Here is a 116,729-nt window from a genome sequence, read left to right as displayed (position 1 = left end):
CGTATTGAAGTATGCAGGTAAATTACAATTACCTGGTGAAGTCTAATGGAGTTCGCGGGGTCCATTCGGAAAAACATATCAGACACGCCCACCTCAAATCCTATTTTACTGCAACGACAAAAGCAGCGAAAATTACACTGGTCAATCACCAAAGAACTTCGGAATATACAGACATCCTCCGTAACACCAGCTTATAAATTCATGATAATTTGATAATCGTATGTTAATTATTAACGGTATATATTAATTAAGCAATTGTGTGTATACTACACTTAAGTGCATGGGGGAATAATTATCCAGCATCTCGCCTAGACTGTGGCTCTAATATTGAGTAACTTTGTCGAGATCTCAGTCTCCTTCTTCTCATACAATTAATAGAGACGAGACATTGTATTCATTCATTATTAATTTTGTGTTTGGTAAAATCAAACTTTTTTTATTTACAATGTTTATCGATCTTTATACTTAGAAAAACTGTGTACATTGCAAAATTTACTATAACTTACGTAAAAATCGACATAGATGTGGATTATTGGATTAACGTGTTCACCCCCCCCCCCCCCGCCTCCAAATACTTACATATCGATGAAATCAGTAACAAAAAAGAAAAAAATCAAATGATAACTGAATTTTGTATGTTTTCTTTTTAGTATTCCCATTTTTTTTCTTTGTTCTAACAATCTTAGATTGAATCGTGGTATATACAAACATAATTTTCAATAAACAGGATATATTATTTAGGCTTTCTTTTAAATGAAAATTCATTTACCTTTAAAATACATTTGGTGTAATTTCCTTTCTTTAAATTTTAATTCATCGGACTTAGAAGGGTAATGCATAAATGAGTCTGGATTGTCAAATGTGATATTTCAAGCTACCACATGCAATTATTGTTTTGCATACATCTAAAAAGTAAAAAAAAAAATAATTTTAAAAGTATGTATCGATGCTACTACAGATCTGCAGTAACATGTAGTACTATAGTACAATGTAAATTTCTATGTAGTAAATTGGAAGTTCTTAAAAAAATTTTAACATGAATGTTAAAACAATTTCATTTCTCGTCAAGAAATCCTCTACCATTAATTTTCAAAATTAAAATTTCATATTAAAAGTTTCTATACTCTTGGAAAACCCAGTTTTGATAATTAGTTTGTAAAACAATAAGTAAAAAAAAGCAAATAATAAACTAAAATATTTAGGTTTTTCTTTTTTAATTTGACGCTCATTTTTCCAACTTGAATGTTTCTAAATCCCTTTTAGGTCTGTTGTTGTATCTTTATGTTCAGAAAATCTTCATACATGTAATTCTAGTCAGAAAATGTTCAGCAATTTACAGCTTCAATACAGCTATCCTTGTCTAGTGTCACTCGGTCAGTGTTATTCGTGTTAGTACGGTTTTTAAATTTTTTTTTTTGGGGGGGGGGGGGGGGGGGAAGGGGGTTTGGAGGTCTTTTCGTTTTTTTCTGTAAAATATAGATGAATTCAAGTCGGTAAAAGTGTAAACATATAGGAATGAGAACTAAACGTATAAAAATCTTTTTTTTTTAACGTAAAATAAATCCCTTAAAAATTTCAATGAAAGACATGTAAAATAAAACAGCAAGTTTCCGCAAACAACAGTACCCTTAAACAAACTATTGAAGTTAAATTTGAAAGCAGAATGTGTTCAGTTTTAAAAATTGTTTAAAAATCTTTAAGAAAAGATATTTTAATCTTCCTTTTTTATCTCTAATAAATGAATAAGTTTTTAATTCATTCCTCCTCAGTAGTTAATTCTTCCACGTTTTTCTTTTAAATATTGAATTCATATACAAAGATTACTATACATCTTGCAAAACTCAGTTGAATTGATTTAGTGACGTTTCCACTAAAGACACATTGCGTGTTAACACAGGTTAGGGGACGTATGAAGAAAAAGAAGAGAGATAAAGAAATGCAGAATTTAGACAAGTTTTTTTCGTCATATAATAATGGATAGTTATATGTTTATATGCCATTATAACACGGGCGCAGTGTGACCCCATGCACTCCCCATCCTTTTTTTTGTTTGTCATGAAATTTTTGTTACATTGAAATGCCCCCTACTATCGCCTTTTTCAGACAAATCTTTAAAACGTTTTCGTTTTTCTATGTCGTGACTGTTCAATCCCCGAGGTTTGGACTACCTGTCGACTTGATCACGGGGGGTTATCATCCCCACGCGTCAAAGACAGGTAAACGCGCGACAAAGAAATCCATTAGCCGTGTCCAGTAACCCGGGACAGTTAGCTGTGTGTCGGATCAAGTGGGGCTGCTGGATGAGGGGTCACGCTTTAAACTTTAATAAAATACTCAATATAAACATACACTCTACAAGCGTGCTATGAGTCTCTAAAAACTCTAAACCCATCCAATATAGAATATTGCTATAATTCAAATTTCTCCGTTGTTAGTTTGACAAAATATATTTTACATATTTTAAATTCTTTATATTTTTACGCTTAATTTATCAATTACACATTGTAATACAATAGAAATAATCTATTATTTGATAAATCATTTCATTAAACAACAATCTGTCATATTTTTGTTTTGGGTCAGAGAATTTTGTTTGATCTTGCCGTGGACATGTGTTATAGATTGAAAGTTTGTGTTTGGAATTGCTTTTCTTTATTATTCAATTGAAATGTGTTTTGTTAAACAATTTGCTTGTTTTCTTAAATAAACACTCGGGCCAATTAACACTGGTAAATTCGGCGGCCCGTGCCGATCTATTTAAAAAGGTGTGACATAGTTTACCGTAGATAAAATTATCCAAGCACCGCTCTAATTTAATTTCACTAACTTATTGAGGCAAAGATGATATGGAGATGTTTTGACAGTAAATCGTTCCTGCCTTTGATCGCGAGAGCGACGCGTGCGCACGTGGCCAAGACCTCGAGGGTTCTTCTGATTGGCTGCCCAAGCGATAATCCCGCCCTTTAATTGAGGCCTCTCTTTGTCTGTCAATCAACGGCTGGAGAACTGAGATGCTCACAATTTTCCCGATTTGGATATAAAAATCGCCCCGTCCAATTTTGGTCAAAACGAAATCGTCTGAGTTGCAACTAACTACTTCTAGTCCGAATACAATTGTGCCTTATTTAGACAACGATGTCTGCTGAATTCAGCAACGATAAGGTGTTTTCACCAAGAACTGAGATAAACTTCAGCTCTTCTTCATCTTACTCGTCCAGATCCTCAGTGTCTAGGGCTGGGTCGGTGTCAGAGATAGACTTCTTGGATGCAGACTACAGCGATGTTTTTACCAAAGAAAATTCACCAGCCGTCAACGCTTCCCCCAAACAGACGACAGAAACCTCTACAACGAAGCGCAAACGCTATAACAAGTCCAGGAAAAGAGACAGAAGTCCGGCATTGGTGGAGAAAATCAAGAAGACCAGGAGAGTAAAAGCAAACGACAGAGAGCGAAACCGCATGCACGGACTGAACGACGCGCTGGAGAGTCTGAGGAAAGTCCTTCCGGAGAGTGCCACAGGGGACAACAAACTGACAAAGATCGAGACCCTTAGGATGGCGTACAACTACATATGGACTCTGTCAAAGACCCTGGAACTTCTGGAGAAAATTCCCGACCAGGACGGAGTTCCTGACACTCAAATGTTGGTTAGTTCCGGACTGAAGCAGGAGGTGGGTCCGGCGCCGTGTGCCGTGAGCGATAAACATAGCCGGTGTTATAACGACTTTGTGCCACCGACCAGTGAACCCATCAGTGGACACTTTGTGGACTTCATGGCCAACAGAGTGCTACCGCAAGGGAACAGTGTTCAAACTACAAACAACGTCGTCTTCCATTCTCTGTTTCCGTCTTACCCCACGTCCCCGGAAAGCCTCACCAGCAGCTCCCCTGTCACCTCACCCCTCTCCACGTATTCCGAGGCCTCTCCGATTCATTCCAACATGGTCTGCGGACATCGTGCCTGGAACAATACAATGTACAATGGACGCCTCCAGTCCGCGACGGCCGAGGAATTCTCGGATACTTCCGAGGGCTATTCCTACGAGATGTTTCCGTGATCCCGGACTTTATGCAGACAGCAAATTGTGATATTTTTGTAAATTATTGTATTTAAAATATGAGAGAAGCATTACATGTATGAATATATTTTTCGATTTGAATATATATTTTATTAACTGAATTTGGTGTTATGGTTTTATTATTCAACTCAAGACTTGGACTCACAAATATTAGACCGGATTGAATGTAATAATTTGAAAAATAGACAAAAACGCAAAACGAAATTTTAACTCTTATGCATTAAATTATGAGAAAAAACACATAACGTTTTATGTCTAATTTCAAATTGGTCAATAAAAATGCGAAGCATTTTTTATATCTTTTTTACAAGCAATTTCGAGATTAATCTGATATTGATGGACAAGATAAAAATACTGTCAAATTTATGTTTTACTGCGTTTGATATGCATATTGCGTGAAAATGCCCCACAGTACGCAATTACATGCGTTGATACACCACTACCGTGCGAGTTATTGCCCCCTCCCCCCTCCCCGATCAAGTTGTACGGGTGTACGTGATTGCAATCTGCCCGGCTCAGATGACATGATTAAATATTTGTAACACCGGTAAACGTGATGAATGGAATCCCGAAATGTCAAACAAACCGAGTGATTTTATATTAAATAAACTTTAAAGTGTCAACGAGCATCAATTCCACAATATTCTTTATTTAAGGCAGGGAGCAGGTACGATTTTTACCTGGAAACGGGGCGCACCTTGTGCAGAAGGTGTGATATTTCGCGGTGACCCACAATGAAAGTTTTTAAAAGCTGAGAGCAGACTCGTTACCTTGTTTGTCCGGGGCCATTATAGCGCCATTGTAAATCAGTTCTCTAACGGAACGAGTTGTTTTTACTACTGATCAGTCTCCCAATTAGTCGCTGATAGAAGAATTGACAAAAATCGAACCAAACAGCGGGCTGTCCTCTCTCTCCAATTTTCGTCTTATTCTGGGATTTGAGGGATCCTTTTTTGGGTCCGTCTCGAGCGGAGAGCAGATATGATGACCATAGAACCTGACAAGCATTGTCACCCCGGGGTGCATCCCTCGATGGTCTGAATGTATTATGATCGGATTTTACCGTCTGATGAAGTTTAATTAATGAGATTTCCGTTAATTTGTTTCCCCATTTATAAATTTGATTCATGCACTCACGATTTTGCCCTGAATTTGTATGGTGAAAAGTTTGTAGTTCAGCATGTAAAAACTGCTGAGATATTTCGGATACTGCAATAAAACATTTATAACTGGTCTTCAGACAAAGATATAAAAAAAAAACCTTCCCCTGGAGTGAAACCGTTAGCTGTCAATGTGACAATGGGTACCAAGTCCCTAGGTTTAGGCGATCCTTTATACATAATGAACTCCTTTCGATTTTTCGCACATAGCTGCCAAGTTTGGCGAATATATGCTTCCCCCGGTAGATGTACATTGACATTTATTGACTTAAATATTTAAAGAGGCTGATTTGATGTGTTTTATTTTCTGAATAGAGTGACACTAATTTCCTCAAATTGTTCAGATTCTGAAAAAAGTGAAACACAAACAAAAAATATTTGAGCCCTAAATTTGTATTTTCGTGATGTAAATAAAAAAAACGCTATGAAATTAATCTTAGTATTAACAAAGGCAGTGGCGTGAAACACACTGATAATTGTAAACTCGTGACAAACTTTATGACATTTTTTTCCAATTTTGGTGAGCGGAAACATGTAAACGATCGTCTTTAAAAAAAAAAATGGAAAATCAAAGACGTGTGTAAATTACGGGGACCACTTGTCAGAAAGCCTCGATCGTTTGACAGTAGAGTATTATTTCAGAAATAAAGGAGATAGCATTTATTTTATGAAGGGATGGTGCAGAAGATGAGCCCGCTTCGGTCCCTGGTCACAAATGATGATGAAACCGATCCCCCAGCGACAAAGCGGGCCCAAGTTTGAGGTATGACACTCAACCCTGTTGAACATTAGAGATAGTCCCATCTGACCATGAACAAATACACTCGGGGGGATTTGAGGCGGCTCCCGCTCGGGCCGCGTTCGGTTTAATACTTCCGTAGGCCGAGTGAAGAGCCGACAAAGATACCCCTGCCCTATGGGGAGATCACTTATCAAAAAGCCGTTAAAGCATCGAACTTTGTTCATTGTTTGAATTTTGAATTAATCTACAAATCAATAAAAGGAGAGAGAGAGAGAGAGAGAGAGAGAGAGAGAGAGAGAGAGAGAGAGAGAGTAAACACTTAAGATAAACGACATAGAATATTCGAGTGACATCATAAGCTCATGATCTTAATGTGTTCTAAACTAATTTGCCAAAAGGACTCTTTCAGATTAACTACACGCACACGCGACAGTTAGAAGGCGCTAAGAATTTGTGCCACGTGCCGGGGTCTTTAGATGAACTACAGCACGTGCCCCTCAATAGCGCGTGTTAAGCTAATCTGAATCCAGTTTTTTCATACTCTGACCAAATATTATGACAAAATTTATATAATCAAGGATTCATATGACTGACAACTTCTTTTATAAAATGTAGCCATCGAAGCAAAATTATTACTTCCTAATTCAAAGGGATTTTATACTGTCTACCATCGCTTCAAAGGCAAGTGGCCACCTGCCCGCTTGATCTTCCAGCGATTCGGAATGTCGCAATGCTTAATTCTTTAATATTTTCACCCTTATTAAATCCTGCTTTATTCTGGATTTCTACCGAGCAACCATAACAGGTCTTATTATTTTTTGCCAGACCAGCACTGTCATAAACTTCATGCCGGTACCCCTGTCTACCCAGCGCCCGATATTTAGATTCTAATTATTCTCGCTATTTTCGGGGACCGATGAAGAAATTCTTCTCCTCGTTGTATACGGGAGATCGATGAGATGCGTGATTCGTAGCAATGTTTCCAAGTGCGGGGAAACATTATTAAGAATATCCAAAGAATCAAAACGAAATTAATAACACACACGTCCGCGAATTCTCCCTTTGAATTTTGCGAAACTGTCAAAACTATTAATAGAGTTTTGACTCGTCTTTCTTCGTGTCCTCTTGTTTAGTAACAAATACCAAGGAGATTAGTTGCACCTCCAGGTCCAATGCACAATGCACTCGGTGCAGCATAATCATGGACAGGTCCATTACAGATAGCTTCCAAGACGCTAATTCATTTCAAATTGTCCGCAAATGCATTTACATGTATTGTAGGATTTTTTTTTACCACAATGAAATATGCATTTCTATGCATATTAAATGAATACGGTATTCTTGTATCATAATGATTTCACCATTAAGCATGCGTTATTAATTCTTTCCATGGGACGGGAGTAGATTTACAACTTTCGGTTTTATTCGACTTTGCATTAAATTAGATTTTTACCGCTAATAAATTAAGAGTGAGGGTGGGGAGAATTGTTATTACTGTGTGAGCGGACAACGGCATATCATATTTCTGTCATATTCCGAGGAAGTATCAAATTGAGATATTGGGAAGGGAAGAGATTGGCGAAATTGCGTAAAATTTGAGATAACATGAATTGCAACTCAATTTGCCAAATACTAAACACATTTATATTGCAAGCACTTAGAGAGCTCTATTCTGTAAGAAGCTCCTAGTGTCCATAATTCACGACAGGTAATATACATGAAGTACGCATGTTCTCAAATTATGTACAACTCATTTCATAAAGCATTTTCTTCTCAAAACTATATAAAAGGGGTTATAAAAATGATAGGTTATAATTTATCCGTATTCTAATGTGTAAAATATATTCTATTTCTTGAACTATAAATCATTCATAAGGTTCTTTTGAAAATTAAAAAAAGAGAGAAAAGAATGCATAATTATTCTTTGTTCAACAGAATTGCTCAATATTAGATATTAACCAAATCCAAAATCAAGTGAAGAATTTCATTATTGCGTGCTTCAGTTTCCATTGATAAACCGAAAAATGTCGACAAAGACTTGGACTGAAAGTGATTGTTTTGCCCAAAGAAAGGAGCAATCAAAATAAATATCTTACAAGAAAACAAACCGTAGAAATAAAAACACAGACAGATGTGAATAAAGGACTGAATAATAGAAATGGCGCGGATACGGTTAACAGTAAATCCAACCCAATTGTACATAACATCAAACCCGGCCGATCTCCAGGGCTGTCCTCTCCATATCAACTAATTAGGCAGATTAATTAACCTCAAAATGGAATCTAACAACTTGTGGCCTGAAAGTTGTCCGTAATGACACAAGGGTCGATTAATTGACCCCTGGTCGCCTGTTTGAACTCGCCGGTTTGGAAATTGAGAATTCACGCTATGGTAAAACAGCTACCATAACCTGCATAAATAAGGAATTCACACTAGGTAGGAATTGTTGGACCAGCTTTTGACAAGATTCACAATCGGTTAACGAGGTTAAAGCGATAAAGAGCGAAATCTGGCACCTTTGTATAGATCGGCTTTCTTCATGGTATACTAACTAATCAATCAAAGAGCGATAACTCCAAACCAGATCATAACCCAGTGATTCAATTTGACAACAGGATCATTGAAATGTTAAAGATAAAAAAGAAGTCTTTTACCAAAACAGGAAAAATATGAATTATACGGTTAATCCTGACATATTATGAATTATAAGGTCATATACCTTTAATTAGATTCTGCTCTTGATATTTCGATTGTAGAGTTGTTACCAAAATCGGTAATTGCTTCTTACGAACATATGGTACATGTACAAGCGGAAAATAAAGCAATTGTACACGTACATACATGTAAACAGTATATGTTTAAAATGGGTCAGAGGTAAAAAAAAAATCATATTAACAGAGAACTGACATAGAAAGGTTGCATGATGAAAAACTATGGAGGGCGGACTTATATATTTACGAAATAATTAAACTTAATTTTCAAATTGGTTTTAAATTGTTTTTTAAATTCTTGACGGATGATACGACAATTACAGCACACTTGGTCTTATAGATCCAATGTTGCTATATGGGTTTGAAATCCTGGGTTATGAAAACCTAGATGACATTGATCGTGTAAACCTGAATTTTTTAACACATATCTTAATTTAAAAACAGTACTACACATCTTACATAAGATATACGTGTGTATCAAACTATACAACAATACCAATGACAATGACTTTATTCTCATAAACTGATATAAAGTACAGTGTTCAGACAAATAAATCTCAAAATGAACACAGCTACTAGTATCAAATATAGGCATTCGTGACAAAAAAACAACAACAAAGAAATGAGTAAAGGCCATCAACTTACTAGGAGAACTAGTAGCTTTTATAAATTTACATATTTTTATCAATATTTTTGGTATTTTTTACATGAATAAGTTGCTCAAATTTAAACACATGTGGATAAAAATAGCAGTATTTTGGTATAAACGATAATCTGGATTACAAAATCTAGGGGTAATCACAGTTCAACAGTGGTGGTGGTACTCATTAACAATTTCAGTTTTCGAACAAAATTTACAAAGCCGTAAAGGAAAAGTTATAAGACTAAAACTATGATCAAAAATGCTGCATCAAAATGACAGATTTACATAATTTTTGAAAACGATCTTCAGTTAAAAGGGTTCTTTGTTTCCCAATTTTTAAAGCAGAATGTTTTGTCTTCATGGAGAAGGGTAGCGTGTCATTCAGTAAATTTCGAATTTACTAGGTGGGTGGAAATACAAAATTTGATTTACGACAAACGTCTAAAACATGATGCCAATGACTTCTAAGCTTTAAAATCGGGAAAGGAAGAAACTTTTTAACCATATGGAAACCATACATCAACAAAATCAATGTCTGTGCCTAAATTAATGTGCCAATAAAGACGTCCTTTCATAAAAAAAAAATATGACAGGGTCTTCGTCGATCTGTGTACATTTGATTGACCCTCGTATGCTCCTTATGTACAATACGAGTTCTTTGGTTTGATTGATAAATATTGAACTTGCTCTTGTCTAACGACAAACTACATCCAAATGTGTGATTGTGAGTGTTATATAATACACATGAAATTAAATCCATCGACTGAATGTTTAATTTCAAAAAAGTGAAAAACCTTTTATTTTATTGTATAAGCCCCCATCTTCTTTACTTCTCAGCTAGAAAATGATGATTTAAGGGCAAAGAATTTTTCATGGGTAAAACACCTACAACGTTAGTACCTTCTACATTTAAACATGTTATACATAACGCCATAAGATGAAATCTTGCTGTCAGTGTTCCAGTTTTGTACAAATGGTCCTGTAGCGCCAGTATAATTTTTTATTAACGATATTTAAAAAAAAAATGAATAAATAAACCTTAGATCATTCCAAACATTGCTTTCAGGGTTTGCCTACTTATTTGTTTATTGATCTAAAATAAAATTCAATCACAATGATCACTTTGAAAGTGATCTTTGTTTGATCTTTGTAATATAAACATTCAATTAACTCTCTTTACAAGTTTTTACGCCCACTTCACATACCATGAGTTTTAATTACAATCGACAGATTCTGCCACGATTACAGCATCAGTAGCAAAATGGATCGCAAGAGTTGTACATCCCAATTCTGTTGATGTGATAAAAACTTTGTAAACCAGCTATTTTTTATCAACAAGGTAATTTTCTTTATCGTTTATGTACAAAGAAAATAAAAATGGTGATAATGATAGATGTATTTCATTCCAACTCGTATACACCTCGCAGGCTTACAAGACAATTCACGATCAGGCCATTGCAAGTTTTTTCTTTGTTTAGCGTCCACCCAAAACTCAAAAACCTAACTTTCTATCAGGAAAAAAACCCAACCACAAACCTTAGAAAAAACACACAACTTTAAAGGTTCAACAAAATAAAATTTATTATATATTTTGAAGTATAATCTTCATTTTGTAACAAAAACATCAAATAATATAATTTAAAAAATCCATACCTTTGGCACAAAACTTCATATAAAAAATAAAAATCAAATAAATTCCCTGCATTATAGTAGAACTGACATTTTGCATTTTGAATGTTGTTTATAAATATTTGATTTCCGATCCCGATTTAAAAATGCGATCCCGAGACCGATATACAAAATCAAAGGCCGGAACGGCCACAAAGGCGTCGAGCTGACATTTTCTTTTATATAGAATGATATCAATAATTTGAATTTCTGTACTGTACTAATAGTCGTATATCAAATAATATTAGAATAAAAAAGGAAATGAATTACGTTTTGTGCTATTTCAAAAACAATAATCAGTATATTTCGTTGTAAAATAGGTAGTGATGCGTTTATAATACAATAACTCATCATGGTTACAAAAAAATCGAAGAAATTCCAAAGTTCCAAAAAAAAATCATTTTCTTTCAGCTTTAAAAAGTCTTTGCACAATTTTCACAGGCTCATAATTTGAATACATTAACAGTGTGTCCCTAATTATAATAATAAAACATACTTTTATTTATTTCAATTCCCGTTTGAAACCAGATTACTTATGCTATGGTTGTTTACAAACAAATCCACAAAACGTGCTATCTAAAATGCTCGACCAAACCAACTGCATTATCGTGTTTATTAACTGCAACAAAATCTCTAGATAAGTTTATCGCTTACAATTATTTTGGAGACCATGCCCGATAACAACTAATTTTACATATCAAATTTTATTTCTATCGGGCACGGTCTCCAATCAAAATGTAAGCTATAAACTTAAATAATATTTTAGTGAATGTTTACATTGCACCTTATTGTATTCATCCGCCATTTCCTGATTAAGCAAATTTATACTAATGCAATGAGTTGTCAATAACCAGGGAGGCAAAGTTGGATTTTTTGTACACAATTTAGTTAAATAAATGGAATACAAATCTTGTAATACGTTTAATACTTCAAGGAACTTATTTTCTATGCGCATTAAAAAGGCGGTGCAGAGCATGAGTTTTTGGACGATTGCCAATCCAGACGATCGCTAGAGGGCTGCCGAGCATTAGCTCGACGCCTTAAAAACGATCGAATTTTATGAACAACCATTGTTTTGTTTTTTTATTTTAACACCTGAAAACTAATCCGTCCGCGGACGCTAAACATAGAAAAAACTTGGAATGGCCTTAAAGTCTACTGTTACGTATACGCTAGGCACAGTCAATACTTTAAGGAGCGAGTTGATCATCAAAGAGAGTGGATCCGCTTCGTGCATAAAATGATTCAGAAAATAATAGAAAGATGTATAATTTAACTACACACATATAAATATATTTATTACCGAAATTCCAGGGAAGTATTTGCTTACAGAAGGAGGGTGCATGACACGCCATTATCTTGATTAAAACTTACGATGAATATACATGTACATTTTTTTTGTAAGGTATTTATTACCAAATAACCAATTTTATAGAATTTGGATGTGCATAATATTTCATCGCCAAAATAATCCCAATCTAATCAAAATTAGATCCTTCACGCTCTCGTTTTTTATATGTCGCCACGAGAGCGTGAAGGGTCTAATTTTAATTAGATTGAAATAATCCAGAATCGGAAGGGTGCATTGCATTCCCAAAATAAACACAAAGCGTGCACGATTAGGGTTGTGCCCCTTTAATCGTAGACTCTTAGAATGGTCTTCGTACTTTGGTGCGTCCATCAGACAATCTGTGTTTCAATATCACACCGACATCAATAACACAAGGGCAAACATTTTCCTTAGTTAATCCGGGAAGAGTCCATTGAATTGGGTAGACATGAATTCTTACATAAATACGTCAAGTTGTATCAATTCTATAAATGCTGTTTTATTTTTTGTTATCCACGAATAAAATGTCAACATCAGAATATATGTATTATAGTTATAGTTACAGAAATACACACTCCGTTTGGCATAATGAATACCTCTTTTTTACTTAACCCACAAAACACTTCTAATTTTACTTCAACTTGTTTTTTTTAAAACCCTTTGTATGCAGCTGAACGAAACCTAACAATGAACTACCAATGCATTATCCGAGAGTAATAATGAACGTATGCAACTATCAGCGTGGTTGGGTTAGTTACATCAATATATTTTTCCATAACAAAATAAAAGAAATTAAACTCAATTTCAAAACATTTCACTGCAATCACCATATTTAAGAGAACTAGAGAACGGTATAACTCATGCCTTGATAGATAAATCAAAAAAAAAATTCCTTTGAAATAAAAGTTCGTTTACATATATACCGGTACATTGTTTACATCTATAAATTATACTTTTTTAGGATACAAATATTACTAGCACACAACTCTGTAATATATGACATTAATTATTAAACTTTCAAGTTAAATACTGAAATCTGATTGGCTTTGACGCAGTTGATAATCCGTTCTATCACCCTCAGCGTTAGCAACGCACTTGGCAACGGGTAACACAACAAATTGTTACATGCGCGTAAATTATGCGCGTACGGTTCGCCGTAGAAGTCATGTCATTTTTATATAATAGCAGTAAAATTTTGTCTAAAATTCAGACATTCAGTATAATAAAATAATTAGTGCCTGTTTGGGAGGGTAACTGTTGAAATTGGCACCCCTCGAAAACCACTGTCAACCTCCGCTTTGCTTCGGTTGACAATGGCTTTCTCGGGGTGTCAATTTCAACAGTTACCGTCCCAAACAGGCACTATTCATATAATATCAACTTTTGAAATCTATAATTATTAAACTTTCATAAGTTAACTAATGCGAAAAGTGAACAAGATATCAAACACATTTTTCAACCCAAAACAATGCAAGTTATCGGATCATATAGCTTTTAAGATTCTTGCGTAATTCCTTTCATCAAACCAACAGTTGGTGGATAGGTACGTTTTTAAAAAAAACACGTGCTGTAACTTATCATTAATAGGTCAAAACTCAACTCGATATTTGTAGAGTATTCAAGTGTTTGCAAATGTTTGCAAGTGTTTGCACAATAAATGAAGTAAATATAGTTCATCATCATACATCAAAGTAAAAAGACGCCTAAAGCTGCATCTTGGAAATATGCAAATATGCCACCGTCAAGTAAGTTCTACCATTATACAAAGGGGCTTTTCGGAAACTCTCGGGGGAACCGTTTGTTCTCCTCTTCTTTAAGCCTCTCTCCCGGGTTAGTGGTACATTGCGTCCCGAGTGCCTCTTCTTAATGTCCTCCTCTAGTCCTCCTCTAATCACCCATTAGACACTGCAATAAAGGTTGTCTGTGATGTGGCCCCCGCCGTCTGTGAAACAACATATTGTGCAATGGCTTTGAATTTTTTAATCGGTAAGCTGTATTTGCTCGCTGCATATTCATACGGACGATCCACTGAGACCAAAAAGTCCTAAAAACCAACCGTGTGCAACTTAAAAGACGAATTGTTTGGGCGCAATGTAATGGACCCAAAATGTCACCAAAACAGTTCATCTGAACCGCGAACTAGTTTTCACTGAACATTATACAATTGTTGCTGTTTTAAGGTCAATACGATGATTTTGCTACCCTTGAAGTACAATATTGTATTTCGAGTGTAGCTAAGTCATCGTATTGATCGAAAAAACAGCAATAATTATTTTTTTCATGATTCAGCGACGAATTGATACAGACAAAAGTTGAGTTTTATCAAGCAATGTTTTAATTGAGAAACGCGATGATTCATTGGACGATCTAGTTTTAGTCCCATGTAGAGAAAATCAAATGTTATATTGACCTCCTAGGTCACGTGCCGGTGAATATAACGTTCATTTTTTCAAGATAGTTGGATTTGAGCCAATCAGAGAGCTAGGAATTAATCAATCATATAATAATACAGTTTATTTGCTATTTAAATCATGAGCTGGTGTTTAGTTATATACACCTACATGTTTATACATGTACCATTTCAAATGATGATAAATCAAAACAATAGATAACATTACCAGTTCACTTTGTTTTATTTCCAGTTGCCTTCCGCTAAATTCAAGGTTACAAAATTTTGATTTTAGCTCACCCGTACCGACTTTCTGATCACAGTTTATTCGACTTGGATCGTATTTTTACAATCAGTTTATATAACCTTCCATATGTAAACCTTTAAAAGGACATAGATTCGATCCGAGAACAAAATTGTCAGATTTTGTTTTTATTTTTAATTTTACTGCTCAGAATGAATAATTTGGGCTTTTCGAATTGAAAATTGAATGTATTTAGTTGAACTACAAGCGAGATATAGAAGTCTACTTCGAAATTCTCTGTTTTGTAAGCAAAGTTCGAGCCTTAATTTTTTCCCAGTGTTGTATTAATAAAATGTCTATTAGAAATGCCCACGTTAATCATTCTTAAACGGTGACACTTAGATTTTTATTTTTTTTACAAAACTTAAAGGTCAACCAACCGGTTTAGCATTTTTAATATCCTTTTTTACTTTAAGGACAATGTAAATCTAATTTGACACAAACCATTTCTTTTATGCAGATGATAAAAGAATACTAGTATTGCGTAAAAATACAACTTTGACTGCAGGGTGTACTTTGATGACAAATTTGATGAATGATGAAAATACATCACTTCAGACGAAAAGTTTAGCTACTTGAGACAGTTACCCCCCCCCCCCCCTTCCATTAGAGTGATGATATCTATTTTTAATGCCCGCACTGCGATTTTCATTTTACCAAAACTTGCAATCAAGTAAATTGTTCAGACACGTTAATAAAGCTTTACTTCATTGATACATTCTAAAGGTACATAATAATATTAATGTAAGTTTCAATTTAAAATTCATCGTGAAAACGTTTGAAGAAGTTTCAAATGAAAATTAAAAATACTGTTCAATAGTATACTTGTACATACGCTAGACATTCGGGTGACATTTACATATTTAAACATAACTTTGGTGAATTGGTTCTTAATACATGTAGTTACCATTGAGCCATTTCATTTTATTAAAATCCATCAAAAGAGGAGATTTTTTATATCGTGGCCTAAACTCAGGACAGAGAGTACAAGGCATGATGATAAAAACATGTTATATTTCACGGACAGAAACGAATCTCAAATTTAAATGCGTGCATTAATAAAAATAGCGTCTATGCGTTTGAATGTAATGGTGGTGGACACATTATTCATTTCTATACACATGCATTGAGCCACGACTGCATTGAAAATCCCAATGGTACCTAGCTTGTTTTACAATTGTACATTGCTGCTCAGGTTAGCGATGTGGCGCGTAATCCAATCCTTGTTTGGAAAGTTGAATAAAAGCTCTTCATTTCTGTTAGAGGACAATTAATAGTAGGATCTAAACACTTTTATCGCAACCTGTCGTACTCTGTGAACTACATGTATTCTTAAACATTGCATTTTTCAACGAATCTCAGTTTCAGCGTCAATCGAAAAACGCTATTTTTTTTTTTTAAGTATAGCTCACAATGAATAACAAGGCACATGATTATCAGTGAAGAAGGATAGACATTAACACATAACGAAAAAAAAAACGGAAAGGAGAGAGGGTGTAACAGTATCCTAACTGTTCTACTTAGTGTTACATTGATTCCTAGGGATATTGCAAATATTTCTTTACATCAAAACAAGAAAAGGATTCCTAGTACACTTACGTGTTTCTTGAACTACAGCAGCCACGAAGCTATCTATAGAGAGATACGCTTGAATTTCACATTTGCGTCTTTAATATCGATGTAAATGTATTAGTTTAGTTGGGTAGTAGTGCATAATTACCTCACAGTTATGCACCATAACAAGGATTCCAACAAGTCAATCCTCTCTTAAAAACAAATAAATAAATAGATAAATAAAAACAAACATGAAAATAAACAACCGAACAAACAAATAAAAAAAAAAATAAAACAACATTAAACAAAACAACACAAAAACATACAAAAAAAACCCCAAATCAAAACAAAACTAAACGACCCTCAAGTTAATAAGATATATTATTGCAACTCGATTGAATATTGTTATGGAAGGACAATATAGGTTACGAGAAGACAGAATATTATCTCGACTTAATCGTAAAACTAAGTCTTACTCTGAGGGGAAATCAACAAGTCTGAATATGGCTATTTCTATATCTTATCCAAATCCCTACTCTTCTTGATGAGACAAACTAACGACAAAAGAGACCCAGTTTGCGTGTCACATATTACAGCGGATGTCTGATGAGTTTAGGCGACACAATCTACATATTTTAAGTAGTGTAGACTCTATAATGAAACCTTTCCTACTCTGAAGTGCAATAAATTTGACTCCCAGGCTTTTGATTCTTGTTGTTTCTGGTTATATAGAGGATTGCGAAAATTGGATAGAAATTTACGAATCCATGGAGTGTCCATTGATGATAAATAAATAAAATAATTTAACTATGGTTTTCATCTTCTACACTTTCTGATATCAATTTGTCTACGAAATTAATCAACCACCCATCATGCGCTAAGTCCCCCTATCGATGGGCGGGGATATTATCTTTATTGCTGTCTTTCCGTCTGTCAATCAATCATTCTGTCTCGGCTTAATTATCCAGACTTTCCTTAGGTATGGTTTTACATGAATTTTAATATGTTTGTCCGAATTTTCTCGAAACCTATTAAAGCATATTCCTTTTAAAACTGGTTGTGCCGGTATAGGCACGTATAGTATCAGTGCCCCCCTTTGTTTTCGCAGGAGACAATTTTCTTAAAATTTACTTTAAAAAAATTAAATTAACATGGAGTCCTCCATCCACTTTTTTGAGAGCATGTAAAAAATTGTTATAAATGGAAGTGAAAATAACGAATACAGCTATTTGAAAGGAATACTAGCCCCCCACGGGATTTAAGTGAAGTTAGGACCAGCAGTAACTTAGATCTGGCAATGAAAGGGCACCTACTCCAAAAACTTTAAACAGCTCCAAAAACATTAACTTCATCCAGCATCCCAAAGCTACGGCTCCGACTCAGCATTCCGACTCAGCATTCAAGCCATGTGATGATTTTTGCGCGCCAATTAGTGGACGAGTCCAAATTGGAATCACGAGATTACTCTAGCTGCAGATCTGTAGCTCTCTGGTTGAAAAAATTCGGATAGACAAACCAGAGAGCTACAGTTCCAAGCGTTGTAAAAACCTCCGATTTACGCCGCCGTTTTTGTGTCGCTCCCTTCGGGAATTATATCCGACTTTAAAAGCATCCAACCGCCTAAAAAATTGGATTCATTAATTAAACATATAGTTTACCCTAACTCTGCTAACTTTGTTTTCCTTTCAATGGTGCACAACGGCCATCCTTTGCCTTGGAATGTCATCGTTTTAAAAAACTCGCCTTATGACAGCCATGTTTACCTAGTAGCGAGATCTCGGGTGCGTCGATTTACCCAAATGGACCCAAATTCAAGCGGAAAACAATTATAATAAAATCCTCATAATTTAGGGAAATTTGGAAAAATGAAAGCCGAAGGTCCATAACAATAATTAGAATTATTTTAAAAAGTTGTTTTATTATTATATATTATAATATATTTATATTATTTGAATATAATTACATACATTATATACTTTAACAAATCGAGATAAAATGCTCATCTTTATTTTTCAAAAACAATTTTTAAAGATATACTGAAATAATTTTAATTATTGTTTTGGACCTTCGGCTTTTATTTTTCCAAATTTCCCTAAATTATGAGGATTTTATTATAATTGTTTTCCGCTTGAATCGCCATTTGGGTCGCCATTTGGGTCTTTATTTTTCTTAATAACGGCTAACAACCCCATGAAATGACTAAAACAAGTGATAATATTAGTAATAAGGATTTTATTATAATTGTTTTCCACTTTAATCGCCATTTGGGTCCATTTGGGTAAATCGACGCACCCGAGATCTCGCTACTAGGTAAACATGGCTGTCATACGGCGAGTTTTTTAAAACGATGACATTCCAAGGCGAAGGATGGCCGTTGTGAACCATTGAAAGGAAAACAAAGTTAGCAGAGTTAGGGTAAACTATATGTTTAATTAATAAATCCAATTTTTTAGGCGGTTGAATGCTTTTAAAGTCGGATATAATTCCCGAAGCGAGCGACACAAAAACGGCGGCGTAAATCGGAGGTTTTTACAACGCTTGGAACTGTAGCTCTCTGGTTTGTCTATCCGAATTTTTTCAACCAGAGAGCTACAGATCTGCAGCTAGAGATTACTCAAGAGCACGTCGGCTATACACGTAGCATCGGGTGGGAGGTGGGTGGGGCTGCCCCTCCCCTACTTGTTTTCGAAGCAGACACGTTCTCCAAATTTAGTAAATTGCCTACGAAAATGAAAATATCATGGAGTTGCCCCCCCCCCCCCCCTTTGGTCGGAGCATGTTATAAAAAATGGAACTGAAAAAAGTCCCCCCCCCCCCGATTAGGATTTTCATGATATTACTTTTAAAAAAACGATGCTACGTGCTCGAATATCATTTCCCATAACTTTCCTATGGTTGGAAATCACAAAAATGCGTTTGACATCTTAATTTAACAAATAAAATTCTAATAATTGAATGTTTTGTCATGTTGTAAATTTTGAATTTACTAGGTGGTTGTAAATACAAAATTTACAATATGACAGTTTTATCTTCTGCTTTCAAGCTTACATGCAACTATTGGATTACATGTACATTCCTTAAATAATTTGAAATAATAAAACAATTATTTTCAAGTGATGTACATGTACACGCACTAGATCGAAGAAAAAAAAAATTGAAATTGCTTCTTAAACATTCACGTTTCGTTTATGAATTTATGAACAGCAGCGGAAATTAAACCTCATTTCTTATAAACCCAATTGATACATGCTTCCATTGAATAATTTTGTTTAGTCAGGCAATTTTTTTTAAAGAAAGCTACTAGTATTACTTTTTGGTTTTTAAAATCAATACATTTCCTTTTCGCGTTCGCTTAAATGCCAAAATTAATCTTCTACCCCAAAGAAAAATAGTCGTAGAAAGAAAATGGTATGCATCATGAGAAGGGGCGCTAGCTGAAATTTACATGTATCTCAACCCTTTTTAAAACAAGTAGCAGTACATCAATAACATTGGCCACGTTTTCTCTCAGTTTTATTCGACATTATTGTTTTTTCTATGCTTTACCATCCTAAATATTGATGAATTTCTTGTGTTAAGTTGCACTTTGAAGACTTTGTATTGTTGTATAAATATTCTGCCAATGTGGAGAACATTTATAGCAAATAAACCCCTAACTCTCTCTCTCTGTCGATTTCCTTAGAACAGCCATTGTTTTTTGATAGATCTGCACTTTATTTTTCGTGTAAATGATTAGCTTATGCTCTTCTTACTGTGGTGTGGGTGGTTCTCTCTCTCTCTCTCTCTCTCTCTCTCTCTCTCTCTCTCTCTCTCTCTCTCTCTCTCTCTCTCTCTCTCTCTCTCTCTCTCTTGACGTTAAAGTACCGTAGACAGGTTGTGTTGCATTAATCCAATCAAGGTATACGAGGGTTGTCCAAAAAGTTTGTGGACACATGTATTTCATTCAAAATAACGGTGCAATTATCAGGAAAGTATGATAATATTTTAATACTAGTATATAGTATTGTAATGCATAAAAATCAGAGCAATGTACATTTTTGTATTGGAGTTATCATCATATAAACATTGCCGATACAGACCGCACGGCGCAGTCTGACGTTGAGTTATAACGACGTTTTTAAAACCCATTAAGTTTGATTTTAAAATTATTTGGATATACATTATATATGTAAACCCATTTAAAATGACAAAAATGTGATTGACCACGTTTTTGGGCAACAATGTGCATGCTTCTGTGAGTCAAAATCTATTGAATCGCTAGAACTTCATCGATTCCGACTTTTACCAGTTACCAGAAAAAAATAGAAGGGTGGAATGATTCTACGACTGTCCATTATTGTAAGGTAATCCTTTCTATGGTGTCCGTAGATAATATATTTTTGACATATTCATATAAAAATCTTTTTTTTGTTTTCCTTTCTCGTAATATCTCACTTTATTCCTTTAATAAGATGTACACGTATAGTGTATGTCTTAGTATTTCATGATCACGCAATATAAATACCCCTGTCAGGAAGTAACCAAGCGTGTCTAGATATCCCATTTTCTGTGTAATCACGATCCGAAATAATACAGCGGCCAAATTATTTCTTTTTTTTTTGATTAAAAAATTAAAAAATGATACCGATATCCAAGCAATGTGTCCATATGGATCACAAAGCACCCTATATATTTAATTGAGTAGAAACTATCTGTCACGCAAATACTAAATCCAAATCACCAAACAAGGCAACCCTGTAACACGAATCAAATCGCCTTTTGGAGTTTTTTTTTTTTAAAACGGATACCAGCATCGATCAGTTTTTATCAGCGTTTGATATCGATATAATCGGATAAAGCGTACCGCGGAACGGCGCATGGGCTTTCTAATCTGTCTTTAATGGTTGTATGCAAGATTCATTTCCTGATATTGGTCGATGTGAAAGTTAATACAATCCGTTCCGAGACTGACTTAGTCGACTCGGTTTTATTTTCGCGATCCGTTTTTTGTTTGGATTACAATGCAGAATATAAACCATCTATATCCATCGCCACAAAAAAAATATCCTACCGTATATAAGTTGAACGCAAAATTTCCGATTACAGTCATTAACTGAATTTTATTTTATCAAATCAAACTACTAGTAAGTACATAGCCGTGTTCTTAATTTGATTTAATAAAAAATAAAATTCAGTAAACGACACTTTCTGATTTTTTATTATCAACATGACTTGTCAGTTTTATGACAAAATAATCGAGTGTTGAGCTCAATAATATAATCTATGTCAATCATGCTATATCTGAATTATTTCATGTTACAGATATAGAAATACAGACCCTGTGCCCAGTAATCATGTATGGGTAAAAGATGCAGACATCCGTCTAAGCTGTCAGAAGATGAGCAAAATTAAGTCTTTCTTTTTACACGTATATCGTATATTTGCTTTTTATTTTCTATGAACTAAACTAAATCAACTTGGAAATACATTTGCTTCAAGCATTTATTATGCAGGTGTAATTCTAAGATTTGCTACTTTCCAGGTGAATCGGTTGGCATACAAACCTTTTGTGAAACTTAACTTTCAAGTAATTGCCAACAGGCACCAATAAAATATTGACCAGGAAAAATGATATAAAAGAATTAAAAAATTCTCATAAATTATTCCATTAATTTTAAAACTTTAATATTTTGCACAAACTCATTTCATGGCTTTTTTGTGCAGTTGAACGGCATTTGAAAAGAAATTGCTGATTGTTCGACTATACCATATCACTTTTTTCAATAAATTTTCAAACTTTCACTTGAGATTTTGTTGTTGTTAGATTAAACGCCTTATGGAAAAATGAACGCAAAACACTGATGCGCATGCGCAATACAAAAACATTTCTTTAGCCAAAAGCCAATTATTAGTGTTCCTCAAATAATTGGTTTAGACCTTGTTGATAACTGACGGAAATTCAATAAAACAACAAGAATCCATTTTTTTTACCATATTGATTTTGATGTTTCTTCTCCAATAAACAGATGATTAAATTTGTTTCTCTGGGAATGGAATAACCGCGCGTGTTTCTCTAAGGCCATTGTCAGTCAATGAAGCACCGACATCAACAGTGTCGTCAACAATTAGTTAATGTCTTCACCATTTTTGCCGAAAAATTTGCCCCAAAAAATTATAATAGACAGGTTAGTTTCAAGAAAATGCTCGTGCATTTTTTGCATTTCTTTCCTGTATTGTATTTAATAAAACATAGAAATGTTTTAACTATCTGCGTTATAAAGAAAAAAAGACGACAATTAGTAACTTTATTCCCCGTAAGTAACGACACATTTCATTGGATAAAGATTCTCATGGATTTTAGTTTGATTGTTGCATTGTTTCCTCTTTTCAAAATTAAATACGAATAAACAAAATTGAATCGACTGATATACATATAACTTTCGACAGCTTCAAAATAATATATTTGACATTCGATTGTGTTTTCCATTAAATTCTGTGATTTTGAATTGCCTCTAAATGCAAAAACCTAATTACTGCGTATGAATTTACATGTAATTTACATAAATAGTTCCCAAACATTCACAAATGATGGGAGAAAATGATGGGAAATTTTTTTCTCAAATGGGATTTTGGGTAAGATTTTAGATGGGATGAAAATCCCACCATTCTCACATGAGATTTTGATATTTGAGAGATAATTATAAGAAAACTAAAGCAATGTGTACATTCATGTTAACAAGATTGGATCAGTCTGAGAGCTTATGTCGAGTTTTTAAAATATGACGACACAAATGTTACATGCTGGAAAATGCAACGTCATAAGCGAAAATCAAAGTTTACGCTTGTGGCTGCTACAGTGGCTCTCCCATTTATATGAACCTACCCTTAGTATAAAATAGGATTTTTAGGAATCACACGATAGAAGATGAAAAATGTAAATATAAGCATTAAATCATTATGTTTTGAAAGATAAAATCTCATAACTGCAACGGTGTGTGCATACAAATTTTCATAACGCGTTACACAATTTGTTATGAGACTGTGTCTTAAAAAAAATAATGATTCAATGCTTAAAAATACACAATCTTTGTGTTATTACATCCCCTGATTGGCGCTATTTCTGACTTATCATTTTACAATTTTCAGCAATAAATAGAAATATATTTAGACGTGTAATGTGATGATTTATACTTTTCATTGGCATTCTATCGTTAATTCACACGGTAGTCTTAATAAACACAAAGGTATTGGGGGAATTTACGATTTTGAATTTGACGACTGGCTAAGACAGAGAAATATCCCCGAGGACGATAAGTCCTTTATTTCCGGTTGCTGTCTCAACTAGTCCAAAACAAATGTATCAGGGCTGACTAGCGATTTTTTTCTCTTTATTTTTACTTTGATACAGTATTCATTAATGCTTACAGAATATGTGCTATCGACTTCAAAACACCATGCCAAGAACAGATTAGATCTAACGCAAGGTTGTTCAATATTGTTGATGTTTCAAGTGAACCGAAATAATTGCAACCTAAAAAAAAAAGTTAAACTGAAATCGTTAGATATAGATTAAGTGTGGCTTGTTTAACGATGTTGTATTAAGTTTGTTAGGGGAGAAATGTGCCGATAATGAAGATCAAAGATTATAACCATTCAAAAAATGTCTTTGATATGACCTTAATCATTCATCTTTTGATCCTTTGCGATTTATGATTCTAAAATGGTAAAACGTATGATAATAAAACTTATGATAAAAATCAAACCTTCGTATAATGTGAATTCTCGCACAGGATAACTGACATATGACGGCTACACATGGCCTTGGGAATACTTGTACCGGCGTACTTGATGCTGCTGCTAGATTATTCTAGATCTATTGTAAGCATTGAATCATTATCTCTTGAAAGATATGGCCTCATAACTGCAACAGTGTGTGCATATTAATTGAAGAACGCTCGTTAGCGCGTTAAGAAACTTTGTTTGCACTCACCGTTTCAGTTATGAGACTAAATCTTTAAAAAAAATATGGATTTAATGCTTATATTTACATTTTTAACTTCTTGCCTGGTCTGCAAAATTATTGTGAATTTTACCTCGAAATTACTGTACTATTATATGAATACGTTTAAATTAATGGAAAAGCCACTGAAACAGCCGCAAGCTTTAACTTTGATTTGCGTTTGTGACGTTGCACTTCAACAGCGTTCAACAATTTTTTTGGAAGCATAATAAAATGTACTTGTTGATTCAAATAAAACTGTTAAAGCATAATTTTCTTAGTGTAACATAAGTGTCGTGTAAACCATATCACTTTCGATTTTTCATTCATGTACATGAGAAAATCGACGACTTATAGAAAAGAAAAATTGGTGAACGGCGATTAAGGAAACTGACAGAATGTGGTTTAAAAAAAAATCATATAAACGTAAGCATGATAATTTTTAGAAATTCATATTTTAAGAGGAGAAAAATTATAATCAACAAACTAGAAACCACATAATTATCCAGAAAGAAAGTATCAACTGTCATCAAATTGGGAAGAGGAGGTGGTATTTCTATATTTTCATGCTTTTAAATGTTTGAATGGTAGCCATGAAACCATTTACATTAGTTTACATAATTCAATATAGCAAACTAACCTTTCACAATTAATAAATTATAAATAATGTTTTGTTATCACTTTAAAAATTGTTTATTTAGTATGTTCTAGCAAACTACAACAACAGTTTAACAATATTGTAACGTATGGCTCACACGGCCATATAAACTCAAGTCTTTTTTTTTCCGAATTAAAAAAAACTTGATAAAAAATAAGCAGAATCTTAAAAATGCGACACAAATACATGTAGAACAATGCGTGTCGTCGAACGGTGTATACATAATGAATATACACACATGATTATGGAGTGATGCGGTTTATTTGTTCAAAGCTAAAAAGTTTACATTTCTCATGCTTTTCATTTCAATTTAATCCAATACCAAAAAAGCTCTAACCAACCAAAAAAAAAAATGGAATTTGACCTCCCACGGACCCTGAAATTGCTCAGCGTTTTTGGAGAAAAAGATGGAAATGCAAAGTTTAACGACGGTAGACAGATTTTGATCATAAAAGTTATCTTGAGCCTTTTGGCGTAGGTAAGCTAATAACAAGTAAACATCGGGAAATTATTTTTAACGAAATAACGTACAAAGTTTTGCAAGTGGACAAAATTGACATTTTTTTCAACATAAAATGATACATGTAGTTCTAACCCTCTGAAAAACAAGTTCACTGAAAAGAGCCTATCAACTGTCAAAGTTCGTGGAACGCAGGAATGTCATTTCTGAACCTTTAACTGACTTAAAGTGTCCTCTCCGAAACCTGTGAATTCGCAGCGTTTCTTTCATCGCTTGCAAAAACTTCTTATTAAAAGTACAAAACAGCACAAAATTAAACGACAAACAAAATAAGAGCAAAACGTTTGAAATTTGCCGCATTAGGCTAAAAGTGACCCTGCTTCTCATCCCGAGGGTACTGAGTTTCAGAATGTCGGTGATGGTGGCCGGGCCCACGAAACAGATGTTCAGGATCACAATGCTGACGAGGGTTACCGTGAATCGCCGCTCGTCCTTTTGCCACCCTCCTTCTTGGTTGTTCCTTAAATTGAACACCACTCTACGATTTCTGGCCTCGCGGACCGTTCGTATCAACAGGAAGTTGACAACTGCAAGGATGACAAGAGGAATGAAATGGATGACCACCATTAATGCGATATCAATGATGTATGACAACCTACTCGTCGCAAATGGCGTCTTGACGTATCTTGCTCTGACGCGATCTATGTTATAAATGAAGAATTTATGTAGCGACATGGCGAAGGTTATAAGCATGACTACGAGGATTCGGATTATTGTTCCTGTCCGTCCGAATTGACTTTTGGCCCGCAACGGAAACCTGACGTACACAAAACGTTCAACGGTCATTAGAACCACGACCCAGACGCTGGTCGCCGTCAGCCAGTTCACCAGGGGTATGAAAATGTAAATGTTGTACCACAGCCAGGCGTACTCCCGGGAATATTCTCCGTGTAACATGTAGGGGAAGGAAATCATCAATGCAAGTAAGTTGATCGTCGTCAGGGCCTTCAGGTTTATGTACGGCGACTGTTTGAGCGACTTCCGCATTAATACGACCAAGCTGAACGAATTGCCGATGATTCCAAAAATACAAATGGCAGGAGCAACATACTTTGTGCAGATCTCCCCGAATATTTCCGCCACCGAGTCTGATTTTATCCGCCCGAACACGGTCAGATTACGGTCGGATGTAGTGTTGTTCAGCATGTCCATATTAATGAGATAGATGGCGATCTGCAATTCAAATAAGACAGTCATCAATTTATATGCCTTACAATCCACTCTCATTCTAATTTCATGCTTTGGAATCCATTTACTGTTAATGTAAAAAAAACCTTTCAATAAAAAAAGTAATTTGTTTCAAGCTGCTTGAAACTGGAACTACCGATACTACCTCGGGGATACCAGTTACAATTTTTTTTTTGACTTTCCGAGATGCATGTCATGGATTGTGGTAAATGAATATGTTGGTCAAACCTTTATATCAAATTAGAAACGTTCAAATTGGATAAGGTTTGCATTTTTGGCACATTTACTTAAACTTCGACATTAACCTAGAATACTGTCCAGGGAGTGAGCAGTAAACATACTCATAGCTGAACTCTGCCTCAGTACAATAAATGGCGGAGCTTTGATTTACATTAATCCCTTATATTTGACAACTACCGTGTGTGTTTTCCATTCTTTCTTGAGAAAATTCTTTGGTGGTATTTTAGCCAGTATTTACATTCGGTGTATATTTTCCCCTTATGCTTGCGTTGGAAATCTGCGACGTTGAATTTTTTAATAATACATGTCAAATCTTTATCACGACGAGTACAAGTAAACGCCATCACGCTTTTTGAGATGATTTGTTATTGTAAGATGATAAAATGAATCGTTAAAATTTACATACTAGTAACCAATTTGATATATATACTTTTGAGAAATAATCGTAACTTATATCATATCTATTCGATCTCAAAAAAGACAAATTATCATACCGTTATTTAATTTCTCTGCATGGCCTGATGTGTTACAGGACACACGGCATCCAAAAATAAGCATTCAATGCATAATTGACAACACCCTTATCTTGAGCTTGCTAATCCGCGTATGAACGCATTCATTGAAATTTAAAAATCTACATACTAGTATAAGGGCATTCAGACAACTTTACTTAAGTATCAACCTGTATAATACAAAGTTTTCACACTTTTAAACGGTGTATTCTTATACTTGAGGTTGATTATCCGTGGATTATTTTGCGAACAACAGAAAATTTGTAACGAGGGCTGTCTGGCAATTTTAGGACAATCATCCTCTCTTCTCAGGAAAAAAAGATAAAGCTATGAACGCTCACCGAACTATCATCCGTAACAAATAACAAAGGAGAAAAGAAAAGTAATTGACATCTTGTTAAGCTGACGAACTTTAACCCGTTCATTGGCATCATAACACTGGCAGAATGCATACTTTTTTATGCCTACCAATAATGATCATTTTGTTTCGAAATAAAACAAGCTTTTTATAAAGGATACTGCGTAATTTTGTCCCTCATCGAGATTCGCCTCCGGTGTCGAGGCGGGTTTGATTCTATTACCTCTTGGACAATTGCTATTACTAAAGAAGACACGATTTCAAAACATTTTGGGTTTATTAAAAGTAAAAATGTTGATTTTTTTCAAGAATCTTTCTGAAGTTTGTTTACATTCGATGTATGATATGCAGGCTGAATAAACCCAATCGATCAAGGTTCGAAACCATACGGTCCCCTTTTCCAAACACGTCAATGACCCATTGTTATGTAATAAGCTCACCAAAGCTGATGCACAAATGAGCTTTTCTGATTACTTTTTGTCGCGCGTCCGTCTGTCTATACGTTCGTCTCCCCGTCCGCACGTTTGTACATTTTTGACTTTCCCTCCAGAACAACTGGGCCAATTTCACCCAAATTTGGTAAAGGGAATTCGAGTAAATTAAATGAAGAGCTGTACTCTCTTTCATGGAGAGATAATTAGGAATAAATAAATAGGACTATGTGCGGTATGGTCAAATATCTGCGCCCGATTTCAACCAATTTTTAAATAGTATCGTATAAAAATGAAATCTTCACAAATTATTGTAAAAAGGATGCCTATAACTTTAATCTTCATTTTAGTCATCATTGCTCACTCGTTGTTTAACTATGACGTCATCTAAATGACCCAATTCCCGCAAATTTGCAAACAAATGAAGATATTCTCATTTTTGCTCTATATTTTGCATTCGGAAGTATAGAGCGCAGGTCTGCTCAAGTGCGATTTTAACATATGTTTTTCTTCAGATAGTTATACATATCATACTAAATAATGGTACTTGAGCAAGCCTGCGCTCGTTGTTTCCCAGTCAAAAAATCGTCGGAAAACACCCATATTTTGCCACAAAACATGAATTTATCAAAATAATGCAATATTCATGACGTCATTTCTACATTATGACGTCCCTGTGGTGATAACCTTTTTCACCTTTATTTCCAATATGATTTTAACTATCTTTCATCTTATTTTAAAGCTCTTTCTAGAACTTTGATTTTGGGGGGCAAAAATTGCATAAAACCGCACTTAGTCCTTTGTTGGTGTTTTCAAAAATCTTCTCAAAACCAAACCAATCGGCCAGAAAAGCTGAAATTTGTGTAGTGATTGTGAAATATTCTATGTACGGGTTGTTTATAGCAACTGGTGTCACCAAGGTGCAGTGGCAGGGGATAGTTTCGAACGAAAGACCGGTAGGGGATGGTTTCGAACGAAAGACCCGTTCAAAATTTTGAAATAAAGGGAGAACTTGAGGTTTGGGTGGTTATTTTAGGGGTATAAATTGCTAGAATATTCATTGCATTCATTTTGTTGATAGAGGAGCTCATGTCAATTTCATTGATATATGACACTTTAATACTGGTAGCACTTTTCATTAGATTTGGAATGAAAATGCTAAACTGTGGCCAAAATTTTCACTTTCGGTTTTGTGCTTGAAAAGGAGGTGGGTCAGAACACGAAATGTCACTCAAAAAAGAGGTGATTGACCCCCCATCACTCGGTGATTATTTGCATGGGTATACATTAAGCCACCAATCCTGTGGTAGTTTATGGCAGTTGCTCGGGACTTGAGCGTGTTGCTGGACCCGTGAGAATGTGAAAAAAGGGCAATTTTTCAGAAAATTTTAAGACTGTCCCTGGCTATTCTATATAGTGCTATATGTAAGTTGTACTTGTTTTATTCTGAAATGTTTAAAAATTCCTTAGAGTCGGGACCATGTGTCCTCTGCATGCAAACTAATTTTTGCAAATTTAAAAATCCTCTGAAAAATTAAATCACGTATATGAGCCTATCTGTCTTACATTTCCTCGACCAAAAAAGCTATCCCTTGCCACCCAAGCGGGAATTACACCAAGAGATGCTTTATATCGCCAGCTAGAAGTGTCAGCATCCGGCGATTCTAGACGCAAGACGTTTGTGAGACGAGGTGACTGGCGAGTCCAGCGTTACCAAGGGATATCGTATTGCATATATTGTATAAGAGGACATTGAACATTACACTTGTATGAAAACATTGTTAAGAAATGTAGATTCAAATTTGTTCAAATTATGATTCAATCGGCTAGGGTTTGGCCACAAATGGGGAGGGACCGAATTTTTACATAAGAATTACAGAGAATTATTTTTTTTTGAAAATCATCTCAAAAACCAATTGGCCAGAAAATATGTAGCTTGTTTGGTAGCATCTTCAAGTAGTGTAGATTGAATTCAAGTATTGTAGATTAAATTCAAATTTGTTCAAAACCGAGGGGTAGGCTTTGGAAACAACGGGGGGGGGGGGGGGGTAATTTATCACAGGCATATAATATAATTATACTAATCAAAGAATTTAAGAAAAAAAATCCTTTCAAACACCATTCAGCCAGAAAATCTATAATCTTGAAGCATCAATAAGTAGCGCAGATAAAAGATTTCCAAATCTTGATCCCGAGGAGAATGATTGGGCCAAAACTGAGGGTTAAATTTTTACGAAAGAATATTAATAAATATTTACAAACCTTCGCCAAAACCAATTAACCAGAAAAGTCGTATTTTCTGTGGAAGCAAGTGGATTCAACTTTGATCAAAGTATGATTTCTGCAGTAAGGGTGGCGGAGAATTGTGCAAGATTGGGGGGGGGGGGGGGGGTCGAATTCTTACGTAGGGAAAAATTTAATTCTTCTAAAAATTTTGAAATGTTTTCATATATGCAGGACAAAAAATCTTATTTATTGTTGACCACAAAACAGCACTGTCTTATTTTTAAACATATAATGTTGATGTCATATGAACACCCACACCCTCTATCCTTTAATTGTACAATCTCCGAACTGGATTCTAACTTGCAAATTTTATGTGTATAAACTCATTTGACTCTCCATTGCAATTCCAACAACAGGCCATGGGAATCTGCAACACACCTCTAATTTGACAAAAAAAAAAAAAAAACAAGTTGAATTAAGATAATATATAAAGACATAAAAGAAATAGAGCCTAAAAGTGGTCTTGTCTTATCAAATTATTATTTTTCAAAGCTGCATGCCCTCAGTGCACCACACATTATACTCAGGGTCAACAGTTCTAAATTTTCAACATCGTTCCCTCTGGTGCAAATCTTATAAGATGAATGTTTTGTTCAAATGATACATCATGAGAGAACAATTTGGATCTATAAAAAGATTGAATACTCAAGATATTCATCATAAAACTATTGAAATTAACTTTCCTTTTATACTCTAACAGTATCATAACATATGTTCAAACTAAATTCTGAAGAAAAAAAATTACCTAAGATAATAAACATTAAAATTTACATGATAGTATAAAACTTGACATATAATTATTCTTCCTTTCCCTAGGGCAATTAAAATTAAATATGCAAATAATAGAAGCCAATCAAATTGATGCTTGATTATGATTAATGTAATAATAATCAACATTTGTTAAACTTTTTACAATAATTTGTATGATTAATTATGAATTTTATGGCATACAACATGAATAATAAATTCACTGCAATGATTCACAACATAGAGAAATAGCTTTATGGAAGGTAATAATTTCTAATTGGACAAAACGAAAAATAAAACTGTTAACTTAAACAGCAAAAAATAAACAAAATGTGACAATGGAGTAATGAAACTCAACGAAACAATAATTCATTTGTTGATTTGTTACTTCATTGCACATCCTACTGGACTCAGCAAATATCATCGACACCAAGTGATGTCAAATTTTCTCATCACGACCAGTATCTGCAGGGTTTATCATTTACAATTATACCGTCATATATGGTATTATTTATAAGCTAGCATCTTGACATTTTTTTAACTCTAAATTGTCTAGACTGTTTAAACTCTGGCTACGCAAGGGTTAGAAGGTTTGATGTAGCTTGATATTTATATGAACAGTCAATTAATATCTTCTTGAGAACTGCGATGCTCAATATGTGATATGACTATAAAATAATGCAGTTTCAAAAAGGGCTAAATGTTCAACATAAGAACATCTGGATAAAATTTTGAAATATTTTTTATACGGGATCTATTCTACTACACTGTGGAGACAACTTGTACATGACTCAGTGAAGCTGATTTTATTATGGCAATTGTTATTCAGATGAGCGATGTGGCACAATGGCCTCTCTTATTTATTTATTTATTTATTTATTAATTAATTAATTAATTTATTTATTTATTTATTTATTTATTTATTTTTGTATGTGTTTCCATATAAAGAAATTATTTTTATTCACTATGAATATTTCTATCTTTGAATGTAGACGGTTCTAAATTGATGAACGAATATACCTTTAAAAGATAATTGGCTTGTATGGAAAATCAGCCCCCAAAAAAGCAGCTTTAAATAGATAATAAGAAAAGGAATACATGACATTTCTTTGTTTTAGTTTGAGGGGGCTATCAATTGCATATTTTTGTCTCTTTGTAAGCAAATTCTGTGGTATTGTAACCCAAAAATCCCTTTTGTAAAAAATCTCTTCATTTCAGCCATTCCAGCTAATGACATTATGTCTTGTGTGAAAGTAATGGTCATTTTTAGTTCCTTTGCTCAACTCTTGTTAAACAATTGGTCATGAAACCATTCAAAACGAAAAACCCTATTATTACAATGTAGTGCCATTTTGAGATTTTTTTTCTTGAAAATTCTAACATCAATATTGTATTTTCTAACTTTAATCTAGGAAAAAGCCAATCAAGTTGGGATATCTAATTTAAATATTGCCTTTTCCTGGATTAAAATAGAGAATTTCTAATATTAAAGTTGGAAAATTTCAATTTTTGAATTGTAATTTAAAAGAAAAAAAATTCTCAACGTGGCAATAATATGCTCCCTTGCATTTTACATGGCTTGATATAATACATATACTATCTCCGAATCTCATTTAACTCGAAAATAAATGAAACTCGAAAAAAATGAAAAGTCTGCCTTCATCAATCTTTGAGTATTTTTAGGAGATCAAATACGGGAGAGTGACCAAATCCAATAAAGCTCGAAGGATTTTATTGGATTTGATCACCCCGACTGTATTAAATCACCTCATAATATTCAAAGAATGATTCCTTTATCTGACATAATTTTCAGCAATTGTACGATAAAATATTAATTAATCATTAACGAATTGTATAGGATTTTACATTACAAAATCGATTCGTAGTGTTGTCACAGACAGAGAAAGTATAGAAAATATTAATATTTACAGTTTTAAACAAAATTTTAGATATTTTTATATAAAAATTAATCAATTCAATTTCTTGTGAGAGTTTGCCCAACCTGTTCGCCGATTTTCACGTTTTGTGCTAAAGAGAGGAAAATCAAAATACAATGATCAGAAGAAAGTATAATTCCCGGAAATTAAGCCATCCATTTGTCTTGTGAAAGTGCCAGATTAATGGTTTTTTTCTTTTACACAAGACTATCATGATGGATTTTATAAAATGATGAAGTTGTACCAAGCAGTCAACGGTTTTAGATGTACCGAGTTCTCCAGATTAGTGATTGGGACAATAAACCACAACAATCTTGGGTTTGTTTTTTATCTGTAAGATTTGGAAATCGCTTCTCTCTCAAGTACCTGTTCTATCAATATATGAATGAAAAAACAGTTCATTGGACACTGCATTTATGCCTACAATAACGGTTAAACTACAAGATTGGAGATCCAATCAGCAAAAACTACAACAGGCTAAAGGAAGTGGCATAGTTAACAAATTAACCATCAGATCTAACAATAGAAATTCTAAGATATGATTTTTTAGCTATAACTTATTAATAACTCAAGAAAAAACACAAACGTGGGTCATAAATAGGGAACAAGAAACACAATGTTTACATAAATCTGAGATTATTTATCATATTTAAGATAATCTTCACAATAAGTATCTGAAGTCCCGTGTTCTGTTCCATTGTTCCATTGTTTGGTTAGAATCAGACTTTCGCGAAGCAAATTTCGATTTTTTTTCATTTTATTCACCGCATACACAGGGAACTTGAAGTATTGAATCTTATGGGAAAAAAAACAAGAGGAGGAGTCTGGAATATCACAAGATAATAGGTTATGTCAGAATTAAGAATCAATACACACTTGTATATTTTCTGTTTCATATACCGCGCAAACGATCACTGTAAGATTAATTTAAGTCCAAATCGCTGGAAATAATTGCACATATTTCAGCTTGTCTTTAAGTATGTGCCATTATTAAATGAAGTTTTATTTACAATCCTTTACATAGGCCTAGTACATAATTTATAAAAACTTTCTCAAAATCTATCATTGTAATATTCTGAGCATTATTGGCATTCCGGAAATATATTTTGTGGACGGTTGATAATCCGTTTCTACATTGTCCCTTCCTTTTTCTATTTTAACCAGTGAGGTCGTTTAAAGTTCAAAAAGACAATTTTGGGCTGGAGAATGATAACTAGTTTTTCATATACCCTCCGTCATAGGGAACTAATTTTTCTAAAGGTACATGTATAGTCAAATATACTGCTTTTGATACAGTTGTTGAGATGATCGCCATGGTAGGGCCTTCAGCTGAGTTAGGTAATACGGATATCAAAAAGTTTGCGTTTGTTGCCAATACATCCAGGGGACTTTAAGTTGTTAAGATTTAATTTTAAGAATCAATTTTTCATTGACAAGTGTTTACCAGTGGGCTGCTCAATACCATGTCTTATATTTAAAAAGTTTTCCGACATTTTTGCAGTGGGTTGTTAAGGAAAAGGCAGGTTTTCCCAGGTTAGAACATTATATTTAGATGATTTTATATTTGCTGGAATTTGATGGAAACATGAGATGAATTTGGTATTCCATTGGCAGATGATAAAACACAGGGTCCAGTGACATGTCATGTTAGTCTTAGACTTGGATATCGATACGGTCCAGAAGTGTATTAGAATTCTTATATCAAACATTCTAGAATTAAAAGATTTAGTACAGATTTTGATTGATAGAAAGACAGTCAAAAAGAAGGAAGTAGAATCATTATTTGGTGAACTCTATAGTAAAGTTGTTATGGGTAGTAAAGCCTTTATTTAATAGGAGATTTTATGATGCCTCGATCATTGGAGTGGCTAACCCAAATTTTAAGATAAGGATATCTAAGGCAGGAAAGAAGAAATGCTCATGTGGCTTGGTTTTTTTGGATGACTTCAATTGAATATTTTCCACAGCAGGCATGGATCCATTCGAAATTGTCACAGCTGTATACTGATAGCGCAAGATCGATTGATATTGGTCGTGATTGTTTTGGGTTTTTTTCAAAATAGTTGGGTGTATTTTAAATGGCCACTTGATTGGGAGAATGAAGCAGTATGAGAGATTTATTACTTTCCTTGGGTTCCCATTGTATTATCAGTCATGACATGGGCTAGACACTTGAGTTCTTAGAAAATATAGTTCTATACTGATAACATTGCTTTAGTAAGCATTATCAATACACAGTCATCAAGGTAAAAGAGAAGCATGGTCCTATACAGGGAGTTGGTCTTAAGGTGGGATAACACACCTGAAAAAATTCATTCAAATTAACAGTAATTTATTTGATTATTAAAGATATAGACTGTCGGTATTATTGGTCGATTTTATTGTTAAAGATAAAAACTCGTAGATTTGTAAACATTTTTCTTTATGTTTGAATGAAAAATTAAGCTCGCAAACACGTAACTTAACTTAATCATTAATATGAAGCATTACTGAGAGAATTTGTATATCTAATGCATGTCATATGTTTCTTCCCATTACTTAATCAAGGAGTGTTTTTAAAAAAATCATCGCTACCAAAAATCGCAACCCTGATGCAACAGTCATTAACATGTACTTTGCCAGAACATCGAGAAAATGTAACACTACTGTCGATGTTCGGAGGGTCGACCGGTAATGTCCAAGTCGACCGGTATGTCCAGGTCGACCGGTAATGTCCAAGTCGACCGGTTGTCGCCTAATTGCCGAGTGCTGCCAATCAGACGTCAAGCGGTTGTATGTGAGTCGGGCGACAATCGCTAGACTGTCAAGCGATAGTTCCGAGACTGGCCATCGACTAAGCCTCCTTTTACTTTCACCATCCCTGCACAATATGCTCACCTGTAATCAGCTAATCCAGAACCGATGTAAACAATCTTCCTCTTTTCAGATACTTGCAACTAACACACAGATACTGTGTACATGTACATATTTAGATATTGTCACCCGAAGAAAAAACCGCCAAATCGGATTAGGGACAAAAATTACATGATCAGTAAGGATCATGTCCTTATTATAATTGTATTGTGCCTACGTAAATTGTTAATCAGCAAGATAATTAAATGGATTCAAAGAAGTAACGAAAAATCAAATGCTAAGTATGGATCATGCCCTTATTACAAATGTTTATATGCATCCGTTAATTTTTAATCAGCAAAATTAACATACCGTGGCTGATTATCTCTTTATCTTTATCTCTTTCTCTTTTACTGGCGGGATGAGTATCAAACGAAGCGCCCAAACATTACAATATTACTTTTTTTGAAAGAGTTACGTTTTATAGATCTGTTGTGCAGTTGGATCATGCCATTGCAAAATTTATGCCGATCAGAAATCCTGAGGGGAGGTGGAACAAGGTCAATGAGCAGCTAAGGTAATCGCAAATTCTCGTCAATGTATTAGCACCTTACATACTTCCATTCAATTAACGCATTTCACTTGCATCCATATACAAATAATTTAAAAGCGTATATAACGCGTTTGTCGGCGCCTGCCTGGACGTGCAGCTCTCTATAGAATACCACTGAGGTTATTATTGTACGACCCCTCAGTAAACCGTCTGTTCATTAACCCATGTGTATGGTTGGAATAATTGAAGAATATCGAACAGACATTTTGCATTTACTTAATATGTTTTGGCAATCAATCTTAATCTTAATCTGGCAATCAGTCTTAATCTTAATTTGACAATCGATGTTAATTACAAGTACTCGTTTTTAATGGAACAGAGTTTCGACCTTGACATTGATCAATGATTAAAGAAATTAGCGCGCTCTTCGGCATTCGGTTCGGAAGTAAAGATCGAACTGGTGTTGTTAATAGGAATAATATTTTTATCGCTTCATTCGAGATAAAATGCTGTCCGCAGCAAAACCGAGCTAATGTATTCTTGAAAAATAACACTAATAAAAACAGGTTTTATTTATCTCAAACCTAATATATTGAAATATAGGCTCATTTGATAGGAATAGGCAGTTGCTGTTTGGATGTAAATATAATATGTTTGTATTTTCAAAAATACTTTTAGAAAGATTTTGATCAAGGTCATATAGTAACGTACGCTAAGCACAATTAATGATTGGCTTTGTAACTTATCATCTTTAGGAATATTTTGAATGTAACTGGTTGTTAAAGCTTCGCCTTGCCTTCTATATGTGTTTTGATAAGCGATTATACATGTAGTCATGTGCACAACAAATAACTGACCTAATGCATGTTTACCTGATGGCATCCATAGTGCAAATACATGTAAATACAATATACTAGGGAAGTTATCGATTTTTGACTATCGCTCACTCATACCGATTATTGACTAAAATTTTTACTACTCATAATAAAGTTTTATTTAAAAAAATTGATAAAATATGATTTTCTAACGCATCAGCGTTTTGTGAATTTAATACCGTGGGTACATGTAAAGATTGAATCTGTTTATTGTCACGAAACCCTAGCCAGATCATGTACAAAGACTGAGCTGTATCAAACTTCCCAAAATACTTAAAACTCTATCTTGGTGAAAAATCTCTTGCTTGGTTGACTACAATAAAAATAGCTTCCTTCTCTGGTGATCCGTGGATTGATTAAGCTACTCGATGAAAATTAACTTTACAAAGCATGATAAAGTTAAAATATATTCCCTGTAGTATATTTGTGTATCATAAATGCTTTCCGAAGACAAAAATACGATAATTATCAAAATTAATTGTCCTTTTGTTTTGCGGTAAAAATTATTGATATCCTTGAAAAATGTGTTATTGTTACACTATGTAAAAGTGTAGAGATCGCTCTGATTTTGTCATGTTGTAAATTTGAATTTACCGGGTGACAGTAAATACAAAATTTACAACATGACGACAACGTAAATTTTGTATTTACTGCCACCCGGTAAATTCAAAATTTAAAACCTGACAGTTTAATCACGTGGGAATGGGGTAATTGGAACTTTTGTTTTACTTGTTACATATTTACTTTATCAAAGTTTTAATATTGAGATAAATTAGTTGATGAAAAAAATCCAGTGACTTATCCGAACACTCACTCTGTTATGCAGCTACAAGAGACGTTATTCACGTAATGAATTGAATCTCAACGAAGCAACAGAGGCTACATCGAGTGACTAGATGCAGATCTATAGCCTAACAGGTTGATGGTCCGTCTGTTAACCCGTAATTTCCTAGAGAGCGCTATATAGTTCAGCAATTTTTGAATCACGCGAGCATCACTAATAATCACCAACACAAATATGAAATATGGTTAATCTAGAAATATAAGAGAAATCCGCCATAATTAATGGATCGACATACTCCCATTTGCACGTCTTTCGGTAAGCTGGAGTTGCTTAAAATCTGACAGAATGAATTTTGTTTGTTTTTCATTGATAAGTTACAAGTACGTGGTCTATAGATGACTTGAGAACTATTTTGTTATTAAGCATACCATGCTCACAGTCTGTATGTGAGTTAGTCAAGTTCTGTGAATTTCTGAACAATTTCAGAGGTTCACCTTTCAAAATTTCAAATATTTTTTTTACAGGCGTTGTTGTCTTTATTTTCATTTAGATTCGAATTTTGTGATAGCTTATAATTATAGTTTCTAAGTATATACTGTTTTTCGTAGTTCCGTGAAATTCCTTTGACACAAACTTCCCTAAAAATCCGATGAGATATAAAAATAAAAGTACATATCCAGGTGCAATTTTCAGCCAATCTATAACATGCGTTATTGCAGAGTCTCTGTAAACAGTTTATTACAAATGTTTAGAATAGGTCAACAAACAACTATATTGTCTGTAACGTTTGCACTCTACGCGATAAGTACTTAAGATTGAATTGGTTTTTTTTATGACGCCACCAATCCAACATAGATATAGAGTGGATAGTACAAGAATTGTTCCTCCCCTGGGATTTTGGTGGTAGTTTACTTGGAATAGAAAATGTAATCATTCCCAATATGGGTTTCCATTTTTGATACTTCTTTGAGGAAAGCAATAACACCACGGAATGCCAGGAAAATTATTTTCAAAATATTTCTGTCGAAATCAATCATTTCTTGTTGAAAATATTCCTCTAGAGATAATTGAAGTTGTAAACTTAGCTTAGTAAAAATATTTATTTTTTTTATTATTTATTACTATTGAAATCGCAGAATTATCATAAAATGTTTTTGATGTGCTGTTTTAATCTTTAACTTTAAATTGAAAAAAAATTCTCCAGTGGGAATAGTGAAATTGCTCACTAATTGAAAAACAACCCTTGTAGTTACTTCGAAATTGAATATTTCTTCTCAGACAATTGATATTAATTTTGAAAATTAAAATTGTTATTGTATGGCTTCTGGAAATGGATGGACAAGTTTAGTAGATGTCATGTTCGAAAACTAATGACTCACTGCTATGCAAACACGTCTTGTCTTCATACATGTACTAGAATCTAATCAGAGGAAAATGGAGAGAGACGAAAGACGTTATAATTGATATACATGTATATTGTTCGATGCAAGGGTGTGTGCAATGCTATTATGGATTTCCAAACTATGCCAACATATCTCCCCGTTTTCTCCGCATCTTGAAATTATATGTAAATCGAAACCACCCGAGGATATGATAAAAATTATACCAAACTTTAGGGATAATATATACAACAATAAGTATCTATCGCAACCAGAAGACCATCTCTGGTTCATACAATCATTGGATGGAAATATACCTTTTAATGAAATTTTCATGGAATTAGTTTTTAGTCAGTCATCGTTCAATGTCATTGGCTAGTTGACGCGAGCTTTTATCGATCCATTCCCTTACTGTCACTATCTGTCCGCCTAATTTTTACCGAGTGACAATATATTGGCCAAAAACTTCTGGTTCGTTAGATATACATGTAGCACTGTACTGACAGAAACTGGATTGACAATACTAATGGGTACGTCCATTCAAGTCATTTGGAAATGGACGGAAGACATAGGATAATTTTTCCTTGGAAAAGTAGCGTAACGGTTTATCTGGCGAACGCAGTGTTTGATAAACATGATCTTAAATCATTATAGTAAATAAACAGATGTATTTAAAGATAACTTGTAAATTTCATTCAGTTTACCAAAATGCTCCAGAGCATAGAGTTCTCCGTATATGCATAATAGATGGCACTGAACCGGAAGTCAATGAAATATCAAACAGTGACCATGACAATCTCAAAGAAGTGTTCTGTAATTCAATTTGCAATCGGCGTTTATGCTTTCTTCCAATTCAACCTTCCGTTTAATAAGTTAGCGCATCAGTGATGCAGCACTTCATCGGCATTTCTACATAGAAGATCCATCTTAAGAACACTGATGATAAATGGTACTTTAACGATTTCTTTAAGAAGGCAGCTTTGGCGTGAAGAAAGATGTTCACTTAGTGAAATCTATTGCAAATGCCATTGAATGCTGGCATGCTTAATGCACACCAAGTTGATGTCGGGCTGGTGTTCAAAATTATCCAGCACACTGTCTGTCTTTTCATTCTTTGAATCCTCCAATTGTCCGCCATAATATCAAGACAGTTGCATGCTAAATTATCTTCAAATAATTAATCCATGGGTATCAAATATAATTCAAAACATTCGTCACAAAAACAGTAGTAAAACAGATATCGTTTTAAAGATACCGTGATAGATGCATTAAAGATTCGGCTTTTTACTCAACCATTCTGATGTATTTTTCATGTGTAAAGTTAACATTTATCATTGTTAGAAAATAGTTTACGTAGTTATACTTTTACCCAGATGTTTGGTTTAACATGAATATCGGTAAAACTAAAGGAAACTAAACAATGTGCTTTACTCGATCTTACTCGGTAACAAAAACAGTTTCAGACAGCAATTAAGTTTTTTCTGTTGTCCCAAACTCTTGAAAAATAAAAAATGTCTCGAAAATTTTAGATAAACTAGACTAAAAATATAGATCTTGATATGGATTCCCATATATAAAATGGACAAATAAATGAATCATTTTCCGATCATCATTCCAATCAAACAATGATGTAAAAATGATAACTTATTTTTGTTGAAACATTTTGTTGACCAATTTGAAAAGATCTAGAGAAGCACATTTAAAGTGATATAGAATTAACCCTCATTAATATACGTATACACTCTATGTTCTTAGATTTGTTTTTTTCTAGTTAAATGGTGATTCTATAAAAAAAAAAAAAACCAACCAAACAAACAAACAAGAACGCTTGGGCACGACAAAGTCCGGACTTTTAGTTACCCTTTCAGTAAAACATAATTTACATGTACTTTTGCTTAGATATTGTGATGGGACTTTGTTACTTTTACTTAGAACCTGTTATTCCAACCTCCTTGACGCGTTGCTTCTATTTTTCCTGAAATTGTCTCTCAAACCTCAAAATCCTATGAGAGAATAGTGGGATGTTTCATCCTATCAAAATTTCCCTCAAAGCCCGTTGTAGAGAAAAATCTTTGCGGGATATAAACGCCGGTGATTTTTTCTCATAAAAAGGTCGGCAGTGGTACTAAAACTTGTTTGTATTTCTGTTTCATTTCAATGACCAACTAAGTTATCAGAGCTAGTTCTAGACAAAAAAAATTATGGGATATCTAATAGATAGCACGGAAGAACTTAAGTTGCCAGTCAATATTTATTTCAAACCATTTTAAAGCCTACAGAAATAATACGTCTTTTATATTCAAACTGCAAAGGAACTGCCTCTAGATTTGTTAACCATTTATCTTCACAGAGCAGGAGGGGTCTTTAGTAATCTCGTTGAGACCAGTATCACCATTTGTTGAAATCAACTGCCTCTAGGCAGGTTCTAAAATCAAACCATTAATCGTAAATCGATTAAATGAGTCCTATGAAATGCATATGAAAATGTCGTATTCAGTCACTTGTGAGGCTATTCGCTCAAAAGAAGAAGAAAAAGAACCTTAAAACCGACATGGATAACGAAAAGAAATGAGACAAGATGTGCGCTATCACTGCTTCAAACAGTGAAAAGGAACATCTAAGTAGCATCTAGCGATCTTAGTTTAAAACCATGATAACTGGTATTCGTCAAGATGTAAGAGGCAGTTTGAATCAATTAAAATTCAATACTTCTTGCTGAGTTAGCGGAAGAAAACAGTTCTGTTAAAATTTTTACCATTCCGTTCTACTGAAAAAGTTCGCTTTTCATCTTGTTATTTTCAAATTATTGCTTCTTATTTTTAGAATCACTTGGCAAAGTGATATTCCTTAATGAGCAAACCTGACTTGTTGCATGCATATATATCATCTCAATCTCCACTCCGACAATTGGCAACATTCTACACTTAAACAAGCTTTTATCAACCCCAGGACAACTGACCGCTGTTAAGACTTTGTGTATTAGGATACCAGACATTGAAATGGCAGCATGCGGGGCATTGCATTTTTTTTTGGTTTGGCAAAGCAAAGCAAACAATTTAATTAAAACAATTTGAGCATTGGAAAGCGCTTACCTTTATGAAATGATATATCTATAACATTTTAAATCAACCACTGAATCCAAATGATGATTCACATGGTTATTGTTGTACATGTAAAAATATAATTATACTAATAAAGAACCAAAAACTAAATTAAAAAAATACAGGCCAATAGTTGACTTTCTGGGTTAGGAAGAGAAAAACTCCAATGTCGTTTTTGACTAACATCGTTTTCTCAATCGTTGTTCTTCTTCATTAGGGGTTCGTTTTGATGGACTTTACAAACGTTACGAGCACACCCGACTGTTCGCTCGGTTGTATTAAATTCCCTCAATGACAGAGACGGAATTACCCAGTTTGATAAGAGAAATCCTGATATAGATGTTTCTTCTCTTCAAAAGATTAAAGAGATGAGACACTGTATACATGGTTATTTTCGCCCAGTGTGTTTTTTTTTCGCTGTTCTACTATTACAGACCGTTTCGCCCCGACCTTAATTCGCACTGTATAAAAATTACCCAGCTGACAAAGAGGGAAAGTGGAGAAAATTAAATTAATCATGGGGAAAACATTGTATACAGAAAGCATAATTAACGAACATTTCGACCCAAGGAGTAAGAAGTTTTATATTACCAAATCAAAAACGTGAGTACAGCATACACTTGCATCAGTATTACATTAATCAGACATAAATTTCCCTTGAAGGAGTTAACGGGAGTAAAAGAATGATTATCAAGCTTTATCAGAAGTTCGACATCTCTTTAGAACTCAGAAAACACAGCTATATTTGCTTTGAAGTTGAATAGTTTTATATGTTAATATACATAACTCTTTTTTTTTTCGAGGATAGTCTGTAGTTTAGGAATGAGGTATTACTAATTAATTTCTTACGTCAATGCATCATAAAAGCATCCAGCCACTTTGGCATTCAAAACTGCAGCTTCAAAAATGTTTACTGTAGCATTAAGATCATTATAAATTTTGAATATTTGTCTTTTAAAAGTTTATTTTCATTTTTATGATCTAGGTGCCTAATATTGTAATCAAGTTCTAAACTCCAATGATTTTTCTAGTAATAAGTTTTTAAACACAAACACCAAACACATTTTATGGATTTGCTATTAATAAAAATAAACTAAATATGTATTTCGCAACTTACCGCCGTTTGTGTTAGTGAAGATAAATGTATGCATGCTAAAACATAAAATATCCGGATACCGAACACAATGCTAGTCGATTTCTTTGACGCACTAAGTGTTAACTTCTCCTGTGGCTTAACGACTTTCAAGAGATATATTGTACACCACTTTTTAAAAAAAATATCGTTTTCTGTATTTCCGATAGGTCCGTATACTGCTAGACTTCAAACGTAGAAATAGATTGTTTTCACCTTAAACAGATTTCTATAACATTATACATATAGCCCTTTTAGAATTTTGAATAGAACCTTGTTGATAAACTTTACGATCCAATTTTCCCCAAAGAATATTATAATTTGCGATGTGTCATAAAAGAATATAAAAACCAGCAAGATACTTCGCATGTCATAACTTGGATGCGCATGCCCAGCAATGTAATCGGTGATCTCCACCAACACAGATCACAGGCCTAAGATCAAACATATTTCCTGTTGTTCCAGCAAACACTAATTGCCCAATATTAGTTTCTAATAAAATTCCGCCTACTGTTTGCGGAGAAATTATTATTTTTAATGTTTTTGAAATGAAATTTAAGTGCATTCACGAAGGCAATAATGATTTTTTTCTTCAAAATTACAAATGATGAAAAAAGAAAATACCAATAAAATATGAACAATTCTACAGCAGAGTGATATCATATAACACACGAAGATTTTCCGTTTCAAACGTGTTCCAGGAATGAACGAGAATATTTTAGTCCTCATTGAAAAAAAGAGAAAACAGGACGGCTTTAAATATGTAAAGATTCAACTTTATGCAATGTGCCAACGAGATGACAAAGTAGAAAATAACCATCAAAGAAACCTATATCTTACCCAGATGACCTATATCGTAACCTTGGGGACAGTATTTTACACAGGGGACCTGTATCTTACAGAGAAAACCTCTATCTTATAGAGGGGACCTGTATCTTACACAGAAGACCATATCTTACACAGGGGACCTGTATCTTACAGAGGGAACCTCTGTCTTATAGAGGGGACCTGTGTCTTGCAGAGGGGACCCATATCTTACACAGGAGACCCATATTTTCACAGGGGACCAGTATCATATAGAGGGAACCTTTACCATACACAGGAGGCCATATCTTACAAAGGGGACCTGTATCCAAGAGACGTGACATGTATCTTATACAGGAGACCATATCTTACACTTGGGACCTGTACCTTACAGAGGGGAACAATATCTCACTTAGGGGACCCATACCTTACACAGAGGACCTTGGGGGTTTTTTTTACACAGGGGACCCATATTTTACTCAGGGGACCTGTATCTTACATAGGGGATCCGTATCTTAAACAGGGGACCCATATTTTACACGTGGGACCTATATCTTACTCAGGGGACCTTTATCTTACACAAGCAAACTATATATTACACAAAGGATTCCATTTCTGTGTGTAGAAGAGCCTATTGTAGTCATTAATTAAGTCTTAATGCAAGAGTTTCATACAAAAATTTGTGTAAGGACGAATCTTGCTCTGCTGGGTCCTGATGTGTAGTAAATTGTGACTGTAACTTTGCCACAGACGGATGGTACATTATCTCATTGAGTCAGTAGTATGCGTTTAATCCATTAGTAATTATCTTTAAGTTAGTTTTTATATTCACTTCTTCACATTTTTGAGAAAACAACCCCAAAACAATCGATACAGAAACGGAATATAACACCTTTAAAGCCGATTTTTATTCAGTATTATCGCCTCTTACAAAATTTCACACAAAACTGGAGACACTTTTCTTTAAATTTCCTTCAATTAAAAATCAAGGAAACAATGCTTTCAAATTTTTTTTAAATACAATTAACTGACTTAGTCGAGACCGCGGCGCCGATAAAAATATTCCTTTGTGTATCTGATATTTTAATATTGGGTTAGGGAGGTTGGTTACTAGTAACTGAAATTTTTTTTTTGTCTTCGACAGTTGAATTTGTTTATTCATCGTCTTAAAAGAGTTTCTTTTCCTCCCTCCCGTGACAGGGACTCAACGAGATTGAAAATACGTGCCGGCAAAGGAAATGTTAACACCAATTGCTGTTAAGATTCCCTTATTGCCAGGCCATAATTGCTTTGCTGGAAAAGTAAGTTGTACGATGAATCGATTTTTAAAAAAGCTTTCGTGTGGGAGTTACATTTGTAATTTTAAGTAAAATGAAATCATCATTTTGATTTTTGTATAAACTATTACAGAGTGTACGTATGTTTAGTTTATTTATTTTTTTTTGGGGGGGGGGGGGAGTGGTGGAAATATAGAAAGTTTAATTAAACTTAATGAACCAATAAATTCAATATTGTTTCAATTAGTCGGAAATGCTCAAGAATTTTGCTGCTATTGAAATGGTCCTGCATGGTTTATTCTAAATGCTATAACGGATTTATGTTAAAAGAGGTTACTTTTTAAAATAACATTGATTTTTTTATCATTTCAATCAAATTTGAATTAAAATTTTAACAACTCAATAATTTTATTTAACAAAATGAAATCATTTTCTGACATTACATTGAATAACAAAAAAAGTCTGTTTTATTAAGAAATGATTAAAAGGCATGCAATGCATATATAGACAAATGTCGTAAACACAACAAAACTAGCACTAACAGAAGACTGCTAGTACACTGTACTTAAATTACTGTGCCAGGCAGAGTAAAATTGACCTAGACTAAGTGTTTGCAAAACGAAATTAAAATGTAACAATCGCCCTTTCGTCGGGAAATGTTGCCATTACAAGTATATCAATAAGTAACACATCCCACTGTAAATAGAGCAGCCATGAATGATGAATTTGCTGCATTCCGACTACGTACAATTTACAATCGTTTAGATTATGTTTTATGAATTTGTTATTCTTATATTAATTCAGCTATCCATGAATAGCAGCTCTACAAACTTGTTTTGTCATACATGAATAAAATACGAATGATAACTTGGGAAGCTATCACGTTCTTAGACTGATCTAGGCCAATAAAATCATGCAACTGCATGCATTTATTTCACACAGGCGCGATATTCATATGCCTAAAGCAGTCCCAAAAGAAAAACCATAATTGCCAAGGGCTTCAACAGTTGGAAATGTGATATTAATCTTCACACATTCCTCGACATGCAAAACAATTATTTTATACTAAAACCCCATACCATTATAATTAGCATAGACATTTATCTCTAACAGTTTGCCAACTGAGGTAATTATTTCCAGTGATTAAAGGCAAATTGTAATGTGGTTTCTTTCTTGGTTTTCTTTTTCTGTTATCTTTGTTTTAGTTTTAACATATTTTTATTGCCAATTTATCAATAGAAGATTGAAAAAAAGTTCAAATAACTAACTAGTTTTTGTTCTTTGATTTATCACTTGTTTGTCCTTTATTAAAAGAATATATTCAAAAATTTATTGATAATAAATAACTATTTAAACCGACAGTAATTAGATTACTGTAGCCCCTTATTAAAGTATAAGGTGTATAGCTATGGTATTTCAGTCAAGTAAAAAACCAGGCTTAAAGATTGCTGCTAATACTGGCATACTTTGTACTTTGTACGCGAAGAAGAAATTGTAATAAACTTGTTTACCACAAAACAGCTTTGGTCATCAAAGATATTGCGTTTATTCAAATTCTTTTAATCGTAAGTACACACTTTTGCCTTATTTTAGATTTTTTAAATCAAAAAACCATAAAACCAAGATAAAAATTTACAGATTCAAGCCCTTATCAATATCAGCTGGTTTTACTGTTATTTCTTGCATCCAACTGCGCTAGATTCCTAATCTTTAAGAAAAGATAAAGCATGTTAGGTATAACAACTAGACGCGCTCTTGTTGCTAGCAACGAGAGGTTTTCCGTCTGAATGCACTTTCAAATAGGCTATTGAGATATTGCATTTTAAAATCTCTCTCTACGGATTTCAATAGACATATATTTATAAATGGGAAAAGGTGCTGATAATTTGATTATTGATAAAATTAAAACGGAAATTAGTAAGACTTCTTCTTTCAAATATAAAATCGTAAACTAAATCAAGACACAAACGAGAAAGAAAGAACATTAAGCACTCTGGAGTTGAGCCTGGGTCCCCTGGCAACCACTTTTACCATACCAACACGGTAACTCTCGCTTCAGGACTTTGAAGGCCAAGATTCCGAGAATGCGTTGATTGATATTTTTAAAAAAATGCACTTTCTGCCTTCATAAAAGCGTCGTTATGACCTGTCTAAAAAATTACTAGAAAAATATTGAAAAACAAAATGTAGAAAAAATCAGGATTATTTGTTACCATCCGGTGACAACCGGAAATGACGGCGGACGTTCGGATATGCAAAGGGCACTGCGGCTATAGACTCTCTATAATTGCTAAAAATTTAATTTGATCCTACATGTATCTACGATACTTTTTGAGAAAAATCGTGACCAAGCAAAAACATGAAATCTGATATACTAGTATCTCGGGACCAGAAGTGACGACAAAAATTTTATCAAAACATTTCTTACATTTTTTTTCTTCATGTAAGATATGAAAGTTTCATCAATATCGACTAATTAATAAAAGCGTTTTTGAGGAAACGTTACAGAAAAAATAACATACACTACAACGCCTGTGTTTTGGGGTATTTTTTTCTTCCTTCTTAATTTTTACACCGACTTGATATAAAATCCATATGCATTGTTATTCATATTGTGACTTGCAAAACTGATATATATCCAATACAGTTCTAACCACATGATCCAGACGTTATTTATTTTGATCGTTATATTAATACCCGGTATGTAATAAATGTAGATTACATATGGTACACTTTGTTGTTTTGATTTTTTTTCTGGACTTTCCCATCAGCCCGGCTTTACGCATTAAACATAAATCTAAACTTATCTTCAGCGCCCACACCTTCAATACATGTAAGCTGTCTACCAATTCTACAAAAACAGCAGATTGCATTTGCATTTCTTGTGCTTCGAGAACGGAAACGTGGCTAATTGGAGGACAGAATGCATTGAGATTTACCTTAATCGTGTGTTTATGTTGATAATATATCATATAAACAATATAAACAATTTAATACTGGTAAAAACAGTGTGGATTAGAACCATTTTAACAAGACCCTGGACATTTAGTGGGATGTATTAACTATCTTTTTCTTGCATCAATCAAATTAAAAATGACGCTTATTTTAAGTAAAATATACACATTTTGCGTAGTCTTAGCTCAATATTTGCTGAGTGGCCAACAATGAAGTAGACAGGCCAATGTCTCAAAGCTGTTTGACACAACTACACAAAGTCCAAGCTCTTGTTAAAATGGTTCTTAAAGTGATAAGTAGTAGTTAAAGATATTCGCTCCTATTTTAGGTTGTTACACAAGCTTTGAATGTCAACTGAATTGAAATTTGACGTATTTTTAAAATGAATTTAAGATAACATTTGGAAGGATTTCCCTAACTATGACATAATAATGAACACTGTTAGACAAAAAACCCCAGCTGACTGTAATTCTAAATAAATAAGAATAAAATATTTAAATTCATGAGTCTTATAAATAGCAAAGCTGATTAACTCTTGGAAACTTCGAAAACGTGTGGGTGATGACACGCGTTGAACGACGCACAGATGACAATGACTTGCAGAGAGATGAGCAGCTACAATTTAATTATATCCCAGAGTCCATTCTAAAACACAAACGCATGAAGTCGCCAAATGATAAAGAATCCTACAAAAATAATTTCTCATGCCTACTTTCACTTTTGAATCACTGATTGATCGGTCGAAAATAATAAATGTCACTGGAAACAGGAATAAACTTCCATGGGTTTGACTAACGTAACTAGGGTATGGGAGACCGGGAGATTTCATGATGTACTCTTTGACGTATGTACGGTCGATCGTGACGTATTTTGAGAGAAATGCATGATTCCTGCCCTTGAAAGCATTATTATAGCATTTTTGTAAACACAATGAAAACTCATGTTTTAAACAACCATTTTCTATGAAATATGAAGGATAAAAGTAACAAATCTCGGAGTTTTGTCCATTTTTGACAAATGAAATATATCCAGAAATCTGTTAAAAATTCTGACAACTGTAATCAATTATTAATCAACGGAATGGAAACATGACTGGGTTGTGTCGATTACATGCTATGTTTGGAAATATAGACCGCTTACTTTGTTTTTGTATAAACATCATTAAGTTGTAAGCTTGAATTTAATCCGATTCTTTGAACACGTTGAACAATAACCCCTGAACGTCTATAAACATTGGAGATAAAATCCTGAGCGAGATCGGTTCCAGTGCAATAAGGGAGATAAATACACAATGGGGAATAATTTGAACTACATGTACTTGTTAAAGATATACTCTTTTATTCCATACGCTTAGAGCATAGATGTATTTTGCCCAAAAATTGTTTTAGTATTAAAATTATACATTAAAGAAAAGGTATTTCTTTTTTTTTAGAACAGTCTTCAAAACCAGTAAAAATAATTAAATAGAGGTTTTGTCTTGAAAGCATATCAGATAATTAGCGTTTTCCGCGTATGTCGCTGCAATTTCTAAATACCAATCTCAATCCATAATACTAAATGGTATTCAATAAAACCAACTTATGCGATTTATATAATCTTACAAAAAGCTAAACATATTTTTAAGAGAGATGAAATGATAAACCTATGTAAAATTTAATTTTTACGAATTTTTTTTCAAAATACATATTCTAATAAGTTTTACAAAAATTCGCCCATTGTGATCCTAAAAACGGTCCTTTTGGTAATTTTATTTTCTATTGATCAAGGGTCTTAAGGGGTAAACATTATCAGAGAATTCTGTAGGTTAATAAAATTATAAGAGATTAAATTCTCTTTTCTTTATCTCATTTGTAAGCAAATACAATGTATATCTATTTCCTAATAAATAAGCAAAAATGAATTTGTTCTTTTTACATAGGATATCTGTCAAAAAGGATTTTCTGAAAGACAAATTCCAGGCTTATGCTAATATATGATGTAATATGTATGTGTGTACGTATGAGAAAAGCATTAATTTCCGCAATTGGTTCTATTGTAATAGCGGCCTTAGCTTTTATAGTACCAATGGACTTGACAACTGGGTAAATTTTGATCAGGTTATATCCCAAGATACATGTTTGAGAAATTAAAAAAAAAATCTGTACGTATTTTATTTATCTTGTGGGGTATGGATCAGTACCTTAATACATGCTGTGAGTTCTTAAAATATTTGGAGTAGTTGCCCTTTGAAACTCTTCAAAGTTAGAGTAGTTGCCCTTTAAATATTGACGTCACATTAATTATTGTGTGTGGAGCAGAACAAAATGGCAGCGTCGAGAGAAAACGTTAAAAATTCAACAAAAGATTGTTAGTTTTTAAAAGAGGAATTGGAAGGTGAAATTGATAATTTTGAAGAGTTTAAATGAGTAAAATTGGACGAGATGTATTTGTACATGGGTTTGCGTAGATCATCGTTTTTTGCGAATAAATGTGGCACTTGATGGTCCTCAGGAAAACAAAACACTTATTAGGTTTTATGAGACTGATCAACCCTATATATGTCTGTAGTCAGCCAGTAACGAACCTAATAAGTGATAATGTCAATCCAAATTCATTATTCGATATATATATAATTGTCTCGTACCTCTCAGATTCTATTTTTATGTCCTTACAAGAAAAAGTACAACGTTACAGATTTCTGATACTCAAAATTTGTTCATATACTCTTGGAAAAAACCATGAGATATGCATAATTCTTTGCCGAAATTGGATAATATTATCTCTACCGGAAGAACCGACAGAAGTTATTCGGATCATTGTTTTTTTTTTTATCATTTTATAACTTATAGAAGGCTTTATAGGTTACATTGATAAAGTTTGAAATGTCCGTTTGTCAAATTTGCTGACTCCATCGTCATCGATTGGTCCAGGATTAAATAAGTAATAAACCCTATTCAAAAAGAAGAAAGCAGCATGTTTAAGGAAGGAATCTTTTCTGGTTTTCGACTTTTCAAACGTTAATTTTATTAATTGTTCATTAAATCAAGATGAAAGAAAATTAAAATAGCGTATTTTTCTTTGTTATTTTACTATCACACAATTTGGCATAGAAAAAGTAATCAATGTTTAGAATCTACAAGGACTATATTTTTGGCGTAATATTGGCGTAGGAAAATATCACATGTTTCGCAATTCGAAATTGCTGCAGATTAATGAGTCTGTTTTAGCGTTTTAAAAACAATAACATTAATGTTGGACTTTTTTACTAATGTAAACTAATGATATGATACTTAGGTTTCAGAATATGTTTTTAAAATATGATTTGCTTATCAAATTACATTTTTATAAGCTTTTTAAAACGCCCATTCTATACATTGATTTTATGAAAAAATCACTTAAATCAGTTTTTCTCTCTTATCAAATGGTCAATATATTAGCTTTTCTGTCAATTTATATCTTTATATAAAGTTTTCATAATACATAAAAATCTGAAATATTTTATTATTGGATGCATAAAAAAGATAATCGAAATTTCTTCAAAATTTAAGAAAATTAGAGGAAATGCGGGCTAAGCAATATCAATTTTAGTATACTATTTATTCCAATTTAGTAGCATAAGCTGATAGATATTCTTAAATTCTATCATTTCATTGAAGAATAGAATCTTCAAATCTTAAACAAATGTCTACAGAACTACAAAGAACTACACTTATTTTTATCATCCTTTTCGTTTAGGAAAAAGGTAGTGACCATGACCTTACCTTTATGCGAAATCGAAAAGGTCAAATTTGATTAAACTGATAGAATCATTTGGTAATATGATCCGTTTGACTGTGTCAAAATTTCATGAATTTCTTATTATAAGAAGTATGTTTGATAACGAAAGGGCTCCTTCCTTAATACGCTCTCCGAATTAAAATAAATGTTTCTGCATATCCTGTCACTTTCTTCTCAGAAAGCGATCTTAAAAAATGATTTTGATTGAATTAACATCCGATGGCATATTAAAAGATAAAAGTATAATTTACTAGACTTGATCCTGAATAAAATCATGCCCCCCTCCCCAAAAAAAAATAATAATTAAAAGGTATTCGTACAAGATTATAAATTTTTTTGGTAAAATAGACAATAACTTAATGATTTTTTTTTAACTATAAAGCTAATTCATTTCTCTTTTAATGGTTTTCATATCTTACTGTGCAAACATGCAACAATATGTTCCCTTGAACACATTGTATTCCAAGTGCAATTCACGACAGAACGACATAATTCGATCGCCCAAGAACATAATATCAATTAATTAACGTAAGTGGATTAATGTAAACATATATAAACTGCGCTTTACCAAACTCCAAGAAGAAAAAGAAGTGCTTCATCTCTTATATATAGCTACGAATGAAGAAAATAGTCAGTAATTGGATACCATTTTCTGGGCAATAAAACGGCTTGCTTAATAATGTCCTGCTTCAGACTCGTCGTGGACGGAACCAATCACGTCTTAATTACACTAATAAAAAAAACCTTAGACACGCACTTGTCTGACCAGGGGTCTCAATTACTTACATATAAATACCCACATCGATAAATAAGTCTATCAAAAGGAGCAACCTTTTACATCACTTGGTTATGATCTATAACTTGATGTACTTCAATCAATCACTTATCTCACTTGCAGAAATCGGGAAAATACTTTGATTTAATCTTTTTTATAGGCTGTCTGGGATCGTCAGAATTAGTAAGATCTGCATGTGATATTAGTTGCCAGTATGATTTTTTTCTGTTTTATATAATGCCGAAAGTACAACATGCATTAAACTTTCCGAAATAGCAAGGAACAAATTAACTTTACGTTTTGTAGGCGAAGGTGGCAGGGGATAGTTTCGCACGAATGACCCCATTTAAAATTTTGAAATAAAGCTAGAACCTAAGGTTCGGCTAGTTATTTGAGGTGTTTAAATTGTTAGAATATTCACTGCATTCATTTTGTGGACAGAGGAGCTTATGTCCATTTCATTGATATATGGTACTTTAATACTGGTAGCTCTTTTTATTAGACATAGAACGAAAATGCGAAACTGTGGCCAAAACTTTCACTTTCGGTTTTATGCTTGAGAAATTGGGTTGGTTAATAAATCGCAACGCTCGGAAAAACACCTCGAGTGTATTAACATTACCGGATGTTATAATTTTATACAAAATGGATTAAAATAATTTCAGCTGAACAGCCTTATATTTCGCTTCTGTGCTATATTTTAGTGTACATCATTGACTTTAATGTAGTCCAGCTCGCATCTTACCGGACCGTAAAATGTGTTGTATTTATATCAAGTTTTTATCCAAAGGGGGCTGTCATGGACGCCTATGTAATACATTCGAGGTGTTCTCCGAGCTCTGTCGGAAAGGTCCGAGAAATTGCGATTGAGTGTCGGTTCAGAACACGAAAACAACCATTCATTGGTTATTATTTGCATGAGTAGACGTCCTATGTTAGTTTAAGGCAGTTGCTCAGGACTAGGGCGAGGTGCTCGACCTGTGAAAAAGGGCAATTTTTTCAGAAAATTTTGAGATGAAGAGATCGCTATTCTATATAATAATGCTATATGTATGCTGTACTTGTTTTACTCTGAAATGTCTAAAAATTCCTAATGTGTCCCCTGCATGCAAACCAATTTAAGCAAATTTAAATTTCCACTGAAAAAATTAGAACACATACAAGTATATGAGCACTTTCTGCTTCACTTTTCTTCTACAAAAAATATCCTCTGCCATCGAAATCTAATTCCGAACGAATTTTTTCGCATGTAAAGAAATACAAATTTAAGTGCGTGTAACTGTTTAAATTTTAGAATATCAAGTCAAATAGAACAAAATAAAGTTCCTTAGGTATAACACTATTGATAAAAGATTAACATGAATCTGTCAGAGCATAGTTAATTCATAACTAGTGAGAAGCGTAATGTGTGCGCAAAAAGTGAAGCCTTATACGAAAACAACCGTGATCGGCCGAAGCCAATCACAAAAATAAACATCACAGTCACCAATTCAAGTGTTTTTTATTATCGATGTTGAAATTTAAACGATTTGAAGTTTTTGGCAATAGTTTAATAAAGTGGAAAAGAGATTTGCTACATTTTTGAAGGGGGGGGGGGGGGTGGAAGCTATACATCATTTACATTTTTCTAATAATTTCCCTTGGCACTTTATGGAGAATAAAAGACATCAAGATAAAACTGAATTGACACAACGTATCAAACTATCAAATAATTATTAAAGAGGAATTTATGTAGAATAATTTTGACAATAAATGCCTCTGAGAGAGAGAGAGAGAGAGAGAGAGAGAGAGAGAGAAACTTACCGTCAATTACAATCAGATGCGTGTACAATCCTTTAATCCATAATGCCAGGTATAACTAAGAGTTTGTAGAATAATGGTACACAGTCCTTGCGTCGCAGTCCTAGACTATTGGAAGAGTCTATCTTTCATTTACCAATCCCCAGGTTCCCTGATTGAGGGACGAGCTGCAATGTGTATCGGAGAAATGGGCGAGTTAACACTTCAACTGGTCGTTATATGAAGCAAGATAAGGATTTTTTCTCAATGTGAAACAGATCAAAAGGAAATCATTTCAGAGAGCTTGAAAACAGGGTGTTTTTTTAGCATAGAAAAAGTATGGAAGAGTATCGTACTGCATCAGAACAAAGAATAGTGATATTTGAACCTCGCTTTACAGCTACATAAATGTAGCTGACATTCAAAAATTGATCAAGCATAAGATAAGAAATAAGCTGTTTGGCATTCTAGACATTAAAGACGGGAAATAATCATGATCAATCCTCTTCAATTCTGGTCCAAAAGTTGCTACTTTACATTGTTCAACAGTCGCTGTATTCCCAAGCTCTGGGTACTGACATACCTTTGACCACTGGTTTAAAGCAAAAAATAAAACCTTCTCTTCTTTATTTATTGGTCACAGGACTTAATTGCCCAGCATTACAAACAAATAAATAAAGCTTTTTTTCACATTATTATTTAAAAATTCTAAGCTCAAATCGTGGTCATGACAAACAAATACTAGTAAATGAAGCATTTTTTACATTAAAAATTTAACCCAAAGGAAATTTAAATTAAAAATAAAATTCTAAGCTCAAATCATCGTCATCACAAACAAAAATATTAAGCATTTTTACAAAAAAAATTAACAAGAGGCCCATGGGCCACATCGCTCACCTGAGGAACAATAGGTATGATGAAATCAGCTTAATGGAGTCATAATACAAACAATCTGGACAATGTACAATAATAAATGTAGATCCTGTATAAATAAAATCCATTTTCCCCGTGGATATTCTTATGTTTATAATCATTAGTCCCTTTTCTAACAGGATGATTTTATAGTCATATCACATCTTTAGTATTGCAGTTTTCAAAAAGATCCTTAACAATTGTTTATATATGGGATATAAAGCTACATCAAACTCTGAACCTTCTTGTGAGGCCGAAGAATTGTCACAGGGGCCCGTTTCACTAAAAGGCGTACACCCGGCGTAACCTTACGCCTGTCGTAAGTCCGGACTTAAGGCAAATATTTGGACTATGGTCCGTTTCACTAAAAGGCGTAACTTTGCGCCCGCCTTAAGTTAAGACAAACATCTACGCCTAGCCTAGGGTATGCGTAACTTATGGCGTAAACAGGAATTGACTGCTAATTCTGTTGCTGAGAATATCGGTGCTGACCGTAATGTTAAATTGTACAATTTGTCATGTAAATTTTATTGATTTCATATGAAATTAAGAAAATATTTTTCTTAAGAGTTTTGATAGGTGGTACCAATTCTCGAATAGAATCTTTCTTACCATGTTTTGTGCACATTCTTTATATTTGCACTTGCCATTTATATGTTAAAATGACATATTTAGACAATCGATATATAGTTTTTATTCGATTATTTTAATTCAATAATTTGATTTACGTTTCATTTTTTTTAGTAAATTGGGCAATGAATAAATGCAGAAAATATACATACATGATGCGCATGTAGTACAAAGGTATATTTGTATAAGAAATGTCTAGCATTTCAAGCATTTCATCTCCCCCCAACTTTCACGCAAAATATGTGTGAGCGGAATATTTTGAAATTTGAAACTCACTAAGTGAATTATTGACTTTTATATTTTCCTCTTTTTTTAAATTTCATTTTTGGTGCGTAAAAGGTGTAAGCTTAGGTAGATAAACTAAGGTTAATCACAAAAGTATTTTCAGTATTGTTTAAATGTAAATACCAAAATATGATGAAAGCTCCAACTATGTTTCAGATTCGTCAAAAGTCCCTAATTTTTTTTTAAATATTAGATATTTATCATACAACCGATGCAAAACTCTGACTCCAAATTAAATAGATTTTATTTCGTAGGTTACATACACCTACTCCTTATTAACTTCAAATTTATATGAAGCCTCGTTCAATATACTAAATACACCTGTAAGTGTACTTGGGTAGTTTATGTTGAGTCCACCATACGTCTGACACATATATCTGTACCTTGGATTTGATAACTTTGGTGAAACATTTACAAATAAAAGTGCATGCACTTATGCTTTGTTATACCCTTTCACTTAAATAATTCGAAAAAAACTAACTTCGGAAACAAATTGTGTTAAAAAAAAATTAGACTTGGAATTCATCCCTAGGTCATTTTTGCTCCACATTTTACTTTGACACAAATCTTAATATGAATGTAATAAATATATTTATCCGAGCCTCTTCGTTTTTTGTTTTTTTTTTTTGGGGGGGGGGGGCATGAAATATTAATATTTCGTTATTTTTAGTATCTGTTGTATGGTTGTTCCATGCTTGCTTAATATTGTCCAATCCATGGTTAAATAGCTCAATACTGCATTAATTCGCTATATTTTCTATTTTTAAACAAATTCACTGATTTTCTTTTTCAATGATATAGCAGGAGTAGACCATAAAATTTAATTAAAAAAAATATATATATACTCGGGCCATAATTGACGCATGATAAAAAGAAAAATTCCAAGGGTGTTCGAAGCATGGTTAAATCACCGTAGATATCGATAACAAAAAAGTTCTGTTGAGTTAATAATTTTGAATGAACATATCCTGTATGCTTCATGAAATATATCTTTCAAATAAAACATTTCAGCAAGTTTTGTTGTGTGATTTTGTCACTTAACAGGATTAATATTCCTGAATACTTTACGGTTCTCTCTCTCTCTCTGTCTCTCTCTCTCTCACTCTCTAACACAATTGACTAGTTTCTATCTTTTTATCTATCTAAAGAATATCTATCTATATCTCTTTATCTATCTATCTTCCTTTCTACTGTTTAACATCTGTTTGCGCATGTGCATAAGCTCGTTGTCAAGGACGTAAGTCCGGCCTTAAAGCTGACATGAATTCATATAAGCATTTGGTCGCCATATTAGTTTCGATCGCTCCTCTACTGCCACTGGGGTATATATACCGGTTGAGAAAGTTACGGTCGGAATTGCTTTCCGATCGAGGCATTCACGTTGCACAGACTTCTAAATGCATGAACTACACATTGTAGTAAAATGTAGTAATAAAGAATAAAGAAAAACAACAATCAATGAAATACAAATATATTAATTCTTTGAAAGGATGTCCAAGGTATCCGTATTATTTTGCACAGACAGTGCTGTCTTACTTCGCATGCACATCGAACACGTGTGTCGTTCATGCACAGAGTGCATAACGTCTGCATCTTCTTGAAAACCCCAGCGACACTACATCCAACACAGTAGATAAATGATAGTAAGTCCAAGAAAGTAACAACGTTTCCATCCGTTCCTACAAAAACTCCCCGTTTATAAAATTCATGCGATAATTGACATTGCTCCATCTACCACAGTGTGTGGTTTGCGCATGTGCGATGTCATAACATACACAGGGAATCGGTCTACAATTATCGAGGATTTTTTTTTATGTATCTGCGCCTTGATTTCAGTCTGTCTTGTTTCATCGTTTATTGGATATATCTTGCCAGTGAAGTGGTTGTCATATTATATTTGTTCAAAACGCGTTTTTACAAGTCTTTTCGTCTAAGGTAACGTGTTCGGGTGTATGAAATTCCTGAATGCGGTGAAGCAAGACGAGGGCTCTCGGCCTTATATAGGGTGTGTGTCGCGAAAAGCAGAACAATAGAAATCGACAACTAATATGGCGGTAGTCGGAGATAAAAGGGAAATAATGCGTATTTATGAATTCATGTCAGCTTTAACTTAGTCCGATACTAATGTTTACGGCCAGGCGTACGCCTCTTAGTGAAACGCAGTTTTCGCCGGACTAAATTTTGGCGTACGTCCTAAGGCCTACATTGTATCTTACGCCTTTTAGTGAAACGGGCCCCTGGAGCCAAAGTCTTAACAATTATAAGAAATCATCTGGCTGATTAGTTTCTGAGAAGAAGATTTTTAAAGATTTACTCTATATATTCCTATGTAAAACTTTAACACAGAAAATTAGAATTCAAGTCTAAGCTCAAATTGATATTGTGGTCATTCGACTTTCACCTCTATCTATTTCTAGGTATACATGTACTTCATCATGCCCGCACCCAGAAAATTTTGCCGTAGAAGGGATGGTGCCTAATGCTAAAATGTTAATCCTGATGCTAAAAAAATTTCCTAATTATTTTTTCAAGGTTAGGGTTAGGATTACGGTTAGATGTTTAATGTTATCCGTGTACGATCGGTCGTCCTTTAGCCGATTTATCAACATCGCCCGATGGATCATTCGACCCTCGGTCGATTTTCGGTAGTCAATCGGTGTCTGCCGCCCGACATTTAAGAAAAATCGAATTGCCTAAATGTCGACCGACCAACGACAGACATAAACTGTCTGCCGATGGTTAGACGATGATCGAGCGTTGCTCGACAGACTAATCAACGACTGTTTCAAATGAAGAAGTCGGCCACCGACGTAGAAAAAATTATAAATTGGTCCGACGGACAAAACTGGTCGGTTGACGAAAAAAGGGGTTGATAACAGCTGATGAACTGCCAACCGCCACCCGAACAATCTCATTTTTTTTTTATAAAACCGCCTACCGATTGTCTTTGGAAATGTGACTGGTTTTTTTACCGGTTTTATATGACGTTAGAAATGACGTTAGTTTTGTAATTCATATTTAATAAATAGAATATTTGTTGACGGCGAAAGCTAGGAAAAATGTAAAAAAAATCCATAAATATTCACAATAATTATACTGTAAATCAAAGCTTCTTACCGATTATATTGAAAAGAATTCTAGATTTTACTAATAATCTAAAAGACACATTTTGTAAAGGGGTCCAATGTAGATTGTTTTTTAATGAGACAGTTCGTCCCACATACGACATCGACGTTAACAACATCAAAGATTGACGTTTGGCACCGTGCCAGTATATTGATGAATCCGTCTAGATGAATTTCTGTCTGCTTTTTTTCCTTTTAAAAGCAATATGACAAAATTAAACCGTTATCTTAGTTACTGAAAATGGACATTATCTTCTTTTCTCATGCAATCAAACTGCAATTAGCTTTACACTTTAATTGCGCTATCATCGTCATTTAGTGCAAATAAAATCATATTGTGTTCAGCAAAGTGATTGCAGAGAAACTTGGAACCCTCAAACGTTGTTATAATAACAATCAAACGACTTATTACGTCACGTAAACATCTAACCAAAGAAAAAAAAACCTAAATTTCACATTGTGTGACAAAATGACACAGAATTCGTCTCCCATTTTGGGTTGTTATATGGTAGGCAGCGATAAGAATGAGGGAGTTTTTTTTTTTTTTTAATTTAGTAAAACCTGATATGGTAATGGCAAACACGAAGGCGTTACATCGTAGTGTTCTACAATCAAATAATGTCAGCGCTAATGTCTATCTGGAACTAAATGGGTTTTGAGAACAAAATGTACGTTAACCGACATATGGTTTTCGTTTTAGAAAGTTTCGATATGTAGATAAATTTTGCGACTAAAATTGAAAATAGTTCTAGAAGATAATTTCAGAAAGCGAATATAACTGCTTAAAAACATAACGGTTAATGTCTGTAATACTTATTTTTTGGCTAATGATAAAAGTGCCACTAATGTTACTTTAACTCGTTATTTTATTTTCCTATTATCTAGTTAACTAATTTCCAATTTTTGTCTTCCGTTTCGAATTAGGATGTTGTATTTGTAGGCTAATGTACACATAAATCCAACACGCGACAATATCGGAATATCTTTTTGAAATGCATTTTAATTTGATCTTTAAACTTTAAATACACCACATTACATAACACCAGAGCATAGAAACTATTTACTTATAAATGTTTTATTAAGACTGTAACTGTTTTAATGGCATGTAGATACCTGAATATAACAAAAAAGAAATGAAATCATCAAATAATTTCAGTCATATTGGGTATTCCAAATAACTTTTTACAATGTGGTTGCAAAATATGTACAATTCCTGTTATAATTGGTTGTTTCAAACTAACAGAAAAAGATAATAATAGGGAAAAATTTTGTGGCGCAAACAATTTTTGTCTCATGAATAGCGACTCTGACAGGGGTTCTTATGACACCATCACTTAAATGTCTTGTGGGTCACTTCCGGGTACTTAGATTCAGAAGCTATGCCACAAAAAATATCTTCATAGCAAAAACCACAACGAATCCATCACCGTACACAAAGTTTGATTTTCATAGTCTCCTAGCACTGTATCATTGTTGAATTGCATAAACAAAAACATTTCAATAACACATGTGGGGTAAGTCACCATTTATTAGAGTGCGGTCATCCTGTACACACTTGATTCGAAAAACCCTAAACTGAATGGGGTTTAAAATGCAGCAATTTGGTCACGCTACTTTACGTAGGTATTGTGAAAATTTTGGTACGATTTTTGAAAGCTCATAAAATTACCAATCTATCAATTTTAGTAAGTCTAGTAATTTTTCGATAAATAAGGATACAGTATAAATGAGAAACACAGAAGAGAGTTTTCATCATTCAAATTCCCTCCATATATATAGAAAATAGCGAGTGCATTATATAAATCACACAATATTTTTATTAATGTATGTAATTTCCTCTTAAAATTTTGTATATGTACAGCCTCTACATTGCTAAAATTATGATGTCTGTTGAATACATGTAATATCATTAATTGATAATTCGTATATTGCATAGCAATACTTAAAACTTCCGAAAACAGGGAATGCGGGGTGATTCGAAATATCCCAAACGAGTGCTAACATCATAAAAAATAAAATATCTGTATTGTTTTTTGTTTTGCTTGCAGAAAATTCACTAAACACAAAACGATTTTTATCAATGCATTTTAATCAATAATAATTTCCTTTCTACGTACGAAATTAGTTTACTGGCTATTGTGCATTTTTGTTAGAGTAACTTTAAATGAGTGAAACGAAAACATATCTTGATTTTTTTTGTTTTTCTTTCAAAACATTCACGAAATACAAAACGATTTTTATCAATGCATTTTAATCAACAATATGCCCTATTTTCAAATATACATGTATATGTCCTATTTTGTGAAATATAATAATTTCCTTCTACGTACGAAACTGGTTTACTGGCTATTGTGTATTTTTGTTGCAGTAGCTTTAAATGAGAGAAACTAAAACATATCTGGACTGTATAAAACGTCAAATTTGTACACACTATAGCCCTTGATTCAAATGGGGGGCGGTGCAGTACATTTATAATTATATAACAAGAAAATCGACAAAACATTAAGGAACAAATTCGTTTAAATAAAGATCCATTAAAAGGCATGCGATTATATCTTTCATTCGCAGAAGAAATCTAGAAATATAATTTGAAAGTACGAAACAGACATCAACAGAGAGTTTGAAACAACGACGCTGGAAAGAAAAAGACAACTAACCCAGGCCGCTACACATTGAGTTTGACGAGTACCTTCTGAGTACATGATGGTTGCTAAATTTTAGCATCTGATATTTTTCAAAACTACGACACAAATACGTTTTAGCATTTGATATTGATTGAATTATACACTTGAGATCCCCGCTATTTGTCTCTAGATCGGACTGATGATAAGCAAGAACGCACAAATTCCTCTAGCAATTTTTGATTTTATCATGCAAGAATGACATACTTAATTAAGCTACAGACATTCATGCAAAATTACCCAATGGCTTAACACACTAATTAAGTTTAAAGAGACAGTACGGCGCATCTTTTAAAAATCAAAGTACTGAGAGTACTGAAAGACGGGGTCTTGAAAGTTTGAATTTGTAATTGTACTTGATTTCCTCGAATATGCTTCTTAAAATATGAGTTTGAATTAGTTACTTCAATCTATGTTAATTAGGCTTTTTGCAATTGTCTGATACTTTGTACTTTGCCTACATTTTACTCAATCCTGGCCTTCATTATTGTAAAAAATTGACACAACGGTATTTTATGTAAAATAAGACCCCAAGGAAAAATTTTAAGAATTACTACTAACCGGGAAATCAAAACAACTATATCAAGGAAGATAAAGGGTTTGTCACGGTCGCCATTTTGATTTTTAAGACCGACTTATCTGATACGATTTTCTTGCAGCCGTTCATGCAAAATTATTAGGTAAAAATAAATCCGTTCGCCACTTACTACTTTTTGTGTAAACTCGAACATCACCTACTCGAATTACGATACAACCGTTCCGTTCATTAAAAATCATTCTCCGAATATCAGAGACATAAATAACAGAGATTGGCATCTCCACAATTAGCGTGTAAATGTTACGGGACCAACGTTACTTTGAGAACTACAAGTGCAACAGCAATCTTGTATAAGTCATTAAATTTGAACCTGATATTGAACGTGAACCTGTCAATGTGTTTAAGCATGTTTTATTTATGAAACATCTACAAAAACTCTTTATTTAGCTTTTAAATTACTTTTTTAAAACTTATTGCCTCATGTAATGGTAATGCAATGCATTACTTCAAGAAAATGAAGTAATGGTAATGGTAATTTAATGCCCTAATTCATGAAAAATGGTAATGTAAAACATTACTTTACAATGTACTGTAAATTCCTTATATTACGCGGATACTTAATTCCGCGATCCAGCTGGTTTGTACCAAATCGCGAGAATATAAAATCGCGAACGTTGAACTTTTCTCCTTATTTCTTATAGTTTTCAACTCTCAGAAAAAAATGGAGAGATTTTAAAATCCGCGAAGGATGCTTCTCGCGATTTTACGCGGATATTAATTCCTCGCGTTTAATTAGGAATTTACAGTAATTCACCCCAAGCCTGATTCCAACTAAACCGGACAACATGAAAATTAACATTTAATTTGATTCTTCAATCGATAAGATTGTATATATTATTTGATGTATTGGTCACCCAAAATGTATAATCTACATGTATATAGATTTTGCTTACAGTCCATTGTTCCAAATTTAAATCCAGTTTAATTAATAAAAGAGCCAACGAACGTGAAGGCAAATTCAGACTTGTTTTTATTTTTTTATGTACAAAATTCCTTCAAGAGTCATACCGCAAGTAGACTGGAAGCCAATGAAACATCTATTTTTAAATATGTAAGACATCTTTGTAAAAAATCCGTCTTGATTTTAACTTCGGCTTGTGCATGAAGTTCGGTAGTATTCAGGTGAAAGATTGTCAAAATAAAATTCACGACTTTACAGAAATGGCACATTGCGTTTGGGAACTTTACTTCCGATTCAACCTTCAACCTCTTCTATTGATCAATGAGCTTGTACACCAACTGAATCGTCAACGGCGTTGTGCATTCAGTTACGTAACTCATTCCACATTTGAACCCGATCAAGAATATTTTGATCAATAAAACTATTTGTTTATTTTCTAAATAAAATTTGGTTTACACATAGAGGACTTAAAAAGATTTAATGCGTGTTTTTTATAATATATATTTACTGAAATGCATGAAAACTTTCTGCACTATTTTCTTACGCGCAGACTCAATTCATGTGTTCTACGCGTGCCTTCCGGTTTGAGACTTCGACTGACAGAAAATAATAGACGGGGTCACGTGACCCCGTCTAAAAACCGACTTGAAAAAATTTTCCGATCGGGTTCGGTATTTTTGTAGTACTCATGAATGTATAAACTTTCAGAAAATTACAAAGTTTTCCATTAAATAAATCTAATTATTTCATTAAAATTAATAATTACGTATAACCTATCACATAAATACATCGCAACGTGTGACGGGGTCAGCCTTCTATACTATTACGCATGCGTATTTACTGTAAACAAAACACATGCAGGGCTCGCGAAGATTTTCCTGTACATGTTTGTTGATAAAAATATGTCTTTTCTACTTCTCAATAATTTTTCAAAGTTTTTATAATAACCACAATTATTATTTTGTAAGCATGTATTTTGCGTGCTTATGATAGGAGTTGAGTACAACCAAAATTTATTTTTATAAGTGAGGCCCCTTGAGGGGTTATTTGACTCATTTGTGTCTGTTCATTTTAAAATGAACCGAAATTGGAAAACCATTAATAGATTATCGAGAAAGTGATCATGTGTTCCGTTTAGAGAGTCCTTTTTACCGCGTATACCATGATGATCGTAGTCAGGCGAATATCTTGTAGTTTTCAGCACGTGTCAATTACTGTCAATCAAAATCCACGTGGTACAAATAAACGATATAAGATTATTCCGGTTTGTACGACTCTTAAATTTCCGGAAGCTTATAATTACATTAGGTACGTGAAAGGGATTTTTATCTATTTCAATTGTAACAATCAACGTTATTTCTTATTTCCTAACGAAACAATGGGTAAATCTACGAAAGCCGAGAAGGATCATTCGAGATTCGAGATTCAAAATACGAGATTCGAGATTAGAACAGTTTGATGTTGCTAGGATACAGGTTTCAGATCCATGATTTGATTGGTTAATTTAGATATTGAATCTCGAATTTCGAATCTCGAATCTCGTATTTCGAATGATCCTTCTCGGCTTTCGTATAAATCTGAAGTTATTCACACATGCGCTTTCAGCTGTACTGTCTCTTTAAGTGTTCTATTGAAATGATTCAATTCTAACTACAGTGACGTAAATACATACGTCTTCAATTGTACAGGGTAGTCTTTCATTGGTTTCATAACTGTATTTATCATTTCATTTCAAAACACATGGAAATTTTGTGTTATGCATGTATAGAGATAGATTTCATGAACAAACCAATCATGTATATCCCCAATAAATCAAAGTACTGAAAGTACGGAAAAGTGCTAACCTAGCGTGGTTTAAATATACATGTATATTATGATTTATCATATAGACTAAAGTTGATTTAAATTAAAACTGAGCTCGACTTGTAAATGAACACTTGTCTGAATCATGATATATTTTGCCTTTGATTTTGTTACACTTGATTTCACACCTGGACCTTGTGTGCGACGTGTCAAATTCATTTGTTTGTCTAATGTTTGCACTTTTATATTGTTGTTATACGTGCATTTTCTTTATAAATGTATTGCATTGAACATTATAATTGATATTCTGAATCTTCTTGTGCATATGTACTGCATTTAGCTGGTAAGATGTTGCGTCTAAGTAACAAATGTAAGCGTCGTAAAATATACGTCAACACAGATGAGATCTACTATGCAAACTTGAAGTGTTTAGTCAGTTCCTTATATATGTGCTGTGGGGAGAGCGGCGAACACTAAGAACTATTTACGAGTCGTTTTGATTTTTCTACATTTAAGCTTCTGTTTACGCACTACTAGTATATTTCCTCACAAGGTTAGCTTTTTAAAAGCTAAGAAAGTCAGCAAGTGGAATATTAATTTTAGGTTACAAGAGACTAAACAATCTATAAGAACACAAGATATAAATAGGTTCCAGGTCAATAATAATATGCGGATGTACATATTATAATGATGTTTTTATAACTGTATGTGAGGAGACAAGTGTGTAGCAGTGTACACGTATACAATGCGACGATGCGCAGTTGGACCTAAAAAAACCCCTGACAAGTTTCATAACTTCTTCGATTTTCTCTAACAAGGACTGTCTAGTAATTCCTTCCCATAATTCTAATTTACGCAAGCGCACTTGAAGTTTCATTACAACTTAATTAATCAGCCCGCAGGCTGACTAATCACTGCGTAGCAGCCTCTGCAATGATGTACGTAAGCCCTGCGCATTAGATTCACAATAGCCCGTGCAGTTATGTGTGTAAACCCCTGAAACTGGTTTCCCAACCAGTTTAAATGATTTATATTTCTGCTCATAGGGGGCAGTTATTCGATGCACAGGAAGTAGAAATCTAACGACAATAAAGCGCTGAGCTATGCTTAGCGCTTTAAAAAAATGCGTTTACCTTCCTGTTTCTTCTAACAGCCATCCATGATTATTGTAACAAATTACGGTTTGTAGGTACATTTATGTATTGTTACTTGGCAGCGTACTTGTTCAATTTTTTTTGTCGATCTAAACCAACCCCATTGTTCTGTACTGTAAACCAAGTGGTTTCTGAAACGGCTCAGAGTCGGGCAACAGACAGAATTTAAATCAACACATTCTCACAGAAATATATGATAGGGATATTACAACAAGGAAATATTGGATGGTGTGATAATTCCTGTAAAATCATAATGTTCGATTGTTCAATGACATTTTATCTTCAACAGAAAAAATACAGATTTGTGAGAAATGCATGATACTTAATTTCTAGAATATTAATTTTGTTCAAGTTAAACAAATGGCATTTTTGTCTGTTTCAAGAGTCAAAGCTTGTTTGGTAACTCGAAAAAAAAAACGAAGAAAAAAAATGAAGAGAAACCAATAAAGAAGTTAATAAAATGCTGTATGACAATTTTACAAATGAATGACATTCACATTTCAGGTGAATATTATCACTGAGCAACATAACTTCTTGAAATGAGAAATGTTACATTATCTTGCTTGATTCTGAATATTTTCATTAAGCAATTTCAAGACAATTGAAAATGATTGTCGTTTTACTTTCGCCAAATTGCATTGAATGAATTGCCCAATGTAATGGCGACGCGAACTTTACAGGTACACGTAGCCACTTTTCCAAGGAACAGCTTCATTTTCTAATAAATTGAAAATAACATTCGAAGAAAAATATACACTGTACCCAGAAACTGGATTCATTTGGAAAAAAAGAGATTATCGATCCAAATCAAGTATCCGTGGAGCGATCCCGATTTTGAGTTTAAAGCTGACATGAACTCATAAAAGCGTTTGGTCGCCATATTAGTTTTGATCGCTCCTCTACTGCCACTGGGGTATATATACCGGTCGAGAAAGTTACGGTCGGTTGCTTTCCGATCGAGGCATTCAGGTTACACGGACTTCTAAATGCATGAACTACATATTGTAGTACAATCTTTGTAGGAAAGAATAAAGGAAACAGCAATCAATAAAATACAAAATATATTTATTCTTTGAAAGAATTTCCAAGGTATCCGTACTATTTTGCACAAATAGTACTGCCTTACTTCACATGCACATCGAACACGTGTCTCGTTCATACAGAGTGCATAACGTCTGTATCTTTTCGAAAACCCCAGTGGTACTGCATCTAACACAGTAGATGATAGTAAATCCAAGAAAGTAACAACGTAACATCGTTTCCATCAGTTTCTACACCAAAAAAAATCCATGCGATCACTGACAATGCTCGATCTGCCACAGTGTGTGATTGCACATGTGCAACGTTATCAAATATACAGGAAAACGGTCTACAATTATCGAGGATTTTTTAAGTATCTGTGTCTGGATTTCAGTTTGTCTTGTTTCGTCGTTCATTGGATATTCCTTGCCAGTGCAGTGGTTGTCATATTATTTTTGTTCAAAACGCGTTTCTACACGTCTTTTCGTCCAAGGTAACGTGTTCGGGTGAATGAAATACCTGAATGCGGTGAAGCATGAATAGTGCTTTCGGTCTTATATAGGGGTGTGTAGCGATGAACAGAACAATAGAAATCGACAACTAATATGGCGGTAGTCGGAGATAAAAGGGAAATAATGCGTATTTATGAATTCATGTCAGCTTTTTAATACATGGTTTGGATGAACATTAACAGTGAAATATGCTCGCAAAATTGGAGACTTTAAGATACACCTAAAACAGTTAAGAATTTAAAGAGCAAAGAAGAAAATAATACTCAAGGGTTGTAAACAGATATACAAGCTGAAGAACAGATTAAGCGTGGAGGGAGGGAGGGTGGAGGGGGTTGGTAAACATTTTTAGGGAGTGCTTACCTGGTTCCCTCCAATGACCTGACGGCTGGTTAATAATAAGATACAATCGAAACCATCAGTAGAGACAGTTCGACGTGTATGAGGTATTGACATTGTGGGATATAGAGACAGCCACTGAGATAGTACCAAAGTTCAACAGCTGGTGGATGTAGATATCTGAGTATCTAGTTATATCATCGTACATGTAACCTTGACCATTCCAGAGTTGTGTACACGTTACGACTAATTAGTAAACAGTCCTTCATGCTGTCAGTTTTGATGCATGTGGCATTCATTTATTGGTGTGAACAGAGACCATATTGCAGTTTATTGCTTTCTCTAATGTCAATGCAACATTACTAACAGTGATTAAAAGCATGAAATGGAAATTTGAACGAGCGCGAAAAAAAAAATTAGGACAGGAAATTTGAAAGGCATCAAACAACTGTGTTCAAACTTGTTAAATTTGCTTGAATCGTTATTTTCTTAGATCTGTAGAGGGGTTTGCAAATGATGGCAAACGTTGGAGTGTATGATTCAAGTCTAAGAAGAATTATTTAAGCAAGAATTCAATTCACTTTAACTACACGTGTTCACTATTTTAAACATATCTCATTTTAAGGTCAATTTTATTAATGATTCTAACTGTTTTGAAACAAACATTACCAGTTTCTCATGGTCAGAGAATAGTTTATTATAGACAGGAAATAGAAGGAAGGTCGGATTTTGTCTATTTGCGTGTAATTAGCGTTCAACAAAGCTATTGAGATGGAGCGTTTTTATCAACCCGGGTGTTGTTTTATAATAAGTTTTCATTGCATGGCTATCAATATATACATAACAATGACTGCTTTTTCTTTTTTTTTAAACAAATCGGAATCCTGAAGTCTAAAATACCTTATAGATTAAAAAAAATAAATCTTGACTTGGTATTTCTATTTACGATTATTAAATAGGTTGCCGTTTACTCGCTCTAATTCTAAAACTCACACTAGTATCGAAAGAAAACTCTAACTGACCTTTTACTTTATGTATTGATGTGTCATGCATATTGCCAATTTACTACATGTACATGACAATATATCGATGGTTCGTATCGCCCAATTCGACATCATAGTACATCGACATCATAGTACATCGACGCTTTGTATGGCCCACTTCTACAACACAATACATTCAGGCTTCATATCGCCGTCTTCTACAACACAATACATTCAGGCTTCATATCGCCGTCTTCTACATCACAATACAATCATTATGATGCTTCATATTGCCACCTCTACACCAAAATACAACGATACAACGATATTTCATATGGCCAACTTCTACAGCACAATACAACGATACATCATATAGCCAACTTTTACAGCACAATACAACGATACATCATATAGCCAATTTTTACAGCACAATACAACGACACATCATATAGCCAACTTCTACAACACAATACAACGACACATCATATCGCCAAGTTTTCCAGCACAATACATCGAAGCGTAATATCTCAACTTCTACAGCACAATACAACAATACATCATATCGCCAACTTTTACAGCACATTGCATTGATGCTTCATTTCGACACATCTGCAGCACAATAATTCGATGCTTCATATCGATCACAATACATGAACAGCCATGCTTCATATCGCTTACCTTTACAGCACAATCACAATACAACATTGCCCACTTTTACACCACAATAAATCAATCCTACAGATTAGTTTAAAAAATTTAAAACATGAATTTGAGAATTTGTATATATAACAAATGGATTTCTGATCACATACAAGAAGTCTTTAATCTGTATACTAATCGTTACCGAACTAATAGATTTAATTATATAAAAAAAAATAATGGATTTCCAATTTATGGTGAAAAATACATGTAAAAACATGGTTATCAGTTTCAGCTTTTTGATCGAGTATGCAATCTTTTTCAGAGTAGGTTATCTACACGCTTCTTGTCATCCAATCTTAAACGAAATATGGTAGAGAACGTCAAGAAAATACATTTTTTTTTTATAGTAAATCGTTAAAATACATTATTTATGGGCACTAAGAGCTTTTTAAAAAGTTTCACACCTTCATCGTTTCAAATCAAAGGGACAATCATCAGACATTTATCAACCACATGAGGGTTATGGTTGTCGATAATCCAGTTCACTTGGGTGTTCATTTTTATGAACGATAATAAAAAAATTAAGTTAGCTGAATTTAATGTTCCTGTGCTTTCTTGTTTACATTAAACAGTCTTAAGAACGGAATTGGTGTGATGCTCCTCCCGATGTAAACATCCTGTGTTCGAGCTCACTGCTTTCATCGTAACGAGTTAATAAGTAAAGCATGGCTTGATAAAATGATATACACGAGTTCACACGACCTAATTATTTCAGCGTTGAAACGCATTATATATGAAACCCAGTCGTACAACCACACGACTGAACAGAATAATTCCCATAGTTCAACACAAACAGAGAAAACGCTTATAACGAAGTACCAGGGATGGGTGATTTTACTTCGTTATAAGCGAAATTCGTCAAGTTTACAACATATTATATAGTCATGGGAAATGAAGACCCCACCGCTGTAAGTCTCAATTCATTATAAGTGTGTTCGCTATAACCGTGTTTTACTTTATTTATTTGTCATTCCCTATCTTTAGATAAAAGTTCGACTAAATTTGAGCAATCTGGATAAGAAACATCCCTCTAAATAAAAAAATTCTTTAAAAATTAACTTGTATATCATGGGATTGAAGGTTCGAAGAATAAAAACCTGATTTGGGAAAACCAGTCCTTTCTCGGGACAAAACAAAATATTACACCAGATTGGAAAAACAAGTAAGCATTAAGGTGACTCACTACACCGTAAAATATTTTTTCAAATCAGCAGAGAATTACTTGATTATTATAGATATCATAATGGATAAGAAGTATATAAGTCTAATAGGCAAAAAAATGCAATTTTGGATGAGAAATTACATTTTCAAAACTTTAATTCAGTTAATATGAACATAAGCTTTAGGCGGATTCGAACTCATGATCTGCAGTTCAGAAACCTATTATTTTAACCACGGAGCTACTACGATATAAAGGCCAATCGAACGGTATAAACAGTTTAACAAAACATTAAAATCGCCATCTTGTGACATAGTGTTTTAAAAATTATAAGTGTAGGTGTAGTGAGGTACACAAAGGGATTTCTAACAAAAAGCCCCAAGGGCCACGTCGCTCATCTGAGCAACAATAGCCGTAAAAAAAATGAATATCATGCCCATTGTGCTGTTTCAGTATTTATGAGGAGATTTTCCTCTGTCAGTCAAATTGTCAAATTAAATGCCCCTCCCCCTTTTTGTGGCCCAACCCTTCTCCAAGGAATCATGATTTGAACAAACTCTGATCTGCACAATCTGTGCTTTCACTTAAGTTTCAGCGACGACGACGACAGAAAACGTACACATTTTGATCAGAAAAGCTCACTTGAGCCTTTGGATGCCCACTTAGATAATGCAGTATTTTTAATGTTTTTGTAAATTGGTCTAATCAACCATTACTTTAAAACCATTTTTTTTTTCAAACAATATCATTTTCAACAACAACAAAAAAATTTCTCCACCGGGGTTTTTCTAATAACAGTCTTAAGAAATGGCAAAGATTATATCATAGTCTTTTTATGAGAAAATAAATGACCGTTCGTGCAAAGAGTTTCTGATAGAAAATTTATTATTCATTTTTTTTTCATGACAACTCTTACAAATAAACATTAATTTCTTGAGTATTTTTTTTGGAGAACTTTATTTCGACAAAAATCAATTCTTGCGAATATGTGAACTGCACGATACATTCTTATAGATCATTTTAAATCACAAGGTAATGTGCTTCGTGAAAATGTACATTATAAGATTATAAAAAAGATTTACGTATTTTGTAGCCGAGGGTTTAGAACCATTTTAACAAGAACTTGGACTTTCAGTAACGTAACTCTCTATTTCTTGCGTCAAAACAAGTTGAAAATGACGCTGGTTTCAAGTGAAATATACAGCGGTTGCGTAGTCTTAGCATAAAAGCCAGACAAATCTTGTTGATTTCAAAGAGCAGTAGTTGAGAGCACAGCAATGAATTAGACAGGCCTAAGTCACAATGCTGTTTGACACCAACTACCTAGAGTCCAAGCTCTTGTTAAAATGGTTCTAAGAACCTTAATTAATGAACGTCTCATAGGAGAAAGGACATGGGCAGCAACCCTAAAATAAAGTTATTTTAAAGTGTGCTGTCAAGAATTTACGAAATTGTGTAAAATTGAAAACTTTTTTTTGAGATATATTTCTTATGGAGAATGTATTTTAAAAACAAATCTAAATGAAAACTAATCGTTACAATTTGATTAGTAAATGTAAGGTTGTTCTTGCGAAATATATTAGATTCACCATGCTTGGATCGAAAACAAAGTCACTGGCCTGGGCAACGCATAGAGCAGGTTACATGAAGATGTGAATTCCCGCGTTTGCGCAGGCATTTGTTTTCGGACAACGTGTAATTTATCAACTATTCGAACATTTTTATCAGGTTTGCAAAAGTATATGATACGTATAAAATATATTTACATGCATTAAATAAACAAACGTATGTATTGTAAAACATACATGTAAAACATGTATTTCTGGGTTTTCGTGTACGTTGGTACATGTATTTTATATGATTAATATTTCATATTGTTAAGTAAAACAATGTTAAAAACAATTCTTCTTTAAGACACGCGCTTCAAGCCATTGAATTATCTGCTTTGATCAAGAAATAAAAAAAAAGAAGATTAGCAAAATACAATCTATTTCTTTCGTCTAAGGCTTTGTTAAGATGTTCTCCGAGATGTTTTGTCTCCAACTAACCGTAGACTGGCACCCGACGCCCATTATTACAACAAAGAAATCCCTCGGAAGGAAAGAGATATCTTTAGTTTCAGAGTGAATACTAAATCTTCTAATGATCCTTGACATAAGGAAATATTGATTCGCAGTTAAGCTTGAAGTTTGCTGTTATTCATTTGTCAGGAAATCTATTAAAATATTAGAAATAAGATGTACATTAGCTAAACATATATACAAAAAAAACCTGTTAGTTACTTGGGGGACTTTATGTTTGTAAATTCAGTTTGTTATCCTTTTAGTAAAAAGTAAAATCATTTACATATTTGCTGTTAAATATATGGACCTGTCTTAGCCCCCCCCCCCCCCAACTCGGAAAACAAATTAAAGTATGTTCATAGCTCTTCACAAGTCATTCTATCTGAATTGCGTGTCATCGATATATTTCGATATTTCAGAAACTATCCTTCAAAGTGCTAAAAACCTTATCATGAATAAATAGCTTTAAATTTAAATTTTCATACAATTAAGGTAACATTTTTTTTTTACATATACACGTATTTGGGAACACATAATGTTCACGAAGTGAACCGACGGTAAATGTTATTCAATGAAAACACTGAGTAACATTTACTGTCGGTTCACTTCTTGGTTTTATACATTACAAAATTGAATGTATTAACCTAATCAGTACGTACATGTACGTCCAAACCACTTACAAACAATTGCAGCAACTAATTGCATATATAGGTAGATTCTTAATCTTGTTTTATAACGAGATCAATATGTATTAATATTTACTTTGATCTTTATGGTTTGACCTCTACATCACGAACACAACCATCACTCACGCCATTGTCTCTCTTGTTCCATTTTCAAAGATATGAAACCAAAATTCTATGTCTAAATGGGCCGAAATTCCAAGAGAAATAATGGAATCGAAATATCCTGGTAAATTATGCACATTTGTACAGTGTGTCCTAAATACTTACAAAGTTTAATTTACGAAATTCTATGCAGCGGCTTAATGGCGGTTCGCTGACAAACTGTTGATTACTAAATTAATATATGACCGAATTTCTAAGTTCAAAAGGCCTTCAATTCCCAAATGAACAATGAAATCGGAATTTTTTGGTAATATGCATATCTTCACGTTGCTTCTTATATACATGCACCTACAAAGGTGCAAATTATTCTGTGCTGTGGTTTAAGAGGTGTTGCAGTGACAAACTCTTTATTTCTTTATTTTCCCAAACACTTTCAACTTTGAGAATAGATAAACGCGGTGTTATTAGTCATAAGAGGATGTTGCAGTTCTTATGCTATTTTTCCCTTAGAAAGTTGCAGATGAAATGGGAAAATCAAAGTGAATTTTACGTAAATCTTTCTATTGAGTGCAACGTTGTACATAAAGCTGAAAAGAATTTCATCTGGAAAGTTTATAAATAAGACAATGAAATAAATTTGAAATTTTACACCTTTTAATGTAATATTTTGCATGCGTTCTTGTTTTTTTCAAAATTACTTACTGGGTGAAGTCCCCGTTATAAACTTGAATTATAAACATTTCCTTCTGAACAATGGATTTCAAATCAATGTACGCATCAATGTAGAAACTTGTTTTCCCGTTTTTAAAAATAAAATACTTGAACGTTTTCAAAGAATGATACATGTACAGGTTGATAAAAGCAAAAAAAAATCATTAATAAAATGTATCAAATGGTGATAAAGCAATGGGTAAATGAAATGGGTTTATTAACGGATAAATTTGTTCCACCTTTTAATCTAGACTAATGTGCGTTTATCAGGATACTATGGAAACATGCAATGATTATAATTACAACTCTGACAGTTTTGAAGAGACAGAATCCGATTTATCCAATTTGCTCAAAATAATGATACATGTATCTTAAACACGCTAGACAGTGAACATCAAAATGATCTGTTAACATCAAAATTCAGAATAGTCTAACTGTATTCATAAAAATCAAATGGTGGTTGCCGTGTTCGATAGAAATGCGCGTAAACTATTTGTGTATTTTGCCTACTGTCACATTACGAACATACCCGCTATGTAAATAAAGTCGTCTACGTAATATGTCTATATTTAGATACCTCTTCAAGCGATACGGATATTTAAAGGTCCATACCATCACCCCTGCGAATGTTATTGTTATTTAAATTTTAGACCACGTGGTTTTATTTGACCCTTTCAGTTTCGCAGTAAAAATCGTGCCTCGTGTTTATAGTCTATTTTAGAGAATCTAGGTACTTGTATTCAAATAAAAATTCTAGAGATTTATTGATTTTAAACCTTATCTTTATTAATTGGTGGATAAAATGTGTGCTAGAAATAAATGTGACAATACAAAAAATAGCATTTTTTCTGCTGTTGCGACAATTATCATGCGTAGTAAGGATCCCCCTAAAAATTAATGTTCGATCCGCACCTGACCTAGTAATAACATAAATAGTGAAACAGACTGTACTATTTTATGCAGAATGTTCATTGAAAATGACACGATACACTAAGTTTTTATCCAAAACATTCATCCATTATTTCTTTAAAAACATGGTATTGCACACAACAAGCATCAAACATGGCTATGATTTTATTAGGCAACCCAATGTTTATATTATCAACCACTCTACACGTGGTTGTACACGAACGATAACTCTGTTCTGAATATCATCGTTTAATTTAAAAAACTGCTAGATAGTAAAATAAGACATACATCTTAAAAGATGTTGATGTTTTAACATAAATCAAAGTAGAATATGATATGAAAATCAACCAGTACTTACGTATTTTGAGAATATTATCCGAACACTTATACTTCCGCTCGAAATTTCACAGGAACTGAACAAATCTTGGTGAAGTCTCGTGAACTTTCATTCGAGCACCCCTGGATTTATTATATACTTAGCAACGATAAAGAAAACATTCCGAACACATTCGCAGGGGTGACCATGTTAGGGAAAAATCTATTCTCTTTTGAGAAGTCGACAGGCAAAGCCGACTTGCACTTCTCTTCTAAGTCTCATATTTTGATTCTGGGGAAACGTGTAAATGTCGGAACCAAAGACGGTCTACGCTTCGACCTATGTTTCGACTCCAGTTTCCCTGAATTTTCGTAACAGACCTATTATTTCTATATTTTTCTATATATCACATACAAATCAACCCTAACCCGCTGTCAAATCATTTTCTCAACTTCTACATTCCGGGTTTAAATTGTGAGATCGCTCGCTATAGGTGGTTTAAAAAGTAGAAAATTTGGAGTCTGAAAAACGGAAAAAAATGTTCTGATTGTAGACTTTAGATTAAAGGTATTTTTTATAATTAAAAGAGGTATAAAGAATGGTTTTACAATTAAGGACAAATTAACAAAATACATACGATTAAATAAGTAATTGTGTTACATAAAACAATAAAAACCCTTTATTTTAATCTCCCTTGTATGCTATATTATTCAGTGTTCGATTTAATGTTTAAGAACAGATGTAGAGCATAATTTCTCGCCATATGAAATGGCTAAAAAGGACAGAAATACCACTTTGCAATTTTGTGACTCAGTATTTGTTTTTACATTCTAAGATGAAGTTGATTCAGTAACGTTTTCGACATTATTGTCTCAATTAGGTTTCTAATTATATCAGAAACACAAACATTTATTCTGCGCTGACCTAGATAAACTAAATGTGATACACAAAATTTAAAGCCGGGATGTAGAAGATGCGAAAATGGTTTGACAGCGGGTTAGTGTTGATTTTTTGTGATATATGGATGCATTAATGTTTAAAATGTAGAAATAGTGGGTCTGTTAGGGAAATTCAGGGAAACTAGAGTCGAAACATGGGTCGAAGCGTAAACCGTCTTTGGTACCGACATTTACACGTTTTCTAGAATCAAAATATGAGGGCTTGTGAAGAAAAGTGGATGAAGTCTATGCCTGTCCACTTAGAGAATCCCTCTTTTTTGCAACATCCTCTTTAAAGGTGCAAGGTCTGTTGCAGACGCCATCCATGCAGTGCCCTGTTGAACCTAGATGGCGACAATGAGAAAAGAAGGAGAGAATGATTTATCTCATAACACATCAAATGTCTAGAAACATTTATTATATTATGATGCTAAAATCTATATAAAATTGGAACAACGGTCTTATCAGAGAGGTTTTGTGTTTGGTTGAGATTAAGGAATTATTATCGGCAAATGTCCAACAGGAAATTATCACCTTTTCTGCAAACCTCATTTGGGAGCCATTGCAAGTAAAAAAAAAAACACGAGCCCTAAACAATGGCGATGTGCTATTATATAGATTAATCATTTGCTCCGTGTTTTATCTCTAATTGACCGCGTGAATGATATCCCTGCAGAGGAACTCTATGGCCATTTGTTCATTGATAAACCCATAAAGAACACCAAATAAAGCGAACGGGAAATAAAAGTGCAGTCTGCTGGATCCAGAAGCTGGTGATAATTCATACGGCTGAGAAATTTACACACAAAAGGAACTTCTCACTTGGATTTGAGCGTCCTCTTTGGGGCTGTAAGCAGTAAACAAATCAGTTTATATTAGAACAGTTGGCATCATAGTATATCTAATGGATAGCTGTATGTAGAGACGTTTTCACGTTCATGAACTGGCGAGTATACAGCAGGCACTGGCACGATAATTAGACAGTCGTTTTTTTCCCGATATCAGTTATTTCTTTAAAGATAACGAATATTCAAATATGAATACATTGTATGTTGATATAAATATCAAATTTTACTCCCCAAAACTCTACCTTTGCCACGTAAATGACAGTGTTTTTAAAAAAGTTAAATGTCTAAGTTAGACAATGTAGAAGTTGCTGATGCTTTAAAGTTATTACACGCTATTATTGGCGTCAACTATGAATAACGGGGAAATTGCTACAATCATTCTTGTTTACCCATAAAAAATAAAGTTAAAATGTAAATTACAATGCTTAATTAATTCGATCGATTTACAAAGATATAAAATTTGGATTAAAAGAAAATATTTATTTTCCTGCCAGGAAAGTAATGTATCCTTTTGAATATTAATTAATCATATGACAACAGCTAATAATATTATAGCTATTTTGTTATTGCCTCCATCAATTTTTGATTTTCAGTTGAAAAAAATACACCTGTCAATGAAATACAGTTCAAATCGATAAAAGGAAATAAATCAAATATTTCTTGTTGGAAACATGTCATCAGCTTTTACCCGGAAAATTTCACACAAAATGAAAAATGTTTACGCCTTTTCTCCATTCGGAAGTACTCGGGGCACCTCGCACAATTTTTTAACGTTATCATCCCGGGAGTAGTATATAGTATAGCAAACCGTTCTACCCTAAAATGATGAGATGATGAGCAAGCTAAAAATAGACCCGATGAGTAGCCCTATGACCTTTAAAACTTTGCTAATAATTATATAACAATTAAAAGTCTGAAACCTTTTAAACTTTGCTAATATATATATAACAGTCGTATTATATAAACCTTAAAATCTGTTGTGTAAATAAATACAAAGTTAGTGTGATGTAAATACGTCTCGGATATAAGTTGAAACAGGAGCACCTCTTTCGATTTGATTTTATTCAACATGAATATCGATAACCTATTATACCATGTCGAAGATAGTATGGTAGAAAGTGAAGTGCAGAAGTGTTTAACTCTAAATGAACTGATTCAATGGGCAGAGCTGAATAATTATACTCAGCACCATGCTGTCAACAAGAAATTAGAAGAATTTCGGACAGAGTAAGTTACTTCATTATTATTAATTTCGGTTTGAAAAATGAAACTAAATAGGTGTAAAAGAGAATAATGGATATATATCAACTTTTTATTAGGAATAATAGCGAAGAAGATAGCTCAGACGAGAGTTTGAGCCTTGATCTCTATGCGGAGAGTGGTTGACTATTAACTGTTTTTGATTTGTGTCTGTTTGAATTGAATTTATTGAATATGTCTATCTTACAAAATAAAAGCATGTGTTCAAACGTATTTGGTGTTTCACTGTAAGTCACTAAACATGTTTCCCTTTGAGAGTCATACAACGATGTCTATATCTGGCTGTACGGGCTCTGGTAAAACTACGTGGGTACGAAAACTAATGAAATATACTCGGGAAATGTTTGAGGGACCAAGTCCTGGTACTATTTTATACTGCTATGGTATTTATCAGAATGCATTTGACAAAATGGAAAAAGAGTTACCGAACCTAACATTTTTGCACGGGTTACCGTCCGAGTTGGATATTAACGCCCTCTGTCAAAATGGAGATCATAACATGATCATTATCGATGACTTGATGCACGAGGTAGTTAAAAATGGAGAGATGGAGAGGTTATTTACTCAAGGGGCTCATCATCGTCGACTGACGATCGTTTACTTAAATCAAAACATGTACTGTCAAGGGAAACACTCTAGAAATATTAATTTAAATACGCATTATATGATTTTACTGAAAAATCCGCGGGACGTGAACCAGATCCGCTGTTTGGGCAGACAGGTATTTGGCGGGAAATCCAACGCTTTGATTGAGGCGTATAACGACTGTTTATCCAGTCCCTATGGATATCTCGTTTTAGATCTGACCCCCCATGCCGAGGAACAATACCGGATTAGAACCGGGATATTCCCGGATGAAACCTGCATCGTATATATTCCGAAGTAATACTTATTTTAGTCTCATTTTGGACAATGACTTGTAAGAGGCCACACGTGTATAATGAGTATAAACATATCTAAAGTTTTCATATACCTGAAATTAATGTTAGACGAACAGACGCCCAAAGAGCAAAAGTTTGGTTTACTATATACAGCGAGCCCAGTCCAAATCCGGGCTTTAACAGAAATAGTTCACAACCTGCTTTTAGGTTCCCTAACTTTGAACGAGAGTTTGATCAAGCTAATTCGTAAAAGAAGAAAGTTGCTATTAAATTTTAGCAATCCAGAACGCTCGTTTAAAACCAAACTCCGCGCATTGAGATCGCATTACCGTTACTTCACGGAACTTTTATGTCTGGCAAGCCCCGTTATTTTTCAACAAAAAAATGAACTACACTCGGAAAATGGTGTTAATTCCGATTGAGCAGTACGAACGACTGTTAAAAAGAAAGCATACTGAAGCGCAGTCCGGCGCGGGAAAGTCCGCACGCGCAGAGCCGCCGCCGCCGCCGCCGCCCGGTATTCCCGCAAAACGAAAAACTGACAAGTGGATTCAATTGAAATTTTGATATAAAACAATGAATAAGACGAAGTATTTACAACAGATCTATTTTGATTCCTCTCACCCGGCTGCCTATTCTAGCGAGGAGAAATTGTATAGATGGGTGAAAGAAGAAGGGAAGTATAAGATTCCGAGGGCCGAAATTAAAAAGTGGTTACAATCTCAAGAAGCTTACAGTGTACATAAACAAATTCGGGGTAAATTCGCTAGAAGGAGTGTCATAGCAACCTACAAACATTATCAGTGGGATATTGATACAGCGGTTTTAGAGTCTTACAAATCCGAAAACGACGGTTACGCTTACTTTGTACTGGCCATTGATATATTTTCGAGATTCGTATGGACCTTCCCGCTAAAAACCAGAAAAGGAACAGAAATGGCGAAAGCATTGAGCGAGATTTTTAAGACGGCTGGTCAGACCCCCCACAATATTCGGACAGATAAAGGTACGGAATATCTCAATTCCAATGTGAAGGAATTATTGAAACGGAAAAAAGTTAAGCACTTCGTAAGTCAAAACAGCGTCAAGGCTTGTTACGCCGAGAGAGCGATAAAAACGATCAAAAAGAAAATAGCCCGTTTATTGACCCGTAATAAGACTCATCGGTGGAAAGACGAACTGGTTAATATTACCCAAAGTTATAATAGAACGTACCATCGAGGAATTGGTAAAACACCCAAATCCGTCACCAATGACGACCGGTACCGGTTTTGGCATTTACAACGACGTAATGCGAAAAATCCGTCAACAGCCGCGGCATTTAAATACCTTATCGGGGATGCCGTAAGAATTTCACACTTGCGCGATCTATTCCGGAGAGAGTACGACGAGAGGTGGACTAGAGAAATATTTTTCGTTACCTCTCGCTTCATTAGAGACGGGTTTCATTTCTACACTTTAAAAGACTTTAGCAATGAGGAAATAGTAGGTAATTTTTACCAAAGCGAATTGCAGAAAGCGATCGTGAACGCGGATACCCAATATACCGTTGAAAAGGTAGTGCGCAAAAGAAAAAGAAATAACGAGACAGAGGTTCTCGTTAAATGGCTTGGCTGGGGGCGAAAATTCAACAGTTGGATTCCCCAGTCGCAGCTCAAGGGCGCGCCAACAACATGAGCGAGCAATACGTATTTTGTACCTCTAAAGATAGCCTTAATTTTCACCCCTACAATAATTCCCATAGTTTCATCGTAGAGCTGCCATACCTGTTAACATTTTCCGGCGATTGGGAGTGCGGTTTAGTAGATGTTAAATTCGATACTTTAACTCCCATACAAATACCCGTCATAAACATTTGTTCGGACTTGTGCGTAAACAGTTGTCTCGGTAGTGAAAAAGTACCGATTTTAAGGAGACTGTTACACCCGAACCAACCCCTAGTTAATCCGTATTACATTCGCCTTGCACGTGATCAGATTCAAAGATTTCGGATTTATTTAATGTACGACACTGGTACCGTAGAATCATTACCGCTTACAAAGCTGTACTGTACACTTCACTTTAGAAAATGTCTTGGAAACCGTTCATTCCGGATGTAAACGAATGGAAAAAACATTTTGTAGAGAGCGCGGATATGAAATATATTCCGAATCTAAAGACTTACGTTATCGGTCAGTTCGGGAACGGAAGTAGACCAGTGACGCAGATTGAACTAATCACCCCCACCCAGCAAGCGGTTGAAATGGCCAGATCTGAGCTGAAGAAACGAAAGAATGACGGAGAACCCATCGTACATTTTGAGGCGCCTGGTCCGGAGCCGAGGCGAGCCGCTAAGAAAAAGAAGAGAAATTTATTTGTTTACACCCAATAATTTTTTTTTTCTCAATAAATTATAGCTAGCATTTGGTTATTATTTCATTCTTTCGCTGTCTCTCAAACCGAAAACATGTACTGCGCCGAGGGCTCCAAGCCGGCATTTAGTCGGCGATTAGCGCTTTTCCATAATTTCCCCACCGAGGCGGGGTAGAACAAACGGAATGGATTGATATTAGACCTACGTCAAGTCCAGTACACGGGGGCGCAGTAGAGTTTAATATATCGGGGTCAGGTACAAATTATATCGATTTACAAAGAACAAGACTCTACGTGCGTTTGAGACTATTGCATGAAGATGGTTCCATTTTAAGCGAGAAAGAAAAAGTTGCTCTTATTAACCTCCCCTTACACTCTATGTGGAACCAAGTAGATATTTCCCTACAACAACAAATCATAACTTCGAGCGTTTCTAACAATTACGCGTACAAAGCCTACATTGACATGCTTTTAAAACACGGCACTCTTCCGAATGATCCCGAATGCCAGACTCAGCTCTACAATCAAGACAACGCCGGAAGTTTTGATGACGCCGATCCGATCACCGGTAGCAATTTAGGTCTTTACATAAGGAGCACTTTTACTGAAGGTAGTAAAAGTTTAGACCTAGAGGGACCTATATTTACAGACATTTGTCAACAAGAGCGGTTTGTCATCAATGGGGTTCAAGTGGGAATTAAACTTTGGCCCGCTAGAGAAACCTTTTGCCTCATGTCGTCCGAAAGCGCTGTACGATATAAGCTACAAATAGAAGACTGCGTCTTGAAATGCTGTTACGTAAAGATTAACCCCGGGGTCATTCTCGGACACAGCGAGGTTCTCCTCAAGCAGCCTGCCATTTACCCGCTTCGACGCTCCGACCTGAAATGTTTTACTATCGCCGCCGGTCAGTTCCACATGAACATTGACGACGTGTTTCAGGGAGATATTCCGGAAAGCTTAGTAATCGGTCTGGTTTCTTCCAGAGCCTACAGCGGGGACTACACCCTCAACCCTTATAATTTTCAACATTTTAATTGTAATTTCGCCGCTTTCTACGTGGATGGAAAATCGGTACCGACAAACCCGATAGAGCCCAATTACAGCAAAAGTACTTACATTTCAGCCTACCTGTCCCTGTTTTCCGGAAAAGGTACAAATACTACTGCGCATCCATTTTCTCTCAGTCGCGAAGACTACGCGAGGGGATACTGTTTATACATGTTCGATGTCAATAGTACATATGATAGTGAAAATAATCTACCCCTTCTAAGGAAGGGACACACTAGATTACAATTCAAATTCGATACCGCTTTGCAAGAGGCAGTAACATGTATATGTTACGCGTATTTTCCATCAGTATTAAAGATTAATGCCGCGCGCAACGTTGAAGCGAAATAATGGAAGATAGACACTTACAGAAAGCGATGCTTCAGGACCCATTTATTAAAGCCGGAGGAGTATTTCCGGCTGACGGCCTTTTACGCATTAGTAGTCCGCGAGGATTTTATATTTTGAACACCGATGAAACGGGGCAGCCTGGCAGTCACTGGTGTGTTTTTTATTTCAACGAGGAACATTCAGAATTCTTTGATTCTTTCGGTCAACCCCCCGAGTCTTATCATGCTTACTTTAGATACTACCTTATAGCTAGGGGTAAACCAATTGTTTACAATAAACAAAGAATTCAAAGTCGAGATTCGAGTGACTGCGGCCAATATTGTCTCTATTACTGTTATTTTCGAGCAAGAGGACTAAGCATGCGTGATGTTTTAACTAATTTCGACCCAGATTCACTGCTTCAAAATGATAAGTTTGTTCACGACTTTACAGAAAGGATATTTCAATTATAAAACCCGGTTACTTATCCTCTCCTTACTTCATTTGTTACCAAACATGGAGACTGAAAGGTTCGTCGATTCCAGCTGTTCGCTCAAGAAAAAGTTCAACTCTTTCAAATTAAAAGGAATTCTCAGTCTACTGTCAATTACATGCATGGCTATAGTGATCGGGATGACAACCATATCTTCGTTACCCTCGCATAAGACAGAGAAAGAAACGAATATCACCACCGTGAATATGAATAATACTCTTTGTGACTTTATACAGTCTTTTTCGATTTCTGGGAATGTTTACGTGTCCATTTGTCTATACCAAGAAACTTTCAGAATTGATCTGAGATTTTTCATCAACAAGAAAGCTACAATTAAAGGTTTACACCTAACTACTGAACAGTGGAAAAGACTTATCAAGATAATTCCTATCATAAACAATGTACTCTCTAGACTTTCATATAAACAATAATGCTTGAGTTTGTAGATATTTATTTATAAAATGTAGATATTTATTTCAATAAACATTTAAAAAAAAACATGATGCGTTTGTTTGATATGTACGAAAGGTGGTTTTTGTACAGATTTAGATTCATGCAGGCCTTGAAATGGCACGGACTTTGGCGTATTACTTCCACGCTGCCGTCTTCTCTTAGTTTGAATATGTTGACATTTATTTCATGCCTGATTTTATTTGATTGATAGGCAAAATTCTTCAAACATTTTGAACAGGAATAGGTTATTCTTTGATGAATGCTTTTTCCGTGTCTATTGAGTCCAAATTTTGTCTTGAATGTTTTTGAGCATTCATTACATCGATATGTAGAGTTGTTAATTACCTCCTCTCCATTCGTATTTCTGAATAATTAATTATACTGCATTACAAAGACATCATTTTATTCATTTATTTTCCCATCATATTTTTATTATATATATTTTAAATCTTGTAGCTTTTATAATAACTTACTGTATGCCTTCCCGCAGTTCAGTTGTACGAGCTATTACTTCTCTGTGAGTCTGAAGATTTAATCCATATTTTCAACGCCTTGGTTTCAACAAGATTTGCTATTTCTTTCCGTATAACCTCTTCTTCAGCGTTAAATAAGAGCTGGTCTATATTCATCTTCGCATCACCGTTAAGTGACACTGGATCTAGCTATGTATATATATACACCATTTATAAATCTCTTAGGTGGTATATTTACATACTTTGTTAACCAATTTTCTCAGTGGACCACTCGTATAAATTACATGAAATTACATGCGTCGGTGTAAACGAACATCAAGACAATTCCTCTCTGCTTAATCATTTAACAGTTCTCCCGTGTTTATTCTTAGTTTCATTTATTATATAATAATTGTTGGTATACTTTAACCCCATTCATTAAGCGGGAGTGTTTTTATTTAACATGCAGACTAGTATTAATACATAAGATCTTCAAGACATGAAATTACATGTGAACGAACATCAAGAAAATTCCTGCCTGTTTATTCTCCAGTGTTTATTCCTAATGTCATCTATTATGTAATAATTGTTCATATACTTTAAGCCCATACATTTTGCGAGAGTGTTCTTATTTAACTCGTATACTAGTATTTACACATTTTTAATTGTTATATAATTATTAGCAAAGTTTAAAAGGTTTCAGACTTTTAATTGTTATATCATTATTAGCAAAGTTTTAAAGGTCATAGGGCTACTCATCGGGTCTATTTTTAGCTTGCTCATCATCTCATCATTTTAGGGTAGAACGGTTTGCTATACTATATACTACTCCCGGGTACTTTCATGCGTTTAGCAATGCAAATTCTCCGTATAGTTTTTATTTTGGACTGTGTTGTTAAACCTTTAGCAGTACAGGGGGCATTTCAAAAGAGAAAATTTGGGCATTTTTTCATTCTATTGAATGAATGTAGTTTGGCACAATGGTATTTATCATTATAGAGATATTACGCCAAAACTGGTGTAAGCAGAAACTTGAGTCAGAGTAAAAAATATGAGGATTAAAGTGCCGGATAATTATGCCAGTGCAAAGGTAGCATTTTGCACACGTCTAAGGTGTATTTATTCAAATATATCAGGATAAATGATTGCTTTTGTTGCCCACTAAAAAAATTTCGATAAGAAAAACAATTTTCCAGGAGTTTAATTTCCTACTGGATACAAAACTTGAATTCCGATAGGTTATAAAAAACATAGATTTTGAAAATTCTTTGGGATCTAGGAAATTATTATTTTTTCGTGGGATATTAATTTTTAAAGGTAAATATCTGACCTATCAGATGAGACGAATTAAAATCTAAAGTAGGAATAAACTGTCTTGGCAATGGTCTATTATATGGCATGTTTGGATTCTTCGATGCATGCAGTTTTGACGGGTGCAAAAATGCCACCTTGGCACTGGCACAATTATCCGACACGACGTTGAGAGTCACCTTCGTCAATGTTATAATATTATGTTTCAATTGGGGAAAGGATACATATTTTGGAGCATAAATATTAAATTGATTCTGTATACAAGTACGAACAAACCTAATCCGAGATTCCTCTGACTCTAACCCCCACTTTTATATTGTGACGTGCTCCACCGCACGTCACAATATAAAAGCGGAGGTTAGAGTCAGAGGTATCTCGGATTAGAACAAACCAAGATAAAAACGAAGAGTGTGAGTAATCAGGGACGTACGACACTTAGGAAGTATATGTAGATGTTTATACTCCGATTACTGACTTGTTTATGTAGCTTCGTAAACAAAATATCAAATACCGGTATATAATTTAAACAAAAAAAAAATGCTTTCCTTGGTGATTCATTTGGGGTATGAAGGTAGCGATCATTGAAGAAAAAATACGTTAGAGTTAGCGTTAACCCGCGTTAGCGGGTTATGTAAAAAAAATTTCTGCAATGATCGCTACCTTCACAACCCGCATGAATCATTAAAAGAAAGCATTTTATTGTTTATATTAACATCTTTCTTTAAACAAAGTAATAAATTGAGCTCAAAAAGTAAGTAAAATTCACTAAAATACTGTTAAAGTATAGGTACTTTAGCTAAATGAAACAGCCAGATCGTCTCCTGTTAGACTTTGAGTCTGACATCATCATGGTTATTTCGTGCAGTCTGTGATTTTTCTTAAGTAGTTTTAGGTCTCGACCAATCGATAAACTGGGCGTGTCAATTTCAGTCCTGTCACTTTCTTGTCAGTTTCAGCCGCTGAAGATTTCGACCAATCGATAAACGGGGCGTGTAGATTTCAGTCTCTTTCTATAGAGCTATGAATTAACTATAAGTTTCCGTAGGAAATAGATGGAATAATACTTGGTAGATGTAAATATGTTTCTTTGTTATACTCTAATGGTATTTGTTGGTGTTTTTTTTTACTGTTAATGCGAATTTTCACCAAATTTTTGTCAAATAAAAAAAGAAAAATTCTTCAATAATTTCCGAGCAACCCTCCTGCACAGATATATATATATATACTTCCTTGGAACAATGACGTACAAGTATATGTTTTCTCCTATTTTTAGCTCCAAATCAACAGCTTTTAAGCGGATACATAACTACCCGATTTCCCGCAGACATACGCAATAAGGTCGGATTCGCTCTTCCTTCAATATTCACAAAAAGGCATCCAATTCCTAATTGCTAAATGTACTAATTTCTTTCTTATTAAAATGATTTGTTCTGCAATACTTTGTAAAAAGTGTTTTTTCGACGCAGTTTCATTCAACAGCAAAACAATTTGTTTTTTTATCGCGTGTATAGATTAAAAACATTTCCTTAAGGCTCTATTTGTAGGAAGATACGATTTAGCTCTATTTTTAAGCAATAAACTATCTATCGTATACATCCTCGATTCTTTAGCTAATTGGAAGGCTTGCCTGTTTATGTCGTTTAATCAAAGAGTAAATTTTGTTTAAAAACAGGACATAATGTTCATGCTTTGGTGCATCACTATGCAACAACAACCTGCAGTTACGGAATACGTTTGAATCGATAGTCACCAAAATCACCGTGTTATTACTAAATCAATTTAAAAACACATTCAAGGTTAATATTTGTTATTGTGCTAATGTAATAAAACTGGAAAGATAACTGTGCGATAAATTACAAAAATATCAAAGATTCATTATGTTGACATTTTTAATAATTTAGACATCACTCCCCAAGTTTCGTTCAAGAACAGTCATGACGGTGGTTTATATCAAACAAGAGGCCCATGGGCCACATCGCTCACCTGAGGAACAATAGGTATGATAAAATCAGCTTAATGGAGTCATAATACAAACTATCTGCACAAAGTACAATAATACATGTAGATCATGTATAAATAAAATCCCTTTTCCCCCTGGATATTCTTACTGTATGTTTATAATCATTAGTCCCTTTTCTATCAGGATGATTTTATAGTCATATCACATGTTGAGTATTGCAGTTCTCAAAAAGATCCTTAACAATTGTTTATATGTGGGATATAAACCTACATCAAACTCTGAACTTTCTTCTTAACAATTATAAAGAATCATCTGGCTGATTAGTTTCTTGGAAGAAGATTTTTAAATATTTACTCTACATATTCCTATGTAACCCCCCCCCCCCCCCCCTTGTGGCCCAACCCTACTCCCGGGGTGTCGTTATTTTCACAACTTTGAATCTACCCTACCTGAGGATACTACCACACAAATTTCTGCTTTCCGGTCTGATTAGTTTCTGAGAAGAAGATTTTTAAAGATTTAGTCTATATATTCATATGTAAAACTTCGACCCCCCCCCCCCCCCATTGTGGCCTCACCCTACCTCCGGGGCTCATGCTTTTCACATTTTTGAATCTACACTACCTGAAGATACTTCCACACAACTTTCAGCTTTCCTGGCTGATTAGTGATTAGTTTCTGAGAAGAAGATTTTTAAAGATTTATTTGTTCCCCACCCTACCCCCGGGGTCATGATTTTCGCAACTTTGTATTTACATTACCTGGGGATGCTTCCACACAATTTTCAGCTTTCCTGGTTCATGAGTTTATGAGAAGAAGATTTTTAAAGATTTACTCAATTTATTCCTATGTAAAACGTCGACCCCCCATTGTGACCTTACCCTACCCCCGGGGTCATGATTTTTCACAACTTTGAATTTACATGACCTGGGGATGCTTCCACACAAGTTTCAGCTCTCCTGGCTTAGACGCTGTCTAAGCCAGGATGCTGTTCTGTCCGTACATAATTAAATCTGCACCAGCAACCAATCAGCAGTAAGCTGCGTCCACCAATAAGAAAGTTTGTTGATGAGGGGCGGGTATTATTTATGCATGATGTAGCTGACGTAATTGAATGTAACGCTATGGGAAAAAGCACAGCAAAGCTGTTCAAATAATATCTAGTCTTAAATAGAGCAAATGTGCCCTGCTGTACAAACATACATGTAGCAAAGCCCCCTTCATATCTTTTTAAAGAACATTCATTGTAACAATAGTATTTAGACATAGTGCATACTGTACTATACATGTATATAACATATGATGAAAATCAATAGTTAAGATATCAAAAATATTATTCCATCATATCATACTTACTCCATTAACATACGCTTACAAATGGTTGTCGTTTTATCAAACTGAAAACTCTAAATACGATTACCGTTACCAGACAAACTAGACACCTTCAAGATGGTGATCATCTCAAAGGACCCGCTTAAATAATGGACAAAAGGATAAAAAGCATTTCTGAATCAGATAAATTTGCTTTGACCTTGACCTATAACTTTGAAATTTTCCAGGTGGAATAGACCTGTTTATTCTAACTAATTAAGCCTTAGATGCAGGATATTTTTGTTCAACATGAGCAAGATTAAGAAAATATAAGTAATCTACTGTCTAACCCTGATTATGAACAGATCTGCTGTGACCTTTAGGTTGACTTGGTTCATTCACTACCCACCATTAACAGAAAAGCTCTGTTTATTTGAAGTACTGTCCAAAAAGGGCTAAGTGGAGATTATGCTCTTTAAAAGGATTTTTGTGTGATCCGATATGTCCTTGACATTTGACCAACAAACATCTTTCAAGTTTATTGCATATCCTTTCATCAAATGCATCCTGTTATTGAAGTATGAACCAGACTGGACCAAGGGCGAGAAGATATGCTCCAAACAATGATTTTTCATATAAATTTGCTATGACTTATGCCTAGAAAAATGGTTCAAGGTCACTGCACCCCCTTTTCCCAAAGGCACTCTGTGGGTGAAGTATGAGTCGGATTGGGGAAAGGTGAGAGAAGATAATTATGATCCTGGATGAACAGACGGACGGACAGACTGATCACTGTAGGGCGCCCGGAGAGCAGGGTCCTGATAAATGGTAATTACAATTGATTTCCTTTTCAAATACACGCCCAAGACGAACCAAATACATTGGACTTGTGAATCAATCTATGCTTCATTTCAATGATATATTAACACATTCATAACACATCTACTTTAATTGTAAGATTTTAATATTTATGTGTGGGGTAAAAACTGCATGCAATGTAACCAATGATAATATGCCTTTCACTCCAATGTGCGACAACATGTGATAATTTAAGGCACCGATCCTTTTTAAGCTGAGCTAGGGGCATTCTCTCTCGATAACGCATGACTTATCACATATAGGACACGTCGAATTTCTTGCTTCCTAACGATATGACTTGCCTTTTTGAAAGTTTATCCTCTAGATATAGTCACTGGCCGCGTAGGTTAACCTTACAAAAACGACCCAGACAGTTGAACTTCTTCTGTGTAGTTCGAGAGTCCACTTGTATGGTATATTTGTTCACATTGTAGGGGTTGAATTGTTGTAGGGGGTAGTCCTACTTTAGGATTCATTGCATGTATATTCATACATATATGTACCGATGATTGTATACAATGTTTGAAAATCTGATTCAGATTTTTAAATATTTCTGAGAATTGAAGAAGAAAGAGTACATATAGGCTTTTGAAATAACATTTACAAGTTTTAAGACATGTTTATTAGCAAAACTAAGATTCTGGACCATCGAAGATAAGAATCAACTAATAGATGATAATTGTTAATCGTTAATTGTGTAATGCCACGTACGTTTTTCAGAAGAATTTAAGGAGTAAGGAATTGTTCTTTTACTTTCGTGAGTAGACTATTACTGTCTGGGGCGTAACAAATCCAATAAAGCCTGAAAGGTTAAATGACATTTTTATTACGTACCGACTGTAATGATTTTCTAATGAATGTTTTACTATGACTTTTTTACTTATTTATACGTTATTTTACGTGTAATTATTGGTGTTTTTACATTGATTTAATCACGCAACCCAGCAGTTCTTCGACAGCTGAAAGTGAAAGGGGGCAGACTCATTAAACAATCTTGACCCAAAAAGAATATAAATAAACATTTGAACAAACCCAAAATCTTGAAAATCCTAATAGGGGGATAGAACCCCCTAGGCCTCCCCTGATGCTACGTGCCTGCGTATCGTTTTTTAACCGGGTTTTCCAACGGAAAAATCCGGTTATTAAAATGGTGAAAATGGCGGGTGGGCGGGCGGGCGGCTGCCAAAAGGGTACCTTCATTGTGTTACATTAAAAGTTTAAAATTTATCAATTTAAACTTAACTATAACAGTTTAAAATAAAAATGTTGTTATTCGAAATAGAAATTTGTGCATTTATGACCTTTAATTACGTATCAAAATTTAATAATTGAAATTAGTTTAATTAATTTATTTTGTTTAGTGCGATGAAATATCTTATACATTCTTTTAACCTAAAATGGTATTCTTACATAAATCTTATTTAGACTAATTTTCACTCCCAAAGTTTACTAGCACATCTTATGTAACACATAGAATGTCATTTTACATTAAAGAATTTTTGACAGGCTGTTAGGTAGTAATGTAAACATTTCGTTTTTCGGTTTCTTTGGAAATAAATTCTTTGGCGCATTAGCTTGACACTTCGAAATTCCACGTAGATAAACTTATTTATTTTGTTTCGGCTTCAAGTTAATCCTGTCTTTGTTACAGGTCTTCTTTGCGGAAATGCGAGTAATTGTTGTAACACCTTTTTGGCTTAGTAAACAGTGTCAAGCATCAAAGAAATTTTGCCGAAATTGGGCGTTAACCTTTTTTAAAATGAGTTACCTGATTGGTCAATTTCAAGTCCGTAGAGTGACCGCGTTGGTAAGTGATTTTTACGAAATCACTTTCCAATTGCGGCTCATCGAAATAAACATCTTTTAATTAATTTCTACGGATTTTGATTTTGATTCCTCAGGTAAGCTCAAAATTATTTCTAAGTACTTTTTAATAATATTTATTATTTAGGAAATCTTATTTTAAGACTATTTTGAAAAGATTTTTTTATTATTATTTACTTGTAAAGGAATTTGATTAATAAATCATGACAATTCTTAAATTATCAAATCTAACTATAAAGATTCTGTTCAACTTATATTAATTTTGTTATTGAACTAAATAACGTAAGTAATTCGTTATCCTTAATAAATTAATTAGTTTCACGAATTCTTCATATTTCAACTTTAAATTTTACCGCGCTAATTTAAAAGAACTCTTCTGTTCTAAGAGATAAACAAGTTAACCTATGCAAAACGAAAATAGAAATTTTATCCGCTAAATTCTAAAACATGTCAAAATCTTAAGTAATTATTTTATTCTTTCGATAATTCATTTTCGATCCATTATGTTATTACAAAGGAAACATTTTATAGGTAAGCCGTGTGCTTGATCTTGTTTTGATTTCTTTTTATGTGTACTGTACGTTATTTTCACTCGTGTTTACATGTTTGTTTACATCATCATTTGTGTTTTAGATAATGCTTTTAATCTCTGAAATTGTACAACTTTATATTTTTATATTTGTGATTTGAAATCACTTTCCAATTGCGGCTCATCGAAATAAACATCTTTTAATTAATTTCTACGGATTTTGATTTTGATTCCTCAGGTATTGTGAACGTGAGTTCCTCACATAGCCACAAATCTGCTGAGCTATTCCCCAAACATCACGACGGTGAAAACCAGAGTGTGATAATTGTACGGATAACTCCTCCTACAGTTTTCAAGATAGGAAGTTGTTCTTTTGCAGATCAATTGTACATATATCAGAGGTGTGCATATTGCTAGGATTTTGATTTCTGATAATTTATCGAAAAAATACCAGCTTTTGAACTTAGTCATTTTTTGGCAAAATATTGCATATAGGGTACCCTCATTGTACGGATAACTCCTCCTACAGTTTTCAAGATAGGAAGTTGTTCTTTTGCAGATCAATTGTACATATATCAGAGGTGTGCATATTGCTAGGATTTTGATTTCTAATTATTTATGAAAAAAATACTAGCTTTTGAACTGAGTCATTTTTTGGCAAAATGTTGCATATAGGGTACTCCATTTCACTGGATACGGGTTGACATGGATTATGGATACAGTTCACATTAAAGAAAACCCGGTTTGCTGTCACATTGACAGCTTTTCACTTGTTAAGGTATTCGATGTGTTCAAACCAAGGTATGACCACTTGGCGCAAAGTAACTACTTGATGCTGTTGAACGCGCTCATACCAGGCTTTGCACCGACCAAATATAAAAAAAAGTTGGTTTGTATTTCTATCACAGACAACCACTGATTAAAATTTGATCCTTCGAGCCGCACGGCTGACACAAGGTTTACCGATCTACGAATCAAAGAGGTCTAAGTAAACGTATAATCAGATTGTACATATGTCAATTCGTTTGATGAATTTGATCTCATGTAAATGCTTAACGTTCCACTGTAAATGCCCCCTTTTTTGGAGAATATCATATACTTTGTGATAAAAAATATCTAATCCCGAGACATATAAAAACGAACATGTCGTTTCTTCAGCAAAATTTGCATAATGAGTAGTTACAACCAAAACCTAAGTGGATGTCTTGGACATGTATCGGCAATGTTCGAGGAAATATGAGCAGTGCTTGGGTAATAAACTTGGATATCAGCGACAGATATCGGCAGTGACCGCTGTCAAAAACTCTATCAAGCAGGATCTTAGCAGGAAGTGTCAATTAGAACGAGCTTCGGATGATTCGGGTAGTCACTGCTCTCTGGAGAAGGCGTCTTATTTTGGGTTTTTTTTTTCTTATCTGATGGAACACTGAAGATTTAAAGAGAAATGAACTGCGAAGTGGTATGAGAGAGAGAGAGAGATAGAGAGAGAGAGAGAGAGAGAGGATAAACAAATTGAATTGCCATTTTCATCTCTATTAACACTACCAATCCGACTTGATTTGGCCATTCACTACAAGTTAAAACGTCTATATTGTCCAAACAATTCTCGTGACTATTTCTAGTTAATGATTTTTCTTTAATTTCACATTTATGAAATATGAAAGGAACATGTATACTAGTATGTACTAGTAAGTAATTCTTTATGATTCTTGTAAACTAACTATCTGTTTACTAAAGGCAGAAATATGGCTGTTCACGCAGGTCGCTTATTTTATCTACATGTAAAACTACAATACCTCTGCGCTTGCGTCAAATTTGAACTAAGAGAAAACCTTAAAAATCATTTTGTTGGGCTACATAATTATATATTTCATTTTTTTAATCTTTTCAATAGATGTTTCTTTTCCTTTGGTCGTTCTTATTAGTCCTCCACCGGCACGTAAAACAGGGGAGGACTTTATTTCCGACGTCTTTACATTTATTGTGGATGGAAATCATGTTTCAAAAATGGTCCAAATTAGTGATTCGTGTGACAAAAGATAGCATTTGTATGAATGAAAATCACAGATTCAAAGCGTGATTTTGATGTGGCAAGTTACAAAAAAAGTAATTATTTATATATAAATGTTCTTTATAATCAGAGGCTAAGTACATTATATCTATAAGAATTATACGTTTTTTTGCAAGAATCGTAAATTCTGATGGTTACATGCTAGCACCATAGCAATATATTTGATCGCCTTCGGATCAAACTGAATGTTAGGAAAAATAACCCGTACTAGCTTTTGTGTTTTTTACTTGCAGACATATGAAATTTATGTTTACGATATTTGATATGCAACATAAATGTATATATCTATGTTCTGGTAATTTTCCCTTCTATCATATTTATTTCGACCCTGTATCTAACATATTTCCCTTAAGATGAAAATTATTTATTTTTCAAATTTGGCACGAAAAATATAAACGCGAATAGTATCAGTAACCGTTTCCCGTCTTTATATCTATAGTGTAAAAGCAGAAACATTGATTTCGTTAAGGGAGGAATAAGCAAATTCATGAGACAATGTTATTAAATTCAAAATAAATAGGATCTGTATAAGGCAGGGTCCCTTCAGGTCCAATGACGGACGTATTTATGAGAGTAGTCTCGGATTAAAGAGAAACGAAGTTAGTTTTAGGGAGACATTGTCGGAAGAGACTGAAGTCGATGTTTTATGGGTTATTTTGAGTGCAAAGAGTGAATGATCTGCCATGCATGATCTAAAATCCGCAGTCTGACATCATCTGTATGCAGGTAGATTACAGGTAGAGGTCATGTCTGGTTGTTAATGAAGTTTTGAAATGTTGTATAAGAAGTGTATACACCATCAAATGCGAAAATATACACAGGCCTTTTTATAAGAAGATCAGTATTGTATGAAATTAATTGGAGAGAGAGAGAGAGAGAGAGAGAGAGAGAGAGAGAGAGAGAGAGAGAGAGAGAGATGTACAGTGGTATTAATACCTTTTTAACCTTTTGAAACATTTATTGAGTTTTCATACTCCGTGACACCGGATTACAACGGCCTAGCTGACAAACCGTCCGGGCCCGCTCCACATTATCGTTTGTATCGTACATCTCAGAACATTATCAGACACTAACCGCCGTGCGGCTTCCTCCTTTGGGATAGTTAATGGAAAAGTAAAGCCATTTATGTGGAAAGATGTTTAGCATCTCCAAAGCATTAGCAGACATACTCTGATAATTACTGATAACTAAACCTGTAACAAGTGACAATGTTTTGGAGGAATCAAAAGAAACCAGGAGCAATTCATTAGATTTGTTGTTTTGAAGTATTGTAATTCCTGACAACTCGTCCGATTTTAATCAACTTAAAACAATGGATCAACTCAGGCTTGAAAAACTTGCAATGAAATTTGGTGAGTCAAGGCGTCACTAGGGATCCCAGTAATTCTTTCTTCTATTGCATGATGCTCTTCTTTATAATTTTCTTGTATAACACACAATCTACAGACCGAAAATATGGGCCACTGGATTTTAGAAGAATGATTGCATTTTTAGTACTACTGATACAGAAATTTTTGAAGTAAAATAGATCCAGACTGGAAAATATTGATATGCATGTATACCATGCAAGTCTTTAGATCATCTGCATTTTGTCATTTACGTATAATTTTAAAAATTAGAAGAATTTCTTTTAAATTAATTTTTAAACCTGAAATAAATACACCCATGATTCTATTTCAAACGGACCATAACTATCGTAAGCACCGGTGTCAAGGTACTTTAGGTTAGCTGGAGTAATCTATCGTTTGATGTAAAAAAAAAACACACAAAAAAAAATAAACAAACAAACAAATCCCGTTTATATTACACCAGAATAATTAATAGTAAAGTTAAAGAAAACTCGACCAAACTCGATTGACAAGCATTTATAATAAAATATAATCTCTCTGAACAATTAATTTCATACAATACTGATCCTCTTATAAGAAGGCCTGTGTATTTTCGTCGGTTTAATTTGCTAAAAGGTATGTAAAAACCATTTTTCATTGCTCTATAGTGGATTCCTTCTTTCAAGGAAAATAACCATCATGTATGTCATTTTTTAAGGACGGAAATCAGGCAGGATGGCAATAATTTTTCAAATCTATGAACTAATTTAAAACAATACCCATTTGCTTGGAAAGTATACTGATTCCGTAGGTATTTTTATTACCAACGAGATAACAACATTGCTGGAAATCTTAATCACGTTTCCTTGAAAGTTTATTACCCGGGATACTTTTCCTATCAAACATATATCCACAAAATGAAGATATGAAGAGATATTTAAGATAATCCGTTGTTACTTAACTTAATTCATCAATGTATCATAAAAGCACTTTTAGCTTGTTAATCGTCTCTCGTATTTAGTGTTTTACAGTAATCATACCGGAATCATTTAGAACAACGTGCCCATGGGCTGTGTTACTAGCAAAAACCGCCCAACCAAAACAGTTAACTTAGAACTATCGTTCTAGGCGACTGAATTATTGAGGAAGCCACCAAATCACAAATTTCTGTCAAAAAAACTTTTTATAATCATCTATACGTGAACAATGCAAAAACTATGCATCTCGTCGGGGGGACTGAATAATTAGGAAGCTACCAAACCACAAATTTCTGACAAAAAAACGTTTTTTATAAATATATATATGTGTGACCTATCCAAAAGCTTTTTTATCCCTTGTTTAGTCAGTAATCAAACAGAAATGCTTTTAATGCAAGACTGCAAAAAATAGAAAATTTAGAGATAGAATAAAAACTTTAATAACCAGAGGCTACCTAAAGTATATTTTATCTATAAGAATTGTACGGTTTTTTTTTAAGAATCAAAAATTCTGATGGTTACATGCCAGCACCATAGCGATAACTTTGATCGCCTTCGGATCAAACTGAATGTTAGGGAAAATAAACCGTACTAGCTTTTGTATTTCGTACTTGCAGACAAATGAAAGTGTCCCCCACTGCAAAATACCCGATACTTTTGATATACTTATTGATTTATAGATAAATATATAACCATAACAATATGTGTATGGTTAAAGTAGAGACGAAAGCATTTTCGTTGCTTTTAAATTGATGAACGTACCTGTTATGATGTTGGCAAAACAATAAAATGCCTTCTTTGGTGTTTCATGCAGGGGGATACGAAGGTGGCGACATTGCAGAAAAAAATTCTGCAATGATCTCTACCTTCAAAACCCGCATAAAACATCAAAGAAAGCATTTTGTTGGTTATATTTACATCTTTCTTTTAACAAATTTATTAATTGATTGTAAAAAGTAAGTGAAATTCACTAAATTACTTTTAATATACACCAGTACGTTAGCTAAAAGACACAGCTAAAATAGTCTCCTGTGGGATTTGAGTCTGACATCATCATGATTATTTCGTGCAGTCCGTGCTTTTTCCTAGGTCGCTGTAGGTTTCGACCAATCAGTAAACGGACCGTGTAGATTTCAGTCTGGACCTTACCTCTTTAACGCAATATTGTCCACAAATTGATATTACAAGTTCCCTTTTTTGTAATCAAATTTCAAGAGAGTTTTTTTGAACAACCAAATTATTTTTCTAATTTAAACTCTTTTACACTGTTTATTGTATAATCATTTTTGAAAAAAAACTCCAAAGATTTGGATTCGAAAGTACTACATGTATAAATGTCGTACGAATTTTGTGAAAAATAAACTCTCGTTCTCTTCTAAATTTTGTGGGTTTTTTTTAAATAATCATTATAAAAACCAAACAAGTTCTGGTTATTTTGGTCCAACAGGATATGAACTAGGTAATGCTAATTGCCGAAATCTACACGATTATCTAACGTGACAGGTTCAAATGAGTAACATGTAGTCGTTCTCCAAGTTTGTGAGCAATGTGGTCAATATACTGGTAAATATGTACGCTGTGCTTATATTCAATAGTGCATCAATTAATATCCCATGATGCTGTAAGGTCATTCACTTGCACTACGCACTGTCTGTAAGATAATTGGACAATATAGCGGTGTCGTTATAGAGTTAAAGTGTTGTTTGGTGATTTGACACCGAGACGGTTTATCTACACAAGAGAATACATATAATGCTTTGATATCAATAACTTACATTGTATCAGGGTACGATGCAAACCTAGTCTTCTTACTGTAGACCAAGTAAAAACCCGTCTACTTCATTGTTTTATTGTCGCAAGACGAACGCCGTTGTCAATTGGCCGTTCGTTTTGCCCATCTGTAAATTGCTGACGGAGAATGGGGTCGGCACCCACAGTATTCCGCTGTTTTTATTTTGCTTGTTTTGATTTGGTGCAACCATGTTCATACCCATTATAATAATATTATTATACATTATATATATATAACAATATATATTCAAATTCAGTGTATATTTCCCCTTATGTTTGCATTGGAAATCTGTGGAGTTCAATTTGAATTCCTTTGACTACACTTAGCTAATTCGTGCGCCAAGAGCACATTCAAATATAAACGTTATCAAGCGTTTTGTGTATATCAATTATTGTAAGACTAAATGAAATGTTCAAACGATCATTACCAACTTGATATGTACTAAATAAGGAGTAAGGAATCATTCATTGAGTATTATGAGGTGATAATTTCGGTCGGGGTGTGGTCAAATCCATTAAATCCCTATGGGCTTCGTGATAGATTTGACAACGCTCCGACCAAAATTATACCTCATAATATTCAAAGGATGATCCCTTATTACTTATATTAGTATTATTTCGAATTTGTACACTTTAAAACCACATTTTAAAACCATATTTTTTTTCACGTAGCACATGCTATGTATTACTACGCATTGCAGCCAATACCGTTTTTCGATTATGCTATAAGACACGCCCATTTTGTGTCGCTCATCTTATATCAAATTTTTCGGCTATAGACTTCCATCTCCGCTAGAAAAAGGTGACGATCTCATCCTCTGGAGCAGATCGTCGCCCTTGGCTAGCATAGATGGTATGTTTCAAAATTGATTCTTAATGTTATCTCACACAAAGAGAGTTGAAAATGTGAATATTGGAAAATAATCGTTAAATCATAATTATATATATCTATGCGTCAATAAACAAAAAACAAAATTTCTGGTACTATATATATTTTTAGTCACGGAAGCGAACTATGGCTGTTCCATGTATGTTTCATATCTCTGACTAAGGGCTATTATATATAAAGGCTTTCCAGCAATGATACACATACATGTATTCATCCAAAAAGGCATCATCATAAATATAAACATAAGCTTATATTTGGATGTCGTCGGTCCTATAACACACCAAGCGGTGCAGACAAAAAAATTATACCGCACTAGCGCGAATTCGAATGCAACAAAATTTAATTCCATTGGCGTTGGTTTTTAACAAAAGCCCATTGAGCTCATTTTCGTAGGTAAAAAAAAATATTTTTTCGCGAATAAACGCGAAACATTCGCAAATAAACGCCTTACTTTCGCGAATAAACGCGAATTTTTTGCTATATAACGCATTACTTTCGCGAATAAACGCGAAACGTTCGCGATATAACGCGTTACTTTCGTGAATTAACGCGAAATTATTATATAAATATTTTCATTTCATACAAGAACCCTTATGAAGAAACTATTGAAAACAAACACATTTTTTTAAGTTTTAAATCATGAAATACTTATTATCATTATTATAATAATATCTGTGTTTCGTTGATTTATGAAGAAAAAATTTATCTTTTTTACATATATATCTTAATAACTCTGACAAAACTTCATAACATTATTAGATGTTATATGTTCCAAGTAGATAAAAAGTTAGAGCATCATTTTTCATTTGTTCGCCGACCCTCTGTTCGAAGAGGCATTCATTGATTATCTTTTTCTTATAGAATTAATATAAATGACATATGTGATAAACTTAGAGGATCAATTTACGTCATATAGATTTGAACAATAGCTTAAAAATTTCAATTCACAGCTTGACTTATCTTTCTGATATTAAACTAGATGTTAATTAATGTCGCGGCGATATAACAAATATTGTAACTTTTTGAACAATGATATCCTTTTAATTCTAAAATGATACTTAATAAAACTTTAAATTCGAATTAAAATTGCTATAATTGAAATATGCTGATGACTCATTTTCTATAATACAGCGCCCATTAGAATGTGAGAGGCGATGTGCAGTATGTCCTTTGAAAATCAGTACTAAAATTTTAAAGATTTCCTACGTTAGAATTCATTTCAATTTGTATAAGGTTTAATCTGATTCATTTATATCTTTATATAATAAGATTAATTTGTTTTATTTGAGATGAATATGTTTGTTTTCAGTCATTGTTCTTCTTTCTTGTATGAAATGACAATATTTATATTTAAGTTTCGCGTTTATTCGCGAAAGTTTATTTGCGAAAGTTTCGCGTTTATTCGCGAAAGTAACGCGTTATATCGCGAAAGTAAGGCATTAATTCGCGAAAGTAACGCCTTTATTTGCGAAAGTTTTGCGTTAATTCTCGAAAGTTTCTTTACCTACAAAAATGAGCTCAATGGCTTTCGTAGTTTTTGCTTTTATTTAACCGATTTAGTTGATCAATGGGTATAATACTGTAAATTCCTTATATTATGCGAGTACTTATTTCCGCGATCCTACTGTTTTCTGTCAAATCGCGAGAATAAAAAATGGCGAACGCAGGACATTTATCCATTTTCTTATAAGTCCCAACTCTCAGAAAATGAGGGATGCTTCTCGCGATTTTACGCGGATATAAATTCCTCGCGTTTAATTAGGAATTTACAGTATATAATTACATGTTATAGCTAGACAGTTTACATTCCTATTATAAAACCGCCCTCATTATATAGAATTACATACCGTCTGGGCCGAGTCTGTGACACCAAACACACCGCTATCTCTTAGATTCTGCGCTAGCCGCGAATATTTGTAATTGTATGACCGTTGGGCTCTCAGGCCGACCTGTCTGAGTATTGCATTTTGTCACTAATTCTGGCATTCTGGCGTTCGGGGAGTTTCGGTAACAAATCTATTCGAAATTCGAAACTTATTCTTAGCAACATATCTGACGTCCATACGTGATTAATGAACACCGCCAGTTCTCGGAGGGTCTTTGAAATGAGTAATTCCAAACTAAGCTACGGTATAGTAGATTTGAATTGTATCATTTAATTATATGTTACTGTCATACATGTAGCAGTAGCTAAAGATGACACAAAGACTATTATACAGTATAATGATTTTTAAGACATATCAATGTAAGTTACATGTATACCAGCGGAGATTTCGACAATCAACATGCATTATACTTGTATGTCATATGTTTTTCTAGTTATTTACTTTTTTCAAATTACAAGATGCCAAGATGAAAGATCAAGTAGTTTTTTCTTGTTTTTTTTTAATGGCTACAGCATAACTTGTGAAAATCTCGTAACAGTGCAAACATTTTTTTTTTCAAAAATGAACATTCAAAAAAGAATCTTATTCAGTCATGTAGTTATAATTTATATACTTCAAACTAATTGATGTATCTTATATGTTCCGTGGTGTTAGAAACGTACATGTAAATGATATTACAAACGCGGATTGGAGGGGGGGGGGGGGGAGGGGGGGGCTGACCGAAGGGTCTTGAAAATTCAAACCTTAATTCAAATGTAGAAATACAAAAAAAACCTCCCCCTCAACGATAAACATGATTATTCTTCAGACCCCCTGCCCTATTGAAAAATGATTCTGGACCCGCGCGTGTATTACTAAAAACAATCTTTTTTTGGGGGGGGGGGGGTCCGAGAGAAATTTAGATTGAAAGTATGGACATTACAAGTTTTTCAATATACATAAGGTTTGAGAATTTAATTTGTTTGAATATCAAGTTTTAAAGAAGCCATTTTCTGCATGTTGGTTTGTAGCATTACCTGTCCTGTCTTACGGCATACCCTAAAACCAGCAGGCATGTTCACGAAACTTTCCTAAGATATGACCTAAGTGTGTTCCTAAGATATGATTTAGGAAAAAAGTTAGGAACATCCTAAGATCAACTTAGGACACGTCTTAAGATGTAGCTCGACGGTAACTTAGGAACATCTTAAGTTAGGATATCCTAACCTTCTACAACCATTCTTATTTTTCACATTTATTCATTCAGATCGAATTTGAGAGACTTGTGTAGGGATGAATCATTAAAACATTAAACAACAGAAAATTGTATGTCTCGGTAGTTAACACAATAGGCCTAAAACCAGTAATTTTTATGTATACATTGTAAAAATTTACATTTACCTAAATATATATCAGTGACCAATAACAATTTTGTTTGTTTTTGGGTTTTTTTTAATGAAACAACCCCCCCCCCTAAAAAAAAATATTGAAATAAAAAATATCAAACGCCCCCAAAAATTCAAATAACTGTTCATTTTTAAAAATGAAATTATGTATCAGGACAGAATTGGCTTACAAGCAGATAATTATGTAAACAACACGTGTGTATTGTCATTAGATAATTAACATTTGAGAATCTTGTCATTCAAGTATATGTAATATGCATAAACACGCGATTTTCATCGAATTTGAAACGTTACATAAGGTAACACATGTACTCTTACAAACACAGCCAATTTCCCTTTAATCTGCAATATATAGAATTTACGAACATGTTAAATAAGAAATAAGTTGTAATATATCTTGAAAATATATAAATACAGTTCATTCAACATTAAAAATATATAAATACAGTTCATTCAACATTACAATTTTAAAGATTGGTGTTTTTTTTTTTCAGAATAAAGGGATAAAAATTAGGAATGATCACGCATGGCTTATATAACCCGATGTAAATTTACTTATTAGCAAGAGCATTTACATAACTGTTATCAAAAATTATTAAAATCAAAACAATGAATGTAACGCATTAAGTGTACAGTGTAGATAAAAAAAATAAGTGAATAATTTTCATTCGTCAAACAGGGATAGTATTTGCAAAAAAAAATTCTTAAAAATTTGTCAGCTCCCAGGCAGGCATGTAGTAACGGGGAGGTGGTGAGAGTTCGGGGTCCCCTTCCACGTCCTTTTGTTAAAATGAACATACATGATAGAATAAATGACTACCCCCCCCCCCACCCCTCCCGGATTAGGAATTTGATGTTTGTCGAAAATGCTGGAACTGTGGAAAATATTGCTTTATTATACCGGTCTTAAGAAAAGTCTTTACAACATCCCAATGTCCCCAAAAACGTGTTTTTATAGCTTTAGGATGGTCTTAGGACAAGGTACATTAGGTGTTGTCCTAAAGTTAGGACAAAGTTATGGCGGTTCCTAAATTTAGGAGAGCTTCGAGAAACAGGCTTAAGACTAAGACGTATCCTAAGATGTACTTAGGACGCACCATAGTCCTAAGACAGCTTCGTTAACATGCCTGCAGGTCTGGTCTGGTCCCATTAACCTGGCCTGGCATCAAAATTTGCCCGGCCTTAATGCCTTAATTTTGACCTGGCTCTAAATTTTCCATCGCTTCAAAAATTGGTTTTGCCTCAAACGGGCAGGAGCCTTGATTAAATGACAAAGAATTGCGAGCTCTGTATCTCCTTTTTATTTCAACGACTGACTCTCAAAATCCATTTGATTATTAGAAATGCATTCCTAAAGCATTGTAAATAATAAAATCAAAAAAATTTGACTAAAATCGTGACCATGCCCCTTTAAATGATTCAAAATGTTTTGCTTTAATCAAATTTTTTATGTCGAAGTCCCCCTCCCCCTTCCTAAAAAAAGGAAAAGAAAATGTTTTCCTAAACGTACAGATGCACATGCATGAAACTCGAATAAATAGGTGATGAAGAAATACAATTACTGAGTTAAATTATCGGAGGATGAAGTGTAACAGCTATTCACAAATAACGTTAATTAGATTAGACCGTGTGAAATGTTAGACTACAGTGTAATTAAAGAATATGGTCCCATTATAGCAGATTATCAGCAGGTGAGGCCGGTATTGTATATCTGCTGGGGAGGGAAATGTGGGCATAATCGGTTTTGGCAAGTAATTAAAAGTTCATTACACAGGGGTGGTTTGATGCTATGAATCAGATAACAAGATCGAGATATTTATTGATAATTCAATTGGGCCAGTCTCTTAAAATGTTGTATTATTTTCATTATTTTTAATAACACTTTCTCTACTCTTTGAAGTGGGGGAGTGGGATGGATCTGAATTCTATCACTGATTGCTTCAGTAGTCTGATTGCTTCAGTATTGAGCATATTGATTTATTCCTTGAACTGAAAATACATGTAGTTAAACCAGAGTTACAAATACACATGCATGTCGAATGTCTTATTTTGTTGTATTAATATGAGTAAAATCAGTTGAAACTCAATCAGGCAGGTCACTTCATATACATGTATAAATATTTTTCTTCTACATGATTGTCCCATTAAACAATAAGCATTTTTGACTATATACTTTTCCAGAAGATTTTTAAAGATTTTTCTCCATATCTTCCTGTGTAAAATTGGACTCCCCAAATTGTGGCCCCACCCTACCCCCGGGGATCATGATTTACACATACTTGAATCTACTCTACCTGCTTAAACACAGGTTTCAACTTTTCTGCTTAAATAGTTTTTAGAAGAATAAAAGATTTTTTCTCTATATATTCCTTTTTTAAAGTTTGACCTCAATTGTGGCCCTATCCTATCCCCGGACATCATGATTTAAATTATTTAAATCTATACCGTACGTAAGGATGCTTGAATACAAGTTTCAACTTTTCTGTTTAAACACTTTTTGAGATGAAGATTTTTAAAAAGTAAACTCTATATATTCCTATGTAAAAATTGGACACCCACTGTAGCCCTTTCCTTCCCCCGGATCATGATTTGTATAAAACTTAAATTTACCCTACCTGAGGATGTTACAACATAGGTTTCAGCTTTTTTGGTCAAATGGATTTTGAGAAGAGGGTTTTTGAAAAATATCAACAGATTTTCAATAAGTTTTAATTATCTCCCCTAAAACAGGACGTGTCCCTTCAATTGACAAACTTAAATCCCCCTTAAACAATGATGCATAATGCCAAGTTTGGTTGAATTTGGCTCAGTGGTTCTGGAGAAGATGTTGAAAATGTAAAACGTTTACAAACAGACACACAGACGCCGGACAAAAAGTGATCAGAAAAGCTCACTTGAGCTTTCAGCTCAGGTCGGATAAAAGTGTTCAATCTTTTAGAAAAATGAATTAAGATTCATGAAAAATGTTTTAAATAATCGTTTTTAAATTTGAGGCAATTTTTTTGTTGGGAGAAAATTTGAGACCAGTCCAAAATTGGAGGCCATGGTAAACTTTGGGCCGAGGCAATCTTGAGGCCAGGACAAGCCAGGCCAGTTAAGCTAATCCAGGATTTAGAGTACGTGTATACCTCTTTCTGACTGTTACATCGGTAATTGTTTCACTATATAACACAAAAGAGAGAAATATCATATAAAGCAGTTTGTATTTCCTTGACAAAATTTTCGGAGGAAATATTATTTGCTACCTATCTCATCAACTAACACAAAAAGGGCATACGATACGGCATTTTCTCAAAATATCTAGCTCAAAACAGATATATCCTCAAAACCGTTTGTAGGTATGCTGCTTCGTGTGCCTTAAAAGAAGTTGTTTTTATGAAAAATTATCATCATCTTAAGAAAGCATGAAATATCATTCTAAGTGGTACAAAAAATTTTAAAACCGAGTAAAGGTCAATTACCGTGATACATTGAATCTGAATGAGCATCCTTTATCACTAACATCTGCAATGAAGTTAGATTTATTACTTTCAGTTTAGATGCAGATTTTGCACAGTGTTTAGATTGATCTGACTGTAACGAACTCATTCTTTAAGTAAAATTAATGTATTTTGCTGATTTAGGAAACGCACCGTTTTATCTCCTATTGGGGATATTTGGCAATCTGCAGATTCTGATCTCACGGTAGGTACTGCTATGGTTGAAGGTCTGATTACATTGGTACGTCTGTCGCGAATCCTGGCTTAATTGCATTTCGAGTTCATTTGGAGTAGAAAATAATAAAAAGATTCCAAATTTCACCTCAACTCTTTTGTTACAATAAAATTATGTCACTGAACCTATCTCTTTTGGAGAATCAGGGATGTACTTTCGATTTAGGTGACATGTTTCCCACCTGCTTCACAGAAGTGAGCTCATATCAGACTTTAGGATAGGTCTATCGAATGCATTATGTCAACATTTTAGACAACATAATTGTGGTTGGCATAATTGTAAACCTTCTATGACGGATCAAAATATCCATTATAGTTGCAAATAGCAATGCTTGTTTTTAATTTATAGGCGAATTCTTTTAAAAGATTTGGTAGTTATTAGTCAATACATGTATCACATTTCATAAAAGTCCTCTATACATTATGTAAAAAAAATCCACCGACATTACTGTGTGACGTAATAATACGCTCTTCACTATTTTATGAGACGGACAGTGTAATTTCATCTTTACAAAATAAAGTGATTATATAACTTGCTCGTCTATACACTGATATCAGACAGCCAATGACGCTTACGTTTTTGGCATTCAAAATCGATTCCATCTAAACACATTTTTTTAAAATTTAAAACGGAGGAGCGGATAAAAAATCGGTCATTCTGAGGATACCATTTTTAGAAATGAACATTACAATAAATGTAAAATTTATCTGCTACTGTCTGAATAAGCCCGTTTGTCTCAGCTAGGCGTGTCGTATAAAGGAGTTGTCGGTAAAACAAACTTTCCTTTGTATTTATTTTTATATTTTGCATTAAAAATGGAAAATGATCTTTGTTAACATTTCCACATTGGTCTCTTTTCCAACACAAAAAACCATTAATTTTGACAAATAACTTGCTTTTGCTCCAAACAATTCTACCTAGTTTTGTGTGCTAATTGGCAAAATGTTGAACTATTAATTTTTAAAAAATCAATTAAATTGCACATTCCACAACCAAAATTGTAATTGCTTTAAATGAACAAGTTTATACGATGAAAAAAAAAACATCAACAAAACACAAAATTTGCAAAGGTAAAGTTAAAAACCATCGCCTTTCAAAAATTTACAATACGAGCAACCATAAAAAACAACAATGACTTTTGACATATCTCTTTATGGAAGACATTATCAAAGAGGGTGGAAAGTCGACTAATTATCGATCAGATCCACCTTAAATTCTATATTGTGTTTTGTTAAGCTTAAACTTCTGTATTATGAAGTAAAGAAAATAATGTATATATATATATATATATATCACCATTTAAGGATGCCGATTTGGGTTTTCTTGCGGAAAAACTACAATACACTACGGCCAACGCGGTTTGCGTATTTACCGCGAGTCCTCGTGGTGTGAAATTGATCGCGGTTTAGCACAGGTAACTCAGGTAAAACCGCGCATCCTCGCGGTACAGCTTCTCACCTTGGCCACACCGTCGCGGTACTGTGAAACCAGTCCCAGGTGAAAACTATTCTTGTTTTTTAACGCGAGTTACCTCCCCCAATTTCTTCTCATACGGGAAATATGATTGAGAGAATTAATGAATATTAATTCATATTCCTTTATTTTATAAAAGGAGTTGATTGTTACAATTGATGATTATTTAATAAAAAGTGGGAGAAATAAAAGGAAGGTGTAATTATGCTAATACAAAATTTTGTACACTATTTTGTATACTCTATGGCGTTACATATAAATTAATCTTGGCACATTCATCGCTGACAATTCTTGGTTATCAATGAATTTGATTGATGATTATATACCCGGTAATAAACACTTCACCAAAATATCTTATTTCGCCTGAGAAAGTAATACGAATTAGCGTTTCATTTACAATCTTTCATATTTAAATTTTACCTTTAAAACAAACCTTACACTTGGTCATTTCTCTTAAATACATTTAAAGAATTCGTTTAATGAATAACAAAATACATGTAGATATATAAAATGTTTTAAAGTGCACTCGCTCATCACCGCTGCGACCCGAGTTCTATCCCCGTGATCGACATTAGTTGAATAGATATGCTGGTTGCCCGCTTGGGCACGTGGGTTTTCTCTGAGCATTCCGGCTTTCTCCCACATGATGACCCCCTCGCGCTAACATCCGTGCCAACGAAAGATATTAATATAAGTTGTATAACTTGTTTATCAAACGTTTAAAAAAAAAGGGGGTCCAATCAATTTACGAGAATGCTAATGTTAAAATCGTGTGTATTTAAAAATTGACTTTCCTATCCGATCTAGCAAAAGTATGATGTTCAGTGGGTCGCCCAATATTTATGTTTGTTCAAAACCTGGGATTTTAAAAATATGAATGATCATTTAGTCTGGGGTATCCATCACATGTTAATAAAAATTCGCAGTGTCAGTTGACCAACAGAGGAAGGTGAATTGCGTAACATTACGTATACAGTATGTGTATATAGAATTTCGGTGGTTGCCGTCAGGGTGGGTGACCTGCAGCAATTAGTGTGACTTGGGGTCCGCTAAATAGAACTATATAGTCTGTTCTTTCAAACAGCAAAATTTTCTTAATAGAATGAGTTAATTTCAAACAAATGAAAATTAGTTTTTCAATTTGAATTTAAGACAATTATTCTGCGTATTCATAACACAGTATTTACAAAATACATCCATAAAATTACCTTTTAATGATATACTTTATACTCGATTGAAATACAATTAACGAACAGACTATAATCAGGGTTAATCAGGAATGGAGAGAGTAATTGAGAACACAGCTTAAGTAAATTTTATATACACATCTAGTATTTGTACTTTTTAAAAAAGTAAATATGTGATTGTTTGAATGAATGTAAGTTTTGAATCATTATGGGAATCATATGAACAAAGATGTGTGTTTTGTGCATTAGTAAAAAAAGCAAAACTCTTCATTTTGTACCCATATGTAATTTACAATCACTCTAGTTTATCTGCGAAGTTTCAAGGAAATCTATCGTCTGGTTCTCTTTAGGACCCATCTCAAAATAGAGGTACATTTACTTTAGGAATATATAATAAATTGTAATTTTCCGCAATTCGAAGCAGATCAAAATAATACTACAATAGCTTTTTTTCTCAAATTGTAATGTGTGATTATTACATGTAATATCTTTTCCTACTTTATATAAAAATACTGAATTCTACCCTGGTTTATAGTGGGGGCCATCTCAAATTAATAAAATGCACCAAATTTTGCTCTAAATTTGGAGAACAACAAATTTAGATTGGTAAAATAGATTGATTCAAAAATCAAGAAAAATACTCCCGAGGATAGCATTATTCTGTGTATAGATTGTCAACAGCGCATGAGTTTTAGTTTTCTTCTATGTTATTTCTTATAACGAATTGTTACAAAGCTTCGTTTTATCATAACGTTATTAAAGCGCAATGGCATTGCTCACCTACCAAACAACGGAAAAATTGTTTAAAAAATAAAAAATTTCCTCAGAAAATCCTATTTTTTAATTTATTTTTTGTTTATTGTGTTCACTTTAATAATGATATCGAAAAAAAATCATAAAAAGTAGAATACAGTGTATTCAACTTGAATGCGCAAAAACATGCGCAATGAAAACTACATGTAAAGTCGGCCTCCTTAAAAAGAAATGTCTTCTGTGTTTATATAGAGCTCTTTTTGAAGGAGATCGATACAATCTAAAAATGTCCAAGACCATAGGGCCTTCACCTCAATAAATCAAATTAATTTGATTTACTGATGAATTATGCTTTTTTTTTCTAAATGTATTCAAAATGCAAAATTTTCAAAAATTTCATTTATTTGATTAAAAATTGCAAAAAAAATGATGTCGCTGTGCACGTCAACAGTTCGTGTTTATGCAAGCAATGTACTAAAATTATTTCAAAGTCATATTTCTACAAATTGAACCTACACCAGATATTTAAACCTCAAACTCAGTGTTATGATTTGGTGTATTGTTTCGGTGAACAGAAATCATTTACAAAAGATAGATAGTCTTCGTTGTTACCAAAAAAAAAAATAAAAAATAGAATGGTAACGCCAGGACCGGTTTGCTCAAAACACTGGTTAACTTTAACCACTGGATAAGGGATTTAACTAGTGGTTAAAGTTAACCAGTGTTTGAGCAACCCAGTAAAGGTGGCACGGAGCGGCGAGAAGTGATAACACCAACAGTCTTTCTCGGAGATTATGTATGTTAATATTTAATAATTCAAGAAAACATTGCTGCATAAATATCCTGGGAGTGTAAAGTACGACCAACGTATGCAGTATGTGTATGTAAGGTATAGTCTATGGGGTATAACAAATCAAAATGTACATGCAGAATTCTCCTGGACCTAACAACTTCAGTTTGGACAAATTACAAAATATGGTTCTTAATAAATGCGGTTCTTTCTTTAAAAGAAATATAGGGATCGTGGACACTCAGTCTGCATGTGTATAAGAACACTTACCCGTTTAACATCATCTTCGCCTCTATGCATAGACTGGTCTGGTATCATCGATTACGTCATGAAGCCCTGTCAACTTGTAACGTCACACAGAGAATAACAACGGGACACCCTAGCCGTTGCTTACTTGAAATGAGGTTTTACTTTTGACTTATTTCATTTAAACCCAAATTCAAAAGATAAATAGTCTTCGTTGAGATTTACTGAAAACAAAAAAGAATGGCAACGCCAGATGGCACGGAGCAGCGAGAAGTGGAAACATGACGAGTCTTTCCCGGAAAATCCGATACAAATTCAAAATATGCTCAAGGCTACAAATAATATGTCAGTAGTTATCTCTGTATTTGTGTGTTAATGTAATACTTTACAAATTAAGTAACAGCTGTGCATCTGATGGCAATTAACTCGAAAAAAAAACCCTCCCGGATGCTCAATAAATTTTTGGTTGAAAACGTCAATTGATATTGCAAAGTTTCCATTATCGTTAACGTAGAGATTCACGGTAAAAAGAAACGAATAACCTACTTGATTCTGAAACAAGTGTCAGGTGTCAAGTGATCCAGAGTCATTTTTAATACAAGTTGAACGTCTTAATAAAAACAACGTGTAAAAATATATAGAAGGGGTATTGTAAAAATACTCTGGACGTTACCGTGCTCCGAAAGTGACAAGATACTGTTATCTACATGTATTTAACCCTATATATATATATATATATATATATATATATATATATATATATATATATATATATATATATATATATATATATATATATATAAACGTGTAGATTGGTTTTTTCTCTGCTAAATAACAGTTTATAGCTCAAGACATGAAATTTAGAAATTCGAGGAAGATCTGATGGCTGATTTATTGACCACCCAGCCTCCTTAATATCATCATGTGATTGTATGCTGTACACGCTAATTGATCTTATGTATATATCTTATGTATAGTCAAACTTGACATCCAACAGTTTGTGATTCTGCTGTGTACGTAGAAATGTAAATATCTTCGTATCTTAAACCATAGGTTGGTTATGATAAGACCCCTACATTCATATACTTGTAATTTCTTATTGATGTAGATATAATGCCACGACTTCCAAAGAAATGTGACTGTAACTCATGGCGTTATAGGTATATATCGGTATCATTGCAAGATTTAAAATATATTCTTGGCTATGTCTAGATGCAATTTTAATGAAAGCAAAAGTGGCGATGTACTTTGAAAAAATAACGCGCTTTGAAAAAATATATACAAATCAACATTCTAACAGGAGCTTGGACTTTGGGTGGTTGTGTCAAACAGCAATGTGACAGGCCTGTCTTTTTTCATCGCCGGCCACTCAGCCACGGCTCTTTGAAATCAATTAGATTTGTCTGGCCTTTTAGCAAAGACTACGCAATTTTTGCATATTTCACTCGAAACCAGATTCATTTCTAACTTGTTTTGACGCAAGATAAAGATAGTTACCTCCTACCGAATGTCCAAGGTCCTGTTAAAATGGTTCTAACACAGTGAATCTAATTTACCGTCTGAGAGAACTGGGATTGGGGTTAACCAAAGATACAGGTCAATTACCAGAGCATCAATTAATTGACAACAGGCAGAAGGTATCCTGCCCCTCATATTTCCTTCTTCCCAAACAAACATGATATTCAGCAAGTTAGAGTAAACGTATATAAGAATTGAAAAAGAAATACGCTTTTCTCTAAATTAAGTACAGTGATTTGAAAAAAAAACCGAGCTTGTCAAACAATAATATCCCTAATGGAATATTAAATAATTGTAACAGTGTGTCCGATCTTTTTCTTCGTTGCCTTCTTAACCTAAACCTTAAAATTGAAATCAAAATGCACAGCATCATTGGTTTAAAGAAGCGGACAGGGATGAAAATCTAAACTAGAATTGTTTATAAAACGAAGAACAGTGTGTACAAAAATAATTTTAAAAAAAATCTGGCTCAGCATACTAGGCAGTGTATTTTATTAATGCACCCACGATGCTGTTACATTTTGTTTTTAATTTTAAAGTTTAGGTTAAGAAGGCAACGAAGAAAAAATCGGACAGAGTATATACATAAATGAAGGGAGAAAAAACATGTTAAGAAGTGTATTAAATTAATGTGTGAATTGTTAATTCCCGCGCTTGCGCGGAATTTTATATAGTTCTAATCAAATAAATCACTTTATTATATTAAAAACGTACATTGACATACATTAAATTATTATAAACTAAAAATTAAGTTTTAGGGTGTGTTTTTTTCTCCCTCTGATGTTCTAAATGACCATATTGATTTTGATAAACATGTTTAACGTGTCCTTTTATACTCATCATGATTGTTTATAAACACATGGAGTTGAAAACCAGTTGAAATACGATCTCCATTATCATCCATTATCATCATACATAAATCATTTTCGTTTCTGGTATAGCCCAGATAAGAAGTAAATCTGCTGCATACACAAAAAAGAAAAAGGCAGTTGCTAAGTGATGCAGTTTATTCATATTTGGAGATTTCAAATCCACAGAATTGTTCTTTATACTACGTAAACTTATGAGAAAAGAAAAAAAAATCTAATCGCGTGAACAACTGATTATCAAGTTAGCAGAGAATGCATTCTTCTTCTTTTTTATATACATGTACATCCCATTGAGCTAAACAAGGTTAAAAACAATCATTTATTTTTTAAAAGTATCAATGATTTCGACCAAACCCTGAACAATTCATTTTTAGATAGCGTTAATTTCGACGATATCACCGCCCTTTGAAATGAATTTTTTTTTTTTTTTACAAAGTGCGTTGACTTGGTCCCAAAATTAACGCTCTATGAAAAAATAATTCAAAGTGCGTAATTTTTCAAAGTGTGTTATATCAGCATTTATCAGACATATTGATAAACCAGGATCGTGTCGGTTTTGCTTCAGGTTAGGTAAAAAATGTGCGGAAAACCTAAATCTTTTTTTTCTCATGAAATTTGAACTTCATATAATATTGAGACCAGAACAGTTTTGTAGAGTAGTATATAGATTTAATTCAATTCATTTTCCTTCGATCAAGTTGACCATGTGCTCTCTCTTTTTGTAATAATTTCAAACTTTTTAGTAGGTGTGAAATAGTCAGTCCCAAATTACCGTTTTCCTAACTTTTTATGATTTTTAACAAAAATACACAACAGTCGAAGAAGCTGAATTAAAATCGTTGAAAGGTAAAAACAAGTCCAAAATTGATATATTATTTCTTTTTACACGTAGATATTCACAGAAAGGAAAACATATTTCATACGGGAAACCTGACACCTTTATCCATTTCTAATGTCTCTTGGAAGACTTCGTATCAATTTTCAACGTTATTATCCAGGCACTTTCATGTCTTTTTCAATGCAAAAAACTTGGTTTTAGTTGTGCAGTTAACTTAACAATGCAAGCTAGGGAGGGGGGGGGGGGAACCAAAATATTGGAATTGAATGAACCATTCATGTATATTTAATAATATTGAATAATTAAAAAACACCTGCATAAATATCCTGGGAAAAAGTAAAGTACGACCAACGTATACCTGTATACAGTATGTATATATACATGTAAGGTTATCTGTTACACATTTATCTTCGCCTCCAAGCATAGACTGGTCCGCTGTCATTGATTACGTCATGGAGCCCTGTCAACTTGTAACGTCACACAGAGAATAACAGCGGGACACCCTAGCCGTTGCTTACTTGAAATGAGGTTTAATATTTAAGTTATTTCTTCTAAACCCAAATTCTACATAACAATTTTGTTTTCATCAACCGCGGAGTTCCAATTTGAGGAGTGATGGGGTACAAGAGGCGGAGCTTGGTATGTTAATTTTAACCTCTAGTAAGTCTTTTTGAAATGTCATTATTTAATTAACTATGACTAACAGCTATATTAAACCACAATGGCCAATGCTTACCAATGAACATACTGGTATATAGACACAACACACAGGAAACGCGTGGAATGTTTTCTGAGTGTTTGATTTATCAAAATAGATTAGCATTTAATGCATCACGGTGTTTCATCAGAGGCACACTTCTAATAGGGTAGTGAGTATTGGATAGGTATAAATTATATATGCTAATGTTCTGTTTAGACAAACTCTGCTTTTACCCTATTCGTGATCATTGTAATAACCTTCGACTCTCATATATCTATATTCATTAACATTAAGAATATATCACGTAATTAGCTTTGAGGTGTCTTATCGAATGTTTCTAGACTCAACTGGCGATAAAATTAATTGACTTTATAATTCAGTCATATGCAGGAATCTAGCGGTCCAAGTAGGTGTGGGGGAAGGGGGGTCAAAACGTTC

General features: G+C 33.9%; 2 protein-coding genes across 5 annotated transcripts; one reads left to right on the top strand and one right to left on the bottom strand.

Annotated features, from left to right (window-relative positions):
* The first annotated feature begins 3,022 nt into the window (after positions 1 to 3,022).
* Positions 3,023 to 4,181, top strand: LOC128167177 (neurogenic differentiation factor 1-like). The gene has a single exon (XM_052832752.1). The coding sequence runs from the start codon at positions 3,136 to 3,138 to the stop codon at positions 4,057 to 4,059; it is 924 nt and encodes a 307-aa protein (XP_052688712.1). The 5' UTR covers positions 3,023 to 3,135; the 3' UTR covers positions 4,060 to 4,181.
* Positions 4,182 to 25,493: 21,312 nt separating this feature from the next.
* Positions 25,494 to 69,572, bottom strand: LOC128166773 (probable G-protein coupled receptor B0563.6). Of its 4 annotated transcripts, none has more exons than XM_052832139.1 (3): positions 69,420 to 69,564; positions 55,463 to 55,626; positions 25,494 to 26,910 (listed from the first exon to the last, which is right to left on the bottom strand). In XM_052832139.1, exon 3 carries the CDS (start codon positions 26,887 to 26,889, stop codon positions 25,846 to 25,848), a length of 1,044 nt encoding a protein of 347 aa, XP_052688099.1. In that variant the 5' UTR covers positions 26,890 to 26,910; positions 55,463 to 55,626; positions 69,420 to 69,564; the 3' UTR covers positions 25,494 to 25,845. The 4 variants fall into 4 exon arrangements, 3 of the variants coding, with proteins under 3 accessions (XP_052688099.1, XP_052688102.1, XP_052688103.1); XR_008241174.1 differs by lacking the exon at positions 25,494 to 26,910 and adding an exon at positions 42,103 to 42,284 and having other exon boundaries at positions 69,420 to 69,572; XM_052832142.1 differs by lacking the exons at positions 55,463 to 55,626; positions 69,420 to 69,564 and adding an exon at positions 44,078 to 44,284.
* Positions 69,573 to 116,729: the final 47,157 nt, after the last annotated feature.

This window comes from Crassostrea angulata, chromosome 10, assembly GCF_025612915.1.
Source record: "Crassostrea angulata isolate pt1a10 chromosome 10, ASM2561291v2, whole genome shotgun sequence".
Lineage (NCBI taxonomy): Eukaryota > Metazoa > Mollusca > Bivalvia > Ostreida > Ostreidae > Magallana > Magallana angulata.
The sequence above is the reverse complement of the archived record's forward strand: the minus strand, read 5'-3'. Positions and strand labels throughout refer to the sequence as shown.

Bases quoted from the DNA above. Each gene is read 5' to 3' on its own strand.
- LOC128167177 (XM_052832752.1), top strand. From the start codon at position 3,136: ATGTCTGCTGAATTCAGCAACGATAAGGTGTTTTCACCAAGAACTGAG.
- LOC128166773 (XM_052832139.1), bottom strand. From the start codon at position 26,889: ATGGACATGCTGAACAACACTACATCCGACCGTAATCTGACCGTGTTC.